Source organism: Sorex araneus, chromosome 4 (genome assembly GCF_027595985.1).
Source record: "Sorex araneus isolate mSorAra2 chromosome 4, mSorAra2.pri, whole genome shotgun sequence".
Taxonomy (NCBI): Eukaryota; Metazoa; Chordata; class Mammalia; order Eulipotyphla; family Soricidae; genus Sorex; species Sorex araneus.
In genome coordinates, this window is record NC_073305.1 from 190353333 (window position 1) to 190473997 (window position 120665).

The 120665-nt window shown below is 55.8% G+C and overlaps 1 protein-coding gene across 22 annotated transcripts; it reads left to right on the forward strand.

Annotated features, from left to right (window-relative positions):
• Positions 1-18417: 18417 nt before the first annotated feature.
• Positions 18418-118093, forward strand: AFDN (afadin, adherens junction formation factor). Of its 22 annotated transcripts, none has more exons than XM_055134142.1 (35): positions 18418-18598; positions 44427-44622; positions 47006-47121; positions 48451-48614; positions 51034-51194; positions 53283-53440; positions 57804-57915; positions 58616-58783; positions 60132-60176; positions 62905-62999; positions 63666-63880; positions 67135-67204; positions 69068-69186; positions 74283-74344; positions 74439-74644; positions 76213-76233; positions 76968-77113; positions 77369-77463; positions 77693-77958; positions 78903-79046; positions 80354-80552; positions 84948-85051; positions 87875-87961; positions 98380-98445; positions 98629-98702; positions 99015-99133; positions 102049-102243; positions 102667-102758; positions 103212-103397; positions 104565-105506; positions 106826-106867; positions 109788-109922; positions 113054-113339; positions 115925-116009; positions 116556-118093. In XM_055134142.1, the coding sequence occupies exons 1-35, from the start codon at positions 18494-18496 to the stop codon at positions 116707-116709; spliced, it is 5430 nt and encodes a 1809-aa protein (XP_054990117.1). In that variant the 5' UTR covers positions 18418-18493; the 3' UTR covers positions 116710-118093. The 22 variants fall into 22 exon arrangements, 21 of the variants coding, with proteins under 21 accessions (XP_054990117.1, XP_054990121.1, XP_054990119.1 ...); XM_055134146.1 differs by having other exon boundaries at positions 109794-109922; XM_055134144.1 differs by having other exon boundaries at positions 48454-48614.
• Positions 118094-120665: the final 2572 nt, after the last annotated feature.

The window sequence follows — 120665 nt, forward strand, 5'->3', positions numbered from 1 at the left end:
GCCCCGTCCAGGGGGACACGGGCCTCGCCAGGGCTGGTGGGGCTGCAGCCGGGCTCCCTCCCCCTGTTTCACGCTATGTAATGACCACATTTATCTAGTGACTGTGTCACCTAATGATGCACTTGGATCCAGTCATCAGATAATGATAAGGTCCTGTTTAATCATACACGGGGTATTAACGCACAGCCACGGACGAGGTCAGGTCTATGAAGGTATCTGCAGATGTTTCATGGTCCTTTGGAGGAAAAGTGGCAGTTTCCTTAATACACGAAAGCAGAGGAAAAGATCCACAAATGAAACAGTATATTTTATGCGTAGAATTATAAAATCTCTAGATGTCAAATCTCAGCTAAAATTAAATGAATGAAAAAATGTTTTAAAAAATATACTGAGTGTTTGGGCTACACCTGGCAGTGCTCAGGGTCACTCCTGGCTCTGTGCTCAGGGTCACTCCTGGATCAGTGCTCAGGGTCACCCCCAGCTCTGTGCTCGGGGCTCACTCCCGGCTCTGTGCTTGGGGCTCACTCCTCATGGTGCCTGGGGTCCCCATATCGAGCTGAGGATCCGAACCAAGTTGACTGCATGCAACACAAGCAATTGGCATGCTGTGCCACCTCCCTCCATCCCTGTACTTAAGTTTAGTTTTTCCCTGTTTGTTCAGGTGTGGTTGGGTTTTTGTTTGGTTGTTTGGTTTTTGGGCCACACCTGGAAATGCTCAGGAATTACTCCTGGCAGTACTCAGGGGACCACGCTGGATGCCAGGGAATGGATGCAGCTTGGCTGCCTGCGCCAACCCTCTGCGCCATCGCTCTGGCCCCGGTGTTGTTGGTTCTGATCAGGCATGGGCAGAAGGAACAGCAACACAAACGACCTTCCAAGAGGTTTTGGCACTAGGGAACTTGAGCCCTTTCATGCTAGAACCCACTATTCTAGTTCCTGCAACTACAAAAAAATCAGAAATGTGAAAAGTTTGAGATATGATGATATTTGTCATAGCATTTGTAAACACAAAGCATTGGGTTCTAATTTTCCATGAATGGGAGAAGAAATTAAGCATATTTCCCTCCCATTTGATAGACAACTATCACTTGTATCACTTGTCATCCCATTGTTCATCGATTTGTTCGAGTGGGCACCAGTAACGTCTCCATTCGTCCCTGTCGAGTGCTAGTGTAGCCCAATGGCGTGTGCTCACTCCAGGAACACAAAGAGCCTCAAATCGTTCATTCAGGGATTTGATGAAGAAATCTGACATCTAGTTGGTGGGCGGCCACTCGGTCTTCTGACATCCCGTGGAATCCAGTTACCGTAACAGCTCTAGTCCATCGGTCATCTCTGAATCGCGTTACGTGTCTGGCCTATCTGATTTTTGACGCCTTGGCAAACGAGACAGCATCCCTGATTCTTGAACATCGACTGAAGTCAGAACTCTGGATTCCTTCTCTCACTTGAGTGAAACGTGATATACTCCTAGCATAGCCCTTTCTATTCCTCTTTGGGATATCCGAATAGTGTTCTCATCCTTTTTCCGTAGGGCCGAGGTCTCTGAAGCGTATGTTAGTGCAGGAAGAACGGTGGAGTCGAAAATATGTGTCCAGAGCCAGAGGTTCTTCATTCTCTTAACCACTTCTTTGAAGCTCTTGAAGGCATCCTACTCTGCTCTCTTCCTCCTGTGCAGTTCAGGTGCCAGGTCGTTTGTCATGTTGAGTTCTTGACCCAGGTACACATAGCTGCTGCATTTAGAGATGTTCATTCTGTTTGAGGGCAAATGGAACATCAGGGACTTGTCTGTTTTTCATGAACATTATCTTCATGAGATTCAGCTGCAGTCCGACCTTTCCACACTCACGGTTGAAGTCGGACAGCATTCGTGCCACTTGGCTGATATTTGGTGTTATGAGAACGATGTCATCAGTGAAGCGGAGGTGGTGTAATTGCCGACCGTCTATCTTCACTCCCATTCCTTCCCATTCCAGTCGTCACATGATGTTCTCGAGGGTGGCACTGAAGAGTTTCAGTGAAATGGTATCACCCTGCCGAACCCCTTTCTTTACATCAATGATCACTTCCTTGTAGAATGGTGAGATCCTGGTGGTGAATCTGTAATACAGCTCACGAAGGATCCTGATGTACTGAGTTTGAACGCCCTGTTTGACCAAGGCTTCGGTGACCACTTCAGTCTCAACAGAATCAAAGGCCTTCTTTAAATCGATGAACGTTAGACAGAGCGGCATCTTGAACTCTCACGAAACCTCAATGAGCTTGGTCACCGTGTGGGTATGGTCGCTTGACCATATGGACAACTATACAGCCATTTAAATGTTATTTTGAAAGATCTTTATTGGCTTTGGAAAATGTTTATGGCAAGAGTAAGAGTAAAGGGAAAAGGGTCACTAAGACAACACGGCCCTGAAAATAACCAGCATCGCACCTGGCCGAGGGGGACCGCCCCTGCTCCAAGCAGGGGCACTGTCGCAGGAATCAGGGGGCGCCTATGACCAGCTGTGCGCTGCCAGAGCTGGGGGAACGAGCAGACTAGTCTCCCTGAGTCCTCACTGACATTCGGTAATTAAATATATAAGTTGAAGGAGTGTCGATTTTCACAAACAGTGGAGGGGACGTTTACTCCAGGATGCCGTGGGCGTGACTGTTACTGCTCTGTTTAGCTTTGACTCCATTTCTAAATTTGGTTCCATTTCTAAATCCGAGTTGTTACATCCACCTAGAGAGTGTTGGGGAATAGTACCTGGGCCCCCTTTGTCACTGTCACTTGTTGTCCCGTTGCTCATCGATTTGCTCGAGCGGGCACCAGTAACATCTCCATTGTGAGACTTGTTGTTAGTGTTTTTGGCATATTGAATACGCCACGGGGAGCTTGCCAGGCTCTGCCGTGCCGGCGGGATACTCTCGGTAGCTTGCCGGGCTCTCTGAGAGGGGCGGAGGAATTGAACCCGGGTCGGCTGCGTGCAAGGCTAACACCCTACCCACTGTGCTATCGCTCCAGCCCACCTGGGACCCCCAGAAAGTATAATTGCTTTTATTTTTTATTGATGGCCAGATGAGTCTGGAAATCTGTGTTCCAAACCAACTAATACCTGCTTTTTCAAATTGACATTGTCTACATGAGATCTGAAGTTGGAATTCGAATTACCCCCACAAAAAAGCTTCAAAAAGGTTGTTTAAAAGTTGAAAAACGTGACCTTGCTTTGGAAACTTAGCTCATTCAACAATATCCCAACGATTACTTTTCCAGGATCTTTCCATTCTACATAGAGTCGAAAGAGGAAAGAAATGCAATCTGTGGGCCACTAGAATATGTATATTAAAGGATACTGGGGCCTGCAAGAAATGTGCTTTTTCTAGTCAACAAGAGACAATTTCATAGCTATTAACATTGTATAATATTACAGGAAAAAATAACCGAGGAGAAGAACCCTGGCAGAGAGCACAGGGCATCCTCCAAACAGAAAACCTAACTTGCATAGTAATTAAACAGGGACTTTTTGCTTTACCAAGGAAAAATAATATTTGAGAAATCTTTGGGTAAGGCTGTTTAGCTCACCGGCAGGGATTTGTTGGTCAATTTATTTGAAAATGAGTTCATATGACAAGCCTAAATCATAATGGGAAAAACTCCCTCCTTGTCAATAAATGATAACCAGTGCCTGGGCCCACACAGAGGGCAGCCAACCTGCCCCGGCTGTTCCCTTGCTGCTTTGGGTAGGCCAAGGCATGCCCTACTAAAAGCCAGGTCCGTCTGCTAACTGAACTATTACAAACAAACACTTAACTCACCCTTGTGTTTAGTCGCCAGCTTCAACTTGATACTAACTCCCTTCAGTCTCCCAGCTCCCATGTTCTGAAAGGAAACCAGGACACAGTCTCCCTCCCTCTGGACTCTTCCAGGAGTGCTCACACACCCGAAGAACTGGAATAAAGACAACGTGCGTGAGAGGGTCCCACACAGAAGCAGGAGCCATCCTCTGCTCCCGCGTGCACCTGGCCCTCCAGTCCCAAACACTCGGAGACTCCGGGGCTGCCTGGCTCGACCCGCCGGCTAAACTTCCCAAAATGCACGGTAACCTGAGGCCTGGCCTTTGGGTCTGGAAGAGGGCCCCTTCTCCTCAGAGGGACACAGGCCGGCAGACACTGGTGTCGTGTAAGACTTCCACACTTTGTTGTTGCTTATTTGTTTTTGTTTGGGGGCCACACGCAGCAATCCTGAGGGGTCACTCCTGGTGGTACCATAAGGTACCGTATGGGATTCCAAACCTCAGCGCCTCCCTGGAAATCTACCCCTCTCTCATGTTTTATTATTTTCCCCCCTTTGGTCCCACATGCACCTGTGCTCAGGGCTTACTCCTGTCTCTGTGCTTAAAAAATTCTTTTCGGGGGACGACACACGTTGTGATTCTTAGGGGTCACTCCTGGCTTCTGTACTCAGGAATCACCCCTGGCGGTGCCTGGGGCCATATGGGATGCCAGGGATTGCAGTGTGCACGGCTGTGCTTCTCTCCAGCCCTCTGGGGTCACTCGATCCTGACCGGCACATCATATCTGGCACCAGGGAGCACACCGGGCTCAGCCGTACGCAAGGCCTTACCCTTTGTACTATCTTTGGGGCCCGTGGAAATCTACCTATTTTTAAGCAGACAAACAGAGAGTGTCCCCCAGATGACACTTGAGGTGACTATCACCGTCTTGCGTTGTTCTAGCCCCACACTGACACCAGAGGGTGGGAGTGTGGTATTTCCAACTTTGGCTAAGTCTGGTTGGAGGGAAGAGCAAAATGTAAAGATTTGTTCATTGTTTTCATGCTGAAAAATATACTTTGATATAGAGCTATTATTTGGACTGGAGTGAAAGCACAGCAGGTAGGGCATTTGCCTTGCATGCGTCTGACCTGGGTTTGATTCCTCTGTCCCTCTAGGAGAGCCCGGCAAGCTACCAAGAGTATCCTGCCCGCATGGCAGAGCCTGGCATGCTACCTGTGGCGTATTCGATATGCCGAAAACAGTAACAACAAGTCTCACAATGGAGATATTACTGGTGCCCGCTCGAGCAAGTCAATGAGCAACAGGATGACAGTGCTACAGTGCTACAGTGCTACAGTGCTTTCATTGATGACTGTCAGCATTTGATGACTGTCAGCATTTCTCACCTGATAGACATTTTCCCGGTAAAATTGCAAGTTAAATTCAATTTCTAATGTCTTCTGTACTGGTTCGACCTATCAAATACCAAACAGTGATTTTATACATTCAAGGATTATGTTTTTTGGGCTAGAGCGAGAGTCCAGTGGGCAGGGTGTTTGCCTTGCCCCAGCCAGGCCGGTTCGCTCCTGGCATCCCTGTGGTTCCCTGAGCACCACGGTTAAGCTCCAAGTGCAGAGGCAGGAACGCTGGGCACTGCCGGTGTGGCCCCGACACTGGCCCAACCAACCAACAAACAGAAGAACCTTTAAAACAAAGGATCATGTTTTCGAGGGAAGCTGCTGAGAAGGAGGCGGGACGTGCGTCCATTCCTCTGCTCCCACATCCACGTCGGGAAGCCCAGGCCAGAGAGACAGCTCCGGGCAGGGGCCGGCCTTGCGTGTGTGGGTCTGAGCCCCGGGCCCCGTGGGGTCCCCTGAGCAGAGTCAGGCGTCACCCCTGGCACAGCCCACCCGGGGATGGTCCCAAAGCCACAACCAGACAAAGAGGAGGCCGGGCCCTGGGTGTCCCCTGGGCCCCGTGGCCCTGCAGGACGGGAGGGGCCGTGCAGCCGTCCTGCAGGCCCTGCCACTCACAAGAGTCTCTGTCCTTCCCCCCCACCCGCACCTAATGGTCACTTGAGGCAGGCTGTGCCCCACCGGTGGGCCCCGGACAGGACAGTGGGGACCTTTCAGCAGCCTGCCGCCTCAGGCCTCCCTGCTGCCCGCACCTGAGTCTCCCCACCTGGGCCTCCCCCCACCGGGCCTCCCCGTCTCGCTTGGGGGACGCAGCTCCTCCCTGAGTCTCCCTGAGCTGCTGCACGCCTGCCCTTGTGGCCCTAGGGGACAGGCGGCCCTGGACAGTGCTCCCCGAGCAGGCAGCTGGGGTGTGGGCGGGGCTGCAGCAGCTGTGCGGTCAGGAGGCTCTAGGGCCCTGCTGTGGGAATTCCGAGGAGGAACGAACACTTTGGAGAACTCCTGGAATCTGGCCGAGGGCTCTTCCTGCCCCTGGGGGTTTGCACTGATCCGGCCCGAGGTCCTGCCCCAGGGCCTCCCCTGGGAAGGCACCACTTGCAGGCGGCCGCACCCTGGGCCCCACTCTGGGCATGTGGGTTCTCTCCAAGAAGAGGGGCCTTGTGGGCCCCTCAGAACAGACTCCACACGACTGTGGGCCCCCAGCACGCCACACCCCGGAGCCCGTGTGCCAGCTCTGTGACATGGGGTGTGGGTGTCTTCTCGGTCTGCTGTTGTTTCAGTGGGGGCCACGCCCAGTGGTGCTCAGGGTTACCCCTGTCTCTGCACTCAGGAATCACTCCTGGCAGTACACGGGGCCCATATGGGATGCCAGGGATCAGGCCCAGGGGAGCAGCGTGCAGGGCAAGAGCCCTCCCTGCTGTGCTAGTGCTCTGGCCCCTCGAATTCGCATTTTTATGCGTTCACAGAGAGATCAAGGTGGGGTTGCTGATCCTCTGTCTCCCCCATCTCTGATTGAGAGGCTCCGTAGGTTTGGCCTGGCCTCAAGGGACCCCCGAGGTGCCCCGACCTTCCTAGGTGCCGGCTGGGTGCTGTGCCGAGCTGTCTGACCCGAGGGTCCCTCTGCAGACTCTCCCGGTCCCTGCGGCAATGCTGAACACGCCTTCCCAACAGCCTCACCTTCCAACCTTTGTGGGTACCGCAAGGTCCAGCCCCACAGCCGAGGATCAGGCCAGTGGCCCCTGAAGTCCCAAATCCAGGGTGGGCTCCGGGGCCAAAGCACGTTCCTCGTGCTCTGTTCTGTGGGGGGCCCAGGCCTGGGGCGGCAGCAGGGGCAGTGACGCGTGAAACCCTCCTGCTGCTCCCACAGGCCTTCCCCACACAGGGGGCTTGGCCCGAGGACGGCGTGGCACGCTCCTGACCTGCCCTCACCTCGCCCCCATGGGGCTGTGGCTCCAAGGGGCTGTGCTGTCCCTGTGGCAATCAATGCTCAGAGCCAGTCCACAGTCCTGGGGCGGGGGCTCCCAGCAGCCAGAGGGTGTTGCAGACAGGGAGAAGGGCCCCCTCCCTTCACTGCGTCTTCCTGGGGGATGCAGTTTCCCGGGCCCCGCGGAGCAGTAGACACTCCTGGCATCTTGCACTCTGGAAACACACCCAGCCTTGCAGCCCGCCGCCTCCCCATGAGCGCGATTGTGTGCATGTGGAGGCGTGCAGGTGAGTGCAGGTGTACATGGATGTGTTGATAAGTGCAGGGTCTACAGGTGAGTGCAGATGTGTGCAGGTGAGTGCAGGTGAGTGTGCAGACACATGCAGGTGAGTAGAGGTGAGGTGTATGCAAGTGTATGTAGGTATGCAGGTGAGTGAGGTGTACATGTGTGTAGGTATGCAGGCGAGTGCAGGTGTATACCGGTGTATGTAGGTGAGTGTACTGTATGCAGGTGTGTTCAGGTGTGTGGAGATGTGTACGTGTGAGTGCAGGTGCATGCAGGTGAGTGCAGGTGTGTGCAGGCGAGTGTAGGTGTGAAGGTGAATATGAGTGCAGGTGTGCTCAAGTGTGTGTGGATCTGTGCAGGTGAGTGCAGGTGTGTTTAGATGTGTGGGGATGTGTGCAGGTGTGTGCGGTGAGTGCAGGTGTGTACACATGTAAGCAGATGCATGCAGACATGTACGGGTGTGCGCAGGCAAGTGGGTGTGTGGGTGAGTGTGGGTGCAGGTGTGTGCATATGTAAGCAGGTGTGTGCAGGCGAGTATGGGTGCAGGCGTGTGCACACGCAGGCAGGTGTGTGCAGGCGTGTGCGGGTGCGTGGGTGAGTATGGTGCGGGCGTGTGCAGAGCTGCTGCAGGGGCTGAGAGTGCACGTGAGACCTCGCTGCCTTTCCCTGTGGCTGTTGGGTGCTCCTGCAGCCACTGGCATTTGTTAGCTCCGAGTGCCAGCAGAGCCCTGAAAACCAGACTGTTGTGTCCACGAGAGCCGTGCTCACCGGCTCTGGCCGGAGAGGGCCTGAGTGTGTGCCTGATGGCCTGTGCCTCCCCGCGTGCTCGGGCCAGGCTGGGCAACAGGGAGCGGCCTTGATGCTGCCAGGGGAGCGGGAAGGAGGGGAACGCCTTCCCACTGTGACTTCTGTATCAGCCTGGGCCCCAGGGTGGGAGAGGGGTGGGCGACCCCGAGACCCCCAGGCCGAGGCCTGCCCCTCAACATGCAGGCCCCCACCTGGGGCCCCTCATAAATATGCAGGAGCTTCCTGAGAAGCTGCTGAAATGTGCGGAGCCCGTGACGTCACCTGGCCCGCTTCCTCTCTCCACACGCCCTTTCCCCTGCGCTTCCCAGAGAAGTGTCCCTCTGCATTCCCGTCCCCCGGGCAGATAAGAGGCATTCCCGGGCAGCCCCCCGCGCAAGCCCAGCTGCAGGCTGGGGCAGGCGGCAGGAAGGAAGCCAGCAGGAGAGGCCGGATGGAACCCGCCTGCCCCTCTGCTCCGGGGCTCCTAGCTGGGCTCTGGCTGCGGGCGGGCCTGGCGAATGGGCTCATGTGGCTTTGTGTGTGTGTGGAAAGCCAGTGATGGGCTTCTGCTATCTGCCAAGCCAAGCTTTAAAAATCAACCCCTTTTCTGGGGAAAATGTCTGAGTCACTGCTGTGCGTCCGCTCCACTGGGGTTCTCACCAGGAAACCCTGAGTGACTGCATCTGAAGCACGGATTATGGCTTATCTCTAGATGTGGAGGAAGACTACATGATGGAATCGTGGTCTCATCCCTAATGTTGATCATTGATTTGCTCTGACATTATTTGGGCCCACATGTGCCCGTTCAAAAATAAGAAGCGTCTAATCTGAATGCGCTGCAACACCGACTTAAAGAAGCTGAAAGATAAAGAAGCTTCAAAAACAAAAACCAAAAAACCAAAAAAGCCCAAAGGCAAAATTGCCAAAACGAAATGGCTAAAAAAAGATCAGAAAGCAGATGCCCCATCCAGGGCCCCCCAAACAGGAAGCGAAACCCGCACAGGAAACCACTCTGACCACAGGCCGGCCATTTGCTTGATGTGTAAGGGAGATTGGGGGCGCAGACGGGCGGGACCCTTTTATCATCTTCTCCAGATTCCCTGAGGTACAATTAACGTGCAATAAATGGCACATAGCAGAGGCACAGACTGCGAGGCGGGGCCTCGGACCGGCCATCGAGACCTCCCGCCCCGGGCCCTGCATTCCAGCCCTTCCTGCCGCGCCTCCGGGATGCTCGGCAAATATTTTCTTGCAGACCTGTGGAGAATCCTGACATGGTGGAAGCTCAGACAGAAATATCCCCAGATCTCCAGCACTGCTGCCAGGCCACTGACTATTTTCACAGGATAGCTTCTTGGATTGGCTGTAAATTCTATATAAATGCCGAATTTATATAGAAAAGCAGAAAAAAAAAAAGTACTGTCCTCTGTTTTTAGCAAAAGCTTTTCATTTTGGAATTATATCACCCCAAAACAACTGTCTGGTTTTTAAAAAATTGTCTCTATAACGTCTTAGGGACAGGGCGGGAGGTGGCTCAGGGGTTGGACGGAACCTCAGCACCGCTGGGAGTGAAGCCCAGTCCCAGTCCCCAAAATGAAGATAAGCAGGAATAATTTTTTATTGACGAAGAAGGCATCTTGGAAGTATTGATCGAGCACAGACGCGTTCTGCCACCTGACGGGTTATCCTCTCAGGGACAGAGCCTGACACGGTCGATTCACGAGTCTTGATTAATGCTGGCGCCCTTCTGAGCCTGGAGCCGGCTGGGTGGGCAGAGGGTGTATTTCCGGTCTTTCTGTATTTCCAGGCGGTCAAAAATGTGCTTTTCCCCCCTTCCATTTAAAAACGAAGTTGCTGTCCGTAGGGGAGAGAGGCAGGTGGAGACGCCATGCAGGGAGGAGACAGGCCTGAGTGGCTGCCAACGAACACAGACACTTCGGAGGGCAAGAGAACATTCTGGGGACAATGGCTATGAAAGCGCAAGCCTGTGAACATGCTGACATCCCTGAGTTGTGTGTCTGTGATGGCAAGTCTCAGGGTCTGTACACTGCTCGGGGGCTACTCCAGGCTCTGCACTCAGGAATTATACCTGGAGGTGCTCAGGGGTCTCATGGGACACCAGGGCTCCACCTGACTCGGCAATGTCCGTAGCAGCCACCCCATCTGCTGTGCTCTCTCTCTGGCCCGGCAATTCCATTTCTATACTCGCACCGGTGGGGGCTGAAATATTAAAATAGATATGACTTATATTAGCATGAAGAGATAAAATACTCAGGAGTGATTTGCTTTGACTTGGGGGCCACATCTGGTGGTGGTCAGGGCTTGCTTACTTCTGGCTCTGTGCTCAGGGGCCACTCTGGGTGACTCCATGTGGTGCCTGGGATTGAACCTGGGGTGGCTGTGTTAACCTCCCTACTAGCTCTCAGTCCCAGGATCAGCTTTTTTCCCAAACGCATAGGACTACCCCGAGAAGCCTAGATGTGACTGAGACAAGGTGAACGGGCTTTATTCAATGGAGGCTGTGCCGTGTCCGCGCATTAGGAATGTTTTGTTATAGGTACATTACACTCTCTGAATTCCTTCCTTTTTCAAGGCCTTCCCTATAAAAATGACAGGTGGTTTTCTGTGGCGGTTGGCAAGCTGATTTGAAACTTGCTTGGAAGCGTGAGGCGAGGAGGGAGGGGAGGCAGGAGAGAGGGCCCGCCCGTGTCTGAGCCGGGAACGCCGTCAGGTGAGACTGCAGGTGTCCAGCTCGTCTGTCTGGATGAGCAACAGACCAGCAGAACACAGAGGACTGCTCGGAGCCCCATCCGCTGTGGTCACTCCCATCCCAGTAAGGGGTGCTCCCAGAGGCTGACGCCCAACGTGAAAAAAACCAGAAAACTCAGCTCCTGCCCTGAAAAGCACATAGATGGTGATCCCAAGACTGGCATTAAAAGCGATTTCTCTAAAGGTCAGGGGCAAGACAATGAGGCTCTGAGAAGATCGTACAAGAGCAACCTTTATGAGCTCGGCTAGAAACATGCCTCCAGAGCACAGGAAGGAGTCCAGGCCGTGAAGGGAAGGCTTGTGAGGAGACGGGAATCTATTTTCAACGCTGCGGGGCGGAGCAGGGCTGAGGCATGGGGAGGGCCTGCTAGGGAGAGAGAACTGTCCTGCAGAGTGTCGCCCTAGTGTCTGCGACACTGTGAGCAGCCCTCAACAGGTGCGCAGATGGGGAGTTGGTCCCATGCAGCGCCCCCACTGGACCTCTGGCACCGCAGAGTTTCCGGAACACCATCAGGAGTGACCCCCGATCTCCATGGGGTATGGCCCCCCTATTCTCCCAATGAAAAAAATTAAATGATGCTGTGTAAAATTAATAATCTAACATTGGTCCTTGAAAAAGGGCTATTATTGAACCAAGGGTTTCCATTTTTGGGGTGACAATCCAAGTGTGTGTGTGTGTGTGTGTGTGACCACAACAGACTTTCCCATACTTAGTCAATTCCCTCAAGGAATTCTAGACACAGCGAGCTCGGCCGGGACACCCGATGCCCTTCCTATGTGTCCCGACACGCACAGTGGCTGGCGTGGCTCGGGCACATTATGGTCCAGGGTGTCAGTGGACGACTGGCTTGAAGAGCTTTGTATTCATTTATATGCTTGTTGCTTTGGGGAGGGCACGCGTACTCCTAGCTCTGTGCTCAGGGATTACTCCTGGGGGACCAGGGGAACCATCTGGGGGGCTGTGATGGATCCCAGCTTGACTGTACGCAAGGCAAGCGCCGTAAGCCCTGCACTGCCTCTCCAGCCCCAAGAGCTGAGTATTTAAATATCGAACAATTTTCAGGTAGCCCATAAACAAGTCAACAGGGCAAAAACAATTACTCAGTGGGCTGAGCACACGCCTTGCGTACAGGATCCTGGTTCAAGCTCCAACACAAAACACTCACCCCCCACCCCCAGCTGCTCAAAACAAACAAAAATACAAAGAACGACCAAGAAAACAAAATACTGAAACCTAAATGTTTAATGCATTTTAAAATAGTTAAAATAGTTTAGATAGTCAGGGACAGAGAGATGGTACAGGGACACTGCCTTGTACATAAATGACCCTGCGGTGATCACCAGCACCACCGGGAGTGGTCCCTGAGCGTGGTCCAAGATAAAAAAAATTTAAAGACAAAAAATTCAGGATACTCAAAGGTTAAAGACAAATAAGAGACAATCATAAAACTTAAAATTTTTTTCTCATTGCACAAATTCAAACTTTTCTGATGACTGGCAGTTTTTAAAATAGATTAAAAATTTTAATGCTATGATTATAGCTTAGGCAACATGTTTACAAAAGTATTGCTGTTCCCCCCCTTGGGGTGCCCCAGCTTCCAGCACCCCTGCCTTCCCCACCTGCCCCCTCCTTGTTTGGAAATCTGAGGTCTGTGCTCCAGGTTTGTCGTCTCTGGATCCAGACTGTCCCTGTGGCTTGCGTCTACCCCTCACTTCTGCCTCTACTTACCCACTTAGCACGATGCCCAGCGCCAGATGCTCCTGTTGGCTGTGGTGTCCCTGGGCATGCACCACAATGTCTCTACGTGTTCGGCAAGTTCCACCCACTCAGCTAATTTCCTGGCTATTGTAGTAAGTGCTGACATGAACATAGGTATACAAATTTCCTTTTCTAAATCTTTTTTTTTTTTTTTGAGCGGGGGTAGGGGGAGCACACCTGTTGGCTTACGCGTAGCTCTGCACTCAGGGATCACTCCTGGTGGGCTTGGGGAACCATCTGGGGTGGACCATGTGCAAGGTTAGGGCCCTACCCACGGTACAATTGCTCCAGTCCCTGCAAATATCTTTCCAAGTGAATGCTTTTGTGTCAACACAGGATGTTTCCAGGGTTTTTGACAGATGCCTTTCACACTGCGAGTTGAAATCTTACGTTTGATTTGCATTTGCCTGATAATCAGGGACAATGAACACTTTTTCATCTGCCTATTGACACGTGTCCTTCTCAAGTAAGAGTCTGTTCTTCCTCTGCCCATTCTTTGGTGGGGTTATTGGGTGTCTGTTCTTGAGCTTGGGAAGTGCTTTATTTATCTTGGCAATCAGCCCTTCATCTGATGGAGTCAGTGCTAATGTTTTCTCCCAATCAGTGGGGTGTCTCTTTATTTTTGCCTGATTTCTTTTTGCCATACAAACCTTTTAAATTTGAAAAAAAAAAACAAACCAAAAACAAACCCACAAAACTTCAGGGGCTGGAGCGATAGCACAGCGGGCAGGGCGTTTGCATGCGGCCGACCCGGGTTCGATTCCCAGCATCCCTTATGGTCCCTCAAGCATCGCCAGGAGTAACTCCTGAGTGCATGAGCCAGGAGTAACCCTTGTGCAATGCTGGGTGTGACCCAAAAAGCAAAAACAAAACAAAACAAAACCAACCTTTTAAATTTGATGTAAACCCAATTATGTATTTATTTTCACCAGAGTCAAATCACCAAAGAAGGATCCTGCTGTGCTTTCCTCAACACACTTCATGGAAGCTGTCCAGTCTTGGGATCTTTCAGACGTCTTCACTTCTGTGGTTGCTGTGAGATGTAGGTCCAGTTGCATTAGTGCATGCGGGTATCTAGTTCTCCCAGTACTAGTTCCTAGTACTCACCCAGCTCTTTTGTCATACATTCACTGTATCACTGTCGTTGTTCATCGATTTACTTGAGCGGGCACCAGTAACATCTCTATTTCTCCCAGCCCTGAGATTTTAGCAGTCTCCCCTTATTCGTCTTTCCCAATGATTGGAGGCTCTTTCAGGGTCAGGGAAATGAGACCTATGGTTACTGTTTTTGGCATATCGAATATGCCATGGGTAGCTTGCCAGGCTCTGCCCATGTGGGTGGGATACTCTTGTAGCTTGCCGGGCTCTCTGAGAGGTATGTATATATATATATATATATATATATGCATATATACATATATATGTCACTGTCACTGTCATCCCGTTGCTCATCGATTTGTTTGAGCGGGCACCAGTAATGTCTCTCATTGAGAGACTTATTGTTACTGTTTTTGGCATATCCAATATGCATGGGTAGCTTGTCAGGCTTTGCCGTGCGGGCTCCATACTCTCAGTAGCTTGCCGAGCTCTCCGAGAGAGGCGGAGGAATCGAACATGGGTCGGCCACGTGAAAGGCAAAAGCCCAACCGCTGTGCTATCGCTCCACTATATATATACATATATATGTATATATATGTGTGTATATATGTATAAATCATAGAGTAAAATATATATATGTACGTATATATATTTTACCCTCTATGATTTGTTGCCTACTGTCTAAACTCCATCAAATATGGTGTAGTAATTATGGAAAATGGGTAGGAAGTGTCTTATAATGAGCAAAGCAGCTGTGCGGTCTGGAAAGCGGCCTGGAGTGTGGTGGTGGTTGGGTAGAGGAGGTCGGCTGCCGGGGCTGGGTCCCTTGGGGTGGGGAAGGTTCTCACCCGCCCCCTTCTGGGGTGCCCCGAGTGAAAACAGCCTAGCATACATTATGTCCCTGTCATACATTAGCCATCCATAAACCTGACGGCCTCTCTCTGGGCTCCAACTCTGTTGCACTAGCCTGAGTCCCTTTATTCTAGTACCATACCATTTTGATTAAAATAGTATCACTTTTGTTGTTTTATTTTTTGTTTTTGATTCATTATAACAGCCTTGTAGTACACTGAAAACCCAGGAAATGGCGGCAACTTCTCCTCCTCCTCATATTCTTCCTCCTCCTCCTCCTCTTATTTGGTACATTTTATTTCCACACAAATTTTAGTAGATGTTGAATCTTCCCAAGAGTTTTCTCTGCATCAATTGATATAATCACATGACTTTTATCTTTTCTTTTGTTAACATGGTATATTACATTAATTGGTCTGTGTGTGTCGAACCATACTTGCATCCCTAGAATGCATGTCATTCGGTTGTAGTATATGATTCTTTTGATATGAAGCTGGGTTTGATTCATTAAGAGATTCTTGTGGACCCTTGAGTTGATGTTCATCAGAGAGACTGGTCTAAAATGTCCCTTTTTAACAATAGCTCTGCTTTTTTGTATTAAGGTAACGCTGGCTTTGTAGACACTATGAGGGGTTCTAATTGTTCTGATATTTTGGAAGAGCTTGAATATAAGTAATAATCCTTTGAAGGTTTGGCAGAACTCACTTATAAGCCTGTCTGGACCTAATCTTCTCTTTTCTAGGAAAGTTTTAATCACTGTTTCAATTTTCTTACAGTGATTGATCTCTTCAAGTCTTCCTCCTGACTGGGAGGCTGTATGGTTTTGAAAACTCCATGGGCTTTCAGAAGAGGGCTATTTCCAGGCTATCTCCAGGCTCGTGCCACGCTGCCCCCGAGCCTAGCTGTACCGCTGCTTGCCTCTTGACGGGCCTCATCATCTTCAGGAGCCAGTGCTGGAATTGAGAGTGAGCAGGGCGGCTTTGAAGACAAGCTGTACAATGACAGGACTGAAATCTGTTCGGAATTTGATTAACTTGCTGGTGTACGAGATTCACAGGTGAAATGGTCTGGAGGCCAGGGTGGCTGGCCATGGCAGGTCAGGCAGAGCTGGTCATCGGGCACCAGCTGCCATCTGCCCTTCTCGCTCCAGTGAAGCTCTGGGCTCTTCCTGACAACTTCCTGGGTCCAGGCAAACCAAGGAGGGACTACATGGACTGAAGCTGGTTGGTCAGAGAACCGGTTTTCCTAACATTTGAATTCCTTTTGAAGTGTTTGTGGATTTTAAACCATTATTTATTTGTTCTTATACATATTTATCTCCACTGCTTCACCCTTATGTAGAGTTATGTTTTAGGCAGAGCTATCTAATTGGCAGCTGCGTGTTGATTTACACAGGCACTCTCACATGTAGTAACGTGATTACTTTTGGTTGTGTATTGAAAATAATGTTTTTAAAAGTGAAGCCCTAGGCTGGAGAGATAGTACAGGTGTAGAGTGTTTGCCTTGCCTGCGGCTGACCCTCATTCGATCCCTGGCATCCTGTATAGTCCCCCAGAGCACCGCCAGGAATAATCCCTGAGTGCAGAGCCAGGAATAACCCTGAGCATCACCAGATGTGGTTCTCCCCCCCACCAAACAAACAACAACAACAAAAACACCCCCTCCTAAGACCCCCCCATCCAAAACCCAAAAAATGAAGCCCCAGGCAGTGGGTAGACTCAAGAGGGCTGAGTGCAGGTTTTGGACGCCAGAGATCTGGGGTTCATCCTGGCCTGAATATGCCACCACAGGCGACTCCAAGCACCGAGCTGGGAACAGTCTCTGAACACCTGTGGGTGGGGCCCCCAAAAGAAAAGAGAACAAGTGAAAAATACAAAAAAAAAATACAAGAATGGCCATGTGGTTCCCACACTGTCCACCTCCGCATCTGGGCTCTCAGCTCTTACCTCCACTTTTTGCATGGTACATGGGGCTCATCATAAACCCCATCTTTGTTGGTACAGCATTTCTGAGCAGTACTTAGAGGATTTCGTTCTTCTTTTTTTATTCAAACCAGCGGTGGGGACCAACCCCAAGCCTCATGTCCTTTGCCAGTTGTGCTGCCTGTCCACCCTTAAGTGATTTCTTCAGTGTGTTGGAACTCGGCCATCCCCTGAGAGCAGAAGAGGAAGCGCATGCAGCCGTGACTTCGGAAGTGGTTTACGGGGGGCTTGGTGCTGTGCTGGGGGCCGGTCAACCACAATCATGCCCCAAATTGGCACTGGGGTATCAAGACATCTGTGTCATGAATCACTCACTGCACGCTGGGTTCCCTCTGAACTGTAGTTTGGGTAGCAGTACGCCACTCGGACCTAACTCCAAAAGGAATTTTGTTTGTTTGTATTTGTTTTGGGGCCACGCCTGGAGCTGTTCAAGGCTTACTCCGGGTCTGTGCTCAGCGATCGCTCCTGGTGTGCTCAGGGGATCAAACCCAGGGTGAGTCACGTGCAAGACAAGTGCTTTACCCGCTGTACTATTGCTCCGGCCCATGACGGGGAATTTTAATTAAGTCTGAACAATGGCCATACCAGCATGGAAGCAGAGCAGCCTGGGTGCTTGGTGCTGTGGGCATTCCAACAGGCTGACTATTTTTACTACAAAAAGGGGGCAGGAGCCTCTAGTTACTTTCGAGCAATACCGGATGTTCTCTTTAGCAGCCCAGCTTTTGCTGAGTGTAACCCATTGGCTAGGGCACACAGCCGGCCTTTCTCCGGCCAGTGGGGCAGGAATAAAGCTCCTACTGTGAGATTTCTGCCCCACTCGGCACACATGGAGACGGCTGGACAGCCCTGAGCCACATGGCGTGACACCCATAGCGTGCGTGTGCGTGCACCCCCCCTTCTGATCTGCACAGGGTGGGCATCCCAGGGGCACAACGGTGCAGACGGGTGGCACGCGGACACCCGTGGCCACAGAAGCCCCTCCGCGCGGCCACACGTCCCGGTCCGACAGGACACAGTGAGGTACTCTCCCTGTGGCAAGGGTCCAACGCCTCGGCTCCGGGCTGGAAAGCCCCTCGTGCTGCTGGGCGACAGCTGGAGCTGCAGCTTTCCTCAGGAGCCACCGACTGGCAGGAGCAGACGCTCACGCAGGAGAGACGGGGGGGGGGGGGGGGGGCAGAGATAAAGGGGCTGTGTGGGTGCAGCCGGGCCTCCCGCCCCAGCCCGGTGGGCACCCCCACACGGGGCAGAGGGGGGCTGACGGCTGAGGAGGACGCCAGGCCGGGGCTGGGAGACGCCCCCGACACGGCAGAGGCCGGCGCACCCCCGGGCCGGCTCGCTCCGAGACCGGCGCCGTCGGAACCGGCCCGGCCCGAGCGCGGCGCCTCGCACCTGCGCCCGCGAAACCGGCCCAGCGCGAAGCCCGGCCCCCCGACCCTGCGTGGTGCCGGCGGCCGCGGCCCGAGCCGACCCCAGGTCCCGGCGGGCCCCGCGCGGTTCGGCCCGGCCTGGCCCGGCCCAACCCCCCTCGCACCGCAGCGCGGCACCTGCCCGCGGCCGCGGCGGCTCCTCCGCGGGCGCGCGGGGCGCGGCGGCGCGCGCGGCGACGCGGGGGCGGGCACGGCGCGGGCGCGCGCACGGCGCGGGGCGGGGCTGCGCCCGGACTCACCGGCCGGCGGGCGCGGGCCGCGGAGCCGAGGGGCCGGCGCGGCGGCGGGAGCGGCGGGCGCGGGACGGCGGCGGGCGGAGCGGGGGGCGCCGAGCGGCGGCTCGAGGGGCGGCGGGGGCCGGGCCCGCCGAGCGGAGCGCGGGGGCCGCCGGCCCGGCCCGCCCGAGCCCCCGCGGCGCCCGGCCCGGAGGCGCGGCCGGGAGGATGTCGGCGGGCGGCCGCGACGAGGAGCGGCGGAAGCTGGCGGACATCATCCAGCACTGGAACGCCAACCGGCTCGACCTGTTCGAGATCAGCCAGCCCACCGAGGTGGGCGCCGGGCCGCTTGCGGGGCTCCTCGTGGGGCTCCTCGCGGGGGCTCTCCTCCGGGGGCTCCTCACGGGGCTCCTCACGGGGCTCTCCTCACGGGGCTCGCTCACGGGGGCTCTCACCGGGGCCTCCTCACGGGGAGATCTCGCCTCACTGGGGGCTCCTGACTGGGGTCTCTCCTCACGGGGTCTCTCCTCACTGGGGGCTTCTGACCAGGGACTCGACTCCTGACTGGGGTCTCTCCACACGGGGTCTTTCCTTACCCGGGTCTCTCCTCACGGGTCTCTCACCGCGGTCTCTCACCGGGGTCTCTCCTCTCGGGGTCTCTCACCCGGGGTCTCTCCTCAAGGGGCCTCTCTTCAGGGGGCCTCCCTTCTCGGGGGTCGCCGCTTCAGCGGGGGGCTCACCTCAGGGGGCCGCGGGCGCCGCCGTGGGCGGGGACCCGGACCCCGGGTGCGGGCGGGGCGCGGGGCGGCGGGAGCCCCGAGCCGCCGCGAGGTGCGCGGTCTGGCCGTGGGCAGCGCGGACCTTTGTCACCGCGAGCATGTGACCCGGCCGGGCGCGGGGGACCCGGCGGCGGCGGGCGGCCGGCCGGTATCTGCGAGCCGGCGGCGATGGCGCGACCTGCTGATAAGGGCCGCGCCGGCCCGCGAGCGCCCTCCCCGCCGCCCCCCTCCCCGCGCCGGGCCGCGCCGGGGACGGGGGCGCCGCCCCTCCCCCACCGCGCCGCCCGGGAACGGGGGCGCCGCCCCTCCCCCGCGGGGGGCCGCGGCCGCGCTCGGAGGAAACGGCCCTCGCGCCCGGCGAGGACAATGGGCGGGGGCGCGGGCGGCCGGGACCCGCCTCAGCCGGACGCGCGCGGCCCTGGCGGGGCGGGGGTCCCCGAAGACCCCCCGGGCGTCCCCACAGGGGCGCCCGCGCTTGCAGCCTTAAGTTGTCGGTGCCGCGCAAACTTGGCGCTTCCCCGGGCCCGCGGCCGAGGGCGGTGTCCGCGGTCAGGGTCAGCGTGCGGGCCGCCCGCGCCCCTCTCCGGCGGGGGCAGAGGCCGCGAGCCCCCGGCCCGGCTCGGCCGGGCCCTCGGGCGCGCCGCGCACGGAGCCCTTTGGGCCTACGGGGCTCGTTTTCCTTATCGCCGTGTAGAAAAATTCGGATGTGAAATTTTATCTCGGTGCGTCGTTTTGTTTTGCCTCTTGAATGGGTCTATTCACAGTTGTTCCGAGGTCCCCGAGTCGAGGTCTCCGAGTCGGGCCGAGCGAGGGCGGTCGATAGCGCAATTGATTATGTGGGATTTCAAGCTGATCTGCCACTAAACAGAATTAAAGCAGAGGAGGGTGGAGGGTCTTTGATCTCTCGAGGTGTCTGGAGCCGGAGGAGCCCTCTGCAGGTGCCTAAGGCTGAGGGGCCCCTGCTGGGGGCGCTTCTCTGGAGGTTCTGAGGCGCGGGTGGGGGGGGGGCTCCCGGGGTCCCCCGACTCTGGGAGCAGTGGCTCTGGCTCTGCCTTCTCCTGGCGCTGTGTTTGCCTGGCCTGAGAGAGGTTGGCTCCTTGGGAGCCCGTCGCCCTGTGGGGACATGTCTGTCATCCCGCCAGGCCCCCCGTGCCTGCCCTGACCCTCACAAGTCCTGTTTCTCGGCGTTGTCCGAGTGCTACCAGTGAGGGACCATCGGCCCTTCTGGTGGTCAGCTGCGGAACTTGATGGATGGTAGTTAGATTCAGGCCGGACATTTGTGCACCTTGGGGGCCTTCCTGTGGTGGTGCGAGGTTCCGTGCCAGGGCTGGGACCCAGGACCCGTGCTCGCCAGATGTAGCACCAGCCTCTGGGCTGGTATTGGTGTGCTTGGGTGATTCGGGGTTCTGTATGAGAATCTCCTTGGCTTTGTGCAGTGTTGGGTGCTGGCCTGTCACACACAGGTATAATACTCGTCTGCTGCTGGTTGATGACCTGGTGTACTCTGGGGTTTCTGTGTCTGCAAAGGTGACTCTTGGGATTACCTGGGCTTTTTTTTTCCCTGCTACACCTGCCAGTGTTCAGGGCTTACTCCTGGCGCTGCACTCGGGGATCGCTCCTTGCTGGAGACCTTGGGGTACAGGGATTGAACCACGGTCAGCTGTGTGCGAACGCAAGGGTCTCGCCTGCTGAGCCGTAATTATGCTCCATATCACACACGACTTTGAAGAAAACCAGGCTCTCAGTTAGCTGGTTAGGTGCCTTTCCTCTCCCCTCCTCACACCTGTGTGTCAGGGAGGGTTCCCGAGGACCTGCCAGTCACGTTCCATCACTGCCTGCTTCTCACCCTGTGCTTGGGTCCCCGTGCCTGGGGAACGCCGAGGTGGGTGCCTTGTCCTCAGGGGACAGCACATCAAGCCGTCTATCTTGCTGCTGTGGAAACGGAGTCCTAATGAAGGCCTGGAGAGCTCGAAGCCCTGTCCTGTTTTTATTTTTAATTACAAGGCTTACCGCTCCTGGGGTTTCTAATTTTTCACTAAGGTCGAGGGCTTGTGGCTAATCTTTTCTGTCCATTGCCTCCTGGGGAGAGGGCCCCTGGCTTGGGTGGGTCCTTCTGTCTGTCTCCCTGTGACACCAGGCCAGAGCTGTTGTCACCCGTCCAGTCTCTGCTGCAGCGGAGGGTGGAGGGAGGCAGACGCTAATCGTGGTGTGGCCCGGGCTGGGCGCGTTTATTGTGCAGCTTTATTCCGGACTGGTGGCTCTTTATTGTGGCATTCATGCCACTTTATTCTTGACTGGTGGGGCCCATCTCTTCCCAAGCTCAGCGACACTGTCTGCTCACTGGGTTAGATGCTGGCTTTTCTGTTACGGTTAAGCATAAAACTCACGCCCAAGCGCAGAAACCCTGCGAGGAGGTGGCTAGTTCACCTCCTGAGGTAGCTCTCTTGTTTCTGCCTCGCACCAGGCATGCTCAGGGCTTACTCTGGCTCTGCCTTCAGGGGTCACGCCTGGTGGGCCTGGAAGGCCCTGTGGGGTGCCCGGGATGGTACCCGGGTCAGCTTTGTGCAAGGCAAGCGTCCTACTCGAGGTGCTATCCCTCTAGTCCCCCGAGATAGCTCCTAAAGCCACTTGTTTCTTACCTTGTTTATTGCTTTGGCATTTTAACTGATGGGAAAAGGGAACTGGGAGCTTGTGTGGCCGCCCACACCTGCTTTATTAAAGGTGACAGTGCTATATTTGAGTACTCCGTACCTGGAGAGGTCGGTGGTGATTCATGCCGCCTAGAGGTGTGTGTAAAAATGGCTTCTGGCCTGCCAGCAGGGCGGAGTAGGAAGTTTGCAGGTGAGCGTGAGTGTCAGGATTGCGCAAGCAGGGTGCCCTCTGCATTCCACACACAGGCGGCGCTGGGACAGAGCTTCAGCGTGCAGCTGGATTGCGTTTCTTCCTGGCTTTTCCTTTTTAACATTTTCATTACATATTTCATGTCCTGCAGCAATTAGGTAAATTAGTGTTTGGGTGGGTGGGTGCCTGTGAGTCTAACCTCGCTTGCCTGTCTTCAGTGGGAGCTCCGTAGACTGGATTCCACCTGCCCTCCATTAGGGAAGTAGGCTGTTCTCTGGCACAGGTGGAATGGAGTGTGAGTGCCACCACCGTGGGCCTTGCTGCTGCCCGGGGCTCGGGCTTGTGGTGGAAGAGGAGAGGAGGACACACTCTCGGGTTTTTGCAGGGTACAAGTGACGGAGAGTCAGGGTCTGGTGGCTGGTGGGCGGGTGCTCACCTCCTGAGTGAAGGCCCGTGGCGCTGCGAGGGCATGCTGCTCCCAGTGGTGCCAGAGCTCAGGGACACAGGGGTTCGCTTGCGGACAGAGCGATGTCTTCCCCTGGGGCATGTTGTCAGGAACTACTAATGGAGAAACTGTTTTCATGTTACCTGCTTAATTTTACTGTAAGGAAAACGGCCACCGAGTGATACCTATTGAGCTTTGATCACTTCATTGGAAATGATTTCTCCTCTCAGGTAGAGTCTGTTGACTTGTTCTGAAGTTTGCTGCTTGAAGCTCTGAGTTTCTGGCTGCTTGGGTTTAGATACCCCCCTTGACTGACACAGGAGGGAAGTCAGGGATAGAAATTCAACCCGCGTTTATACTTTGGGCTGGGCACGCCCAGCAGGAGTCAGGCCCTGCTAATCCTTAGTCACTTCTGCGCGGACCCAATGACAGGCTGGCTGGCTCCGAGACCCCTCAGTGGGCTTCTGGGGGATAGGCAGCAGCTTCTTTCTGCTCTGACCTGGGACTGGTGTGGGGTCCGCTTGCCTCTCTGCCACCCTCTGCAGTGGGTCCAGGGTTTCGTACCCTGGGCTCGCTGGTGGGTGTTGTGGCTGGAATCATGGAGAACTGCCTGTAACTGTAGAGGATGGAGTCGGAAGTGCTCTGCTTGTCCTCAAGGCAAATCGAGTGTGGAAGCAAATCAGACGGCAGCCTAGCGGTGTGAGCCACGCGTGGCCTGGTGGTGGCAGGGGCCTCACACACACACTGGGCACTGCGCTTGTTCGGCTTCGCCCTTGTGCGTACTGCAGGCTGCATGGGACGCCAGGACAGTCACTGTTGCAGGGCAGGCGGCACCCACGGGGGTGGCTATAGTGCCTGGCTGGTCCCGCTTCGACTTGGCTGGTCACAGGTTGGGAACTTAAGGTGGCAGAGTTGCCCTTCCTCTGTGACTCGGGCAGGCTGCTCATGCCCATGGTCACAGATTCAGGCTTTCCTTGGGTGTGCAAAGCCTCCTCCCGGGAGGTTGGAGAGAGAGCTCCAGGGGCGGAGTCAACACTCAGCCAACACTTTGCTTGCAGGGGCTTGGGTTCCATTCCTGGTACTGCGTGGTCCCTAGAGCACCACTGAGAGTGACCCCTGAATAAAGAGTAGGGGGCATTCCCTGATCCCTGCCAGGAGCGGCCAAAATCCCAGACAGAATGAACCAGCACTATAGCCACGCTCTGGGCAGGGCAGATGCAGATGGAAAGACCAGCATGACTCTGTCCTCATCACCCAGTGAGCCACTGTGTTCCCCAGGAAGGCTGATGGCTTCCAAAACCTCTCCTCAGCTTCCTGGTTCTCTCACTGGAGGGACTGACCGCAGTGCTCAGACCCCAGGAAAATGCTATTTCCTTATTCGGGTGTTGGGGTGTCTGGGGTATAAAAAGGCTGGTGGGCTGTTCTGTTCACTTGCAGGCTTCCTGTTAGTAGGAAGTTAGACTTGGACTCTACACCTCAAGCTTCAGGTTGTTTTTCCTTCATTCTTGTTGCTAGTAGTAGTTCTTCCCCCACTGATCTCTCCCTTTCACCTGAGTTCTGCAGGACAACTAACAGTGTGCCCATCTTCGACAGCTCTGTGTTGTCTTTCTTGCTCTCGCTGCAGACTCGACAGCTCCCTCCTGCTTGCCTCTGGTCTTGTGTGTTTACTAGAGAAGAGGATAGTCTCTCAGACCTGTCTGCGTCTTTCTGCCCGGCCTGTGCATGGGGAAAGATCTTCCAAGTAGATGATTTTAGCACAGACTGATTTTATTACTGTGAATGTCTGGTTACTTCTAACCTCGAGAGCACTGCTGCTCATTCCGTGACTGTTCCCTGCAGTTTCATGGACACCACAGTGAATTCAGTGGGGCATTCTACTTTGGACGTGGTTTTATTTAATTTTTTAACCACTTAATTGAGCTACCAGGATCAGTAATACTGTTGATCATACTTCTCATCATGCATCGTTTCCGTATGCTTTGGGTGCTGCTTGAGTTTGGAGCCAGGTGTCGTGGCACTGGCGGTGAGGAGAGAGGCATTTGTGAGGAAAGACAGTAGGAAGTGTGACTGAGGGTTTGGCCTTGTGCCTCACGCTGTTTCCTGGTTTGGGTTGCCAGCTGGGCGAGACTGCCCACTTCTGGCTCCTCCAGGCTCCTTGCACTACCCTTGGGTGTGCCCCCACCTTAATGTGTGGTTTCCAGGTTTCTGGAATTGTCAGACTCATGTTGGTGATTGGATAAGAAAAAGCTTAAGTATTACAGAATTTTCAGTCTCACCGTGGTGGACACAAAGCCTTGACAGATCTCGTTTCCTGGCAAGCTAGATTTACTCCTGTCCATCTTGAGTGCCCGGCTTGCTTGGCTCACCTGGAGAACATGCTTGCACCTCTTCAGGCCCGAGAACATGGGGCGTGTGGGGGTTCCCTGCGAGCAGTGCCCCCTTGCCTCCATGTGGGGCCTCCCCTCGGGCACAGAGGCTTGAATGGACACTCTGGGAAGGCAGGTGTTGGGAAGTAACCGGCCTCTTGTGGCTCTCATTAAACGCCCTTGCAAGTGAAACTGGCCGTTCCGCTTCAGTCTAGCAGTGAGAACTGCCTCTACTTCCATGGCGGTTCGGTGGGCCTCTGCCTCTCCCAGCTTGGCCTGTCCCCTGCAGCCCACCCCCCCCCCCCCCGTCTGCCCTCTTAGTCCCCTAGCGGTCTCCTGGGTCGGAGGCACCCACTTCCCGAGTGGGTTGGTTGGTGTGTGGTGATGGGCTGATGTTCAGGAACGGTGAGGTTCGTGTTCCAGCTCATGTTGGTGGTCTTTTCCAACCCGGGCTGCAGAGTGCGTGGAGCTGCTGGGCCTGGCCAGGATGGGCAGGCCGGTCTCTGTCATTGCTATCTCCCGTGTCCCTGGTCAGCCGTTCCAGTATTCCCAGAGATGTCCAGAGTCTCGGTTAGGGGGCTCTGGGCCAGACCTGTGGTGTGGGTCCCGGGAGCAGTCCGACCTGGCTGAGTGGAAGTGGTGGGCTCCGTGTGGGCCTCAGTCCACTCAGGCCTCTCGGGAGGGTGCAGAGGGCTGCGCGTGGGGACTCTGGCCTCTGCGGCTGCCCCTCAGCCAGGTGAGCACACGTGTTTGGACGGCCCCTCCTCTCCCTTTTGTCTACAAGCCCAGAGAGCACTGAATGGGAAGAGAGCTTGCCCACCAGCTCCTGGGCCTGCTCGGCTCAGCAGGAGGAGCTGCTCTGGCACCTTGGACAGGGCCTCACCAGCCAGGTTAGGAATGTGTTCTCAGTTCACGGCTGGAGAACATGGCCTGCTTGTGTTCAGGGCACAGCTAATGTGTTTTTATGCTAGATTTGCTATTTCAACTTTTGAATTGATTTTTTTTTATTACTTTCATGAAATTGTTACTTTTGGAATATCAGGAACCAGTTAGTTAAGGCCAGTAAATCTGAAAAAGCATTATGGTTAGATAAATATAAATATGGTTATTTATGGTTTAATTAAAAAATTATTTCAGTCACTGTGAGTTTCTTTGTCTTTTTTTTCCCCCTCGGTGGAGGTGGGGGGGGGTCACACCCAGTGATGCTCAGGGGTTACTCCTGGCTCTGCACTCAGGAATTAATCCTGGCAGTGCTCAGGGGACCATATGGGGTGCCAGGGATGTTCAAGGCAAATGTCCTACCCATTGTACTATTGCTCCGGCCCCTCAGTTACTCTGATTTACAGTACTGTTGGTGACAGGTTTCATGAGTATAAGTGTTCACCACTGCATCCCCTACCAGGGTCCATTTCCCTCCACCATTGTCTCAGGGGCCCTTCGTCAAACCGTACTAATATTCCCGCCTCTGGTGCTCCCTTCCTGCCCCCCTAATCTTCTCATTGTGATAAGCTCAGTTCTGTAGACTGGGGCCAGTTTACAGATTCTCTTTCTTTGGGTCATCTGTTATTCCTTGACTATGTTAACTTATATCCCACCTATGAAAAGTTATTCTGTGTCTGTCCCTCTCCTGCTGACATCATTCACATGACCCACAGTTTATGGTTTAATTTTATATTTGCTTTTTGGGTCACACCCAGTGATGCACAGGGTTTACTCCTGGCTCATGCCCTCAGAAATTATTCCTGGTGGTGCTTTGGGGGACCATATGGGATGCTGGGTATCGAACCCAGGTAAGCCACGTGCAAGGCAAATGGCCCACCCACTGTGCCAGCCCCTATAGTACATTCTTGAAAGTATATTTGGTCATGATGGAATTTAGTGTATTCACTGTAGTCAGATTGCACATTTGGAAATGGTTGTCTTTAATCAAGAGAAAGGTTTTCAATAGAATATTTGAAAACAGTGGCAAGCAGAACTAAGGGAGCCAGGACCCAGTGTGAGCTCGTACACAAACGTGTGAGCTCAGAGCCTGACCGAGCTCAGTGTGTCTCTCCGAGTTGTTTGCACTTGGAGCCTCTGCTGGGTGCTGTGTGTCCTGGACTGAGCTGCCCCCTATTTCCGGGACCCTCGTGATGCACAGCCTACATGTGACTCCGGTGAACTCTCAGTACTTCTTGCTTCTTCTTAGGGGACCCCTGAGCACGTGGGTGCTCAAGAGCACAGCCCAGGAGCTGTGGGTCCCGGTAATCTGACTTGGCGGTCTCTCCAGACACTGTTGGTGGAACTTCAGACCATTTCTGTGAGCAGCATGTGGGAGTTTCAGAGGGAAATGGCTTCTAAATAGAGGGATCTAAAACCTACCTTTCAGGAAGAAGACCCTAGATGAGACCTTTTTTTTTTTTTTTTTTTTTTTTGCTTTTTGGGTCACACCCGGCGATGCACAGGGGTTACTCCTGGCTCTGCACTCAGGAATTATTCCTGGCAGTGCTCAGGGGACCATATGGGATGTGGGAATCGAACCCGGGTTGGCCGTGTGCAAGGCAAATGCCCTACCCGCTGTGCTGTCGCTCCAGCCCCCATAGATGAGACCTTTTTTGCCTTATTTACAATCTGTGCTATCTGTTTATGCCACACAGAGAAGAACTGATTTTCATCTTGACTGTAGCACTGTCGTCCTGTTGTTCATCAATTTGCTCAAGCGGGCATCAGTGACGTCTCCATTGTGAGACTTGTTGTAACTGTTTTTGGCATATCAAATACCAAATATGCCATGAGTAGCCTGCCAGGCTCTGCCGTGGGGGCGAGATGCTCTCGGTAGCTTGCCGAGCCCTCTGAGAGGGACGGAGGAATGGAACCCGGGTTGGCCATGTGCAAGGCAAACGCCCTACCCATTGTGCTATCGCTCGATAACTCATCTTGACTATTAATTTTTTTTCAAATGTGCTTTTTGGAACTTGTGACAAAAGATAATATAGATGCAGCAGGGTCTTTTCTTTTTTAAAAATTGAATCTATGGACTACAAAGGTTTCCATGATTGGGTTCCAGACTGTCGTGCTCCAGCGCCTCTCCCTTCACCAGTGTGCTTTCCTTCCACCAGAGTCCCCTGGTTCCCTTCTGCCCCCAGGCTGCCACTATACTACTCATGATTTTTGTTTCTATTGCCTGTGGGCATTTTTTATTCCCCTACTGTTTCTTTTTATTCCACATTCTCTGTGGGATATTCTCTGGGAGAGAGAGATCATTCTCTGACTAATTTCACTCAGCGGGATACTTTCAGCATGGTACTTTCCAGATCCATCCACTAGTAGCAAATTGCATGACTTCATCTTTCCTTACTGTTGAGTACTATTCCATGTGTTTATGTATCATATCTTCTTTTCTGGGAGTGGGTGTGGTCACACCCTTCAGTGCCCAGGAGTTACTCCTGGCTTTGCACACAGGAATCATTCCTGGTAGTACATGGGGGACTCTGTGGGGTGCCAGGGACTGAACCTTGGTCTGCCACATGCAAGAGAAATGCCCTACCTGCTATACTATCATTCAGGCCCCGTACCGTAGCTTCTTTATCCAGCCATCTATTCTTGAGCACTTGTTTTTTTTTTTTTTTTTCTTTTTTTGGGTCACACCTGGCAATGCACAGGGGTTACTCCTGGCTCTGCACTCAGGAATTACCCCTGGCCATGCTCAGGGGACCATATGGGATGCTGGGATTTGAACCCGGGTCGGCCGCGTGCAAGGCAAACGCCCTACCCGCTGTGCTATCTCTCCAGCCCCTCTTGAGCACTTGGGTTGTAGCACTGCAATGAACATAGGAGTGCAAATGCCTTTTCTACATTGTGTTTTAGGGTCAGTGTGCTATAGTCCCATGAGTGGGATTGCTGGGTCATTGAAGTTTAGTTCCAAGATTTTTGAGGAATATTTACATTGATTTACAAAAAGGCTGGACTAGTGGGCATTTCCACCAGCAGTGAATGAGGGTCCCCTCCCCCAAACCCACATCAACACTGTTTGCTGTTCTTTTTGGTGTGTGCCAGTCTCTCTGATGTGAGTTGGTATCTCATTTTTGTTTTAATTTGTATTTCCCTGATGATTAGTGACGTAGATTTTTTTATTGCCCTTTGACCCGTATTTCTTCCATGAGGATTTTTCTATTTATCTCTTCCAATTTTTTGATGGGGTTAAATTTTTGTTTTCCCTTGTAAAGTGTTTTTTTTTTTTTTTTTTGCTTTTCGGGTCACTTACAGCGATGCGATGCTCAGGGGTTACTCCTGGCTCTGCACTCAGGAATTACTCCTGTCGGTGCTCGGGGGACCATATGGGATGCTGGGGATTGAATCCAGGTTGGCCGTAAATGCCCTTCCCGCTGTACTATCGCTCCAGCCCCTTCCCTGTAAAGTTCTACCAGTACTTCATGTATCTTGGGTGGCACTGTAGCACTGTTGTCCCGCTGTTCATCGATTTGCTCGAGCAGGCACCAGTAACATCTCCTGGTGAGACTTGTTACTGTTCTTGGCATATTGAATATGCCACAGGTAGCTTGCCAGGCTCTGCCATGTGGGCGGGATACTCTCGGTAGCTTGCCGGGCTCTCCGAGAGGGGCGGAGGAATCGAACCTGGGTTGGCCTCTTGCAGGGCAAACGCCCTACCGCTGTGCTATCGCCCCAGCCCTGTATCTTGGGTATTAACCCTTTATCAAATTCCAGTTTGTGGGGAGTCTTTGTTTTCTGGGCATCACTTTCTTTGAGGTGCAGAAGCTTTTTAATTTAATGTGTGAACTTTCAGTCTTTTAGTCATTATAACATTTTAGTCACTGTTTTAATTACTTTGGTTACTTTTGGTGGCCATTGGGGTAACCAGGGCTACTCCCTGGTAGTGGTGGGTGTCATGTAGTGCTTGAATCAAATGGGCTTGCACAGGCTGGGCCTGAGTTCTCCCTCCCAGTTGAGTCAGGACGCCCTTGCTCCTCCACCCTTACTTCCTGAGGCTCTGTAAGAGTTTTCTCGTTGCAGGGGCGGTGGACTGGTGCTTGGTAGTCAGCACAGTGCCTCTCTGGCTGTCTGCTGGCTGTGGCCAGACCTTCTGTCTTGAATAACAATGGAAAGTATGTGAAGGAGGGAGGAGGCGGGGCTTTGCTGAGCGCTTTCCTGTGCCCCAAGGGACGGGCAGGAGGCCCACCCACTGACCTGGCCCTTCTGAGTTCAGGGCCTCCTCTTCAGTGGTTTGGAGTTCTGTGAGGGAATCTTGTTTTATTTTTCGGGCCTTAGAGTTCTGGGCTAGAAGCTGGCTGTCCCTGCACATAGCTCTCAGCCCGTCCCACAGGGTTCATCCTGCTTTCACTTGGGCCAAGGTGCTGGACTCTGCCCTGGGTGTGGCCCAGCCCTTCCTGATATCTGTTTGCACAGTGGGTAGGGACTGACTGGAATGTCATCAATCTCAGAGATCATTCCTGATGTACCGCAGTCCCCTAGCATGTGCCATTCCCGGAGGAGCAGGGCCGGTGGGGGGTGGTTGGGACAGACTCCCTTCCCTGGCTCTGCGCCCGTTTTCTCCTGTGTCATGTATGAGGGCGCGTCTGGGTGGGAATGGGTGTGTACTTCCAGGCGGTGAACCCTGGAAGCACGGAGAGCGCAGTGGCGCCGCCTGCTCCCGCCCTGCTGAGCCAGCGTCCACTCGGACCTGCAGTCTGGCGCGGTCTGGTGGAGCCTCTGCTCCACGGTAGCAGAGAATGGGTTTGCCTTGCCATTCATAGGCGCGCCTGTGCCTCACTCCTGGGCTTGGTGGGCGTGACGGTCTCCGACTGCTCCCCTCAGCTCTGCAGTCACACTGCTGTGACCATCACGGTTTGCATCCTACACTGCCTGTGAGTGAGTCAGGGTCTGAGTCGGCTTCTGTGCCTCTTGGCCTGTGACCAGGGCCACTGCCGTGTTTCCGGCTCTGTGAGGGAGAGCCGTGGCCTGCACCCCCGCCCCTGGCTGTCACTGTCTGCTGTTCCTGGCTGGCCCATCACCCTGAGCTCCTGGCCTCCCTGTGCTCCTGGCTGGGATTGGCTTCCAGTCTTGTGCACACACTGGGCCCTCTTTAGGGCGGTAGGTCTGCCTGGGGGAGACTGTCCTCACTCTCCCTGTGATCACAGTGGCAGGGGTGGGTAGCTGGCCTGTGCTGCTTCCTGGCACTTACGGGCTGTCACTTGTGCACACCTGTTTGGTGCTGGAAGTTTGGTCCCCAGTGGGAGTTAACAGGGCTCAGTACTGCTTCCCAGCACAGGGTGTGTGTGGCGTTGCCTCCCTGTGTGGATGGGGTGCTGTTGGATCCCAGAGCAGGGACAGGCTTGAGCTGAGGATCCGTGTGGCTTTCCTTTCTGGCTGACAGCGATAGAGACCTCAGGAGCTGCTGGGGTCACTTCAACCCCCTCCAGCCTGTTCGCACATGTGTGTGTACCTGTCCACCCCAGGGCGCTCCACAGGCTGATGCCACCAAGTAGGAGCTGTTTGTTTGTGGTGGCCATTCTGTCAGGAAAGGTATTTTGGAAGTGGCACAGTGAGCATGTCAGAAGAGGGAGGGGAGACACTTCCACCCGCCACCTGTGGGTGGTGTGGGCTGTGACATCCCACCATCCCCTCTCAGGCAGCCGTACAAATGGGCGGGCCCTCCTGGCCAGAGACACTGCTGACCTCGGCTCCAGTCCCTTTGTACTCACGCCCCGCCCCCCCCACCCTGTATCCTTGCCCACGCTTCTGTGTCCTCACTCAGGACTGCCAGGAAACCAGACGGTGTTCCTGGCAGGTAATGTGCTTGAGGTCCAGGGAAGGGTCCCTTATTTAAGCATCCGGAGCTGAGTCAGGGAGCGCTTCTTCCAGGGCTGGAGCAGATAGCATGTCCAGGCTTCTGGGGCACCGAGCTTGCGCCTCATCAGTGTGCTGTGACCTCTGCAGGTTCATGCCCCTTACACTTGGGTGTTTTTGTGACAGGTTGCTGGAAATGAAATCTGAGTCAAAGGCTCGACGAGCCAGGCAGTCTTTCAGATCACTGAGCCCTCTACAGGGTTGCCCGTGCTCTCCCTCAGCTAATAGTGCATGGCTGAGGGAACTTTTCAGCCCAGTAGAATCATCACAGGCTCAAGGGTCCATGTTCTGCATGAAGTGACGGGCTACCGTGCTTCCTTTCTTTGTAGGCTACTGGTTATCCTGTCAGGAAATGGGTTTTAATAGAGTCAAGTTGTGAGAATACTTTTTCGAAAATGTTGATCTATTATTCTGTGTTTCCAGTTATTTTTTCTTGTCATTTGGGTCTTTTGCTTTGATCATGGTACTTTCTGTGGGCACTGCCAGTGGTTGGGGTGGCCACACGGGGTGCAGCCCCCAGCAGGTGGAACCTCTGCAGTGTTAGCCATCTTTCAGACCCAGCAGTCTATGGGAAACGTATTTCCTCACCAGGCTCCCAGCTGGGTGATCTGGCTAGGCACCAGGAATTAAACTCAGGACAGCCCCCCAGCATCTGGCCCTTCTCTCTGAGGGTCCCTGATGTGGGCTGGCAGCACTGTCTCAGTGTCTGCATGTGGTGTCCCTGGGGCTAGAACTCAGAACGTGGGCTTGCTGGTGGCAGCAACTGAAGCCACTTAGATAAGGCTTAGCCCTCAAACCTTGCCTCCCAGTAACCACTTGCTCTTGCCTTGGAGAGCCTGTGTGTGTGTTGGGGGGGGGGGGGGGAGAGAGAGAGAGAGAGAGAGGGAGAGACTGTTCTTCTGAGGTCTCCTATTGTAGACAGGAAAAAGAGCAAGAGACTGTTCCGAGGCCTTCTGTTGTAGACAGTTATCTTACAACTTCTGAAGCAATTTGTTACTGTACAAATAGCACAGTAAAAAGAAAATAAATCGGTTAGGAGCGAGGAAGAGGGGCAGAAGAGCAAGCTCAATGGGCTGAGTGCGTGCCCTGCCTGTGGGAGGCTGGGTTTGAGCCCAGCACCCAGTGACTCCCTGAACACTGCGCACAGCGAGGCCAGGCGCCGCCAGATAGGGCCCAGACCCCACCTCCCCCCAGAGGACTCGGCAGGGAGACCAGCAGCTCTGCCCTCTGGAGCGTCCCAGACTGGGCAGAGCCGGGTGCCGGAAAGTGGCGTTTCAGGGCCCTGAGTTGCAGTGGCACTGCGCTGTATGGTGCGCCCTGTGAGGGGCAGAGGTCCCCCCGCGCTCCTGCCAGTGTGCCCCTTGGCTGCCTGCTGCTGTCAAAAGAAACGGGGGTGGCTTGTCCCCTGTGCCCTGCTGGTTTCGTTTTAAAGAGGGTGGTGAAATTGGAGAGTCCCCTGTGGGCTCGGGGTTTTCCATAGGGTTGTCAGGGCAGCCTTTTCCAGCCCCAAGGCCGCCCGGGCAGTGTCTGTGTGCAGCATTCTGCTGGCCTAGCTACACAGCACCTCTGACACGCCATGTGTGTCTGTCACCTGCATCATGGCCGGAGTGTTATTGGGGTTGATCTTCGCCCTGCTCTGCACATGTATGTCCAGCTCAGCCCCGTCTCAGCACATGTCTGGGGATCCAGCTTCACCTTTTGCCCAACCTCTGCCCTTCACTGTTCCCGACCCCCTTCTTTCTGCCTGACCTCTTGCTAGATTCTGGCAGCCTCACCTCCAAGGTCCTTTTGATCTGGCTGCGGGCTCTCCACCTAGCTGTGGCCTGGTCCCATCATCCTTGTGTGTGCGCTCCCTGACCCTGCTCCCCCACAGACACAGACGCCCTGTTGACCCCACAGACACAGACGCCCCGTGGCCCCACAGACACAGATGCCCTGTCACCCCACAGATACAGATGCCCTGTCACCCCACACAGACACAGATGCCCTGTCACCCCACAGACAGACACCCAGTGACCCCACAGATAGACATCCTGTGACCCCATAGACACAGTCCTCCTGTGAGCATCCACAGACACAGAAATCCTCAACCCCATAGACACAGACCTCCCAGACACAAAAACCCCGTGATTCTACACAGACACCCTGTGACCCCACAGACAGACGCCCTGTGACTCCACTGACACAGATTCCCTGTGACCCCACTGACGCAGACGCCTTGTGACACGCCGCAGTGTGAGCTCTCTGCTAACCCCTCTGCCTTGTATAGACCTGTGCCCTGTGACGCAGGCACTGAGTACTGTGGGTGTCCTGAGCAGGCCCACGGCTTTCAGGCTCACTGCAGAAGGTTTATTTTTGAGTGTGTGGAAGATTTGCGGAAGCCCTGGATGCAGAAGTTAGGAAGTGAGCTTCCTGTACAGTTGGGTGGGGGTTCTGGGTTCCTCTCAGTGTCCAGGTCCCTTTCCCAGCGAACAGCATCTCTTGTCTTGTCCCTCATTGCCTAGTGCAGATGACACTGTCCTGTCCTGAGGTCCAAATGCCTCCAGTGCAGGATGGCCCTGTCTTGTCCCTATGCTGTTCTCTGCGATGGGTATTCACGCGTTCCTGGCCTGACGTTTGCAGATGGGACCCTGTCCTCTCTGTCCCCTGCTGGAGCTTGCTTTCCTGTGACTTGTTTCTGGGCTGTGTGACCACCGCTTGAGACCTGGGTCCCGTGGGTTTCCTTCCTCTCTGGCCACATGTTGGGTGGGACCCTGCTGCCCATCGGGCCTCGGGAATGCCAGAGACAAACTGTCTCCTTCCGGACCTGTGTGGACTCTGTCGCCTCGCGTGGGCTTCCTTCCCGGACTGATTTCTTCTGACCAGAGATCATTTCATTGAGATCTGAAATGACCAATAAAATCCACTAGATTACCTGGCACCGCTCCCCTTCCTTCTCCTGCATCCCAACAGGACTGTTACAAAGTAGCTTGGGCTTGCAGACCTCCACACCACACTGTTTTTGAAGTTTGGGCCACAGCCGTTCTGGGGGTGAGTCTGGACAACACCCTGTCCTGGAGTGAAAAGTCTGGGTCACACCCCATCCTGGGGTGAAGTCTGGGCCACACCCTGTCCCCGGGGGGTAGTTCTGGGCATGCCCTCCTGGGGGTAAAGTCTGGATCCTTCCTCCCGAGGGAGAGTCTCACTCTCCTGGCTCTGCTGCTTGCAGCCAGCCAGACCCCATGCTGGGACTCTGCCCCTCTGCAGACTCTCCCATTCCACGGCACTCCAGGGTGGGCCCAGCCATTGCTGTCTCTGTCCCAGACTGCTTCCTCCTCTGCTCTTTGCCGTGGCCTAGGGTGGGGGTGGGGAGAACATCCGTTTGCCGAGATAGCAGGGCTCTAGAGAAACTTAATGGCTACTCTGAGTCCTCTCTGACCACTAAATTACAGCTTCCATTTCATTTGAAAACACTGTGGATCCTTGTTCCCGTATTACTGAACGCTGCCATTTTTTGTTTTGTTTTGTTATTTTGGGCCACACCTGCTTAGGACTTACTCCTGGCTTCACACTCAGGCATCACTTCTGGTAGTACTCAGGGGACTCTGGGGGGTGCCGCGGGCATCAAACCTGTGACTGCTCCAGCCCCACATTGCCATCTTTAAAGCAATAGCTTTAAAGCAACAGCCTCCTTTGGGAGCGATCTTGAACTTTGAACTGCTTTGCACCCAGGACTTGGCAGACTCACTTGAGCTTCGTGTTTCCTTCATGCCTGACTTGTGGTCTCCTCTCCTTGCTTCAGACTCTCCGTGGGTGCTCTGGGCTCCTGGTTCTGGAGTGCTTGCTGCCTGGGTGCCTGGCATACATCCCTGCAGCCTGGCAGTGCCTTGGGAGATGTACTGTCCCTACGCTCCCTTCAGCCCCAAAGTGCAGGTGTAGTCCCTGCTGTATGGCTATGTGGTTTCTTTGAACCCCAGGCCAACACGGCTAGATGTTGCCTCCACTCACTTCAGTGGAGTGAGGCCCGGAGGGTCATGCATATGCCTCCATGCACCTGAAGTGGTGACTGATACCTCCTGGGTTTGTGGAGGCTGCAGGGCTTGGTTGTTTTTGGGGGTGGCCTGGTGGCTGCTCTTGTCCCCCTACCTGGGGCGTGGGTCTAGTGAGCCCCCAAGCCAGGTTCCTACCCATTAATGACAGTGGCAGCTGGTTGCCATACCCCTGTTGCTCTTGCCTCAACCCTGCATTGAGCCCGGACTGCCTTTGCGTGAGGGCACAGATCCCCGAGTGCAGAGGGTCCCACAGGCTGGAGTCGGTGAGATGTCTGTTGTTCAGGATCATAGTCGGTCTGTGAGTGCACGGTTACCCCCGTCCCTTCATTTCCTCTTTGTCTTTGCCACTTTCAGTGTTGTGTCTGTTTTTCAGTGAGTTGCTGACGTGTGGGAATTTCTTCCATGTTCTGAATACATCTTTTGTATGTCAGGTGTTTTGCAAATATATTTTTGCTTATGATTTTTCACTTTGTCATATAGATTTTCTGGATTCAGAGTCCAGAGTGCTAACCATTACACCATATGTCACATAGATTTTCTAAGCTTTTGGAATGTAATTGGCTTTATCAATCTTTGATAAAATTAAATGAAGATACTCCTTAAAGTCTAATACAGTTTTTCCCCTTTGGTGACCATGTTACATTCCACAGGTTTTGCAGTTAACTTTTATGGGGGTCTTTAGCAGAGTGAGCTTGATTTGGATGGCCCCCTTCTCCTGTGGCCCCCTTCTTCTGTGGCTGTGTCTGAGCTGGTCCCATTGCTGCCCCGCCCTTGTCTGTCGGTGCCCACTGGCTCGGAAGGGACGTACCTGCCTTCCCAGCAGTTTGTGTTGCCGTTTGTCCAGTTGATGGATGCTGAGTGCACGTTCTGGTGCCAGGGGGCTCCCCATTCATCCCTGAGATGCTCCTAACAGAACTGCCTCCTCGGGCACTGTTGTGGGGTGCACAGACTGTGGGATATGGGAGTGGTGCCCAGCTGCCAGCTGCTGTCCTGGCTGGAGGGGTTGATTCCGTCTTTGTGCCAGTGCTGCTCTCCTTGGCTGGCTCAGAGCTGAGGGCCTTCAGGGGGTGAAGGTCTCTTTCATGGAACCTCACCTTCCTTATCTGAAGTCTGTCTTTTGAGCCTCTGCCTTGTCATCTCAGAAATTTCTTTTTTCTTTGATTTTGGGCCACACCTGGCTGCGCTTAGGGCTTCCTGCTGGCTCTGAGCACAGAGGTCACACTCCTGGCAAGCTCAGAGGACTCAGAGGACCAGATGGGGTGCCGGGTGTCAAGCCCCAGTGTGAGGCAGGCTCCTGACCCACTGCACTGTCTCTCTGACCCCCAGCAGGAACTTCTGGAACGTGCCTGTGCAGAGTGTGTGCAGCCCTGGGAAGCCTGAGGGAAGCCTGGAGGATTGTCTCCGTGAGCGCTTGCTCCAGCTTCTCTTCAGGGCAGCTCTTAGCTGCAGCTGAAAGCCCCAGAGCAGCAGCCTCCTGGGCCTGCCTTTGCTTCCCCACTCCCAGCTCTCCAGAGTTCCGGGCTGCAGAGCGTTCCCTCCCTGTCCTCTCTAGTCTGGCACCAAGGACGTTCCGGTGCACTGTGGCCACGTGTGGCCATTTGTCCTGCAGAGGGAGGCAGCAGGGACTGCTGGCGCCCACTCTGCACCTGGAGATGGTTCCTGAGACCAAGGGAGTGGGGCCAGTACTTAGAACAAACCCGCTTTCTTATTACTTTGTGAAGTACCGCCGAAGGCAGCCCTCTTCCCGCCCCTTTATTTTGTGTTTCCATGTGGTCTTTCCCCGTGCCCCTTGCTGCTTTCTCTACAGTGGCTTGTCTGAAGGCGGTAAGGTGCTCAGATATGCTGTGAATTGTGATGGGCTAACACAGGTTTAATCTGGTCAAGTCATTCCAAGGGTTTTAAGTTAAAATCAGTCGAGTGCTGTGGTACCGTGTTGAAAGTTTGATTGTAGAAAGTGTCTGACTCAGGAGTCATAGGTTAGCCACTTGCTTTTGACATGAAAGTTATTATAAACCCATGTAAGTGATAGACTCTCAGTTTGTATTTAATTTTCGTGATGCAGTACTCTTGCCATTCAGATGTAGGAATTCGTTTGAACTGTTTCACATAATTAACTCTGAGTTCAGATTTAAGAAGCAGACTGTAGCACTGTCCACTGTAGCACTGTCATCCCATTGTTCATTGAATTGCTCGAGCGGGCACCAGTAACGTCTCCATTGGGAGACTTGTTACTGCTTTTGGCATATCGAATATGCCACGGGTAGCTTGCCAGGCTCTGACCTTCAGGCGGGATACTCTCGGTAGCTTGCCGGGCTCTCAGAGAGGGACAGAGAAATCGAACCTGGGTCGGCTGCGTGCAAGGCAAACGCCCTACCCGCTGTGCTATCGCTAAGAAGCAGACTATAAAAACAAAATATCTCCTTTTCTATCTTGGATTTTCTTTTGACTGCTGTAGTAATGCTGAGTTCAGGAATGCGGCCATTTTTTCCCATAAGGGGAAGCTACTCAGAGTGTTGTATGTGGAGCCTGTTAGTCATTCGATCATTGGGGAGGATTTGAACTTGAGGACGATGGATCTTTTTTTTTTTTTTTTTTCTTTTTGGGTCATACCCAGTGATGCACAGGGGTTACTCCTGGCTCTGCACTCAGGAATTACTCCTGGCGGTGCTCAGGGGACCATATGGGATGCTGGGAATTGAACCTGGGTCGGATGCGTACAAGGCAAACGCCTACCCGCTGTGCTATTGTTCTAGCCCCAAGGACACTGTATCTTGGGTGGAGTTAGAAATACTGCCTGGTGGCCTCGCTGGCTGCCCAGCTCCTGGTCTTTATTTTCCAGGCTCGCAGCTCAAGACTGCTCCTGTGCTCCCTTTGCAGCCTTCTGTCCTGTGTGTCTTCCCTGAAGGGACTCTCTGGGTGGGTGGGAGGGAAGCCAACAGTCCTGGCCCGCCAGCCACCCACTGCTGCTGTATCCCTGATAGCAGCCTTGATGCCTTTGTGCGGACCCCCTGAGGTTTCTCTAGGGCATATGTATGCTCTTGGGGAAAAACAGAAATCTATGTAGTGATGCCTAGCATATAATTATAGCTTATTTTCATATTGAAATCTTTTCTTTTCTTTTTTTTTTTTTGCTTTTTGGGTCACACCCGGCGATGCACAGGGGTTACTCCTGGCTCTGCATTCAGGAATTACTCCTGGTGGTGCTCAGGGGACCATATGGGATGCTGGGATTCGAACCTGGGTTGGCCAAGTGCAACCCACTATGCTATCGCTCCAGCCCTTGAAATCTTTAATAAGGACCTTTTCGGAGATGGAACCACCTGTATTCACTCCCAGACTCTGGAAGCCTCAGGTTGTTGCCAGTCCTCATTCATTGGGGCCGTGGGGAAAATGTGAGGGAAACACAAGCACGAAAATGTGTAAATCTGTAACTGGTGCAGGGATGGGCTCTGAATGAGGGAAACACAAGCACGAAAATGTGAGGGAAACACAAGCACGAAAATGTGTAAATCTGTAACTGTACCCTCACGGTGATTCACTAATTAAAAAAAAGAAAAGATACCCCATATGTAACTCATGCCCTTCCCGACCTGACCCTAGTGCAGCTGCTCCTCTAGGAACCCTTGATTCTTCTTCAGACAGAGGATCTAGGGCCCACGGCCGGTGCCCAAGATGTGACATTTCTCAGCATGAAGCTAGGAGATACTCAGCTCTGGTGGGAAACAAGCCGGGTTTCCACAGAAGTTCTCAGTTCACGGTAGTGGATTTGTTGTTGGGCCACTCCTGGAAGTGCTGGGATGGAACCTGGGCTCCCACCTTGGGGCTGGCTCAGCCTGCTGAGCCTTCTCCAGGCCCCTCAGTGTCTTCCCTCTGAAAAGGAAAGCTTTTCAAAACTATGTTAGCACCGTTACTTTTTGCTTCACTCTTTCATATTGTTACTGTCCAAGCAACAGGACTTAGAATGAAGATTAATGCTTCTGTATATTGTCCATAAAGAACGTAAGGTTGATTTTCTCGTCATTGGAGAATATGTGTGACTTTATAATGTGACTGATAAATTCATGTTAACATTTTAGTGATCAGTTTTTGTTAAAATTTGTTTTTTGTTGGTGTTGGGCCACATTTGGTGTACCTGGGGCATCGTGTAGGGCTGGGGCTCAGACCCAGGGCTCCAGCCTGCACTCAGCCTTTCGAGCTCTCTCCTTGTCCCGCAAATGTGATTTTTTTATTGCTGAAGATGATTGCATATTCCCAAGTTCTTTGCTGTTGTGGAGTAAGTGCGTGGGGGAACGCTTGGCTCCGGTCTTCCTTACCTTTGGATCAGCCACCCAAGGTCAGTCAGGAGCACGGCCCGATGCCTGGGTGGCTCTTCTCGGGCCCTTGGCCTCCCACTGGGGAGAGAGCTGGCACCTGGCTGTATGGGTGCTTCTGAGGCCATGCTGTGACCAGACCCAGATGGCTGTGCCAGCCCCCTGCTGGTGCTGGCCCTTCTGTGCTGCAGGGGGCTTCGGGAAGGCAGCACCCATGGGCCCATGGCTTGGCCAGTGGTCTTTGGGAATTCTGACAGCAGGATGGTAGTGCCAGGCATGCCTGTGTCTCTGCCCACAGTGCTCAACTCTGGCCCGCTGGGCAGTGCCTTCTTGGTGGTGTCAGCATTCCCCGTTTGCCTGGTGAGATATGGTGTCTTATTCTGTGGAGTGAGTTTGCTCTCTTGTCCGGGTGCGCCTGCTCCCTGTGAGCTCCCTGTCACCACAGTGTCCCTGCCCGTGCCCTCATCAGCGGAGGTGTTTCTCAGCGTCCTGCAGTGTCCAGGCTCGAGGGCCACTTCCTTCTAGTCTGTGAGCAGCAAGTGTGTTACCCCATGTCTTGCCTGACTTTGCTTTGTCATGTGCTTTTTTTTCAAATAAAAATTAATTTTGATATACACATTGGCATCATTTTAAAGCGAGAATTTACAGAAAGATGTTTCTTACACACAGGGTTGGGAAACCTTTGTGTAGCCTGCTCTGACATTGCAGAAGGCACAGGTCAGTTTGGTCATAGGCAGCTTCTGTGCTCTGCTGGGATGCTGGAACTAACTCTGGTGTGTGTGTAAATATGAGTGTGAGTTTGTATAAGTTTGTGCAGATGTGAATTTCTGAGTGGATGAGTGTGTGTATGTGTGTGAATGTATTTGTGTGTGTGTCTGTGTGTAGGTAGGGTTGTCAGTATGTCCATGAAGGAAGTGCTTTAGTCAGAAAGTATCTGGGCTTTATCAAGGGCTTGGTCTGACTTCCACTTACCTGTTAGGGATGGTTGGTGAGTTGTGGCTGTGGGTAGTCAGCATACAGGCACCATGTTACTGACCACAGGTCAGTTGGGAGGTGAGTGCTCCTGGAAGCACCTACGGTCAGTGGGAGATGGTCCTGCAGGTACCCTCCACACATGGTCCTCCGCTGAGATCCCTGCCTTACGTATCGGAGCATTGCACGTTGCTGAGGGCACGGCCACAGTAAAGGAACCCAGGGCTTCCCGGAGAATAGTTGGAACTGAGAGTGCAAATCTAAAAGGCAGTGAGAATCCACCATCAGATGATGAGGGACATCAAACACTGATCTTGAAGGACGCATGCACGCCCGAGTTCATTACTGCAGTACTTCCAGATCTGGAAACACCCTGTGCCAACTGAAGAGGTGCAGATAAAGCCTGGGTGTGTACATAGGGACCGTGACTCAGCGGGCAGAGAAGCTGAGATCCTGCCATTGGCTGTGGCCTGCTGGAATTGACGGAAGTCACACGAAGAGAAGTGTGTCAGAAAGAGAAAGACAAACACCAGATGACCTCTCTCAGAGGCAGAGTTTAAAGCAGCCCAGGAAGGGCGAGATGGCCACCAGTGGAATAGCCCTGAGATGCCTCAGTGGGGCTGTGATCGGAGGGAGGTTGATGTGGAGCGATCCTGGCACCATGATGGTGTAACAGCACACACATACGAAGGGAAGAGTCTTGGGGCCTGGAGGCAGAGTGGCAGGGGCTTAGACCTCCTGGTTGCAAGTTCAAGTCCCTGGGCATCAGGTGTAAAAACCACCGCAAGGTTGTGGCACCACCATGCATGCCTGTGAGCTGTCGGTCAGCACAGAGGCCACTGATGTGCAGCCCCGAGAGCCACACAGCCAGGCATGTACTCCTCTGTGTTACCACAGCAGCATCAGTGACAGCAGTGAAGGGGTTCTGGTGTGACCCTGAGCAATAGCAGCTGCATGAGGGGTGACGAGGACAGGGCAGTTGTGCGGCCACAGCTGGTGTTGGTGCTCAGGGTTTACTCCTGGATGTGCACTTCGGGATCACTCCTGGCAGTGCTGGGGGACTGCATGGGTCAGCTAAGTGCAAAGCAAGAGTTTTGCCCACTATACTATCACTTCATCCCCCTCAGTTGTTTTTATTCTTTGTTTTTGAAAAAAGAAAAAGAAGGGAAAGATGATTCAGAGCCGCTCCTTTCCCAGAGTGGTCTGCACTGCTGCACGTCCATTGCAGCCCTTGTGGTGTGTGTGTGCATGTAAGTGTGTGTCTATGTTTGTGAGTGTGTGTGCTCGCATGTGTGTCTGTGTGCGTCCGAGTCTGTGAATGTGCCTCTGAGATGGCTACTGCTTTTAACAGATGGCGTCCCTGGTGGGGTTGGGCTGGTCCTGTGTGGGCATGGGAGGCCTGCTCAGTGCGCTGCTCTTTGGCGAGCTGCACGGGGAGGCACGTGCAGCAGAAACTGTGCGCACATGCATGGGGCAGGGCTCTGAGTGCCACGGCGGTGCCCTCCTGGGACACTTGGCACAGTAATACCTGTTGGAGTCGGCTTTGTTTTGCTCCAGGCTTGGAAAAGGGTTTCAGCGGCTGTGGTGGGCGGGTGAGCGCTGACCTAGTTCGGCTGCGGAACAAGTTGTTCTGATTAGCGGGACAGAGCCGGGCTGTCCTGGGCCCGCCTGCTTTGGAGGTGGAGGCTGATTGGTGAATGACTTCGTTCGCTAATGAGATGCCAATCAAATACTTAAAAGAGGGTTTCCACCTTTAGCTCCCCTTTTACCTGCCTGGGGAGTAAGAGTTTCCTCGAAGATTGGGGCTGGAGCAGTAGCACAGCGGGTAGGGCGTTTGCCTTGCATGTGGCCGACCCGGGTTCGAATCCCAGCATCCCATATGGTCCCCTAGCACTGCCAGGGGTAATTCCTGAGTGCAAAGCCAGGAGTAACCCCTGTGCATCGCCAGGCGTGACCCAAAAAACAAAAAACAAAACAAAAAAAAAGAGTTTCCTTGAAGAGCCTTGTAGGGGTTTTCTCTCGATTCCCTGTAAGAAGCCTCCAGGGGTGCCGGGTGTCAGGAAGGGGGGCCCCCCAAAGGAACTGCATTTCCTCCTGTGCTGCTCCTGCATTGTTTTCTGAGGAAAGTTGGTGTCTTGGATAAAGAGGGGTCTGTGGGGTGGGCTTGTCTGTCTACCTACCCCCCCCCACTCCCGGAGCCGCTCCTCCCCAGCAGGCTGGGTAAGGAGCTGCCGCCTGGGCCGGGCTGAGAGGGGGCCCGCTTCTCTGGGAGGCCCCCGGGCTCACCAAGGTATGCTACTGTGCTTGTCTGCTTTGTTTTTGGGTCACATCAGTGGTGCTCAGGACATACTCCTGGCTCTGGCTGGGCTCGGGGGACCATATGGGCTTCTGGGTCAGCTGCCGGCCAACTACACTCTGACCGTTTCCCAGAATCTTACGGTGGGAACAGCCTCTCGAAGGAAGGATTGACCTCTGACCGGGGAGTGGGGCTCAGGCCTGGTGTATTTTTGTGTGTGAGGCTGGAATCACAGCTCTACGGGTTCGGAGATTGCGTTAAGGCTGGGTGGGCTGGCTGGTGGCTGACACCTAGACCCCTGGGATATCCAGGCAGCTCTCACACGCTTGCTGGCTTCAGAGGGAACACAGTTAAAAGGAGCACTGGTGGTGGAGGCAGGCATGTGTGCCTTCTGCACTGATTTCGAACCCCTTACCCTACAGGGTCCTTCCCTCATCACTGCTGGGTGGCCCCTGCCCTGGGAAGAGGGAGAGGTGCTCTCTGGGTGGGACTTAGGAGGAGGCACTGTGGACTGGGGCAGGGTTGGGGGTGGGGTGGATTTCTTCTGGAGCTGGAACAAGTGTTGTCCTAGCTGTGCAGTGTGAGAAGAGAATCCCGGGGCTGCTGGAGACGGCAGCTGGAGCTTTCACCCATCCACCTGTGGCACTGGGGACCGTGGAACTCGAGCTGCACTTGAGTGCTTGAGACAGTGTGGCCCTCGAGAGAGTTGCTCTCTGAGTGCCTCGGCCCCAGCGACCGGGTGATGGGCCCTCGTGGCATTTCCAGTTCTGGCCCATTGCGTCAGGTGTGGTTCAGGAGGGCTGTCCTTGCAGCTTTCTCTGGGGTCGGGTTTTGAGAGTAATCTAAATGGTCTATAGCTTTGGGCTTGGGATTGCTGCTGAAATGGCTTTCCCATTGTATTCTGTGAAGTCAGCCGCCCTGGGGCTGGCCAGGGGGCCCAGTGCTGGACTTCTGGGCAGGTGCTCACTCGGTGTATCTAGTGATGCAGGGTGGCTCCGGCCTGGTGCTCTGCTCACTGCCCTGCTGTGGCAGGTGCAAGTGCCTAAGTGACTGCCCTCCAGCTGGTCCCAAGACTGAGGTCAGGGCGGACTTGGGGTGCAGTCACAGTACCCTGGAAGCTGAGTGAATCAGTGACCGGAAGCAGTCGTTCTTGAGCTCCGTAGTGGCTCATGGGCACAGAGAACTCTTCACTGGAGGATTGCTTTTTCCCCAATTAGGACTATAGAAAGGGTTTGCTTTGGGGATGTTTCTCAAAGCCCTCTCACCTGTTTCTCGTAGGATTTGGAGTTCCATGGGGTGATGAGGTTTTACTTCCAAGACAAAGCTGCTGGGAACTTTGCAACCAAGTGCATCCGGGTGTCCAGCACAGCCACCACGCAGGATGTGATTGAGACGCTGGCAGAGAAGTTCCGGCCAGACATGCGCATGCTGTCCTCGCCCAGGTACTCTCTGTACGAGGTGCACGTCAGCGGAGGTGAGTGGGACGGAAAGGCTCTGAGCCTGATGCGTCACTTTTCCAGGGCACGACCCCAGACTTTGTGGTGATGGCTGACATCAGCCTGTGGAGCCAGCTCAGCTCTAAGGAGGCAGCACTCAGGTCTGGGCCATTTGGGAGGACTTGGGGTGCCGTCACAGTACCCCGGAAACTGTGAATGAATCAGTGGCCGGAAGCAGTCGTTCTTCATTATTCTTGGGGAAAGTCAGGGCTTTCTTATATAGTTAATTTCTTCTTCTGACATTTTAAATTTCTGAAAATACTCAGCGTCTATATCAAATGCCAATTTCAGTTGGACTGATTGCCAGTGTAGAAATAGAATTTAGAATTTTCTATGGGTGCTTTAGAAATGTTGAGTCACCTGTGAGTGAAACATTGGCCTGGGAGCTGCACCCAGAGGGTGGGAGGCAGTAGCTTTCCCAGCCCCCTCAAGATCACCCCGACCCACACCTGTGCCTCCCATAACCTGACCCACATTCCTGCCCCCTCAAAATCACCCTCGCCACACCCCTACCCCCTCAAAATTATCTTGATCCAGACTGCTGATCCCTTAAAAATCACTCCCGTTCTTACCCCTACCCTCCTCAAAATCCCTCTGGCCCGCACCCTGGCCGTCCCATAATCACCTTGACCCACACCCCTGACCCCTTCAGAATCACTGAGTCGCACCTCTACCCTGCTTAAAGTCACCCCAACCTGCACTCCTATCCTGCATCACCAGCCTGTACCCCAGCCCTCTTCAGATTCACCCCAGCTGGCACCGCGCTCTCCCACAAAATCCCCCCACCCATGTTCCTGATTGACCCCACTCATAATCACCCTGACCTGTGTCCTACCCTCCAGAAAGTTGCCCCGACCCTCACCCCTACTCCTTTCAAAACTGCTCTCACCCCATCCCTGGCAGTTCCCCTCAGAATCACCCTGGCTGGCGTCCCTGACAGCCTCCTTCAGTGTCACCCATCACATTCTTTGTGGGGCCAAGCTCAGCCCGGGCTGCAGTCTAGCCAAGGCGCCCGCTCCTCGGGAGTAAAGAGCTTAGGGACCTGGTCTGAGCTCACTAGCTGGACAGCATCACCTTGGTGATAGGACAGTGGGGGGCTGGAGGGGGGTGCTCTGGGTCTCCTTCAGAGCAGTTCCCAAGGGAGCCCGTTGGGTCTGGGACTGACCTTGATGCCAGAGCCTACAGGAGGGTTCCTGCTTGGTCAGTGGGGCCTTTCCTACAGACGTGCTTCTGTCATCTTGGGGCTGGGTGGGTACCGGTGGGGTTCCCCAAGCTGCACCCTGCACCTCCTGCATGTCCTAGTGCTGGCCTCAGCTTGGCCCTCAGACCTTGACTGCAGGAGCCTGCAGCTCCCAGGAGGCCTGCTGTGGCCTGACTGTGCGCAGGGTTTGGGAGGCTCTCAGGGGATGCCGCCTCTCTGCTCATCCTTGCTGCTGCCAGCCTCCCCGCCTGAGGGGACCGGAGTCTGCAGTGGACGCTGCTGCCTATGCCGGTGTGGCACCTGGCAGTTGCTCTTGTTACCATTGAAAGCAGCCAGTGCTTTTCTGAAGGGCCAGGTGCCTCTGCCCAGACTCTCTTGGAAGGTCTAGACTTGATGGAGCTCTGTAAAAGACACAGAGAGAGCCAGCACAGATCTTGCAGCAAAGCACATGATGGTATTTGTGGTTTGTGGTAGTCACTTCTAGTTCATCTGGAACCTCACTTACTCTCCTGGTCTCATCCCCGTGTCCTTATCATTCACCTACAGCTGACGTCGACTTTCCTACTTTTAGTCTGGCTCTCTGGGACCCTGAGACATTGGCCTCCTGCCCATTGCTTCCCTGCCTGCCGTGCTTCCTGTGCCCACTTGGCTGCCCTGGAGGCTGGACAGGCATTCAGCTGTGGGGTTGCAGGGAGTGGCTGCACTGTGTAGTCTCCGCCCTCTCCTGGTCAGGGGTCTTGAGAGTTACTAGGTCTCTGAGAAGGGTTTGCCTATGCCAAGGATGTGGTCACTTCCTGGGGAGGGGCACACGGTGAGGGCAGCGGGTTTGGCGGCAGGAGCACAAGTGAGCATGAAGAGGGTGCAGAGCTGCCTCCTATTATGCTGAGGGCTAGCACCAGTAGAGGGTCCTTTGTTTGTCCAGGTCCTGCTGCCCACCTGAGGTACCCTGAGAAGGGGACTTTTCAGTGTATGCTCTTGTTGTGTGTTCAGATCTCATTTCCTGTGCCAGTCTGGCTGCTGTAGGGCGTTAGCCCTGGCTGGCGTCTGGCTTCCGCTCCATTTTGTACTTCCCTTGAAGGTCCAGTGGTGCCAGATGTTGTAGTGATGAACGTCATCCCTAACCACGGCTTTCTTTTCTTTTTTTTTTTTCATGTTTGAAGAAGAAAGAAGATTGGATATAGATGAGAAACCCCTAGTCGTACAGTTGAACTGGAATAAAGATGATCGAGAGGGCAGATTCGTGCTTAAGAATGAGAACGATGCTCTGCCTCTCAAGGTGGGTGCCCGTGTGCCCAGAGCCTGGCCCTGCCCAGGGCCGCCTCACCTGGCTGCAGAGCTTGTGATGCTAAGGCCTTACTGTTGTCTCGCTCCCTTCTTCCCTTCTACTTTCCTCTCCAAAACAACTTCGAGCAAGGCCTCCTCGTCCCTGTATCACCTTCTTTCTCTCTCTCTCTGTCTCTCTCTCTCTCTCTCTTTTTTTTTTCCGCTTTTGGGGTCACACCCAGCGATGCACTGGGGTCATTCCTGGCTCTGCATTCAGGAATTACCCCTGGCAGTGCTCAGGGGACCATATGGGATGCTAGGAATCGAACCCGGGTCGGCTGTGCGCAAGGCAAACGCCCTACCCGCTGCGCTATCGCTCCAACCCCCTCACCTTCTTTCTTACCAGTGACCCCAATCCTGCTCCTTACTTTGTCAAGAAGGAGTTAGGTGAGCTCTCACTTCTAAAACATTCATCTTCTAATGATCAAGTAACTCACCCCTGTTCCCCCCATGTTACAAAGCTGAGCTCCGAATCAGTAAGAATTCAAAAGGAGGCAGACCTCAGCAGCAGACTTCTGTGTGAGTGTCCAGTGCCGCCGACACATGCAGGTCCATGTCAGACTCCTTTTTTGTCCCGAGCATGGCCCAGAACTGGCCCATGTGGACTTGGGGGTTCTGCAGCTGTTGCAGGGGCAGGGTGCCTGGCCTTTGCCTGCTTGTCCTGGAGAGCTTTGGCACCTCATCCCCCTGTGGGGCCCTGCGCTGCACCGGGCACGCTGAGAAGGCTTTGCCAGGCTGCCCTGCCCACCAGTGGAGCAGCTGGGTCTGCTGTGTGCCGGGCACCTGTTTGGCTCCTGCTCTTTGTGTCCGTGTCCAGCATGGCTGTGTCTCTGTGGCTGCAGACCCAAGTATGTGGCCCTGGGGACATAGCAATAGGTGTGTGTGACCTACTCCTGGGAGAGCCAGTACCCTTCCGCTGGCTGTTTCCCTTTGTCACTCCAGCCGAGACTGTTTATTTGCGCCACCCCCAGCTGAGTCTTACCCCTGTTGGGTAGGCGGTGCCGGGGGTCCAAGCATACTTCCTGATTGCACCCTACTTCTGCGTGGCTTGTCGGCAGCTTGCAGAGCAGTTGGGTGGGCCCAGGGAGCAGCAGCACATACACCAAAGGACAGGCCCAGGGTGGGAGGGGTGCTGCCCCAAGTCTGGCTGGGGCTCCGCGGAGGGAACAGGGAGATGACCTCTGCCTGATCCTTGCTCACGTGCAGTGTTTGAACCCGAGGGGAAAATGCTGTGCATGGAGAACTCTGTCACTGTGTGCCAGCGTGATCTTTATTCCACCAGAAGGCTCAGAGCAATGGCCCCGACAAGCAGGAGAAGGAGGGAGTCATCCAGAACTTCAAGAGAACGCTCTCAAAGAAGGAGAAGAAAGAGAAGAAGAAGCGCGAGAAAGAGGTGTCTCGGCAGGCGTCGGACAGAGAGGAGCGGCTGTTCCCAGGGGAGGACGTGTGAGTTGCCTCTGCAGCCAGAGCGGTGCTTGGGGAGGGGCTGGTCAGGTGTGGGAGCTGCGGTCGTCTGCCTGGTCTTCCACTGGTGCTCTGGGGCACCTGGCGTGTGCAGGTGTGCTGCCCAGCACACTGTGCTCCTCTCAGCCTGCCTTCCACGACTGCCCTTTCTTCTGGAGACTGGCCTTGCTGATCTCCTCGCCGGAAACACTTCTGCCTGCTCCCAGCAGAGGCAGCTTTTTCCTTGCACAGTGCAGTTTTCCTTCAGTGTCTGTGGTCGCATCTGCCCTTCCCAGATCAGTGTTCCCTGCTCAGCAGCAGTGCTCAGGAGAGTGGCTTATGGCCACTGTCAGGGGGCCGGAGGCTGGACTCTGCTGGGGCAGCCCCTCCATCTTGACTCTCATCTGTCCCCACCAGGCCCGAGGCCTGCTCCCCGGGTGGACCACAGGCCTCCATTGCTGCTGTGTCACTTAAATACTTGGTATATGTGCCCCAAATCAGACTCTGGAGATCCCCCAGAGCCCCCATGAGCCTGGGGGTGGGCACTGCGGGTACTGTGTCCTCATACACCCTCCTTGTGTTCATGGAGATGGTTGAAACTGGACAGGACTCAGGGCTTGCTCCTGGCAGTGCCAGGGATTCAGTTGGATCAGGGTCGACAGCATGCCAGGCAGCATCCGATCCCTTGTACTATCTCTCTAGCCCCTGAAACAAACTTTGACACAGCATTTCCCCGTAAAGTAATCTATTTTTTTTTAAATAGAAGTTTATATTTATTTGCAAAAATAGAATGTTTTCTTTTTTTGAGGGTAAAGTTTGGGCCACACCCGGCAATGCTCAGGGGTTACTCCTGCCTCTGTGCTCAGAAACTACTCCTGGCAGTGCTCAGGGGACCGTATGGGGTGCTGGGGGTAGAACCCAGTCAGCTGTGTCAGGTGCCCTCCCACTGCAGCCCCCAGCACAAATAAAATGTTTTGCACACAAAGCACTTAATACATAATTCAAATGGTGGTGAAGCATTCTGCCATAGATTTGTCTACACTTTATCTGTCAGCTGTTGTTGTCCCTTTTCCTGTTCTTGTAGGTGCGCAGGCTCTTGGTTTTGTTTTCTGTGTGGTTCTTGCAAGGTCTTTCCTCATGCTGCCGCTCTGGGGGCTCCTCTGATCATTTCCTTCTGGGCCCTCTAGAGGAGTGGCTCTGTGACAGCTTGGGTGATTGGGCTCCGAGCCCGTGGCCACACTGCCCCTTGGAGAGCCTGCTCCCTCCCACTGTCCGATGGCGTGCCAGCTGTCTGTGCTCCAAGCAGCCTGGGTTAGGGCCTCCCCACACCTGGGAGCTGCTGCTGGTGTGAGGGCTGGAGCCCACGGCAGGGAGTGGACTTGTGGGTAAAGCTGGAGCCCAGCGTGGTGCTGGAGTGGGCCCAAGGGGTTTCTCTGGGCTGTCGGCAGCCTGGCAGTCGGTGGAGGTGTATGCTGCTGAAGGCCTGTGGGCTAGGCGGTGCCGAGTGGATGCTATGACTGCTGTTGATCAGCTTCCGGAACGGGCTGACAGGTGTAGCAAAGTGAGCCGCTTCCAAAAAGTTAAGCTTGACTGTGTCTCAGCTTGATCTTCATTAAATTTTTCTTAGGCTGAAAGCTCCATCTTCAGAGTGTGAATGTGGAGGAGATGGCTTAGTGATGGCCTTGGGCTGAGCCTGGTGAGGCCCTGGGTTCCTCTGCTGTCAGTACCCCACGGAAGAGTTTCCCTACTCCCAGTCAAGTATGCTACTGTCCATTTTTCTGGGCCAGAGAGGTGGAACCAGTGTTAAGACACTTGCTATGCATGCGGCTAGCCCAGGGTTGATCCTTGGCACTGTTGGGTCCCCTGAGTCCCGCTCGGAGAGGTCCCTGAGCACAGATCTGGGAGGAAGCCCTGAGGACCACCACGTGCGTTCCTATGACAAAGTTCAGCTTTTGACTCCTCATTCTGTACAGTTGACTTCTGTCTTGGGGACTGTTGGAACAATTTCCTGTTGCAAATCTTGCTTTTAGAGAGCTAGTCTCTTAGTTGGTAAAGTCAGTCTTTCAGTTGTTAAAACATCATGGTATTTGAGTGAAGATTTATCATAGGTTTTAGAGCAGTTCATAGTAAAGTTAAGTATTTCCGTCCTTTATTTCCTGTGACAGAACAGTTGCACTCCATCTTGATCTGCTTCAGGATATGTTGGCAGAAATGCCTGAAGTTATAACTTAAGTGTTATTCCTTATTCCGCTCTGCAGATGGGCTTCACCATGTTAAGTTCTGCTCAGTGCTTCTTTTCCTATGGTGATGGACACTAGGGCCAGGATTTCGGGTCTAGGGGTGGCTACACCCACCTGCCACCAGCTTCTTTGTCGTGTCACTATAGTGATCCCACTGGGGCTTTCTGGGGCTTTCCCCATAGTGAGAATTCCCGACTGGCTGCCGAAGTTTACAAAGACATGCCTGAGACCAGCTTCACCCGCACGATCTCCAACCCTGAGGTGGTCATGAAGCGCCGGCGGCAGCAGAAGCTAGAGAAGAGGATGCAGGAGTTCCGGAGTTCTGACGGGCGGCCAGACTCAGGTACGTGCTGTGTGTGGAGCCTCGTGAAGGACAGCTGTGGGCAGGCTGTTCCTGCCAACCTAGAGCAGGTGGGTCAGTCATGGTCTTTCCCGGGAAGGGTCCAAGGAGGGGAGGCGTGGAGACCTTCCTGCCCATCTTCTGCTGTGAGTGCGCGGTGAGCTCCCATGCAGAGCGTGTGTCCGACCGTCCAGCTCTCAGGTTCCTCTATTCTCCTAGGAGATGGTCACAGGAGCATCTTAAAAGTGGAACGACACAAAAAAAGAAAAAAAAAAGGGGGAAAAAAAAAGTGGAACGACACACAGCCAGCCCATTGCCCTTTCCGTCCCAGCCTCGAGCTGGTCACCTGTCGGTCTCTTTCAAGCCCCACCCTCTCCTCTACTGATTCCTTTGCTCTTTGCCACTGGCTTTAAACCCTGCCATTTATTAGGCCATTCTGTGGAACCATCCTGTTCACCATCTTTCCCCATGCGTGTCTGTTTCCTGGGTTATTGGGGCAGGGGGGGCAGGAAAGCTTAGAGTCATCCAAAGGTGACTTTTGGTGTTCAGAGACACATGGACTGAAACTGTCCTGGTCTTGTCATCAGCTTCATCTTCTTGCTGCTGGGGGCGGGGGCTTTAGGGGTAGGGGCGCACAACTCTGTCCCTAGGATGCTGGCAGGTGACAGAAGGGATTCTGTCTGGGTCCTTTGGCCATGTGCACATTGGACTGTTCTTTGCAGCCGCTCTGTGTTCCCACTTCCCGAGAAACCCAGTCCTGACATGTTTTTTATCCCTGATAGTTTGGGGTGCACTCTGGCCATTATGGCCGACTCCAGAGGTGTGCCTTGAGTGGGGAGGGTGACAGTGGAGCAGCTCTGCCGACACCCCCCCTCCCCCCCCCGCACACACACACCTTGCTCCCAGTCCGGGAAGCTGATGCCACCTGGCCTCAGATGAGCACAGCTGCTCCCAGGACACATGGCCACAGGCTAGGAAATGGCTTTTGCCTTTTGGGGTGTCTGTTTTTCGTAGTGATTCCTTAGGCTCTGTGTGGAGTGGGGCAGAGCCTTGCTTGGTGGAGTGGAGCTGACCTCAGCACAGCCGGAGTCACACACTGCCACACATGCACGTGTGTGGGCACATGCACACCCGCACCTCTTGCTTCCTAGTACTCACGCCCAGGGCTGGGAGTTGCCAGTGTCTGAGCCAGAACCAGGTCTTGGTCCTGCTCTACCAAGTCCAACAGGGCTGGCTCAGCTCCATGGTGTCCACTCTTTGTCCTCTCGGGCTAGGTCCCGCAGTCTGGGCTCAGCTCCACGGTGTCCACTCTTTGTCCTCTCGGGCTAGGTCCCGCAGTCTGGGCCCAGCTCCACGGTGTCCACTCTTTGTCCTCTCGGGCTAGGTCCCGCAGTCTGGGCCCAGCTCCACGGTGTCCACTCTTTGTCCTCTCGGGCTAGGTCCCGCAGTCTGGGCTCAGCTCCGTTCTGTCACTGCTGATAGCTACTTGTCCCAGTGGTCTGAGGTAGAACTGTCCCATGATACGGGCTGTGCGGATCTCCCAGAGGACCTTTGCTGGCCACTGTCTTAAGTGGTAGCACTGGTGTTCGTCTCCATGGCTGCCTCTGTTGCACTCTGCACCTGTGTCTGCTTTCTTGAGTGTCCCCTGGACCCCGTGTCCCCGCATAGCGACTGTTGTTCCCTGGACCCCGTCTCCCTGCATAGCGACTGTTGTTCCTCCTGCTCTAGTGCAGGTTCGCCACCTGCCATCTGACCCTGCATGTGACTGGTCAAGCTTTCAGGAGTGCTGGGGTCAGACCTGAGCAGAAGGACCAGGGGAAACAGTGAGACGGGCACACCTCGCTTCTCTGCCAGAGGCCACTGTCTTAAGGAGACCTGTGGCTGCGGGTCAGGGCGGGGACCCCAGGGCACCATGGAAGGTCCTCCCCAGCTTCTCGGCTCCCCAGGACTCCACCCTGGAGACTGGCTCAGGGCTCCTCACACCGGGCAGGGGTGCTTCTGGTTCCTGCCTGCCCAGCCCTACCCCAGCCCTACTGTGCTCCTAGTCCTCTGCTCCTGTGGTCGCGGCTCACAGCATGCTTGTGCTTTCAGGTGGGACGTTGAGGATCTACGCTGACAGCCTAAAGCCCAACATCCCCTACAAGACCATCCTGCTGTCCACCACGGACCCTGCGGATTTTGCTGTGGCAGAAGCGCTGGAGAAGTATGGGCTGGAAAAGGAGAATCCCAGGGAGTACTGCATCGCCCGGGTGAGTGCCTCACTGTGGTCTGCAGCCCACCAGGTGTCAGCCAGGAATGCTGCTGTGCCCGTGACACCTGTCCTCTGCTGCTCTGAGCAAGGACATCGGGGCCTTTCCTGGGCCACTCTCGGGTGCTGGGAGCTGTCCTGGCAGTCAGCTCTCTGCCTTTTCCTTTGCGGTGCACTCCCTGGCACCGGGGAGCGTAACGGCCCTCTTAGAGCTGGGTCCTAAGGCTGTCCCAGCTGCCACCCCGTGGGACCCAAGGTGTCAGAATCATCCTGGAGTATGCAGGGTTAGGCGGTGTGAGGTCAGGAGCACGTGAGATCAGGCAGGCATGAGGTTGGAGACTGTGAGGTCAGGCAGCTGAGGTCAGGCAGGTGCTCGCTCCTGGACAGCCCAGCGCCCAGGATGAGCTGCTTCTCGGTCAGGTAGGGCCACTGTCTCCATTCGGTCTCAGCTTGGTTGGCGGTGGCGCTGTCTGTTTGGGGAGCCCTGGGTGCTTGGTGGAAGCAGGGGGCGCTGTGCGCGCCGGGCGTGCACTCCAGCCCTCTGAGCCCTCCCTGGATGGTGCTGAGAGAGGGAACCTCTTTTCCACTGAGCCAGCAGGTGTCAGCAGGGGGTAAAGTCTCCCCCTATTCCCACCCTCAGGCCGACGTGGGGGTCGGATAACCACAAACCTGGCAGCCTCACCCTTGGCCCAGAGGATATGGCAGGCTCGTGCGCTCCCCTCCTCAGCACTGGGTGGTGGGCTGCAGACTCCTGAGACCCCAACCCTCCTCTTGACACCTTTGTTGAAAATTTGTTGACTGTATACGTGTGGTTCTGTTTCTAGGATCAGTTCTTCCTGGCTGTTGGCAAGCTGTTGCCCTTCCTGTAGATCTGAGATAAGCCCAAGGTGGCCTCCACCCCAGTTCTGGCGTCTGACTTTGGCTCTGGGTGGTCTGCATGTGGGTGGCTCCCTCAGCTCTGAGTTTGCCCAAGTCTGGATGGGCGGGAGCCCCGTGTGGGACCACTGTCGCTATTCTGGGGTGGAGCAGAGCCTCTCGCCTCAGCACGCACCCTCTGTGCCCTTCGCCCCATTGCTGGAAAGGCTGGAAAGCGCTGGTCCCGGGGAGAACTCTCCATGATGTTGGGACTTGGGCCTGCCTGTCAGTGAAAAATAGATGGGAAACGTGTTTTTCTTCCATTAAAGCCTGTGCAGTTGCCCAGGAATTTGGGCAGAGAAAGTGCAGTGTTGTACGTGAAGTGTTAAGGATGTGCAGGGTGGGGTCTGACCTACTGGACAGAGGCCCCCAGAAGGTGAGGTGCGCACACCTCACCCCACCTCTGCGAGTTCTGAAGCGCAGGGCTCTGTCAGTTCAGCTGGTTTCTCTAAGCCCATCTAAGGCCTCTGCTTATCCCAGCGGCCGAGTCTCCCCTGCTGCAGCGCAGGGATGGAGGCCTTGCATGGGGCAGATGCAGCAGAGTAGGCACTGCACTGAAAACAAGGAGTGTAGTGGCGGATCCTATCTCTAGGTGGCCACAGGTGGGGGACCCTCCCCGGGGTACAGTGGGCCAGAAAGGAAAAATGGGCCAAATCACTTTGGAGGTACACTTCCACCTCCTCCCTCACCTCCCCTCGCCTCACTATTCGTCCCCCTCAGTTCCCCAGTACCTCTCACCTCACCCCTCCCATCCCTCCTTACCTTTCTGCTTACCACACGGTTTCCCCTGACAGAAAGCTCCACGACGGGACATGACCCTGGGCAAAACAGTTTTAGGGCTTAGAATGCAAGGGTTTGTAAATGGACACCCAGGGAAGAGTAGAATAATAGGAATGAATAGTCGGGTGCCAAATATCTGCCAGCTGCCAGTGTGCCCACAGGCTTGGGATAAGGCTGCTTAGGGTCTTTAGATGTAGGGACAACCTAGCAAAAAACAGAATAGGAAACTCCACGGCTTTATTCTGCTTTTAAGGGTGCCTGCAGGTCACTGTGAGATGCCCCAGCACACTTTCCCTAGTGAGTGTTGGTGTGCTTAGACGGGCCGTGATCTTTCTGTCAGCTTAGACAGTAACTTACCTCTTGGATGAATGCAATAAATGGCCAACCTGGAAGACCACTGACCAGGTGACCTAAAACATGGATAGTCCATGAGTGTTTGTCTCTTCCTCTGTGAATGTGGATGGAGGTCAAAAGTGCCAATCTAGGGGGCAGAGTTAGTATAGTGCGGAGGGCGTTTGCCTTGCTCGCGGCCGACCCGGGTTCGATTTCCAGATCCCATATGGTTCCCTCGAGCACCACCAGGAGGAATTCCTGAGTGCAGAGCCAGGAGTAACCCCTGCGCATTGCTGGGTGACCCAGAGAGACACCTTCCCCCCTCCCTTGCCAAAAAAAGGTGCCAGTCTGATCGGTGTGAGCCAACTCTACTTCCCTGCACACTTCCTTACTTACCTTCCCTCTCACCTCTGCTTATCTGCTCCCTCACCTCTCCTGCTTAACTCCCCCATCACCTCCCTGCTCACCTTCCCCACTTCTCTCTGTCAGGCTTTGAAACCACAGACAGGGAGCTTTTCAGTCAGAACAAAGGTCCCAAGGAGGCCTGTGAGATGCAGGAGGGAGGAGTGGGCTGTGTGCACTGGCTTCACGGACATGGCACTCATGGGCTTTCCCGTGATGCCAGCGGGGGCTCCCGAGCGACTTAGGTGAGGTGGGGAAGAGAGAAGCAGGTGCTGTCACCCTGGGAAGTGCCTGGGAGAGGAATTGCTTTTTGTAGGAAAGAAGGGCCTAGACTTTACCCAGGATTTTTGGGTCCATTGTCTTTACCTCACAGCAAAAGAATTTCAGTAGGAGACAACAGTGAAGTAAAAATGGGTTTTATTTTACTGAGAATCTGAGAAAGGGGAGAGAGAGTAATGCTCTTGAGAGAACTCAGGCTTCTCCAGAGGCAGAGAATGCCGAGGCTGCCTGTCTCAGGGTGGGGCGGGAGGGGTCTGTGGGTGGCCTGTCTGCAGGCAACAGGACATGGCGGCAGGACACGGTAGCCTGGGCTGGCAGCATATGCATACCCTTCTTTTGTTCAAGCCCATGTTTTCTCCCACCTGCTTCACCCGTGACCTCCCACCTCGGTAGCGCCTGCTGCTGTAGCATTGGCGAGGACTAGAGTTCGAAACTCTTGGTGATCTTTATGGCCTGATCACGGCCTTTTGTTCCTGCTGGAGCTTCTCTGGAAGGGAAGGTCCGGCCTTTGCTGGGCCTGTTCCGGTGCCTGTTAAAGGTTGTATCTGATCTTTGTTGTGTGTCCGCAAGTGGGTCCTGGCAACAGTGCTTTTAGCAGCTTAGGGCTCGGAGCTTCTTGTTGCCACCTGCTGCTTCGACTTTTCAGATCCTATCCCTTGGTTTAATGATATCCCCTAGTGCTCACTGCTAGCCCCGCCCCGTCTGCCTGCCTGTCTGCTTCACCAGGACCCAGAGCGCCTCATCCTCAGGGGGTGGGCTGGAGGGGTCTGACCAGTGTCAGAGTAGAAGGACGTGGCATGCTCGGCTCGAGAGCAAGCATGACCACACCGACCACACCTTACACATGTGCTGAGTCAGCGTTTATGTGTGAAGGGAATGCAGCCATGCAGACAGTGAGGTTCGAGCAAGGAGGCTGCGGTGGGACTGAGGCCAGCCAGTGCATGTGGGGGGCTCAGACCTGTTGGGGCTGTGCCATGGCCTTAACTGTGCTGATGGCATTGGGGTAGTGTCTGCTCTGCGGCCTCAGGAGTCCTGGGGCGTCCAGTGCTGCTGACTCAGCATGGCTCTCTGGCAGTCGTGCACGTGTGTGGCCAGAGGATACCGTTGCTCAGCCCGTTTGGGGATGCGTGGGCAGGTGGCCGTGATGAGCAAGAGCCATACCTTTGCAACTGCAGGGTCTTCCATGAGAAATGGCTCCCATGTCCTACCTCGGACTCTCGTTCCAGGGAAGGTCACTGTCACTGTCATCCCGTTGCTCATCGGTTTGTTCGAGCGGGCACCAGTAACACCTCCGTGTGAGGCTTGTTACTGTGTTTGGCATATTGAATTTAGAAAAGGCTCAGATGGGCCAGGAGGTTGCTCAGAGGGAGTTCCAGGTTCTGCCCCCAGCACCACCCACTGGATCCTAGCCCCAATGCCATCAGGCCTATGTCACTGGGCTCAGAGTCAGTGGGGGGTGGTCAGGGGTCCCGAGCACTACTGTGGAGAGTCTCTCCCATCCCAGACATTTAGAATTTTGGAGGCCACACCAGGCAGTCTCAGGGATCACTCTGGGTGGCTGGGGGTTGTGGCGTTGGCCATGTGCAAGGCAAGCGCCCTGCCTTAGCCTCTTGTGAACTCTTGCCAGAGGCTCACAATCTCCATTCCCCTCTCAGGTCACGCTGCCTCCAGGTGCTCAGCACTCGGATGAGAAAGGTGCTAAGGAAGCCATCCTCGAGGATGACGAGTGTCCTTTACAGATCTTCCGGGAGTGGCCCAGTGATAAAGGTAACTTTGGACTGGGCTTGGGGCGGGGGGGTGCTCGCCCCAGTGGATCGTGCTGGCAGACGGACCTAGGGTGCCCTCATGGGGGTTGTGGGTACGCCTGCCAGTGAACCGGTGTGCCGAGAGGGGGAGCTGGTCTCTGGGCCTGGCAGGGAGGCCACAGGGAGGCCACACTCGCCACTGTCCGATGGTTTGGGCCGGGCTGGGTCAGGTATGTTCAGTGGGCGGCCCTGCAGCCCCACCACATCCTTTCCCTAAAGAGGCCAGGGGCCCCACTAGGCTGCTGCCCATAGCATGGTGCAGCAGTATATGAGGAAGTTGAGGCTTGGCACTGACAGAAATAGTGACGTTCACTGCCAGCCAGTTCTGCCTGCACGCAAAGGTGGCTGTGCACCTCAGCGCCTGGTTAGGTGGTGTCATGTTTCTTAGAGACAAATTGCTTTCGACTCACAGATCAACAAAACCCAGGTCAGCTGCAAACCAACTCTATGTGCCTGCACTGGTGTGTGTCATCGGGTGTGAATGCGTGCACTGGCCGCCGGGTTGGGAAACGGCTCGCCTGGGCCATGCGTGGTTACTCTTACACGGGTGGAGGCCTGTGCCTGCAGCATGTGGCGGGCTTGGTGGTTCATCAGTCATTTGGGAGTGGCTGTGCTGGCCGCTCGCTCTCTCGTTCTCACCCTCTGCACTGCTTCTGTTGTAGGGATCCTCGTGTTCCAGCTGAAGAGACGGCCTCCCGACTATGTGCCCAGGAAGGGCAGGAAGCACAGTGACGGGAAGCTGGTGAGGGCGAGGGAGCGGGCCGAGGGGGCTGGCTACGGCTCTGCGCTCCCGCCCGAGAAGCTGCCGTACCTGGTGGAGCTCAGCCCAGGTGAGTCTCCGCCCCTGCTCATCTGCTTCCAGAGGACTAGCCTTCTGGGCTAGCCGGCGAGCAGGCGCCCCCGTTAGACACCACCACGGTGAGGTGCAGGGGTCCAGTGGGCTGCGCCTGGGCCCCAGGAGCCCCCTTTCGCCAGCATGGCCTTGTAGAGCTCTTGGTCTGCTGGAAATGCAGCTGCCCTCTGGGGCCGGCCAGCGGAGGCAGTCTGGCCTGAGAAGATGGGCCTTAGTCTCGTCTTACACTCATAGAGGCTCTTTAAGCTTGGGCGTGTGCTCGAGGAACTTTGCTTGGAGAACTTCCTTCAGCTAAGACCCTTGCTGTCCTCCATGAGGAGAGGGCGAAGCAGGCACTGTGAAGAAAGGTGTGCCACGCCCCATTGGTGTGTGCCTGCTCCAGCGTGGGCTGAGTGACACTGTTCTGCGGGGGGAGCCGGCCTCATGCCCCTTCCTCTGCTCTCCTCACCTGTGACGGGCCGCTGCACCTTCTCTGGGCCGTGGGGTGGCTCTGGGCATGACTCTTCCCTCCTCTCCTTGGCTTCCTGAGCCAATTCTTGATGTGCGAGGTTGGCTGTATCTGAGCTCACCCCGCCCCAGGAGCTGAGCCGAGGTCACACCTGTGCCACGTGTGGCAAGTGTCCTGAATGCCCCGGGAGAGGGGTGTCTGCGGGGCTTCCAGTGTTCTCACAGGGTTTGAGAAGGGCATGGCTGCCCATCTGTGCCACCCTGCATTTGTGACTGGCAGGCCCTTGGTGTCCCCCACGGTGTGGCGACTTGTGGAGCCGGGAAGGTCAGGGTGCTGGTGCAGAGGCAGCACCGGATGGTCAGGGGTCCTGCTGCTGTGACCGTTGTCTTCCCCAGACGCAGGGGGTGTGGACTGGGGCAGGGGCTAGAGACTCGGTGTAGAGCAGGGGCTAGAGGCCGGTGGGCTGCTGCTGGCCCGTGCCCTAGGGAAGCCTTCCCCGTCTGGCCTGGCGCTGGCCCCCTGCTGTAGGAGGGAGGAGGGGGAGCCGTGGCCCGCCTTTTCTACCATGCCTTTCTCGGGCTTCTTCCCGTGCACGGGCAGCTTGGCCCTCAGTGTGTCCGTGTCGCGATGAACATGCAGTGCGTCCCCTGGGAGTCTTGGGGCCACAGCTGGGGAGCTGCAGAGGGGGCACCTTGCTCCGCTGCCCCTGCTGCCCAGGTCGGGCTGGGCACTCACGGCTGTCCTTGTCCTGCACCTCACACACCCTCTCCTCTCTCTCCTGCCTCCTCCGCGCCTCGCCTCGCCTCTCCTCTCCTGGCTGTTGGCGCCGCCTTCACCCGGGCCGCACACGCGCTTGCACGCACGGGCTGCTCCCCAGGGAGGAGGAACCACTTTGCCTACTACAACTCCCACGCGCACGAAGGTAACGCCGCTGCTCGCACGCGCTCTCGCACGCCGGGCCCTGGCGGCGCTGGCTCCGGAGAGGGAGAGCCTTTCCTCTCGCTTCCCTTTGCTGGTCCCCGTCATCGGGGCTTTTTGGGGGGTTTGCGGTGGGGCATCTCTCCCGGCAGTGCTTGGGGGCCACTGCCACGTGGTGCTGGGAGGGCCTGGGAGGGCCCAGTTCCCCCTCACAGCACAGTGCACCCCGTGCCTTTGAGCCAGTGTCCCCGCCGGAAACAGTGCTGAGAGAGGAACGGCGTTCCCTGGACTGTCGTTGCTGTCTAGACACTTAGTTTGCAAAAATACGTAATCCCTTTAAGCCAACATTTCTTAATGGGGGACACTGGGATACTCCAAGGGGCGGGGCACAGGTGAGAATTGTGTAAATGCGGGGGCCACAGCATGAGTCTAGGGTAGGATCGGGGGCCACAGAAGGAAAGAGGGCTAGAGGGGGCCACTGTCGGGGAAAGGTGGAGAAACAGTGATCTAGACTAGGTCTTAAGTGGGAAATTGGTCATTAAGGGGATAGAGGTCTTCGACTACCCCCACCCACAGGTGAGAGCCAGAGGCTGCAGTTACCCTGTTTTCCGAAGGGGTCCACTGTGGGGACATAAGTGAGTGTCCTTGGGGGTCAGAGGAACTGGGCAGCCACACCTGACCCCCTGGAGCTGCACTGTAGGGGATTGCTGCTGGGCCAGGGGTCTGGGGCCCTCCTGGGTGAGCCCAGGAGTTTGTCTCTGTGCTCCCCTTCGGAGCTGCGCCACCGCCTGGTGCTTTGTGGAAATGCGGTTTGTCGTTTGTGTTTGACCTGTGGCTCCTCCCCCGGTGAGTGTCACCCCATACCCTTCTGGTGCGGCAGAGGGTCTGCTCTGTTCCAGCTCTCTGTTGGGGTTGCAGTCTCAGGACCGATGGTGTAGTTTTTCACTGGGTAGAAACCAACCTCAAATTTTTCTGGTTTGTTAAGCAAGTATCACCTATTTTGTATGGTTTCTATACGAATATATGGACTAAGACGTGTCCATATATATTTTCTATATGGACTAAGACTTGTTTTTGTTGTTTATTAATCTTTGTTGGGGATTTGGGGCCATGCTCAGGACCTGCCCCTTGGCCTGTCCTCATGGTGGCCAGGGGACCCTACACAGTGCTGGGGATTAAACTGGGGTCTGTCTCATGCAACGTAGTTGCCTTACCCCCGGTGCCATCTCTCCCCAGCTTCACTTCTGAGAAAGTTTCTTTGTTTTTTTAATGTTTCGATTTTGGGTCTTAGTGTGCTCAGTGTTACTCCTGGTTCTGTGCTCAGGATCACTCCTGCTGAGGCTCTGGGGTCCCAGTGTGTTGCCAGGGATGGAACCCAGCTTGGCTGTCTGCAGGGCCTGCACCTTACCTGCTGTCCTAGTCTCCAGCCCCCAGTGATTCTCTAATATCTCACGTGCCTGCTGACTGCAGATTTTAACCAGTCTCCCTTTTCCATCTGGTATACACAGAGAAGGAGGATGTGGACGTTTTGTGTTGGTTTCCCCGCAGCTGTTTGCTGGCCTCTGTGTTTTCCCACTGGTCACTGAAGACTGACTCAGGCTTGATGTTCAGTGGACTTTGTCTCCCATGAGTGTGCTCATGCTTTGGCCTTGGTGTGGGTGGAGTGTGGCTCTGGAGTCACTCACTGCTGCCCTGGCCATGTGGGGTACACCTGCCGGTCAGCACTCAGCAGTAAGCACCTTCTGAGTGGGTGCCACAGAGGAGACCCGGGACACTCCCTTCAGAACCACTTAGAGCCTTGGGAATAGCTGGGGATGGGAGGGCTGCCAGAGAGGTGGTCTCTGTTATACTGCCTTCCCAGAGTCTAGGGGGAGCGGCGGCTCCATCTGGCGTTGACCAGGATGCATGCAGTGTGGGTTGGCGCGTGGAGTACTAGTGTGTATAGGAGTCTGGCAATGCTTATTGGGTTCTATTGTTGATGTCGTTTGACAACCCCTGATTTCCTTTTGTCTGTGCCAAAAGGGTGGGAGAGAGGAGAGGGGAGAAGAGAGAGAAAGAGACAAGAGAGACAGAGAGACGGGGGGGGGGGAGAGAGAGAGAGAGAGAGAGAGAGAGAGAGAGAGAGAGAGAGAGAGAGAGAGAATGTGTGTGTGTGTGTCTGTGTGTGTCCACTTCAGGTGCTTTGGGACGATGGGAGGGGAGCTAGGCAGGATGAGCTCTTAGGTCCCGTGACCATTCTACCTTTTGTGCAGCAGCTGAGGTCCAGCAGACCCATCGGGTAGGGGCTTCCAAAGCTGTAGGCTGGGGCCTGAGACCAATGGTACACAGGGAGGCTGGGCATTGCCCCCCACCCAGGGCACCACAGGAACCCTCTCTGGGTCTGGGCTCCCTCTGAAAGGGCTGCAGGTCCTCAGTGCTCTTGATCTGTCAATGAATTGCTGTTCTTCAGAACCTTGAGCATAGCCGGGGCTGTGGTGAGGAGGAGTCTGATGACGTAGGGAGTGGCCGAGTGGAGTCTGCCCTAGCTGCTGGTCAGTAGGAGCCCGCTGTTCCCTCCTGAGAGGCTCACTGTACTCATCTCACACCACACAGTGCCAGTTGGGAGAGCCCCTTGCATTGGTCTCCCTCTCTTCGGCGAGGCCCTGGAAGCACCCCTCCCGTTTCTAGGGTTGCATGTATGCATGCGTGTCCCTGCGGAGACCTGCCAATGCAGCTTTGTTCCTTCTCTCTAGATGGTTCTGACTCCAGGGATAAGCCGAAGCTCTACCGCCTGCAGCTCAGTGTGACTGAGGTTGGGACAGAGAAGCTGGAGGACAGTTCCATCCAGGTGAGCTCCACAGGGGCTGCTGGGGTGGGCCAGGTGGCCAGGAGAGCTAGTCTCCTTGTAAGTGTCAGCTACACCTGGGACGCTCCATGCCTTAACATGAGAAATCTGGATGCCCTAAGAAGCCCACAACTCCTCCTGACTCTGAAAGAGGCTGGCCAGTTCCTGGCCTGCTGTAGGGGTGACAGACATGGTATTGCAGCACCTGTCCTGGTCTCTGACACTGTCAGGGTGAAAGAGCAGGGGATGTGACATGCTCAGCTCCCAGAGTAGAGCCTGTCTTTGAATTCGGGGCTCCTCACATGTCCCAGTGGGAGCTGAGGCAGAGCACCTCCTGTTTGTCACCTCGCCTTGTAGGACACATTCAGAGAGTTTGGACCATCCCCAGCTCAGCAGCTGATCCTCAGCACAGTGTGGAACCCGGTGGGGTCACAGCCACCTGTAGGCAGGGGCAATGGCCTGGGAAAATGCACCTGTTTGGAACATCCTAAATCCAGTCGCAGGGTCTCAGACATAAAACATGGAATCATTTTGATTTATTCTCTCGGTGTCCAGTTACTTTCACGGGAGTCCACTCAGGCCAAGCCCAGTTCTCAGGCTTGCTCGATGCCGATGGCCACAGGAGACTTGGTGTCCCCGTGACGCATGCTCTGCTCTTCCCTCCATTAGCTCTTCGGGTCTGGAATTCAGCCCCATCACTGCGACCTCACCAACATGGACGGTGTGGTGACTGTCACGCCACGCAGCATGGAGGCCGAGACATACGTGGAGGGGCAGCGCATCTCTGAGACCACCGTCCTGCAGAGCGGCATGAAGCTACAGTTTGGGGCGGCGCACGTGTTCAAGTTTGTGGACCCCAGCCAGGACCACGCTCTCGCCAAGAGGTCTGTGGAGGGGGGCCTGGTGCCACGGCCCCTGGCAAACCAGGGGCTGCTCTCTGCTCGCGGGAGCCTGACCCCGCAGTGCTGTCCGCTGTCCTGGCAGGCCTTGAGTGTCGCGACCTCAAAGCGGGCTGTGATGGTTCTGGCTCCTGTTGGTTTAGGGGGGCTTGGAGACTTGACTGAGTGTTAAGATGGAAAGTTGTGGTCAACTTCTGAGTTGCTTTTAAGCTTTGGGACTCAGTGGTTACTCCTGGGAAGGGGCCCTGGGCGGTCATCTGCCCTGGGTAGCCGGTCAGGAGGCTCCAGAAGGAATTGGAAGTGTTCTGGCGCCCCCTGGTGCCTTTCTGAGGACTTGCTATCTTGGCATCTTGGAGCCAATCCTTTAGGGCTGTTGCTGGTCTTGAGAGCGAGCAGCCCTCTGTGTCTAAGACTCTGGGTACAAGCCTGGTGGCTGCTTCCTCCTAGAGGGAGCACTGAGGCTGCTCCCCCCCTCTGCTGACAGGGCAGGCGCCAGGTCCTCGCCCATCCCTGGTTCCATCCTGGCTCCATCCCCTCTTCCCCCCCCACCCTTGTACTCTGGCCACGTGACCCCTCAGCTTCTCAGACTGTCTTGCCAGCATCTTGGCAGCACAGATTCATCTGTGGCCCGTTGACCCCCACAGGCGCCCTGCTGCTCAGTCCCACACACCCCCATCCCCGCTCCCGTTTCTCTTGGCTGTTGTCACCCTGTTGTGCTTTTCCACACAGACCCTGGCACAGCAGGTGTCCTCCCAGCCTGGCCCGAGCACAGGCAGCTCCCTGCAGACCTGCATCCCAGCCTGAGGCCTGTGCAGGGTTTGGACGCTGATGGCTTCCGCTAGGCCTGCTGCTGCCCCTGAAGCCTCTCTCTGACCCAAAGCATGACGCACGTTGGCTTCGGTTTCGCAGCAGGCTCTAGCGGAAGGTTCTGTCAGTCTCATGAGGCAGAGCTGGTGCTGCGCCTGGCCTGCAGGTCGGCCTGTGCCTCAGACAGGTGGCCTGCCTTAGTAGGCGCCACCTGCCAGGTTTCTGGGTAGGGGACAAGTGAGGGTCACCACAGGCAGCTAGCTGTGGCGGGTCTGGGGGTCACAGGCACCAGGCACCTATCTCCGCGGGCCTGGTCTCGCGTCAGGACTGCGCTGTGGCACCAGGGGCGGAGGGCCACATGTGTGGTGGGCTCAGGCCAGTTGTGGGTGTGTGCCCATGCTTGAGGGACGTCACTAGTGTTCTGTGGAGCCTGGAGCACAGTGGCCCAGGCATGGCTTAGGAGCCAAAACTTCAGAGCTGTTGCATGCTGTTGAGCATGTGATGTTCGTGGGGGCTGGCTGCAGATGGACGAGGCTTTGGCCTGGGGGTTGGGAGATAGGGGCAGTGAGGGTCAGAATCTGTCGTGCTCCCTGGAGGAGGCAGCGCCGTGCCCAGTGAGGCCAGACAGAGCTCTGCACTCCCATTAGACCCGTAGAACCTGGGAGGCATTTCTATGTTCTCTCAATATCTTGGTGTCAGCGGGTAAGTTTTTTTTTTCTTAGGTCAACCGAGTGGTGCTCAGGGGCTATTCCTGCTTCATTACTCAGGAGTGACCTCTCGCAGTGCTTAGGGATTGGACTCTGGGTTGGCTGTGCAAGTCAAGTAACCCTGGCACTATCTATCAGGTCTAAGTTTTTTGTTTCATTTTTTTTAATCCCCCAAAACTTCTGTAATATATTGCACAAAGCTGTGTTTGAAAGTGGGTGATATTTATTTTTTAGTAAAGGCGTTTCTTAAAAGGTCTGATTTTGTTTTATTTTTTTGGTGTCATGGGGGCCACACCTGGCAGTGCTGGAGGCTTGTGCTGGCACTGGGACCCGGGGCCTCCCGTGCTTTGCCAGGTGGCCCATAGCCTGGCCCTGAGTGGAATAGTTTGCACAACAGCACTGCCTGGCAAGGTGATGGTGAAAGAATCCTACCTGCACCTACTTTTCTAATTTGTAAACTTGCAATTTCTTCCTGTTTCCCATTTCATCCTGTGGATCAGGCTTTAGCCAAGGGCCAGACTCCCAGTAACAAGTGAGACAGCAACATTCCCTGTTTGCTGTTCAGAAGTCTGGGACACTACCCATGTGCCTCCACTGCTCCCCGTGTCTGTGCAGGGGCCCTTGTGGGGGGCCTGTCCTGGCCCAAGCCTGGTGGCGCCCCCTCAGCCATGCCAGTGCTTCTGCTCTGTTTCTCTCCAAGGAGAACGTGCATGTTCTGAGTTGTCTTCAGAATAGTGAGCGCCAGTATTTGGGTATTTTCAGATATTAAAAATACGGTTTCAGCTGAAGCCTGCCCAGGTCAGTGGGCGGTCCAGTGGTTCCCGTTTCTGCAGCCGCTGTGGGGGCATCTCTGGCTGCTTCCAGGCCTGGCCATATTCCCTCCCCCACTAGGCCCGCCTTGGCCTTCTCTCCTCCGTGCTGGGGCTGTGTGCCTCCTGCGGCTGGGAAGAGCACTGCTCCTTTGCCAGAACTGAGCATTCTCTCCTTGTTCTGGGGCCACTGTGGACATCTAGGCTGTTGGTCACTCATTTGCTTCTTTCAGCTTCTCATCCTTGAGCTGTCTTGAACTGCATCCTGAGCATGTTGGATAAATTCATCATTGTATCACTGTATCACTGTCATCCCGTTGTTCATCGATTTACTTGAGTGGGCGCCAGTAAATCGTCCCAGCCCTGAGATTTCAGCAGTCTTTTCTTACTCATTTTTCCCAATGATTGGAGGCTCTTTTCAGGGTCCAGGGAATGAGACCTGTTGTTTGTTACTATGTTTGGCGTATCGAATATGCCACGGGTAGCTTGCCAGGCTCTTCTGTGCAGGCAGGTTACTCTCAGTAGCTTGCTGGGCTCTCCAAATATATACATACATATATATATATATATGTATATATATATATATATATATATATATATATATATATATATATATATATTTCCCTTTATGATGGTGTGTTGCACGGCCGCTTTGCATGAGGCTCATGCATGAGGCTCAGCCCAAGCGTGTGGAAAGTGGCCTGGAGCGTGGTGGCGGTTGGGGTAGTGGAGGTTGGCTGCCGGGGCTGGGTCCCTTGGGGCGGGGAGGGCTCTCACCGGATAAATTCATCAAGTTACATTATTTTCTTCACAAGTTCATAGGCTAGGAAATGTCTTGCAGTTTTCGAACACTGGGATCTCCTAGAAAACGCCGCGTTGGAGAGGGACTGACCGTGTTGCCTCTCTGCCCTGACAGGACCATGCAGGAGACAACATTCGAGCTAGGAGGGGAAGTGCACGGCGGCACAGGACTGCCCACGAGCAAGGTGGGGACCACACGGGCTCAGAGGGTGCCAGAGCCTCCCTTTCCGCCAGTGGCCGCTGCCCAATAACACACACAAGCCCCTGGGCAGCCGCCTCCCCTCCTCCCTGAACGACCATGTTCTTGGTCTCCTCTCCTCCTCCTGCCCTGGGCGTCTGTCCCAACCCTTTGCGACCAGGTGCCCGCCGTTCAGCCTCTGCCCCACACCCCTTTCCTGTCCTGTCCTGGGCACTGTTGTCGGGTAACAAGCCCCAAGACCTTGTGGCCCAGGTAGCACCCTTGAGCACTTGGAGTCAAGTGGTCTTCTTGGGCGTGCCAGGCAGTTGGCTGCTGTCTTGCCGGGGTTCCTTGTGTGGTTGTGTTCAGTGACTGGTTAGCTAATGGTTAGCTCAGCTGGGATACAGGGCGCTGGATAGCCACCTTCCCTCCTTTCCCTGATTGTTGTGGCACCCACTGCCCTGTTCCCCTAGCAACAGCCCCACAGAAGCTGGGGAATGGATGGGCCCCTGAGGTGTATCCCTCAGCCTAGGGTGCCTGTTAGGCATCTCCCTCCCCATGATGTGCTCGCAGCAGCACTGTGGCACGTCTCAGACATTGTGAAGGAGAGCGAAGGGCAGAAGGGAGGCACCTGGCAACCTCATCTCTTGCATGACTACAGAGAACCTGCATGTGCGATGACAGGAAACCTGCATGTGTGACAATGGGAGAATGTGTGCGTGGTGATGAGGACCAGCCTGTGTGAGGACAGGGAGCCACGTGTGTGAGGATGGGCACCATCGAGTGTGAGGATGGGAATCCGGATGTGTGAGGACAGGGAGCCACGTGTGTGAGGATGGGCACCAGCGAGTGTGAGGATGGGAATCCGGATGTGTGAGGACAGGGAGCCACATGTGTGACAGGGAGCCACGTGTGTGAGGATGGGCACCAGCGAGTGTGAGGATGGGAATCCGGATGTGTGAGGACAGGGAGCCACATGTGTGAGGATGGGCACCTGTGTGTGAGGACGGGCACCAGCGAGTGTGAGGATGGGAATCCGGATGTGTGAGGACAGGGAGCCACGTGTGTGACAGGGAGCCACGTGTGTGAGGACGGGCACCTGCGTGTGTGAAGATGGGGACCCATGTGTGAGAGGAGGACTGGGACCCACGTGTGTGAGGAGAACTAGGATCCATGTGTGTGAGCACGGGCACCTGTGTGTGAGGACAGGGAGCCTGCATGTTGAGGTGGAACCCTGGCCAGCACACAGTACAGGGAACCCAACCCCCTTCCCTCATTCCTCCTTCTCTAGGGGTGGCAAGTTACCTGACCTCACGCACGTGGGTCCCAATCCTCCTCTCATACGTGGGTCCCCATCTTCACACACGCAGGTGCCCATCCTCACACATGCAGGTGCCCATCCTCACACAGGCGGGTTCCTGTCCTCACACACGTGAGTGCCTCTCCTGCTCCTGTGGGATGGGCGAGCAGGTGGGGCTCAAGGCCCCCGGAGTGCCACATGCTGGGGCATAGGGAGATGAGCCACTCCTGGGTACTTGCTGTGCTCCTCAGGCTGTGCTCCTTAAAGTACTATTAAGCCCTTCTCCTCACTGCCAAGGGCTGTTGCTCTGAGCCTCGAGCAGGGTGCCCTTTCACCTTGCTCCTGACTGCAGGAAACCGGGGGCAACATCCCCTATTACTGGGCTTCGTGTGGGGTACCAGGTGCCTGTATCCAAGCCTGCTGCCGGTGCTCAGCAGATGCCTGGTGGGGTTCAACTCTCTGGCTCCTGCCTGTATTTGGGCTTCCCCTGGGCACCCCGTTGCGCGCCCCCCGCCCTGAGCACAGTGCCTGGCAGTTGGCCTGAGCGTTTACAGTGTTCTCTCTGGCTAGAGCACCACCAGGCTGGACATCGAGCGTGGCACATCGGCCTGTAGCACCGCTGAGCGTGGCCTGGTGAAGCCCATGATCCGGTTGGAGCAGCAGCAGGAGCTACGCAGGCAGGAGGGCAGGTAGGAGGTGATGTCCTGACTGGGTGGGCTTGGGCAGGGTGCCGAGATGGAGGCTGCTCCTCAGGGAGCTTCACTTCCTACAGACCCCCACGGGTGCAGTTCCTGAGCATGGTGGCTATTCCAAGAGATGTTGGTGCTGGGTGGTGCTGAGGTCCAGTTTCTGTGGGAAAGCCAGACCCTGTGAGCACAGTGCAGCTGCACAGCTGTCCCTGGGGGTGCTGGTGACTTTGTCCTTGCTGCTGATAGTGTTGAGCAGAGGACTGGTACCCCTTGTTGTCATCTTTTGGTCCCATTGACTTTGGCTGCGTCAGTGCATCCCTCCCTTTCTCGGTGGGTTCGCGGTCCTGCGATGCTGGTGCAGCCAGGCTGTCCTTTCCCACCTTGCTTGGGACCACACCTCTGGTGCTCAGGGGAATCTCTGCAGAGCTGGGGTCAGCCCTCCAAGGCTAACCCCTTCCTGCCCCTCTGGCCCCTGACCCCAGCATTCTGCTGTTTCCATTCTCCACCAGAAGGCCTTGCATTGCCTCCCTCACATCTTAGCTTTTAAGGCACAAAATGGGTTCTGTATGGGACTACTGGGGTTTTAACTCGTGCATATTTGGGGCTTTTGTTATTTTTCAGGATTTTTGTTGTACACGTGAACCATTTTAGCTGTCAGAGCACACCCTCTTGCTCAATAGTTTCTGCTTCTTTGTGCCAGTGGACTGGCCTTAGTCTGGGCCAGCGACTGAGAAGCACTCCCTGCGCTAAACGCAGCGCCCCTTTCCAGTGGATGGTGTGCCAGAGGGCCTTGCTTTATAAGCCAGTGATTGAGAGGCTCTCACTGTGCTCAATGCAGCCCCTCTTTCCGGGGGATGCTGTGGCCAGAGGCCCTTCCTTGCTTTATAAGCCAGCTGAGAAATAGACAGTGGCCCATTCCTAGCCATGAAGTCTGGAATGAATGCTTCAGACCAGTCCAGAGATGGGAGAGTGTTGAGTTTTCTTGTTTCTCAATTCAACATGCGATAAGATACATAAGAAGTAAGAAACAGAATGTTGGGCTGTGGTGAAGGCAGCCCGTGCACAGACCTGGCACAGGCAGGATGTGGAGGCAGTGTTTGGAGGACTGGGAACAGCCTCCCCAGGTGAAGGATTGGCGACAGGCGGACTCCTCTGTGTTGTCCAATCTCTACCTTTACGGCGCAGTCATAGCTGTCGTTACGGCCATAGTCTCAATTACCAGAGTTCTATCATCCTAGTCTCCTCGAGGACCTCAAAGTCTCATTCTCCTCCTCGTCTTCTTGTTGTCTTGTCTTTGTTGCTGTGCTCTCTTTCTGTCTTCCTTTGTGCTCTGCTTCTATGTGGTGTGCTGTTGTGCTCTTCTTTCTTTCTTTTTTTTTTTTTTGCTTTTTGGGTCACACCCAGCGATGCACAGGTGTTACTCCTGGCTCATGCACTCAGGAATTTCTCCTGGTGGTGCTCGGGGGACCATATGGAATGCTGGTAATTGAACCTGGGTTGGCCAAGTGCAAGGCAAATGCCCTCCCCGCTGTGCTATCGCTCCAGCCCCCGTGCTCTTCTCTTAAGTCCTCTGTCTTTTTTTTTTTTTTTCTTTTTTGGGTCACACAGGGCCAGGCTCTGCACTCAGGAATTACTCCTGGCAGTGCTCAGGTGACCATATGGGATGCTGGGATTTGAACCCGGTTTGGCCGCGTGTAAGGCAAACACCCAACCTGCTGTTCTATCCAGCCCCAGTCCTCTGTCTTCTGTCTGTGTCGTTGTCTTCTCCTTCAGTCTCTTTCTTTCTGTCTCGTGGTCTTTAGTCTTGTCTTCTTCTTCCGACTTCTTCTGACCTGTGACCATGTAACTTTCTGACAAGGATCTTCTGACTCTCTGATCTGATCCGATTCACCTTCTGACCCTGACGACTGACTTTGGTGACCGACCATCTGACTTTCTGAGCTTCTCACCCTCTGATCTCACCTAACTATCTGACTTTCCATCTCACCTCCCCAGCCACTTACTGTAGCACTGTAGCACTGTTGTCCCGTTTATTGATTTGCTCGAGCGGGCACCAGTAGCGTCTCCATTGTGAGACGTCTCCATTGTGAGACTTGTTGTTACTGTTTTTGGCATATCGAATACTCCACAGGGAGCTTGCCAGGCTCTGCCGTGTGGGTGGGATACTCTCAGTAGCTTGCCAGGCTCTCCGGGAGGGATGGAGCCCCTGGCAGCATAGTTTATATAGAAATCATGTAGGGTGGGGGTACGAAGGTGGGGTTGAACATTAACAAATCAAGAAAGAGAGGTAAGGCCGTTCTCCAGATCAAATCAAGGACAAAATCTCATCTAAGGAGATTACTCCAGATTACTAATAGATCGGCTCAAGGGCAGGATTCCATTCAGGGTGTGTTGCTTTCTTCTTTCCCCAGCTAGTAATCCACTTAAATAGTTGTAGTAAATTTACTTCTTACAATATTTCTAGCAGTGTCATTCTGTATGAGCACAGTAAGAGAAATATCAAGCTTAATGTTTGGTTCTTCCTGAGGACATCTCACTATATATTCCAGACCACAGTCCTCAGGCCAGGTTAGTCTTCCTAACCCCAGCAGGGTCCTAATTCAGTTACCTCTTTTGGGTCATGACAGTTTGTCCATGACCGTACTCTTAACTTATAGATAAGTAATATAGCTCTTGGCCTGGCCCATTTTGATGCCAGGGTAGCTCACAGCTTGCCCTGGGTCCATCAGTCCCTTGTTGGAACCCTGTTCTTGGAGTGCTAGGAACTAAGGGTAACTGAGGCTTAAGTCAAGTAAATACGGATGCCCAGGAGTAAATATTACTTTGGAGTCAATTAACTCTCAAGTTACATAGCATAGCATCAGTTGTCTTCCTATGTCTATACAAAAAGAACATTGCTAAATAAACCATACAAATAACATAAAGGAAAGAGAAAAGCAATATAGGATTATTAGTTGTGCCTCAGTTGCTCTGTTGTAGAAGTGGCTCAGTAAACCTTAAGCTCTGCTTATGGGAGCAGCAAAGTTTTACCCAACAAGAGAGGAGAAAGGTCAGTGTGAACAATGCTGTTAGGATATGCAGAATTAACACATGGATAAGCAAATGTGATATATTAGTGATAGTATCAGATAAGCCACAGAAGGATTGTGTCTGTTTTCCGTGAGCACGTATTCAAATCTTTTCGAGGACAAATGATGATGATGATGATGATGATGATGATGATGATGATGATGATTATCTTTGCTTTTTGGGTCACACCTGGCGATGCACAGGGGTTACTTCTGGCTCTGCACTCAGGAATTACTCCTGGTGGTGCTCAGGGGACCATAGGGGATGCTGGGAACCGAGCCTGGATCTGCCATGTGCAAGGCAAACGCCCTACCCGCTGTGCTATCACTCCAGTCTAAGGGCAGATTATTTTGTATTGTAAAGACTTACCCAAGAATTTATTTGAACTAGAAATATGTTGGTTTGTTGATACTAAGACAGTGGTGGAATTGTGGGTCTTCTTATTTCAGGCTTTGTTTTTACATATATAGTATTGGCTTAATTAGCACTTGACATATGGAAAAGTCAAGTAGAGAAATAGGGAAGAGAGCATTTGTTATTGGAATTGGTTAAGTCAGTGTTAAAGGTGGAATGTTTTTAAATCATTATTTGAATTAGTGTATTTAATGATTGTATATATCTGATTCCAAAGATAGAATCACAGATCTGTTCCCATTTTTCTGGGGTTTAGTAGATGTAAATGGTACTGCTGAGAGCAGTGGTTCTTTTTGTGAACTAATGAAATATGCTGATAGCGACTAACCTTTCCAGTTCCCTCTGAAGACTGCTTAGAGTAGATAGTGCTGGATACAGTGCTAGCCCAGATAGTACTTCAGTAGGCATCTCCCTGCAGTTACTCTTGCTGTACTGAAGCAGCCGCTGCTGCACGCTCCTTTGGCATTTCTCCCGTTTAATCTCTAGGTCTTCACGTGGAGAGATGTGTGGAGTGTTTTTCCTGTTCCATCTGTAAAAATTGAACTAAAGTGATAAAAATGTCGAACTCGGGGCTGGAGCGATAGCACAGTGGGTAGGGCGTTTGCCTTGCGAGCGGCCAACCCAGGTTCGATTCCCAGCATTCCACATGGTCCCCTGAGCACCGCCAGGGGTAATTCCTGAGTGCAGAGCCAGGAGTAACCCCTGTGCATCGCCAGGTGTGACCCAAAAAGAAAAAAAAATATCGAACTCTTAGGGAAGCTAATCACCGACCAGCGTATCATTGGGGGCACCCACATGTTGGGGAGAAACGTATCTCGGGGCACACGTGGAGCAGCAGCTGGAGCGTGTGAAGCTGTGGGCTCCTCCCTGGGAGGAAGGTGTAAATGAGTTGAGGAGAGACTGGAGCAGCCCGTAGTGGGCATGTGCCCCTGTACATGTGCCACAGAGCAGTGCTCTACTTTCCTGGGCTGGGGGAGCAGGCGCCAACCTTGGAAGGTCGTGCGTAGAGACTCACTGACGTTGGCAGCGCCCATTCTCAGAAACACCTTGACCTCTTTATGTATGTCAGAGCTGTTCCTGGCGTCTGCAGTGCATGCCTGAGAAGGAGGGAACAGCGTTCCCTGGAGGGCAGAAGCTGCACAGGATGGTGGCTGCCTCGGGAGATGGGCTCCCAGCTGGCGCGCCTCCTGTCCTGGCTGGCTCATCCTGGCGCTGTCTTTGTTTGGGCCCCACCTGTGTCTTCCCACAGACACCTGAGCCTTGGGGAACAGGTGCCTGGCTGCCTGGTGCTGCTCTGCTTACACCAGAGTCAGGTGTCTTCTGCTGTCAGCTAGAAACAGGATGGGGGGAGGGGCCATCCAGGAACCTGGACTGGCCACAGGCTGTCTGGAGACCCGTTACCTAGCACAGGCTGTCTGCTACTCAGAATTCACGTGGATTTCTCAGGGATGAAGAAAGTTCTTGGTCACTTCTGGAAGTCATGAGCCCACGGTTGGTGCCTGGATGTGGGGGTTAGAGGGCTCAGGGGCTTGGGCCCGTGCTGGAGCCTCTGGGCAAGTGGTGTGGGGGCAGGGAGCCTGGGGGTCGGATCTGATGTGCCTTTCTTCATGCAGACCCCAGGACGCTGCCGGGCCGGAGCTGACGCTGCCCGCGAGCATCGAGTTCCGGGAGAGCGGTGAGTGGTGACCACCTCAGCCCCCCGTCACCCACCTCCTTTCCCACTGCTGAGTTTCGTTTCTGTTTGCTTTCCTTTTGAAACTTGTTCACAGCTGAAGACTCGTTTCTCTCCGCCATTATCAACTACACAAACAGCTCAACTGTGCACTTTAAGTTATCGCCGACGTACGTGCTCTATATGGCATGTCGGTATGTACTGTCCAGCCAGTATAGACCTGACGCCAGTGCCTCCGAGCGTCCCCACAGAGTGATTGCCATTGTCAGCAAGATGGTGAGCATGATGGAAAGCGTGATCCAGGTGAGTGCGCCTGGTCCCTCTGCACGGGCACATGCCCCAGCGCCCTCCACCCCACCTCACTCTTGGGTTTACTGCACTGGAAGCTGTGTTGCTTCTGAAATGGATAACTGACTCTCAGACAGGCCTTTGCTGTGAATGCTAGCTGTGCACATGTGCACGTGATGTCCACAGAAAAGGCCCTTAAAATAGCAGTAGCCTGAGAAAGGTCCATACTACTGGGGGTTGTCCTGAAATATTGCAGGTAGTTGCTAAGGGGAACTTTGCATGTCTTGAAGTGAAACATTTCCCAGGGATTTTGTGGCACTGTGGCACTGCATGACCACAGTGCTCACTGCTTTCAGAATGTTGCTATTTGTCTAGAGAGCCTTTGGCCTGGGAGAAGCTTCTCCTGCCTTCTGCCCAGGGGCTATCCATCCCACCACGTGGTGGTGGGCAGCACTTGCCCTTCCTCCGGGGGCGCTGTGTGTGGGGGAGAGTCCATGGGGTGGCGTGGCACTTCCGTGCTCAGCAGGCACGCTCCTTGTGTCTGAAGGCCAGGCTGGCTGGGCTGCCCGTGGGTGGGAGCAGCACACCGCGGCTGTTTCCAGAGGCTTGAGGCTCTTGTCTTTAAAGTCCTGGGAAGAAAACATGCAGATTTCTTAGTTTTCCTCAATGGCTTGCCAGTGTTGCCACTTTCCTTTGGCACTAATGCTGTGATGCCCAGCACTGTGACATGGTAAACAGTAGCCTCACAAGATTGCCCGGGGCAGACTTGTATTAGGGTCTCTGCAGAGTTGTCAGAGAAGGTCATGGTCTTTTCAGAACTTTCCTTTTCTCATGGAGTAGTTAGCTTAGGCATTTGCTGGGGTCACAGTCCTGTCACCCACTTGAGGAGAGAGCTGCCAGGTGCCCTGGAAACCCTTTGTCTGTGTTTCCCTGTGTGCACGTGGCTCTCCTTTCCTTCCCACGCCACCCGATTCTGGGCTCTTGAGACCTCCATGCTCCCTGGAGCATCTGCATCAGGGAGGGGTCACTGTCCACACAGCTGCTAAGCTTGACCGTGGGCTCCAGGGTTGGTTGACGTCTTCAGGTTATCCAGGCTAGCGAATTATTTAAACGCCTTTGTAAAAACCAACTTACAGAAACCGACTTTGATAACTAAAGACCGACTTCTTTGTAAGTGTTTGAGTACATTTGTAAGCAGTCACCCTTTTCAGTGTTGATTTTTGTTGGTTCTGTTGGTTCTGTTGGTCCTGTCTCTTCTGTTGTTCCTGATTGGCCCGGGCACTGGTCTTCCACTGCCAACAGTGTTGGAAAGAGAGGAGAGTGTGACCTCTTCTCCCTGTGTGAGCTCAGGGCTCTTGTCCTTGGCCCAGTTACTACTATGTCCAGGGTAACAGGAGTCCTGTCAAGTGGATACTTCCAGATTATGCAGCACTCGAAGAAAGGGGTAGACCTGGGGGAACTTGAGTGTATGTTGTACCTTCATGTTGTACCGTCATGTTTTTTTTTTTTTCTCCAATGGTCATGATTGTTTACAAGTTTCTTTCTCTTGTTCTGCTGGTTTCCCCTCGTCTGTTTTTCTCCAGGAAGTAGACCAGGTTGATCAGGTAGGACCTACTGCGAGGCTCCGACCCTCGCTGTGTTGGCTTAGCTGAGCCTCTCATGCTGCTTCCATGTCTAAGTACAGTCCTCCCGACTGGACTCAGCAATTGATAACACTCATCCGGCACCTGAGACATGCACTACTAAACCCTTCTCTGACTGTGCAACCTTACCAGCATTTCATAACTCCTGCTTCCTGCACTTCAGTGTGGACATGAAATGACCAACTTCCGTTTCTTCTCTTTATTGTTTTTCCTTGGTTGCTATTCTTGGGATCTCATCTGAGGTTGCCTGGCCTGCACATTTGGTCGGGAAGTGATGCGATAGATCAGTACTCGATAACAAGTTGCTTGGTGTTTGCACCAGTGACTGTATATCAGGGTGGCTGTGGGTCCCATAGGTGTCTGCACACCACACAGATTACCAGATACTGCGCAGTTTGCAATTTGGAATTGTCCTATCGCATCCCGCCATTATTTCTCTGCTCATACTGGTGTCCTAGCTTGAGCAGGGGTCATGCCTGTGTACCCTTTCCTCAGACAAAGCTGCGTGGGGATTTCCATTCCCACTGCTGAGGACCACCCAAGTTCCTCTGCAAGTATCTGGTATCTGTAGGCAATACCTTGGTGAGAGGGGAAGGTACTGGTCTGTCTTCAGCAGCTTCTCAAGAACAGTTCTTGTGGTTTTCCTGGTCCCAGTATGTCCCACGCACCTCACAGGAGATGCCTTCTGTCTACAGAAGCAGAAGAATATCGCAGGGGCGCTTGCTTTCTGGATGGCAAATGCCTCCGAGCTTCTCAACTTCATCAAGCAGGACCGAGACCTCAGTCGGATCACAGTGGATGCCCAGGACGTGCTTGCGCATCTGGTGCAGATGGCCTTCAAGTAAGGGAGCCGCCAGTTTCCTCACTCGGTTCACAAAGGGAATGCAAGGTCTTTGTTTACCCTTGGCGTAGATGGGAACCAGGAAACCTAAGTGCATGCCAAATATGTTGATATTTAATACATTGAATTCAGTGATGATATGTGTCAAGGATTTTGAGATTAAAACTTAGAACTTTTGAATGGACAGAAGTTCTAAACAGTACAAATTCTGTCATATTTGATGCTGGGTTGCTTAGAGCTGCTGCTTACTTTCAGGTACCTGGTTCACTGCCTCCAGTCAGAATTGAATAACTATATGCCAGCATTTCTGGATGACCCTGAAGAGAACAGTTTGCAAAGACCAAAAATCGGTTAGGAGCCTCTCTCTCCATCACTCTCCTTTCTTCTCTTCTCCTGCCATGCAGCTCGTGTGAGGGGAGGGAAAATGGATTTTGGGTCACCATGCTCTTGCATTCTGATGAGTTTGGCCAGTGCTGTCCTTGGGTGGGTTCTATATTCGGGACCATTCAGGCAGCCTGGCTTAGGTGTGTCACCCCGCAGGGTAGGTCCCCACTCACAGCCCACCTTTCTGTCCTGCAGATGATGTCCTGCACACGCTCACGGGGGCCATGTCCCTGCTGCGCCGTTGCCGTGTCAACGCTGCCCTCACCATCCAGCTCTTCTCTCAGCTCTTCCACTTCATCAACATGTGGCTCTTCAACAGGCTGGTCACCGACCCCGAGTCGGGGCTGTGTTCGCACTACTGGGGGGCCATCATCCGCCAGCAGCTGGGCCACGTGGAGGCCTGGGCTGAGAAGCAGGGTCTGGAGCTGGCAGCCGACTGTCACCTCAGCAGGATCGTGCAGGTGGACATTGGCGCGGTGTAGACAGTCTCGTCAGCCTGGGCTCGGGCAGGGCCACTGCCAGCAGTCTGGCCAGGGGGTGTGGGACCACCCGGATGCCTGTCCCTTTGCGATAGAGGCCTACCTAGCCCCCGCGGTCAGGACAGCAGACTCAGGAGAGTGTTTCTGCTCTGTCGGTCCTGGGGCACTGGTCAGCATTGCTGCCTGGAAGCACAGGTGTCCAGCCCCGCCTGTCTCTTCTTGTGCTGCTCTGTCCCTTTGTCCATTTCTCTGATACCTACGACCTCCTTGTTACCTGATGACTTTTATCAAAACCCAGCCTTCAAATGAGGGTGACTTCTGGGTGTTCAACGCAGGGTGTCCCAACAGACGCTGGGAACTCAGTTCATCCCAAAGGAGGAGCTCTGGGGAGGTAGATTCCTGAAAGGGCCTTTGATGGCCATTATGGGCCTACATGCAGCTCTCCAGTGAGCTCCTTGAACACAGAGCAGACACTGATGGTAGGGTACAAGGAGGAAGTGAGGACTCCGTCAGGGCCGGAAGAGGGACAGTAGGGAGACAGAGCATTCCTGCTTAGTATGGGTCCACCATGGGCATCAGGAACAGCCCACCCCGGCTGGATGTGACACGATGGCTGTGGTGGCCGAGGCGGCTCCCGTGTCCTCACAGTCCTTGTCTCTTAGACCTCGTGGAGAAGAGGCTGCGAGTTATAGAAATGTTCCCATGGGGGACACAGGCCACTGTTGGATGATTGGGGGTGTAGTTTGCGCTTTCTCCACAAAGGGCTTGATCTCATTATGCATGTTTCCTGTGGGGGCTCCTCAGATCCTTCCTACCGGGATTTGGTATTGGTTCCACTCTTGGGCCGGGGACCCTAAGGCTCTGTGACTCCTGCTCTGACTTCCCAGAGGCGGCCAGTGTCAGTGTGTGCCTCTTCCTGTCACTAGGCCACCACGCTGCTCACCATGGACAAGTACGCACCTGAGGACATCCCTGCCATCAACAGCACCTGCTTCAAGCTGAACTCGCTGCAGCTGCAGGCCCTGTTGCAGAATTACCACTGTGCGCCCGATGAGCCCTTCATCCCTGCGGTGAGTGGTCACAGGGACAGGGGGAGGGCGGAGGGCGTGGATTGCAGGCGGGCCCTGAGCCGAGACCAGAGCGAAGCTGCAGGGCACTGGGCAGGTCCTCGCCAGCAGGTGGCGATCTTGGAGAAGTGCTGGAAGGACTCTGAAGAGGAAGTCAGGATTGCCCGGGTCTGGGGGAGATGGGCTGGGGACCCAGGGCGCTGCTGGCGTAAGCAGGTTCTTGCCAGCAAGCAGGGAACTTGGAGGAGTACTGAAAGGACCCAGGAGAGGAGGCCAGGGAGTACCCGGCACTCACACAGACCCAGCGGCCGGAGCGTGCTGCCCCCTGCTGGCAGGGGGTGGGGTGGGATTCCCCCATGGCCCCAGCCCTGCACAGGGAGATCCAAAGGACAAACCCAAATTCTTGAACTCTTCTCCCTTCCTCATTCTGGAAAGTGCGGGGGGTGGCGGGCGGGGGGGCGGGGCAGCGGTACTGGCACTGGCTCTGCCCTCACTGCTGCTCACCATTCCCAACAAGCACCCCACAGCCTGAGGGCCAGCAGGCAGACATCACTGGCTTCCAAGAGCATGCCGTAAGGTCAGGCCTGGTGTGGCCACATGGAGCCCTGCTGCAGCCAGCAGCTCCGAGAAGCCACTCACCGATAGCCTCCTCTGGTGTGGACTGGGGAGGAGCTATTCTAGGGCCTGGGGAGGAGCCTGCTCCCTAGCCCGGGGAGGAGCCTGCTCTCTAGCCCGGGGAGGAGCCTGCTCTTTAGCCTGGGGAGGAGCTACTCTAGAGCCTGGGGAGGAGCCTGCTCTCTAGCCTAGGGAGGAGCTACCCTAGAGCCTGGGGAGGAGCCTGCTCTCTAGCCTGGGGAGGAGCTACTCTAGAGCCTGGGGAGGAGCTATTCTAGAGTCTGGGGAGGAGTTACTCTAGAGCCTGGGGAGGAGCCTGCTCTCTAGCCTGGGGAGGAGCCTGCTCTCTAGCCTGGGGAGGAGCTATTCTAGAGCCCGGGGAGGAGCCTGCTCCCTAGCCCGGGGAGGAGCCTGCCGTGCCTGCGGTATCTGACTGTAGGAACAGTTTAGACCCAGCCCATCCAGAAACTTGTAACTCAGGAAGCAAGTCTGGAAGCTGCCGCTGGAGTCATTCGGGTTTATGCAAGGGAGTAGGGGTGGCTTTGAGGAAGGGCAGAGCACCTGTTTGGGGATGGAGCTTGTGTTGAGGCGCCTCTGTGTGCAGTGTGCCCTTGCTCGCCTTCCCCCTTCCCGGGGGGGCAGTGGGGACTTGGTGGTGCATGTGGGGGCTGACCTCTGATCCGGTTCCCAAGCAGGACCTGATTGAGAACGTGGTGGCCGTGGCAGAGAACACGGCTGACGAACTGGCTCGCAGCGACGGCCGGGAGGTGCAGCTGGAGGAGGACCCCGACCTGCAGCTGCCTTTCCTCCTGCCCGAGGACGGCTACTCCTGCGATGTGGTCCGGAACCTCCCCAGCGGCCTGCAGGAGTTCCTGGACCCTCTGTGCCAGCGCGGTGAGTGGGGCATGCCTTTCCCGGCCCCAGCGTTCTTCCGGGAGGGGACAGAAGCAGGCCTCTGTCCTCAGGGTGCCACGCTGTCCTGGTCTCCCGCGACGTGCTGGCGCCGGTGACCGCGGCTGCTCTCCTCCTGTGGGGGCCTGCAGGCAGCCCCGCAGTATTGCTGCAGAAGCCCCTGCGGGGAGGGTGCTGTGGGGCTTGGGGAGCTGTGGGTTGGGGTGCTGTAGGACTTGGCCTCATAGCCTGCCGTGCGAGTCCTTGTGGGGGCCATCTGTGAAATTCCGCAGTGGACCACAGCACAGCCTTTTGAGAGAAGGCAAGGCTCAGTTCTTCAGGCTTTCTTGATAATGGGACTCAAAGGAGCCGGAAACAGACCCAGAGTTTGGGACTTTGTGATTGACGTGCTGCTGGTGGCATTTCATGAACTCATTGGAAGTTGGGTTCAGGCGGGTGACTGCGCCTCAGCCAGTGGACTCTGCCTTCAGCGCTTTCCCTTCGCCATGAAGTTTTGGTTGGGAACAAGGCTCGCATAGCTTGGGAAGGAGGCCTGGCCTAGGAACTGTCAGCAGCACTTGGGCTGTGGGGCAGGGGTGCGGTGGAGTGGAGGTGCACCCATGCTCCTGGCGCTGGCGGGTCTCTGGGACCTGGCGCGACTGCTCGTCGGCCTGTCACCTCTGCCTGTCTGGGTTCCCTGGCTGTTGCTGTCCTGCTGGAGTCCATGTCCAGTGCCAGCTTCTGCCCCTCAGGACTGGCTCAGTCAGCTCAGTTCACTGGACGGCACCTCAGCCACCACCAGCCGTACAGCTGGTGACACCTTTCCAAAGCTGGGTTGGGGTGTGGGGATGCCAGCTGGGTGCAGCTCTCAGCTCCTTGTTGTCTGCGGATCTCGGGGCTCACACATGTCTAAGAGTGTTGCCCCATCAGGGACTGGGTCAGGTGTTCTCTCAGGCACGAGAGGTGTGTCTACAAGGGTGGTTCAGTTTGGGCGTACTGGAATCAGACCCCAGGCAGAGGAATGACAAGAGCTTCCAGCTCAGGGACTTGGCAGTGGGAGCCCTTGGTCAGTAGCAAGGAGGTGGTGGTCAGTTCTGTCACATGCAGCAGGAGCCCCTCCTAGTTAACCCTGTCCTCATGGGCACCAGTGATGTCGGTGACGTCTGTACTTCTGCCACAGACCAGTGGTCCAAGTCTCAGATGGCATCAGAGCCCGCCTGTGGAATGTGGGCTGGAATACCAGTCTCGTGGGCAGCACACACCCTGAGAACCAGTCTGCTGAGGTGGCCTCTGGTGCCAGAGGTCAGGAGAGCCCTGGAGAACAAGTCACAAAGTCTGGTTCAGCAGAGAGCGGCTCCCTTTGGAGTGACGAAGCTTGTTCGGGACAGATGTCTTGTTCCTGCTTAGAATGTTCAGGCACACGTATGCACCATGCCATGCCTGGCGCTGCTGCGTTGGCGGCATTACGGGCCACGGGACACTTCAGAGGGGCCGATCCCACTCGGAGTGCTGGCAGCAGTCCCTGGAGGGACACGGGCTGACACCTGTCCTTCCTTTGTGTCACCAGGTTACCTCTCCTTGTTGAGTCTTTGCCTCCGTGGTCTGTGTGGCAGTGAGTGAAGACTGTTACTGAGTCGCTGTCAGTAGCTTCCTTCATGCCCATTGGCATTGTTTTAAAGTCTTTATGATCCATCACCAACTGCACGTATATTTAAGAGTTTAAGTTTTTTTCTTCGTTTTTAACTCTTGAGTCACTGTGAGATATTACACAGCTGTTGATTTCAGTGAATGTGAGTCTCCTACATGCATCAGTTCCTTGGTCATTAGGAAATGACTATCTCCTCACTGGGGGCTGGAGTGAAAGGTATAATGGGTAAGGCACTTGGCTCTGCACGTGGCTGGCCAACGTTTGAGTCTGTGCATCCCATATGGTCCCCAGAGCACCTCGAGGAGTGATCGCAGAGTGAAGAGCCAGGAGAAAGCCTTGAGCACTGCCTTGTGGCCCCAAAACTGAGAAAGGAAGGTTTTAAAATTTGAAGTCTATGTTGCCTAATAGAAGTATGATCTCCCCAGCCTTTTTCAGGGCATTGTTTGCCTGTAAGATTGTTTTCTAGGCTTTGATTTTGAGCCCATATTTACCATGATGGCTCAGAACATCTTCACGGGCAGCAGAAAATTAACTTTAGTTTTTTGACCCATTCTTCCATTGTGTCTCCTAATTGGTCAGGCCATTGACATTGAGTGAGATTAAAATAAAAACATTTATTGTTATCACTTTATAGAAATTAATGTGTGTATGTTAAGCTTATTTTGTCTCTTAAAGAAGTTTTCTTTATGCGTTTTGCCAAACTGACTTCAAGGCTATGATCTTTCTGAGGTGCTGCTTGTCAGTAAGCTTTTTACCATCCCTTCAGATTGGAATGATAATCTCGCTGAGAAGATATTCTTGGTGACAGTGTTCGTTTCATTGTGCATTCTTACTATGCCCTGCCATTCTTGTCTGGCCCATCAGTCTCATTTGATCCATCTGCTGTGCATCTTATGGGAGTTCATTTCTATGTCAGTTGCTCCTTTCATCTCACTGCTTTCTGTATTTGATCTCTGTCTTTGGCTTTCATCATTTTGATTACAACGTGTCTTAGAGTTTTTCTATTTGGTTTTTATTTTTTATTTTGCTTTTTTGGGGGGTCACACCTGGCGATGCACAGGGGTCACTGCTGGCTCTGCACTCAGGAATTACCCCTGGTGGTGCTCAGGGGACCATATGGGATGCTGGGAATCGAACCTGGATTGGGTGTGTGCAAGGCAAACACCCTACACGCTGTGCTATTACTCCAACCCCCCTATTTGGGTTTGTTTTTGCTGGAACCCTTGGGGATTCTTGGATCTCAGGGCAGATCACTCTGGGAAAGTCATTTTTATAGACTATTTTTTGTTTTGGTGCCATACCCAGCAGTGCTCAGGGCTTTTTTCCTGGATCTGTACTGATGGGTCACTCCTGGATGGGGTGCTGGGATCAAACCCAGGTCAGCCCCGTGCAAAACAGGCACCCTACCCGCCCCACTATCTCTCCAGCCCCCAACTCTAAGAGATTCTCATCTGTGATTTATTTCACAAGTGGATTTTCATCGAATTCACTTTTCCCCAGGAACTTTGATGCTTATATTGTTACTTTTGACTTCATCCCATAGTTTAATGGTTTGCTGTTGATTTCTTTGTATACTTTTTCACATCTTCTTTTGTTTTCTAGAGGTTTCTGTCATCCCATCTTGGGTTTTTTTTCCCTCAGCTGCTGTTACTCTGCTGCTGAGGTCTTCCATTGAGTTTATTTTACCAGTCATACTCTTTAGTTCTTTCATTTCTGACTGTTGTTTTCTCAATTCTGCTCATACTATCTTTTACTTTATGATGGCCTCTATCATCGTTTCTTTGGGCTCATTAAACATCCTCTTTCTGGTGTCTCTAAAGGCACATCTGAGAGGACAGAGAGCTGGTTGGTACTGGTTGAGTGACGGTATTCTGTGCTAAATCTTCACTCTCTGAGCTTGGGGGTTTCCAGTGCTGCATCTCATTTTGTCTGCTTTGCCGAGTGAATCTTTGTCGTTCACCTCTGTGTGAGTTCTCTGAGAAGCTGGGCTGTGTGTTGCTCTTTGCCTTCCCTGCTGGTCCTCACTCAGTGACTTTTTTCCATTTTTGGTTTGCGATTTGGAGGCCTGGTGTGTATTATGGGGCTACTCCCTTCCTCTCCTCAGGCTATGATTTAAGGCTCTTTGGTTCTGTTGGTTTTGTTTCTGGACCACACCCACTGGTGCTCAGGGCTTATTCCTGGCTCTGTACTCAGGAATCACTGCTGAAGGACTTTGGGGTCCATACAGGGTGTTGGGGAGCAAACCCTGGTGGGCCGTGTACTAGACAAGCACCCTTCCACTGTACTGTCCCTCCAGCCCGAGGGCTGTATGGTTTCTTACCTCTACCACTGCCTTTTGAGAGCTTCCTATGGGATAGGTGGCGGAGCTCAAGTAAGATAGTAATAGCGTGAAGTCCTTGGTGATGACCAGTCTCCGAGTGTGTGAGTTCCCTGCAGGAAGTAAGAGTGTGGGCATTGTGAGGTGTGATGAGTGCAGCTTACATGGCCACACAGTACAGGGTACAGGGAGCAGCAGGCAGCATCAGAGGTGTAGGTTATAGATGTGGGCCTGCAGGGGCACCTCAGTGTGGAGGTGGCAGGACCCGGTGGAGGGGAAGGGAAGAGAATCCATGGCCAAAAAGACCCCAGGGGTATCAGTCAGGAGGTTGGTGTCCCCTTGAGAACGGAGCAGGCAGAGGGCCTGCAGTGTGCCTGTGGCCTGCAGAGATTGGTCCTTGCTTCTGATGGTCAATTGCTTGTTTTCTCTTCAGGGTTTTGCAGGTTGATTCCTCACACACGTTCCCCAGGCACGTGGACAATATACTTCGAAGGCGCAGATTATGAGAGCCACCTCACACGGGAGAACACAGAACTGGCAAGTGCTGGGGCAGGGGAGGGCATCTGCTTGGGGCGGGCGCAGACACCTTTCTACAGACAGGCTGTGAAGATGTAATATGGGGGGACCAGAGAAGAGTCCAGGGGTGAAGCTCTTGTTTTGCACACAAGAGCTCTGGTTTTAAGCCTTAGCATCGTGTGGTCCCTCCGCACTGCCAAGCAGTAGTAGCCTCAGAGCAACACTGGGTTAGCTCAGCTTTCCTCCCTCTATAAAAGGCACTTTAAAAAATAATGAGTGTTTATGCGCACAGTTATACTAACCTTCATGTAAGTGCGTGTACTAAATACACCAAAAAATGGCACCCTGTTTTGCCGCAAAAAAATTTTTTTTTCTTTTTGGGTCACACCCAGCGATGCACAGGGGTCACTCCTGGTGGTGCTGGGGGACCATATGGGATGCTGGGAATCAAACCCGCGTCGCCGCGTGCAGGGCAAACACCCTACCCGCTGTGCTATCGCTCCCGCCCCTGCTGCAAAATTTTACCACAAGTTTTTTTCTTTTTTTATTATTCACACCTTTGGGCTACACCCAATTGATGCTGGGGTGGGGGAGTATCTCAGCTCTGTGCTCAGGGGACCCTGTGGTGCCAGAGATTAAACTCAGGCATTTCAGCAGAACTTGTGCTCAGCCGCGTGAGCTCTCTGGCACGCACAATTTTGTCTTTGGCAGAAATGCATCTGTTTTTTTCTGTGAGGCCTTGCTTGTCCCGCCTCAGCTCCATGTCTGATCATTGACTGAGGTCTTGTGTCTTCTTGGAGCTATTGGGAAGGAAACACTGCCTGGCCACCATGAGTGCTCGAGCACCTGGGGCCACTCGTGTGACATTCCACTGACCATGCTGGTTGGTTCTGTGCTGCTTGGGCCCTATGGGGGTTTCACACACACACACAGAGCATGTGCCAACTTCTGCGCTCTCTTACCGGCCCTTTTTGTATCTTGGAAGGGTGATATATCCAGTATCACCAGCTACTTCCCTGTAAGGAACATTCTCTATGAATAGAGAACACATGTTCTCTATGTGTCCGGTGGATTCCTTTAGAGAACGGTGTGACGCTGCCTGGAGCAGCAGTGACCTGCACGTAGTGCAGGGCTGCCCTTCTGGTCTCTGGGCGTAGTCTGGGGTGCTCCAGAGCTGTGGCTGCCAGCCTGTAGTCCCGAGCTCCTTGGCCATGCCAGCCGTGTTCAGGTGCCTCTAGGACTTCCCAGTACTGCTTGGAGGATCGCGGGGGTGGACCTGGAGTCCTGCACTATCTCTCCAGCCCCTCCTTTCCGTCTTTCCTCCTGTGTCCCTTAAGTGTCATTTCCAGTTCCTCGTTCCTCAGCCCCTTGGGTTCAGGGAGATGTGGATGTGAGCTTCCACGTGCCAGGGTGGAGGCCCCAGGTCCCTCCTTGGGTGTGGCAGCTCCCCCTGCCCCCAGAGGCCCTCCTCTGCTCCCTGTGCTTGTCCTGGTGTCACCCATGTGCAGTTTTGGTTCCCGGGAAGGTACCAGCGGCTCCCTGTGCCTGCCCTGATGTCATCTGCGTGCTGAGCTCTAGGCCTTGGGCCTTTGGCTGGCTGCCCCCGTGTGGCTCTGCCTGCTGGGGGCTCCTCCGAGGCTTCTGGCTGGGCAGGCAGCTGCCCTTAGTCACGCCCAGTGCCCCATGGCTGCTGTGGTGGAGGGGGCGGCAGGGGCTCTGCACCTCGGCTTCTGGCCAATTCTTATGTCACACGCTTTCCCGATTCTCTCTGGGACTTGCGTTCCAAGCAGATGAGCTTGTGACTGTGCTGCTTCTGTCTCTGCACATGTCACCTTGGGACACTCCTGAGTGCAGGCGGGGCCAGTGGATAGCCACCTTCCTCACAGGCCCTGGCCCTGGCCCCTGCCCTTCTGAGCCCTGTCTTGTCTTCAGACCCCAGGATCCTTGTGCTGCCCCACACTGTGTTGCCGTAGGGCTGCTGTCTGCACTGAGCCAGCAGCTTGTCCCCTGCAGGCTTATGCCTGCCACTTGAGGTGTGGGGACTGCTGCACTCCTGTGCACGGGTGAGAGGCATGCTGGCCACAGCCTGTTTGCTGTCCCCGCACAGAGAGTGCCAGAGGCTACTTCTCTCTGTTCTCTCTCTCTCTCTCTCTCTCTCTCTCTCTCTCTCTCTCTGTGTCCTCTCTCTCTCTCCGTGTCTCTTCTCTCTCTCTCTCTCTCTCTCTCTCTCTCTCTCTCACTCTCTCTCTCTCTCTCTCTCTCAGAAGCCATAGAGGTTTATTGTGAGAGGTAACCACCCAAACTTCTCACTTTCCCTTTGTGTTCTGGTTCTTCTGACCTGGCAGTACTGAGAGCTGAGTTTGTGTCACTGATTAAGCTCTGTAACTCAGGGCTTCTTTGGCATCTGCTGTTCACAGCGACTGCTTTTCGCTGAGCGATGTGCCTGAACAGTCCTGCGGAAATGCCTCAGGATCCTGATGTGGTACTTTTAAAATCGTCTTTAGTCATCGTGCAATCAGAAACCTTTCACTATTGCCAGACTCTGTGCCCCCACATTTAGTATATTGAGCCCATGTGGGGTTGCAGGCCCGTATGTGGAACAAAGCCGGTAAACAGTGAGTGCTCTTGTTTGTGACTTGGAGCCCGGGTATGAAGCAGGGCCGAGCGAACAGTTGAATGCTTTCTTTCATAGCTTAGAGCAGAGTGCGAGCCTGGTGCATGCAGGTACGTGTGGTGTGTGCTGGCTGCACCGCTTGCTCAGCCGAGCAGGTTCGAGCAGGTGTACGATGACCAGGAGGAGCTGTTGTTTCATCTGGGAAGTAAACCTTTGTTTCCATCCTGTAGGCCCAACCTCTGAGGAAAGAGCCGGAAATCATCACCGTGACCTTGAAGAAGCAGAATGGAATGGGACTGAGTATCGTGGCAGCCAAGGTAGGCCTCATCATGTGCATGTTGGCCCAGATGTCCAGGCCTGTGTGCTGAGTGCAGGTGCGCAGGAGCGAGAGTGAGAGCCAGAGCCAGACCCTGACGGCCGCCAGGGGCCAAGCCTCAGGGCACCTGCATGTGCGGATCTCCCGTTTTGTTTGGTCAGATTTCTGCTCTGTGTCTGGGGAATTCCTCCTGGCTGCACTGAAGTGTTTGTTCCCAAGTGTGTGACCACCCCTCACCTCTGTGCCAGTCGGCCTTCTCTTCACCCAAGCCTCCCCTGGTATGCTGGACCCTGCTTCCTGCAAAGGGTCAGCAGTTCCGTGTGGAGAGAATGGCAGGTACAGAGTGCGAGACCAGGCCTGCTGCAGCCCTCTGACCCTGCGTGCTTGCTGAAGTGCATGCTCCTTGGCACTTCATTGCTGAGGTGCCGGGAGGACAGCCTGTCCCCCAGAGCCAGGGTGGGCACGACCAGTGGTCTGGAGAGTGCTGTGTCCTTGCCTCTGCGGGGCTGTGGAGAGTGATGGCGTCCCTCGGGCCTGCTTGTGCACAGCGGGTGTCCTGCAGACTGGCAGGACAGGCCCAGCACCATGTGGGCCGAGGATACACTTTGTGCTCTCCCAGGTCTATGTCCATGAGGACAGCAGACATGGTCAGAGGAAGTGGGCAGGTCGCGGGTGAGCAGGACAGCATCTGCTGATGGGATCGGGAGAGGTGCGGGCAGCTGGAGGGCAGGGCACAGAGTGGCTGGTGGGTCCTTTGGAGAGCCTGGGGCAGCAGTGGGGAGCCCGCCGGGGAAGCCAGACCCTGAGGCTGGTAGGAGTGGTCTGCATGGAAGCCACAGCCATGTGCTACAGTGGGCATGAGCATGTGCCTGTCTTGGCCTCCCTGAGCTGTCCGAGCCCTGCCAGCACAGCCTCCTCAAGCCAGGGCTGCTGTGCCCTAGCTGTGGTCTGTCTGGCGTGCAGCCTCCACTCCAGCTTCTCTGGCATCAGAGAAGGGCTCTGCCCCAGAACTGGCACTGAGCGACTGTGGGAGGTGGAAGTCAGGGGCCCTAGGCCGTGGCTCTGGGCCCGAGGCCACCCCACAGGGAAGGTGGGTGGAGGGAGAGGCCCAGTCCAGAGGGAAGCGTTCCCCTGTGGTCTTGTTTCCTGCTGGGAAAGAAGGCGATGTGGCAGGATGGGGGGCGGGAGTGGGAACACACTGCCCTTGGTGGAGGCTGTGGGCTCCACATCCTGGTGCATTGCCGTTGGATGCTGGAAGAGGGTTCAGTGGTATCACCCTCTTTTCCGACCCGACAGTGGATCTTGTCAAGGCTCCACCTCTCCTGGATTCTGGTCTTTCCAGACGTTTCCCCGAGGAGCAGCGTGGATTACTGTGGGGCAGAGTACGGCAACAGGAAAGGATTTGCTGGGGATCCTGAAGGTCCTGGTGCCTTCCTGTCTGTAGAGGGGGCTGTGTCCTCTGCCTGTGGGGATGTGCGCCCAACACTGGACCCTCAGAGCACCCCATACCCTTCGGGGAGCTGCTCGTGGAGCTGGGGCTCAGGCAGGCAAGGCAACATCACGGGCAGAGGTGGCCTGACCTGGTTCCTCCCACCCAAGAGCCCCACAGAGGCTGTGCCCAGTGAAGGCCTGTGAAGGAGCCCGGCCACACTCTGGCTCCCAGTGGTCAGGGCTCATGTGACTCCCCTCTGGAGCTTGGGGAGGGGCCTCAGCAGGCCGGCTGGCACAAGGCAAAGGGCTTTCTGTGGTGTGTCATCTGTCTCCCACCTTGAGGGCGCCATCTCAGCCCCTTGCCACCGATGCATCTCATCTGCCAGGCTCTGTTCCTGCGGGGTGCTGGGGGCCACCTGCAGTGTTCCTCAGGGACTGCAGATGCCAGGTGGACGCGGTATCAGTCTCAGAGAAGTGATGGGCAAGTTACATGAGCTGAACTCAGGTTGGCACCGAGACGGGGCTGAGAGCCGCTTCCACCAACCTCGGGCAGACCCACCCACCTTGGGACCTGAGGTGTCTCCCTTTGGCCTGCGGGCTGTGAGTGAAGCAGTTCAGAAGCCCTGGTCTGGACAGTGTTTCCCAGAGGGGCGGCTCTGGGGTCTAGCCTTGGGTACGGAGGTGCCTTCTGCTGGTTAGAGAAGGGAGAGTGATTCTTTCTGGAATGGGCATGGGGCAGGGAAGGTGTGGCCCACTGCTCGGGAGGAAGGAGCCGCAGGCCCCCTCTCGGAGCCGTCCTGCACCTGTCAGAAAAGCTAGAGCGGTCTCTGGCCCCGCTGTTCCCCGCACCGCTGCCTGCAGCTCTGAGGGGGCGGCATGGCTGCAGGCCGTGGAGTACAGAGCCCGGTGAGGTGCTGAGAGGGGCCGGGCCGGCCACTCGGGCAGGTCCTGCTCTGCCTCCTGGCCACTGCAGCCTGCACCTACTGCTCGGAGCTCTGTCCTCTGCCCTCCTCCCAAGGGTCGCCCGTGTGGAAGCCCCGTCAGGCGGCACGCATGGCCTGGGCTGGCCTGCCCCTTCCTGTGTCGGTGTGGCCTTCTGCCCCGAGCTTGGCCCGTGTTTCCTGCTGCCCCTGTTCTATGAAATCCAGATGCTTGGAACAGTCTCTGGGTGTGGTTCACTTTTTAAAACATTGCCGTGGGGGACATTTCGTCTGCTACTTCTTACTTGTCTGCGGGACGGCCTGGTGCTTCCTGTTTACTCTGGATTCCAAAACTACAAACAGTTGCCTTCTTTTTGTTTTTCCAGCTCTTTTTAAACTTTAATAAAGTGCAAGTGAGGAAAGCCAGAGCTGCCGGGTTTCGCAAGCGCAGAGCCTTGCCCTGGTCTGTTTGTGCTGATAAGTGCCGCCCCATGCCCCGCGCCGCTCAGACTGCTGGAAATACCGGCTCGGAGGACCAGCTGTGTCGTGGTGTGGAAACACGGAGGGCGGCACGGCTGCTGGTTTCGGTTCGAGAAGTCGTGTGGCAGAGATCACAATGTGGTTCTCTGTGGTCGGGAGGCGGGAGCAGGCGGTGAGTGCGGGGGCGCTGGCCTGGGGCGTCGCGAGCTCTCGGAGCCCGAGAATGCCTTTCCTCCCGCGGCACTTGCTCCAGCCTGTCGATCATTAACGCTCGTGAGGCAACTCCCCGCGGAGCCAGGAGCTGAGACAGGCGGCCTCTGTCCGCTCTCCTACAGGAGACGCCGACCGCGGCCGAGGTGGGAGCTGCGCTGATGCTATGTGCTGTCGGGTCTCCTAGAAGTAAAGGTAGAAACGACACCTGACAGAGCAGAGGGTCGTCTGACTTCAACATGACTGGCTGGACAGTGTGTGACAGATTCTAGTTTGGCCCTTTCGGCTCACTGTGCTGTTGAAGTCCTTTATTTTTCCTTAGCTTGAAACCAGGACACTGTGTTCCTGAGAGCAGTGAGGCCTGCTGTGTGCTCGGCCCTGGCCCTGGCCAGCCCGCACAGGTGGAGTTGTCAGAGGGCTCAGAGGGTGGCGGTTCCTCTGCACGACCAGAGCCACCTTCTGCCACGCTGGAGGAAATGGCCTTGGCCCTGCATGCTTGGATGGAAAGTTTTTAGTAGAGGACCTTAAAAGCTGTTTTTGTTGGAAAAAGGCGAGTGTGACTTGTGTGGAAGTGGGCAAGTTCCACCTCTTTGTCGTGGCCTGCCATGTGTCCTGTAGGGTCAAGCCGCAGGGTCAGTCCCAAACTCTGTAGACTGGTCTCCCTTGCAGTCTGCACGGACCTCTGGGCAGCACGAGGAGGCTTGGTAGGATGGTTGACAGTCTTGGGGGCCACACCTCCTGGCCCTCTGTGGTGTGTCTGGAGCCCGCCTCCGATACCTCACTGTCTTCTGTAGCATTGCCTGCCCTCCATGGAGGAGAGAAAAGATGGAGGGAGGCAGGGCTGCTTTTGTTCTGGGGGTCAGGCAGCAGACAGGCACGGCCTGCTGTGTGGGAGCCCAGTGCAGGGTGCCTGGGGCTCTACCTGCGTTGCAGAGTGAAGGGGATGTTTGTGGAGCCTCTATGGGGAGAGCGCTCTGCCTCCAGCTTGGCCTTCTCGGTCTCCCGAGGGAAGGTGTGGGCAGGGTGGGGGTGATGGAGCCATATCACGGAACTGATAACTGGGCCATCCTGCACTGACAGGGTCCCACCTCCCCCTCCAGGCAGCTGGCAGACCCTAGATCAGCGCATGGTGAGAACCACAAACACCCTCCCCCGTGTCCCCAACCTTGGTTCCCACGGGGTCTCAGGAGTTGTGGCCTCAGGCTGGGTTGAGGGCCGCCCGTTTCGGGAAGGACAGTGCCAACTCTGCTCAGGAGGAGACAGGACATGTGGAGTAAAATGTGCTTAAGCAAACAGGAAAGAGAAAAGGCCCGTGCATTGAAGGGAGTAGCCGGTAGGATGCAGTGCTCTGGACTTTGAACTTCAGCTCTTCCTTGTCCTCACTGTGGGCTTTGAGCCTGCTCAGGTTTCTCTCTTATGCGCTCACCATGTTCTCTGGGGCTGGGCCACCTCAGGGCTTCACTGGGCCCCAGTCCGTATCTCCCTGGGGTGGGGGTTAGGGGTCCGGCCTGTGCACTCTGGGGCTCCTTTGGCTGGTGGCAGGGAACTTCCTTTCTTTAGGTCATGCTTTAGTTTTCTGACTGCCTGAACCCTTGGCCAGGAGCCCCTAGCCACTTGCCTGCCTCTGTGTGATCGCCGGCAGAAGGAGCAAGCTCACGGGATGCTGTGGGTGCTCCAGAGTGGGCTGAGGCGGGGTCAGAAGTGCGTGTCCGGCCGGAAGAAGCCATCTCCAGCACTGCCTGATGAGTTTTCAGTGCTACTGGGCCCGGAGCTCCCCCCGTCCCACGATTGTTTTCAGACCTGTAGCTCTCACCGCTGCCTCCTTGCCGGCCAGCCGGGAACAATGGGCTGAGCCGAGGCCGTGGGGGCGCCGGGCTGGCTTCCTCCTGCCTTTTGTTTGGACTGTGTGGTAATGCTGTTTTCATGCTATTAATCATCGCCTCCTCCCACACTCCCAGGCCAGGCGGCTGCTGGAAGGGTTGACGCAGAGCTGCCTTCTGCCTGGGCTCTGCTCCAGGTGAGCACACCTGGCCGGGCACTTGGCCCTTGCCTGGGAGAGGGAGGAGGCTGCTGTGCCCTGCTCCGCGGGTCTCCCGCCCCGGGAAGGTCTCCGGTCTGCTCTGCCCTGGGAGAGGGAGGGTCCCCGGTCTGCCATTCTGAGTGACGCCGAGGAGACTTCAGGTACTTCTCTGCCCTCTCCTGCCTTCCTGGCTTGCTCACCCCACCCCCAATCCACCAGCCCGCTTTGGACGGGAGAGAGAAGCAGGTTCTGAGGTCTCCCTGTCCTGAGCCTGCGTCCGCTCCCTTCCCCGCAGTTCTGGGGTGCTGGCAGGCCCATCAGGGGAGGTGTGCTTTGGCTGTGAGCTTCTGCTGTGTGGCTTTGGTATTAGATGCCAGAGTGGTCGGTGGTAGCGCTCCTGCTGCCTTTGAGACATAGGCTTGTGCTCCCGGATGTCTCTTCAAGGGGAGCTGGAGGAACTAGACAGTGGTAATTCTGAATTTCTTTTGTAAGTGGCCAGGAGCCTAGAAACAGTCTTTTCAGATACCATTTTAGACGCCTCTAGGCCGGTGACTCTCCAGTTTCTGCCTGTGTAAGCTGCCTTGTTAGACTGAGGGTGGGCAGTGTCCTCATGGATAGCATGTGGGTGGACAGTGTGGGTCCCTGTGGAAACAAGGGCAGTGTGCTTCAGTCCATGCCATGCATGCATTGTATTGATTGAATATGTGTCCAGGAGAGCCACTGATGGGATGGTGAAGAGGCTTCCTGCCACTCAGACTGTGGGCGCCGCAGATTCTCTGAGCGCAGGGCTCTGGGTGGCCTGGAGGTCTCCGCCGCCTTCTGCTGATTCTCCGTGGCCTGACAGCCTTTGTGGCTGCCTGCAGGCATGAGGTTCTGACTTTTGTTCGTTAATTGGGAAAGGAGTAAATGATCAGAAAGTGTGTGTGTGTGTGTGTGTGTGTGTGTGTGTGTGTGTGTGTGTGTGTGTGTGTGTGTGTGTGTGTGTGTGTGTGTGTGTGTGTGTGTGTGTGTAGGGTTTTGACAGTGATTTTGAAGTCGGTGGACCCCCCCACAGGTGGTTTATGTAAGTAAAGTCGAGAGGAGAGACATGTCCACTTTCTCCCGATTCACCTCTGCCACCCCAGGTTCACCTGGGAAGGCTAGGACCAATAAAGTCTGCCAGAGCCCCGCCAGCCCCACCTCACATCCGGTCACCCTTCTCAGCATGGGAAATAATCCCCACCATCCAGTTTCCGAGCCATAGACTCAGGCTGGAGCAAGGAATGGCTCTTTGCAGGAAAGGAAAACCAGTTCTAGGCCTTACCCAGGCCTTCTGGGCCCTTTCTTTTCTTTCTCACAGAAAAGAATTTCAGGAGTAATGAGCAATGAAGTGAAAACAGGGGAGGGAGGAAAAGAGAAAGTAACACGCTCAAGAGAGAACGCAGGCTTCCCCACAGGCAGCCTGAGCCCCGTAACATCTCAAGAGGGGAGATGCAGGTGACACACGTGCTCGGCCACCACACGTACCTGGCCACTTGGACACAGGCAGCACTCGGGCAGCATATGTGCATGCGTCCTTTGTTCAAGTTGGCTTTTATAGGGTTTCTCCCAAGCTTCCCCACGTGGGGCTTCTAGCTAGGTCAGAGTCCACTGCTAGGGTGGTTGCCAAGGGGATAGAGTTGGGAGTGAGTGGTCGATGGTCCTCTTTGAAATTCCTCTCCTGGCCTTTTTCCTGCTGGAGCTTCTCTTGGAGGGGGCATTCTGCCTTCTCTGGGTCTTTTGGCCTCAGGGGAGGGTCTTATTAGGCCTTAGTTCCCGTGTCCACAAGGTGGGCTTTTTGCAGCCTTGGGCTGTCCAGTGCCATGGGCCCCTTCCTGACTACCTCCCTACGTCAATTTCAGCTGCTTGTTTCTTGTCTGGTCCAAGTAGGGGTTGAGTGGTGGCTCAAGGGACTCAGCACAGACTTTGCATGCTGAGACCCAGTGCTGTATGCTCCCCCAAGTCCCTGCAAGAGGGCCCTGAGCCCTGGTGGGTACAGCACTGAGTTAGGCTGGAGAAGCTCCTGCTTTATCGTGTAGCAATAAGACGTCGCTTCTTCGGTGGGTTCACTTGATCGCAGTTGCCAGAGGCTGGGGCAGCCTCGTATGCATTCAGGAATGTGGGGCAGCTCTGCAAGCGCTCTGCAGTTCCCAAGCTGCTCTGGTGGCCTCGTGCCCAAGACAGAAGCAGCTGTGGGGGGAACAGAAGACATTCCATTGCCTCAGAGTGGACGCAGGCTGGGGGCCGAGGGGGTTGCCATCTGGCAGCTCGTTCATCGACGTTTCTTTATGAACACATTTTCCAGTCCAGCTGCACTTCCTCATCTGCAGTTGCCATCACTGGCTTGCTTCCAGCTGGGCCAAACACCCAGGGAGTGCAGTTGGGGTTCAGGGAAGGAGGGAGGGGCCCACAGAGGGCACGTGGCCCCGCTCCCAGCCCTGGACGCCCAGGCGGGCGGCTCGGGAGGGCTAGGCGGGTCCTCCCTCCTCAGACCATTCAGGCCAGCACGTGCTTCCATCTGAGGGCTATGGCGCTGCGGCTCCTGCTTGGCTCTCCCTCTGCCCCGCAGATGTCTGCGGGAGTGCCCCTGAGTGGGCCCCCATCTTCTGGGCTCCTGTTCCCTCAGTTCAAGCGCCCCCCTTGTGGCCAGCAGCTAGACTAGTGCCAGAACTCCTCTGGGTTCAGAGGGCAGGTCACCCAGCGGAAGGAACCCCCATCATGTCGGAACACTGACCGCTGCCCTGGCCCATCAGGGAGGAGTGGGCAGGGGCTGCGTGCGTCTCGGGCCCGTGGGCTGCAGTGGCCGTGCCAGTCCTCCTAGGCCAGCTGGGTGGAGGAGAGTCTGGAACCTTGGCCAGCCACGGGTGGTGGCGGTGGAGTGAGTCTAGGAGTCACGGGATGGTTGGTCTGAGGCTTCCCCCAGCAGGAAACGTGGCCCCCTGTGTGGCTCAGGGTGTGAGGGCCAGGGGTGCTTCTGGAGGGGTGGGGGCGAGGGCGGGGGGCAAGCAGCACAGACACAGCAGGACTGTGCATCTGGGTGATGCCAGCAGATGAGCCGTCACACTCTGTCAGTCTCCTAGTTCAGGGAGCCTCCCTCAGATTCACCCCTTCCCACCTGATGCAGCCTCCCGGAAGCACTCCAGGGTTTCCTCTGGGTATGGTGTTTGCAGGTGCCATGCCGCTTTGTTCATTTTACTGCTTGACTTCTCATAAATAATGGTGACTCTGGACTCTGATTCAAGGACGGGTGCTGTGATCTAAATGACAGGGGCAGCATTCCGTGATACATCTTGCTGTGTCATGCTGCGTGACACACAGGTACCCTGCAATGGGCCTGCCGTGCAGGGGAGAAGCGGCAGTGAGAGGCCTTGTGAGTGTGGCTCCCTCCTGAGCTGTCAGGAAAACCAGCCACACTGCTGAGAAGCAAAAGGGGCTCTGGGCGATTGTAGAGTCACTGAGAAGGCTCGTAGTGCGGGCGCTGCAGGGCCCCGTGCCAGGGGTGACTGTGTTGGAGCACAGCATGCCGCCTGTGCCGACAGCCTATGATCCTGAGGCAGAACGTCATGCCTCAGAATCACAGGCGTCCAGGAGAAAGTGTCGCTAAGTGACCCAGGCCGAAGGGACACTGTTTTCTGTCAAGGGCGGCACTGGGTTCGAAAAGTGTGTCTTGAGTGCTGCACCATGTTGTGTTCATTTGGCACGGCCCGTTCGCGTGGAAACCTGACTCGGCCAGCCCTGTGTGGACTCTGCCTCGGTGGCACTGGTGCGCAGGTTCAGCTGCCAGGACTTGGGCTAGAGGAGAGGCCACCGAGGTCTGGGATGCTCAGGTGGGCAGCAGAGGGCTGGATCCACGGAGAAGGTGGGAGTGGGCCAGAGGAAGCAAGGCCCTGGGTTCGGGACTGCAGCAGAGAAAGACGGGTTTTCCTGAGTGCAGGCCTGTTCTGCTCCAGATGGTGTGACGTGCCTTGCCTGCAGACATGTGTGCTTGTTCCAGGAGGTGGTGAAGGCTGGCTCCCTCCTGGTGAGCTGTGTGTCAGTCAGGCTTCCAGGCAGGGCATGCCGGGCCTGGTCTTGGCTGTCCTGCCCCCTGTCCCTGAAGGCCTTCTTCACTGCCCTCTGCTGGGAGAGTAGAGCTTGCCCGCAGTGCTTCTGTGAGTCCAGCGACCTTCTTTCTCTCAGGCTCATGGCCCGTTCACTGTCTCTGGGACACCTTCGTCAGCATGGGCCTTCCTGGTCCAGTTCCTTAGCTGAGGCCACCTCAGAAGCGTCTGCTCACTGTCCATTCCAGTGACCATCACTGCCATGGGGTCCTGGGAGATTGGGAAGATGGCCACTTCCTCTGGTGGTGCCCTCGAAATCCCCCAGGTGCCTCTTTTTGTGTCCATGGTGAATACCTGAGCAGAGGGAGTGAAACTGGGACCCTGGGTCATAGTCTAGCCCTGGAAGTACTTGTCCTCCCAGGACAAGGCAGGTGTCCTGGTCAGGGGCACCTGACGCCCATCCACATGTACTCTTCCTGTCTAAAGAAAACACCAGGGAAGCACTATGCCAGGGTGTATATGCCATACCGTGCACGCGTATGTGTGTGTGCGTGTGTATGTGTGTGTGTGTGTGCACGCGCGCGCATGCACGCACATGCACACCTGTGCTGGGACCAGTGTGTGTCAGGGTGCATGTGTGCTGGGATGTTTATTCATGTGTGTGTGCTGAGATATTTATTCGTGTGTGTGCCAGAGTATATTTGTGTGTCAGGGTGCATGACTGTGTGCGTCAGGGTATATGTCTTTGCGCTGGGATGTTTATTCATATGTGTCTGCTGAGGTGCCTGTCTGTGTGCTGGGGTGCTTGTGTGTGTGTGTGTGTGTGTGTGTGTGTGTGCTGGGGTACATGTGTGTATGCCAGGGTGCTTGTGTGTGTGCCAGGGTTCATATGTATATGCTATAGTGCATGTATGTGCTGGGGTGCCAGGGCGTGCACGTGTGCTGGGGTATATGCACCGTTGTTCTGTGTGTTGAAGGGTGTGTTGGGCCCTCTGGTCTCCCTGACACCTTCTCCTTGCTGACCAGCTGACTTGTTAGTTGGTAACTGGTTCTCAGGCATCTTTTTTTCTCTTTTTGGAAACATGAAACAGGCTCATCCCCAGTTTTTGTTTGTCAGAGTATGAACTTTTCATATGGTTTTAGTCTTCTGAATTTTCATGTAAAAACAAGGGGGAAAAGAACAAGGAACAAAGCAGGACTTTGTTAATTATCTGTATCTGCCTGTGCTTAAGTTTTTGTTCTCCTTTGAACATTGCTGCTTACTGTCTTTTAAATGACCCCTTTTGCTTTCTTTTCTTAGGGTGCAGGTCAGGATAAACTGGGAATCTATGTCAAGTCAGTTGTGAAAGGAGGCGCAGCTGATGTGGTGAGTGCAGCCGCGTCCCCTCCTGGTGCCTGCCACCAGGTCCAGCCCTAATCCTGTGGCTCTTCCTGCTACCAGGGGCTCTCAGCGAGGCCCTGGGTCTTCTGCCCATCCCGTGCCCCTCCCCCCCACACACTCAAACCCCACCACCGCCACCACAGGTAATGTTCTTTTGTGTGTGCACAGGATGGACGCCTGGCTGCAGGCGACCAGCTCCTCAGTGTGGACGGGCGAAGTCTGGTAGGACTCTCTCAGGAAAGGTATGTTGGCTGTGGTTAAAACTTAATCTTCAGGGAATTATGTTTTGAAACTAGATGAGGAGCAGTGCTTTGTGAGGTGCTCCTATGTGAGTTGAAACTGTACAAGACTGCTCTCTTTGGGTGAATATTTCAGTCTGGGGTGCTTCTGTTGAAGCGTTTAAACACCCAGAGCTTCCTGAAGGAGCAGGACATCTTCGTGCTCTGCCAGCCCACCCAGACGTGTGAGGATCTTTAGAGGCAGTCTCTGGGCTGTGGGCAGGCGACGGGGTCCTGGGAGCATGGTGACAGCCCACTCCTGGCCACTCCCTCCAGGGCTGCAGAGCTCATGACCAGGACCAGCTCCGTGGTCACACTGGAAGTGGCCAAGCAAGGAGCCATCTACCACGGCCTCGCCACCCTGCTCAACCAGCCGTCCCCCATGATGCAGAGAGGTAAGGGGAGCCCGGGACCTGTGGCTGCCTCCTGTGCTGCAGTCATGCCAGAAAAGATGGAGGGGGCTACTGCTGCTCTCTTGTTGCTGTGCAGGAACAGAGCACCCCCACGGGTTGCCTGCACTCGCCCTCTACACAGCTGCTTAGTCTCCCTCGGTCAGCCCTGCCCTCCCTATCAGAAGGCCGAGAACTCCCTGTCTGGGTTAGCATAGAGGGGCCCAGGGTGATGGGCAGAGAGGGTCAGCATCGAGGCAGTGTGGGGGCGATGGGCACAAGTGTTGGCAGCTTATGTGGGCTGGGAGCATTGCAAAAGGAGCCATTGTGTGTGTGTGGGGGGGGAGGGGATCATAGGGCACAGGGTACTCTTGTCAGTGGGTCCCAGCTCTGGTCACAAGGAAGGGATCAGCTGGGGATACCCCACTAATGTTAGCTCTCGGGCACCGGAGCCCTGGGGAACCCACATAGCATACCTGTTGGTCACCTCAGGAGCGCAGTCTCAGCTTTGGGCCATTGTGTGCAAGCTCGCTACTCTCAGACTGTGCTCTGGGCACACCAACCCCAGGGCCTGGTGTCTCCACCATACCACAGAAGCATCGAAAAGCTGGCCTTCTCTCTGTTGAAACAGCAAGGCAGTCTGAGAAGCACATGCTATGCTGTGGCCTGACTGAGCCTCTGGAGTCCTTGTTGCTCACATGACATTCGGCATAGGCTGAGTAATAATGGCAGAGAGAGTGGCTTCAGGAAGAAGTTAGATGGTGTGTGAGGAATCCAAGGGAGACTGGTCAAAGTAGATAAGAGATCAGGGTCTGGAAGATGAACAGCTACAAAATCAAACATGAATCACGTGTTCAAATGTTGGCTACTCAGGGTGAGATCAGCCCTGAAGAACTAGCAACTCAGTAGATATGGTTTAGAGGTTGCTTTATTGGGTTGGAGAGACAGAACAGCAAGTAAAGGGTAAATTGTTTGCCTTGCATGCAGCCCATCCAGTTTTGATCCCCAGTACCCAGTATAGTCCCCTGAGCGTCCCCCCCCCCCCCCCAAGAGTGATCCCTGAGCACGGAGCTAGGAGTAAGCCCTGAGCACTGCTGGGTGTGGTCCCAAAAGACAAAACAGAAAGTTTTTTAATTCAGGGCCTCAGGCCAGCCAGTGTGTAAAAAGGTCAATTTTGTTTTGTGTTTTTGTTCATTTTGGGGCCACACCTGGCGATGCTCAGGGATTACTCCTGAATCTGAACTCAGGACTCACTGCTGGCAGGACCTGGGGGACCATATGGGATGCTGGGGATATAACCCAGGTTGGCTGCGTGCAAGGCCTCACCCAAGAGTGAGATCCCATACTTGCTGTACCTTCTCTCTGAGTCCATGAGAAAATTAGCTTTTAAAGAACATTTCTCCCCATCTATGCAGTAAGGGTTCTCCAGAGGGATCTTACCCCTCTGTTTTCTAAAAGCAAGTCTCCTTCCTGCAGTGAAGGGCCTTTGTCCCTTCCCAGTTAAGGACAAGTCTCTCAGCCTGAGGTCCTGTGGCCCCACTAGCAAGTGTGTGCTGTCAGTGGCAGATGGGAGTGTGTGCTCTCTGTGATAGACTGAGTGTGTGCCGTCTTTGGTAGATGGAGTGTGTGCTGTGTGGCAGATGGAGTGTGTGCTGCCTGTGGCAGATAGAGTGTGTGCTGTGTGGCAGATGGAGTGTGTGCTGTCTGTGGCAGATGGAGTGTGTGCTGTGTGGCAGATGGAGTGTGCTGTGTGGCAGATGGAGTGTGTGCTGTGTGGCAGATGGAGTGTGTGCTGTGTGGCAGATGGAGTGTGCTGTGTGGCAGATGGAGTGTGTGCTGTGTGGCAGATGGAGTGTGTGCTGTGTGGCAGACGGAGTGTGTGCTGTCTGTGGCAGATGGAGTGTGTGCTGTGTGGTAGATGGAGTGTGTGCTGTGTGGCAGATGGAGTGTGTGCTGTGTGGCAGATGGAGTGTGTGCTGTGTGGTAGATGGAGTGTGTGCTGTGTGGTAGATGGAGTGTGTACTGTGTGGTAGATGGAGTGTGTGCTGTGTGGGAGATGGAGTGTGTGCTGTGTGGGAGATGGAGTGTGTGCTGTCTATGGCAGACGGACTGTATGCTGTCTGTCAGACAGAGTGTGTTCTTTGTGGCAGATGGAGTGTGTGCTGTGTGGCAGATGGAGTATGTGCTGCCTGTGGCAGATAGAGTGTGTGCTGTCTGTGGCAGATGGAGTGTGTGCTGTGTGGCAGATGGAGTGTGTGCTGTGTGGCAGATGGAGTGTGTGCTGTGTGGCAGACGGAGTGTGTGCTGTCTGTGGCAGATGGAGTGTGTGCTGTGTGGTAGATGGAGTGTGTGCTGTGTGGCAGATGGAGTGTGTGCTGTGTGGCAGATGGAGTGTGCTGTGTGGTAGATGGAGTGTGTGCTGTGTGGTAGATGGAGTGTGTACTGTGTGGTAGATGGAGTGTGTGCTGTGTGGGAGATGGAGTGTGTGCTGTGTGGGAGATGGAGTGTGTGCTGTCTATGGCAGACGGACTGTATGCTGTCTGTCAGACAGAGTGTGTTCTGTGTGGCAGATGGAGTGTGTGCTGTGTGGCAGATGGAGTATGTGCTGCCTGTGGCAGATAGAGTGTGTGCTGTCTGTGGCAGATGGAGTGTGTGCTGTGTGGCAGATGGAGTGTGTGCTGTGTGGCAGATGGAGTGTGTGCTGAGTGGCAGATGGAGTGTGTGCTGTGTGGCAGATGGAGTGTGTGCTATCTGTGGCAGATGGAGTGTGTGCTGTGTGGCAGATGGAGTGTGTGCTGAGTGGTAGATGGAGTGTGTGCTGTGTGGCAGATGGAGTGTGTGCTGTGTGGCAGATGGAGTGTGTGCTATCTGTGGTAGATGCAGTGTGTTCTGTCAGTGGCAGATTGATTGTGTGCCATCAGTTGCAGATCGCCGAGGCTCAGGGAAGCCCCGTCCCAAGAGTGAAGGCTTTGAGCTCTACAACAACTCAGCACCCAATGGGTCCCCGGAAAGTCCGCAGCTGCCGTGGACAGAGTACAGTGAGCCCAAGAAACTGCCCGGCGAGGACAGGCTGATGAAGAACAGGGCTGACCACCGTTCCAGCCCTAATGTTGCAAGTGAGTCCCGGGCTGTGTACAGTTCTAGAGGGTGGGGGTGCACATCCTGCAGGGTCCGTGAGTCAGTCTGGCCGTGGATAGCAGGGTGGGGGGTGCTGTGTGGTGTGGGGCACGTCCTAGCGGGCCTGTGAATCCATGAGTTGGCCCGTCAGTGTGCATCCTGATGGGTTCATGAATCGTCTAGGCCATTGGCTGTTGCACAACCTATGTCTCGGTCTTTCTTCCGAGCAGAGCTACATGCTCAGCTGGGCACTGGAGGCCCTTTGCCGCTCTAAGTGGGCCCTTGAAATTGTCTGGGCAGGGAGGGGCTCTCAGAGGTGACTCTCGTGGAAGCAGAACAAAGTTTGGGGGAGTCTGGTCAGACAGTTCTGCGACAGGCGCGTGTCTCGTGGCTTCAGGACTCCTTTCCCCACTCTCCTGCAGACCAGCTTCCCAGCCCTGGAGGGAAGAGCGCATATGCCCCTGGAGCAACCGCCAAGATCACCTCTGTCTCTACTGGGAATCTGTGCTCTGAGGTGGGACCACTTACCCTGTTACTACGGAAACGTTCACGGCTTTGAGTACTGACAGGCTTTGTTGTTCGGTTCTCGAGTAAATTGGTTTGAAGTTAATTAGTGCAAGCAAAGTCCAACTTATTCTCAGTATAGGATCAGCACTTCCGCCAGTATTTTCTAAAATGGGTCAAATTGTGGGCCTGGGGGGCGGGGGCTGGAGCCATCCAGGGAGCAATAGCCTTCATTCAATTTGAGGTCATTTTGTCTTTGTTCCCTTGAAGAAGACAGCTTTGAGGGGGTTGGTGTGAGGGACTCTTCTGGGAGAAGCGGTAAGCGGTAAGCCAGTCAGTTTGGGATTCTGGTCTTGACTCAGTCTGAACTGAGTGAAGGTGTGTGTGGTGTCTTAGAGCCACAGGCAGAACTGCCATGCCGGCTGCCCAGACAGTGACGCCTCCCCCCTCGCCCCATTCATAGGAACAAACCCCTCCACCTCGGCCCGAGGCCTATCCCATCCCCACGCAGACCTACACCCGGGAGTACTTCACCTTCCCTGCCTCCAGGGCCCAGGACCGCACGGCGCCTCCCCAGAACCAGTGGCCAAACTATGAGGACAAGGCTCCCATGCTCACAGACGGCAGTGACTCCCATTCCGCACGTCAGGTGAGGGGTGTATGAACCCCACATGCACACACAGATGGTCAGGTGAGGGTTCGGCCTCCCCTGCTGTTCCCGCAAGGCTGGGCTCCTTCTGTGCTGCTGGAGGCTTGGCTGTGAGACAGCCCTTCTGGTGTCTATTTCAGACCAAGTCATGAATTCCCAGGGACTTCCGTACTCCAGAGGCTGTAGGGTGCCTGCCCAGGAGTAGGAAATGGGTGGGCAGGCAGGAAGGAGAGCTCTTCTAGAATGGCACCCTGTTCCTGTCAGCCAGCAGGGAGGGTGCTGCACGAGGCACACGGCTCCTTTCTCTCCTTTCCAACCACAGGCTCCCAGCCTTGTGCTTCCCTCTCTCAAACTTCCCTTCACACTCTTCCCTCACACCCTCCTCCCTCACACACATTTTCCTCACACTCCTCTCACACTCTCCCTGTATACACTCTCCTCTCACACTCATTCCCTTCATACTCTTCCCGCACTCTCTTCCCTTACACACCTACACTCACACTCTCTTCTTTCAAATACACTACCCTCACTCTTCCCTCATACTTCCCACACACTCTTCACTCATACTGATCTTCCCTCACACTCTTCCCTCATACTTCCCTCATGCTCTTCCCTCAACACTCTCTTTTCTCATGCTCTTCCCTCACGCTCTTCCCTTATGCACACTCCCTTTACTTCCATCACCTCTTTCCTCACACTCTTCTCTTACACTCTCCCCTCATACATTCTTCTCTCACGCTCTTCTTTCACTCGCTCTCTTTCGTCGTGCACGCTTCTCTCACACCTGCACCATGATTCTCACCCTCTGCAAAGGGCTGCTTGCGGGGCCATTGCACAGCACAACCCTGAGTCCGAGTGCCAGGCCAGCAAGGTAGGGCACTGGGCCAGTGGTCCTCACTGGAGCCATGCCCAGTCACACCCACCCCTGAGGGCAGTGCCTTAGGCAGCTGCTCTTTTCTCCTTTCCTCCTTGTGGCTGTGCCCTGAGGAAATGGTTCCAAGCTGTGGGCGCATGTGCCCCCTCAAAGAAGTTCCTGAGCCTCCACTCCTTGGTTGTTTCTTTGGGTAGCACCTGCTTCCCTGGCGGAGCTCTCGCCACAGCTCTGCCCGTGCCCTCTTGCCTGCGTTTCCTTGCTGCAGTCCACCTCTCCCTCTTCTTTCCCCACAGCGGGTGACGCGCTCACAGGAGGAGCTGCGGGAAGACAGAACCTGTGGCCTGGAGCACCAGATGGACAGTGACCTGTGGGTCACCCAGAGCTCCTCGCTGGGCTCCAGTGCGTCCAGCCAGGAGCACCTGGACCACTCCTCCAAGCCCGGCACCCCGGCTTCCACACTCACCAAGAGCGGCCCGGGCCGCTGGAAGACCCCTGCTCTGGTGCCGGCCCCTCCGGTGGCGCTGTCCCAGCCCCTCCGGACAGACCTGCCCCCACCGCCCCCTCCGCCCCCCGCGCACTATGACCTGGACGGGGTTGCCCTGGACCTGCCTCTCCCTCCCCCCCCTGTGAGCCAGTTGGGCCCCCCGCCAGCCGAGCGCAAGAAGCGGGAGGAGCAGCAGCGCTGGTACGAGAAGGAGAAGGCTCGGCTGGAGGAGGAGCGGGAGCGGAAGCGGCGCGAGCAGGAGCGGAAGCTGGGCCAGATGCGCACGCAAGCTCTGCACCCCGCCACAGCGCCTGCGCCTCCCGCAAGGCCCGAGAAACCCGCGGCTCTGCCCAGGCCCCCGGAGACGGTCATCCGGGAGCTGCAGCCCCAGCAGCAGCCCCGCACGATCGAGCGCCGGGACCTGCAGTACATCACCATCAGCAAGGAGGAGCTGGCCTCGGGCGACAGCCTGTCCCCAGACCCCTGGAAGCGAGATGCCAAGGAGAAGCTGGAGAAGCAGCAGCAGCTGCACATCGTGGACATGCTGAGCCGCGAGATCCAGGAGCTGCAGAGCAAGGCCACGCGCAGTGCCGAGGAGAGCGACCGCCTTCGCAAGCTCATGCTGGAGTGGCAGTTCCAGAAGCGACTGCAGGAGTCTAAGCAGAAGGACGAGGACGACGAGGAGGAGGAGGAGGATGACGTGGATACCATGCTGATCATGCAGCGCCTGGAGGCTGAGCGCAGAGCACGGGTACAGGGGAGAGAGGCGGGGTGGGGTCCCAGAACAGAACTCAGGCCTGGGGAGAGGGGCGCTGGGGGTGCCGAGCGCAGGGTCCGGGTAAGTGGGAGGCAGGAGCTGGGCTGGCCCGGCCGCAGAGTTTGTAGTATGCCCCGGGGAGGTGGCAGGCGGAGCCCTCTTCAGAGCCAGTGGCCCCGTGGAGGCTGGTGCCAGGTGGTACCCGGGCCTCTGGGGCTGCCCCAGACCCCCTGATCCTGCCTGTGCCACGGGCTCGTCCGTAACGGGGAGCCAGTCGCCAGGGGTAGAGTGGCGAGGCAGGTGTGTGTTCCGGCACGTAGCCAGTGACAGCAGGAGAGGAGAGTGGCTCAGGGCCTCGGCTTCGTGCCGCTCCTGATTCAGGAAATGACTCTCTCAGACCCAGGAAGCACGTGAGTTACACGGGTTGGTGCAGTTGGTGTCCCGGTGCCCATGGAGCACACAGAGTGGTTGGGGCCAGTTTGTGATTCTGAGTTTTATTGATATTTTTCCTTTCTTTTCCTGGGACAGCAGTAGGAGGAAAGGGAGCCTTTAGTCTTGAGTTTTATTTCTGTCCCCGTATCATTTGGTGCCGTCTGCTAGAAATCTGAAGCCGGGCCCGGCATGTGGGACATTGGTCCTCCGCCTGTTTGTACCCAGTAGTTATCAGTGAGGACTCCGCTGTTTGGTTCTAGGAAAGAGCCGTTCTCCCGAGCATGTCCACACCTGCACTGTCCCTGTACGTGGGCACGCCGGCCCCCGGCTCGCGCTGCCGAGCACTGCTCTGAGGGCGCCATCGGCTCTGAGTCTGGCTAGAGACTCGGCAGTGGGTTCTTGGGCGACTCACACTGCTCAGCACTCTGGCCTGCGGGTGCATCTGGGCCCCTCTGGGCAGAACGCACCCTTGCTCTGGCCATGGCCTATGGGCGTGCTAAGGCCCACCCTAGTCTCCCGGCAGAGGGGCTCTGTGGTGACTGCCGTCTGTCAGAGAACATGTGAGGGTATTTTATACCCTTGTGGAGGGTAGAAGCCTCCAGCCCTGCTGGGCTGTGACTAGACACCCAGTCACTGAACGCGGAGCCGCTGCCTGCTGAGAGCTGCTCCGGGAGCTTCATTCTGAGCATCTGAGGACTTGTCCCAGTGCCCACGAGCCAGTGAGGGCAGGAGGGCCGCCCCTCCTTCCACAGACCTGCCCCGCTGCTGCCTGCAGCCTTGTGTGTCCGTCCGTGGGGCCTCAGAGCAGGACTGCTACACGCTGGCACAGCCCGGGAAAGCTAACTCTGTCTCACTCCCTTTTTCTTTTCCTCCTCCGGTAGCTGCAGCAGACTGCTATGCCAGCAATCTCTGTTCTAGATTTGGTATGTTCGTGTTTCCTTGCCTTTGGTCCTTCTGTCTTGCTGTTCTCTCTGTGCCGGTCTGTCCTTGGTGGCCGCCATCCCGGGCGCTGTCAGGCTGTGGGCCGTGATGAAAAGCATGCCTCAGTGTCTCTAGATTTAGTTCCTCTTTGCTTTTCTCCCTTCATTCTCAGTGTTACTGTTTGTTATGGTCTGACCTTTCTCCGTTCCAGTCATAAACCAAACCCACTCCTGTGTATTTTGACCTGTCCCAAACACGTGCAGAGGAGAGAGGTTTGGTGACGGGAGGCCAGTGTCACAGGAGAGACTCTCGATGCTGAAAAGGGCATTTCAGCCACAACGGCACCAGAATGGCCCGGGCTGTTCATCCCGCGCTTCCATTTTCCTTAGCAGTGTCCCCGCTGTGCCCCCTGACATTCACCCCCAGAGCCCACCCATCACAGCCACCCCAGCTCCAGCCCATGTGCTCACCCGAGGAGTCATTCTTGTGTTCTCTGGGAATGTGTCCCCAGCACTGCACCCGGGAGCTGCATGTGGCCCCCGGCAGCTCCCACAGCCCCCACGGCTGAGCCACCCTGGGACATTGAGGTCATAGGGCTTTTCTTTTGGGGACACATGGAGAGTCCGGAGTGCTGGGGAGACGGGTAGCTTTTGTGGTTTGGGGTATTGTTAGTCTTTCTGACTGTCCCCATTTTGTGGGGTGTCTCATGCGGAATCAGTCCTGACTCCCCAACCACCTGGCCAGCTGGTGCACCCCCTCCTGCCTGAGTCACTGCAGAGGGAGGGGTGCAAGTCGGACCGCACCCCAGTCCACTCTGGTGCCTCTGCTCTGCTGCCAGTGATGGGGGACTCAGCCTTACCGAGCCCCCAGTGTCGGAGGGAGCAGGGCTCCTTCCAGTTTGCCGGGCTCATGTTTCCAAGCTCCTGCAACAATGTGGGGAGGGACCCCAAGCCCTCAGGACATGCACATGCCACCCACACAGGTGCCCGGCCACAGCATGGGCGTTGGAGGGGGCTGGGGTGTGCCCACGGGCAGGCTTCCAGCCTGGTACCGCAGACCCGCCTTTGGGGAAATCGTCCACACCCGGGTGTGAGAGTTGGCAGAGCCTCTTTGCCCTAAGAGAGAAGAGTGGCAGCCCGGGGGCGAAGCATGGGCCGGCTCTCGAGTCCCCCGCTAGCCCCTCCCGGGGGGACGCCCTCTCCCTGCTGCTGGCAGTTCTCCCACGGCAGTGCCCCCTCCTGAGAGGCAGCCGTGAGCTCACCCCTCCAGCCCTGATCTTCTGCCCTTCGCTTCCAGTCGTTCTGTCTGACGTGGCCGGCACTGAGTGGAGCTGCTGTCTGGGGAAATGACAAGAAAGTCTTCCCTCTCGTAACTGTCTTTGTAGATAGAAAAAAAAATTGGGAGTGCCTGCAGTGGTGCTCAGGGAACACGTGAGCCACATCCATGGCACTGGGTACCCACCAGCATGTGCTCCCGTGCCTGACCTCTGACCCCAAGCTCCTGCTTTGTGTTTGTAAGAACAGAAGAGTTTGACTTTGAGATGAGAAGACTGTGTGGCTCATCAGCAGGAGCCTGGGGTCCAGCACTCTGCCCCTCTGCTGGGCCACGAGTGCTCAGCCAAAGCTGCCGGCGGGCAGTCAGCTCTGGGAAGGAGGGGATGCCGCCGGGCCGGGCTTCCTTCCCGGGAGAATGGTGGCTCTTGGGTGCTATCTTGAGGCTCTTTCACTGGGTCCCGTTTTTGTGGGAGTTGTACTGGTAACTGAGGTTCTCGATGACTGTCCCTCCATTGGGGACTCAGCCCATTGGACTTTGTGGGGTACACCTATCGCTGGACCCCCCCAGCCATCCCCTCGAAGGCTCCCAGGGCTGGAGGAGCATTTCTGGAGACAGTGAGCACTGCTGTGGACTCCTGGGGCATCCATACGCTGCAGACAAACAGCTCCTGGCTCAGGGGCTTCTTGACTCGCCAGCATAGGCAGCAGCGAGGGCAAAGTGCTCAGTTCCCAGAGCTGCAGAGAAAAGGACCAGACATGATGCAGGTGCAGTTGCAGTCTTCTGCTTGCTGTGAGCAAGGCCAGGGCACCAGCGCAGTGGCCTGAGAGCATGCCCCTGGGAGGGTGTCAGTGGGGTCTTGCCCTGGAGCTGGGGGCCTCCGCTGTCCCTCGTGGTCCCACGTCACTCCATGGCACGCAGTCACTGGGGCCTTCATCCGCACGAGCATGGCTGTGCCCCCGCTGGCCGTTCGTGTCCCCTCCTTCCTTGCTACCATCTCAGGCGTGGCGTCCACCGCCTGAAGTGAGAGGGTGGAGTGGAGGGGCCGGGGAGCTGATGCCGCCCGGGACAGGGCTGAGGCAGCGGCACGCATGTCCACCTGCTTTGCTTTCAAGACCGTGCGACCAGGCCATCCTGAGGCCTGGCAGTGTCTGCAGTGATGGTGCTGTGGGGAGGCAGGTGGCCGCAGAGCAGGAAGAAGGTCCCCGTCAAAGGCTGAGTCCAGTTTTGTGACTCCAGTTGGTGCTGCCTTGAGATGGAAAGGGTTTCTGTGTCATACCCGGGACAGGGTTCCAGAGAGCTCATGGGCTGAGGCCCTCACAGCAAGGGAGCACTCCCTGGCGGCTGCTGTCCTGTGTGTCCTGTCACTGACCAGAGCTGGCCAGTGCATCACTAGGGTTTTGGGACACCAGCCCCCTTGGGCCCTACTGGGGCAGCAGGGCAAAGCCCAGTGGCAGGGCCCAGCCTGGAGCAAGAACACTGGAGCCTGGGTGTGCGTGCTGTCCCACAGTGCCCTCACCATCTGCACTCAGTGTGTGTGTGTGCGTGTGTGTGTGTGTGTGTGTGTGTGTGTGTGTGCACGCGCGCGTGCGCTCACGCGCCTTGCACAGGCAGCTGGGCGGGCGGGAACCAAGGATTGTGCATTGTCAGTTGCAGGATGAGGAGCGGCGGCGGCAGCAACAGCTGGAGGAGATGCAGCAGCGGGAGGCGGACGACCGTGCGCGGCTGGACGAGGAGCGCCGCCAGCAGGAGGAGGAACGTGGCCGGCGTGACGCTGAGGAAAAGGTCCTGGTCCTCTGAGTGCCGCTCGCGTGCCACAGTTTAGCCCAGCCTTAACCGCCAGGGGCCTGGGCCCCGCTCCGTGCCTGCGACGTGGCGGGTGTAGACAGGGCCTGCTGGCCCCCGAGCTCTGGTGGCTGGACCCAACCTTCCCTGCTCTGCCTCCTGCCTCGCTGCTGCCGATGGGCCTGTGCACTCGGGCGGGTGGAGGCGCCAGGAGCCGGTGCGGTTAGTGGACCTGCAGCCCTGCGAGTACATTCGCCCCTGATGTGGCCCCGCTAGACGTCATCCGGGACACCTGAACTCAGTGCGAGCCCCTCTCTGAAGTCAGTTTCCCGGGTTGCTGTGGGCTTTTATTCAGGGACTCTTCCTGATCTCTAGGACAGCTGTCTTCCTCACTGCACGGGGAGATGGCCTCCGCATGGCTTCTCACCTGGTGCCCTCCCGCACGGGTGCGGCCACCCTCTGTCCCTTCCCTTCTGTGAAGGGGAAGTGCTCAGGCCTCCATGGCCGTCGGGGATGCGGGGCTGTGTGAACTGTCCTGTCCCCGTAGCCCAGCAGGTCCCAGTCGTGGCGCACCTCCTTGACCTCCCCCCGAGACCCTCGAGGGTGCTTTCTGTAGCAACACTACCTGTTAGATGCGGAGTGATGGAGAGTTAGGTGCATAGGGAAGATGGCACTCGTTTCCATGAAGGTGGAACGGCTCCTGTGAGGACACAGACCTGTTCTGAAACCAGCGAATTCCACGCACTCTAGACTGGCCCTTCTTCCCGTCTGTGTCTGTTATCTGTCATTTCTGAACAGCCTCTGCAGTGGCCTCCTGCTTGGCCCACGGAGGCGGGCCTAGGGCTGCTCTCCTGTGGGTGGGCTCTGGGGAGCAGCCGGGCCCACGTGTCCATGGGCCGAGCCACATCCTGGGACCTTGGCATGGCCGCCGGGACCACCTGAGCACAGCTGCTGGAGAAGGGAGCAGTGCTGGTGTGCCAGTCATGATGCTCTCCTGTGCCCGTGCCGGTGACGCTAGACTTGAGCGGCTGTCTCAAAAGGAGCCGAATAACTTTCTTGTTCATACGGCGTCCAGAGCAGATGGGTGTGATTGGCTGTAGAACTACAAGCCCTGAGTGTGTGGGGTGGGACCGTCTCTCGGCACATACTTGTGTATGCTCCTAGGGACACAGCGACAAGGGGTTTGATTCCCCATCTGGTCTCATGTGATAGTGTTTGCGTTCACCTACCTGCGTGGTCTGACTCCCGCCTGAGCCAGTGCAGGCTCCCTGCAGAACCCAAGGTGGGCAAGTCTTGTCCTCAGGCTGTCACTAGCGACAGAACACATCCAGGCGACCCAGGTGTGGGCAGGAGCAGGGCTGCCTTTCCTTCTCTGACTCTTCTCCTCTGGCCAGTGAAGCACTGGACATCACGTGCTCACCTGTGCCTATAGGAATGGAGGCAGAGTCGGGTGTGTATGTGTGGAGGGGTGGAGCAGAGTGGGAGTGTGTATGTGTGCAGGGGTGGAGCAGAGTGGGGGTGTGTATGTGTGTAGGGGTCAGCAGAGTGGGGGTATGTATGTGTGCAGGGGTGAGCAGAGTGCGGGTGTGTATGTGTGCAGGGGTGAGCAGAGTGGGGGTGTGTATGTGTGCAGGGGTGAGCAGAGTGGGGGTGTGTATGTGTGCAGGGGTGAGCAGAGTGGGGGTGTGTATGTGTGCAGGGATGAGCAGAGTGCGGGTGTGTATGTGTGCAGGGATGAGCAGAGTGGGGTGTGTATGTGTGCAGGGGTGAGCAGAGTGTGGGTGTGTATGTGTGCAGGGATGAGCAGAGTGGGGGTGTGTATGTGTGCAGGGATGAGCAGAGTGGGGGTGTGTATGTGTGCAGGGGTGAGCAGAGTGGGGGTGTGTATGTGTGCAGGGATGAGCAGAGTGGGGGTGTGTATGTGTGCAGGGATGAGCAGAGTGGGGGTGTGTATGTGTGCAGGGGTGAGCAGAGTGGGGTATGTATGTATGCAGGGGTGAGCAGAGTGGGGTGTGTATGTGTGCAGGGGTGAGCAGAGTGGGGGTGTGTATGTGTGCAGGGGTGGAGCAGGATGGGGGTATGTATGTTATGCAGGGGTGGAACAGAGTGGGGGTGTGTACATGTGCAGGGATGGAGCGAGTGGGAGTGTGTTTGCGTGTAGGGATGGAACGTGTAGTGGTGTGTGCCTGCAGGGATGGAGCAGAGTGGGGACGTACATGTGTGTAGGGATGGAGCACATATGTGTATGAGTGTGGTGCTGGAGCATAGTGTGATATGCACGTGAGGGATGGGTGTGATGGGTGTGTTGTGTCGAGTGTGCGTGTGTGTGCATGTGGGGGGGTGTTACAGTTGTGCAGATGTGGCCTAGAGGGAGTAGGGAGAAAGCACACGCAGACCCGGAAGCAGGACAAAAGCCCTTGGTCTGCAGCCCCTCTGCGAACTGACCCTGAGAAGGAGCCTCAATGCCCCGCCCTGCACCCGCTCCCAGCCTTCGGGGGCGTCCTGGCCGCTCTCTTGTCCTTTTTTTCCCCCTTCCTTTCCCTTTGTTCTGAAACTGTCTATATTTAACCCAACTGTGCTGTTTCCTTCTCGATGTTACGAGACTTGAACCTTGTTGCCTGTAGTTGTGCAGCTGTGTGTCGCAGACTTGTACAGTGAGTGTGCAAATACATCGGACTCTGCTGTCACTGTCCGCGCTGGTCTCTCCTTCTGCTGTGGGGGCCGCTGCAGCCGGCTGCTGGGGCAGGGCGGGCCAGGGCTGGGGAGGAGGAATGTGAAGAATGGGCGGCGGCTCTTCTCAGGGGAAGTGCTCGCCGCCTGCTCTTGGCTGCCTGCTCTCGGGCGCGGCCCCACGGCCAGCTCCGGATCGGCCCGCTGAGCAGCCGGGGTAGTGTTTGCTTGCCTTGTCTCACCCCCGCGCTGCCAGGTAAGTTAACAACCTCCCTGGCCAGACAGCGGGAGCAGCCGCGGGCTGTGCGTCTGGGGCTGGTGGGGCGAGGATGGCGGGGCCTTGCCATGCGTCTGTGAGATATGAAGGAAGCGCCTTCGACCCTGGGTGCTGGGGGGCCCTCTGAGGCCGCCGCCTTTCTCGCCTGACCTCTGACCTCTGCGCTTTTGTCTCCCGCCTGCAGAGGCGACAGGAAGAAGGGTATTACAGCCGCCTGGAAGCTGAGAGGCGACGACAGCATGAGGAGGCTGAGCGCCGGCTGCTGGAGGCTGAGGAGCCGGGTCTCTGCCGCCCTCCGCTCCCGAGGGGCTACGAGCCCACACCCCCAGGCCCCGCGGCCCACCCTCCTCCCCCGCCCCAGCGGGCCGCCTCCTACCTCCACACACAGGCCCTCTCCCCCGACTCTCTGTACACCGCCAAGTTCGTGGCTTACAACGAGGAGGAGGAGGAGGAGGACTGCGGTCTAGCAGGTCAGGATCAGTCCTCCCGCACGAGGAAGCCTCCTGGGCACCTTCCTCCTGCCGCCTTTAAGCCGCAGCCACGCCCGGCCTCCGATGGCATCTTTCTCTCCAAATCCTTCCAGCCCCCCTCGGCCAGTGCCAACAGTACTGCCCACAGAGCAGGCCAGCCCCCGCCCCCTCCACAAAAGCCCAGCTTCTACCAGCTCGGCCACTCCAGAGGTCGAGGTAACCGCACCCCGCACCCCTCCCCGCTGCCTGCTGATCCAATCACAGGCTCGTGAGGCCCCACCGTGATCCGCTCTCTGGGAACTGGGCCCTCGTCACTAGTTTTGGCGTGTGATTGCCTCTACCTACCTCTCAATCATGCTTCTCGGTGATGGAGGTGCCGATTGATTCTGTCCTTGCAAAATTTCCCTCTGCCAGCTGCCGGCCAGCACCCTCCTCAAGTACTGTTGGTCTGGGCCTCCCCTACCCCCCCGCCCCACCCCGTTCAGACCAGCGGGTGTTCGAGCCTGTCCAGAATGGCCCTGCTTACTAACAGCCTGTTGGCGTGCCAGTCCTTGATCCTAATCCGCATGGCCCTGGCACGCCGGTCTCTGCTGCAGACCATGATGGCACATGGGAGGTTCCTGCTGGCACAGTGCTCAGGGTGTGCTGCCTCCTGCCACTGCCTTCCCAGGCTCAGGAACCTGGCCAGTGTGAAGTGACCCCTTCTTTGTGCCGTAGAACCCACCAGTGCAGCCCAGTATTAGCGGCCTGGCATGGTAGGTCTCTATTCTGGGCCTCATTGTAGACTGCGGAGCCTGGCGCCCTGCTGCCTGTCCCACCTGCAGGCCTCGGGAGCAGAAGTGCCTGGCCCCACTTCCCTCCCAAGGTGGACGGGCAGTGGAGAAAGCCTTGTCGGGCTCAGTGTCGCCGTGAGCAACTCAAGGCTCTGCTCTGCACTGCCAGGGATGCGTGAGTCGCTGGACTCGCTTAGCTAGAGCATTTTGCTGAGTCTCTGTCCCCTATTAGGCCATCGTGGAGGTTCCATGTAAAATGCTTAGGTTGGCGCACCCTGAAACCTGTGACACCCCCCTGACCACCTACAGAGGCCAGGAGAGACAGTCAGGAGCCGTGAGCAGCCTCTCTGTCCCCCTCCCAAGCTCACGTCAGCTGCTTTGCTGAGTCCCTACACCGCTGCTCAAAGGGTGGCAAGGGAGTGTGGTGGCCTGGTCCTGCCTTGTAACCTTCAGCTTTCGGTCATCCTACTAACCCTGGTTCTGTCTCACCCGGAAGTACCGCAGAGGAGCTGGCCGACCCGCTTCTCCCTGCCCGTGCTTCTTGGACAACTCTTGCGTGAAGCTGGACTCTGTCCGCAGCTGAGTCCGCTTACTGACCTCGTGCCTCTCGGTGCTGGGCTGTCTCCTGCCGCAAGATTCCGGAAGAGTGTGCTTCTGGGGCTGCCCTTGCTTCTTCCACTGCGTGCCACAGACGGAGCCAGGGGTTCTCACCATAGCGTTCAAAACGCATCTTGGCTCTGGCACTTACTAAGGTGCCTCCACGGTGGTGCTGACGCATACGTTGGTAGTCGAAAGCCGTTGCTGTTCTGATTGACTCTCTGAACATTGCAGTTGGAGAACTTTTTGCCAGTGGAAGAAGCAAATATTCTTAATACAAAGTTCAAAAGATGCATACCTCTGTATAGCAAACTAAATTTAAAACATGGGAACTAAAATGTCAAGACTTGCGCAGTGCAGATAGCACTGTACAGGGCCACCCTGGAGGCCATGAGCCAGGACTGGAGTTGGGGCTCCTCTTGGAGTCTTGGCCCCGACGGGTGAGTCTGTGTGCTGGCATTCTTAGGTCCCCCTCACCCAGCACAGAAGTGGCTACCAGCAGGCCGAGGTTGGCCCAGAGTGTTACTCCACAAAGGCATGGTTCAGTTGTGTGCCACCTATTTGAAAGACCGTGTTGATGCTCGTAGTGTCAGGATTAGCAGCCTGCTGGACCCCTCACATAGACGCCGCGCTGTGGTGTGAGCTGACTGAGCAGGGTTCCTGAGTGGCATGCACGCACAGATGCCGTGGCTGTGGCCGTGCACCAGGACACACTTGACCGGGTCAGGGCGTCGAGGCCTCGCTGAGACTTAGTCCTCGGGCAGCGTCAGCTTCTGCTGGGATGCTCTCACACTTCTGTCTGCTTTGATTCTTCCCTTCCGCAGTCCTGGGTCGGTTTGGGAGCTGCTGCTGTCACTTCCTCAAGGCTGGGCCGGCTCTGAGGCAGGAGGCTGGGCTAGTTCACTAGTGCAGAGAGAGGAGTCTGAGCACGTGAGGACGTGCTGCTCTGGCCGCTTCTAGTCTTGAGGCCCTGGGGGAGGGCATGCTGGTGGGGGCACCGCCTGGCAGGCTCAGCGCTCCTGGTGAGTGCCTCTGAGGGCCCACTGAGCGTCTGAGCCTCTCGTCTGGCAGGGATGGGCTCGCACAGGCCCCCCAGGGTAGGTCCAGGTTAGTGGGCCAGCAGCCGCCTCCCGCCTCTGAGCTCCGGACTCAGGCTTCCCTGGGCCCCACGTCTTGCACCAGGACTTTAACTCTGTCCTTTTCTTTCTGCTGAAGGACCAAACTCTTACATGGGCTCCACAGGGGCCTTGCTCGGCGCCCATGAGGTGCATCGGGACCCCAGAGAGAAGCTGTGTAGAAGGTAGGTGCTGCCCTGCTGTTGCCCGAGTGGGCAGGGCTAAGCCACTCCAGTTCCCTGGCTGCGGGTGTGGTGGTGGGCATCGCGTCAGCATCCCGGGTTCTGTGTTGAGCAGACGTAACGCATGCGCTGCTGTTTCACCTCCACCTGAGACCCCAGGGACAGACCCAGCTGGGCACGGTGGTCTGTGGGCCTTTGTGTTTTCTCGCACGCCCTCCCCTGGGGTTGAGGTTGGCATGCATGGACCCAGCAGGGAGCTCCAAGTGGCTGAGGCCACTCTGATCCGTGCAGGGATCAGGGCTCATGGGACTGCGGCCCTTTCCGTGGCCCCTCACCCGACATGCGGTAGAGGACAGCTCAGTGGGGTCCGAGCAGTGCCTGTGACCGGAGGGCCCAGCTGGCGTGTTCGCTGGTCAGGGGAACACTTCCTGTCCCTACACCGGGCCTGGCGAGACTGAGCCTGCGCCTTGCTTCCCGGGAGCCTTCGGGTCTGCGGACAGTCCCTGCACTGTCCCTGAGGGACAATCCCCTCTGCTTTATCTTCTGCAGCCAAGAGACAGGTCCACCTGGAAGTCCTGGAGCACCTGAAAACTTGACATTCAAAGAGCGCCAGCGTCTCTTCTCACAAGGTCAGGACGTGTCGGATAAAGTGAAAGCGTCCCGGAAACTGACGGAACTGGAACAGGAGCTGAACACCAAGTGAGGGGCCAGGCAGCGCAGCCCCTCCAGCTCAGCTCTCAGCGCCGGCCCAGATCCCGAGCCCAGAAGCTTATTTTATTTTCCAAGAAATTATCATTTATACACTTCAGTACTGTCTAAATTCTTAACTGGCTCACGTGAAGAAAGCTTTTGTGTTAGTTTCTTTTTAGAGTCTTGAGTTCCCAGGGGACAAACGGGGGGCGGGGGGCGTTTGTGGGACGAGGGGCTGCTTCCCTCTCCGCACCTTCTCTCCTGTCGTACACTGGCTGGAGCTGACCCGGCGCACGTTTGCACTCAGGTCCTCCCTCTGGGAATGGCTGCAGGGTCACCCTCACAGGTACAGGCTCCCCGATCCACTCCAGGTGTGGGATTCTAAAGAATTCTCCAAGAGAAAACCTCGCAGATTTACCTTTAGGACATTTTACTGTTGTAAACTCCTGAGTGTTGTTAGATTAGTGACTTTCTCGTGGTCTTGAACATGGCAGTCCCACTAGAAAGTGAGCCGTAACGGGATTGGGAATCTGGCAAGGGAGTCTGGGGCTGGCTCTGACTAAGCCGTGTCTGTAGGCGGAGCCAATCACCTCGAAGGGTGGGGGCGCCCAGGTGCCCCCTGGGAGTGGCTGCGGCCCGGCTGTCACAGGGAAACGCGTGTGGCCGTTCCAGCCAGTCTTTCACCTTCTCATAGAGCTATTTAATTTTCTTTTGTTGATTATTAGTTACCACTGTTGTTTCTTCAGCTATGAATTTGTGACTGATGTTGGGGAGACGGACCTCACTGTGTGTTAGATTGTGTGATGTTACAATGGTAAGTCACTTTGTGATTATGAGCAGATTTCCTGTTTGACAAAGCCCTGCTGGGGTTGAGGTGGTTTTTTTTTTACCGTACTGTTCTCTGCCCCGGGTGTCTGTTCGGAAAACGTGCACACTTTCAAATGGAAGCACCTGCCTTAGAATCACTTTAATAGAGTTGTATGATAAATCATTAAAACTGCGAGTGTACATATTTTGTCTGTCGGGTTCTTATTTGAAAGTGTGCTTTGACCCTTGCCTCGTGTTGTGAGAGGCCGTGTGCTAGGACTGCCTGCTTTTCCAGGGGTGCTCAGGGAAGCAGGCTGTACCCAGCACTTGAGGACACAGCAGCCTCTTGGGGACTGTGTCCACTCTCTACAGAAACTACTGTTACATCCCCAGAGAACACGCACACTGGGCGGTGTCCGTGGGCAGGGGTGGGGCTGAGAATGCCGTGCGGGCAGGCCGTGCGGGATGACTTGACTGTGAGCGAGCGAGCTTTGTGGAACTGCGTTCCTATGGAAAAACACCAAACTGCTGTCTTGTCCATTTCTACTGTATTTGGCGACCTATTTTTAATAAACTTTATATGTACTTCAGTGTCTCAGCAGTTCCTTCAGGGTGTGGCTGCTGGTCTGGCACAGCCACACCCGCTGCTCGTGGTCCCCTCCTCCAACTGCTGCAGTGCAGACACAGGTGAGGCAGCCAGGTGGGGGTGCCTCTGGCGGGGGACTGGAGGACACGAGTGTCCTGGGCGTCAAGGCAGCTGCCCAAGCAAGTTCCTCCCGGCCCCGGCAGGCTTCTTTCACGGGCCACCTCCCTCGGTCTGCTGCTTCCAAAGCTTGTGTTTCACTCCAGCCTGGACCTAAATCAGTGAAATCAGATCTGCTTGGAATTTAAAAATACAGACACGCGCAGACCCAGTAAAGTGAGAGCCGGAGCACGGGGTGAGCTCAGCGGAGGGAGCGGTGACCCCTGAGCAGGTTCCTGCCTCCTAGTAACCAGGGACAGTCGAAAGCAGCAGCCGTGGGAGACTAGAGCCCCTGGTGGTGCCCTGTGCAGTGCCACGAGCACAGTACTGCCCTGGGCATTGCCCCCGTGGCACTGGTGGGCATCTGTCAGAATCGGAGCCTTCCCTGACCCACTCAGCCCCATTCGTGCTCCCGGCCCGCTTCCGCAGTCCCTTTAGCCTGCACACCCGCATGCTCAGCCCTGCCCAAGCCCTCTGGCCCTCTGGTCGGCCCCTTGCCCTCACCCTCCTGCCCGGGCAAGTGCAGAGTGGCCTGCTTTCCCCGGCGGCCTTGGGCCAGGATTCCTGTGACCTCCCTCCACCTGGCCCTGGCCCCAGGGTAGCCCATGCACTTTGGGGCCACACTCTCCACCCATGAGATTCACACCCTCCGTGTAGGGCAGGATAGGGTTGTGGAGGGGGTTGGGATTGAGACGGGGGTGAGGGAGAAGAGCTGGTGGGAGCAGGGGTGAGGGATGGGATTTGGGATGGGAGTAGGGGCGAGGGAGGGGATTTGGGCATGTCTGGTGCATCACATGGCTGAGCGAACACTAAACAGCTGGGCAGAAGGTCCACAGGGACCAAGAGGGGCCAGGGGAGGTGAGGGCTGCAGGGCCTAGCGTCCCCCCCCAAGCAGGATTTCACAGGGGAGCCCCATGCCTTGGCCCTGGGAGTGTGGGAGCAGGCCCCAGGCCCCTGGCCTCGGCACCCCAGCCTCACTGGGCACTTGCCCCAGAAGCAGACGCTCGGGTGTGCTGCTCAGTCTCATGGAGGGGCGAGCACCCCTGGAGGGTGTGGGCACTTGAGTGGGTAGACACAGGGGCCCAGGCCACCGGAGCCCACTGAAACGGGAAGGCGCCAAGCCAGCCCCTCAATACCGGAGACCCCGTAGGTGTGAGAGACTGGGGCGTCTGTGGGCGAGGGGGAGGTGATAGGGTGGGGAGGGGTCTGGGAACACGACTCAGGCCCAGCTCAAGCCTCACCCCTTCATACTCGTCCAGAACACAGGCCCCATAGCCTGTAGCAGGCGCCGCTGCTGCGAGGCTGAACAGCATCCCCTGCCCCCATCCCAGCAGAGCCCTCCCTCTGCCGGAAAGTGCTCTAAGAATGTTCTGGAAAGAAAGAAGCCCACGTGCATATGGAGAGCAGACCAAAGTGGTCCATGTGGTTCTGGGAAGTGCCCAGAAGGCTGCTGGGGGCACAGGCACTAGGCCTGTTTGAGAACAGGATTCTGGAGTGGAGGGTGGTCACACACTGCCAGAGGGAAGGGGCGTGACCCCCCGGCAACCCGTGGGCTCATACAGTGCATGTGTGCAAAACTGTGTGTGTGTGTCGGGCGGGGGGGTGCCTGTCCATGTGCAGGGCCCTTATAATCACCATTATGTGTGAAAGATGTGTGCATTTGCACATACATGGCAGGGTGTCGTGTTTACACACTCTGCATGTCTGTTTGCTACCCATAGTGATCCAGAACGTTCTGCAGCTTGGATCAGGCAGCTGAATATGTGCTGCACTGTGTGTGTGCATGTGCATGTGTGTGTGTGTGTGTGTGTGTGTGTGTGTGAACCCTCTGGGCTGGCAGCCTGGATTAGCTCCGCCCTTTAGGGGAGTTGGGCAGCCCTGGCATTTGCAGGTTATGTTTTATCAGCATGCAAAGGGCTCCGTCCTTTTATTTGCTCCCTAGTGTCTCCTACCCCTGACTGTGCACACCGCTTTGGTTTTACAGGGGGAGGAAGCCCCAGCCCTGGGGGGTCTTGGGCCAGGGCAATGAGGGGCAGGTTGCCAGCGCCCATCTCTGCCCCACAGCCCCTCCGCCACCCAGGCAGGCTTTGGGTGGAGTGGGGCACCAAGTGCTGGGACGGCTCCAAACACCCCACGAGGCCCAAATAGGCACCAGTCTCATGGGACGGGGCGTCTGAACTCAATCTGGAGTGCTGAGAGCAGGCCCGCACCCCGCTCCTGAAGGCCCGCACATACACGGAGGTGCTCGCTGGTTCAGGACAGTGGGGGCTGAGGCCTGGGGTGGGAGGTGAGCCTCGCCCGTGGGAGAACCGTGCAGGAAGGGCAGGATGGCACTGACTCCGCTCCGCGGGACCTGGACCTTTATCGGCTGAGAGTGTGCGCTGAGCTCAGAGCCGAATCACTTCGCCGGCCAGTCCCAC

Coding starts and splice junctions, on each gene's coding strand:
- AFDN (XM_055134142.1), top strand. CDS start 18,494: ATGTCGGCGGGCGGCCGCGACGAGGAGCGGCGGAAGCTGGCGGACATC. Junction 57,916..58,615: donor GGAGTGGCCCAGTGATAAAG/GTAACTTTGGAC, acceptor CTTCTGTTGTAG/GGATCCTCGTGTTCCAGCTG. Junction 85,052..87,874: donor CACGGGAGAACACAGAACTG/GCAAGTGCTGGG, acceptor TCCATCCTGTAG/GCCCAACCTCTGAGGAAAGA.